Source organism: Pezoporus occidentalis, unplaced genomic scaffold (genome assembly GCF_034315485.1).
Source record: "Pezoporus occidentalis ecotype Australia unplaced genomic scaffold, CSIRO_AGI_Poc_V1 ctg19, whole genome shotgun sequence".
Taxonomy (NCBI): Eukaryota; Metazoa; Chordata; class Aves; order Psittaciformes; family Psittacidae; genus Pezoporus; species Pezoporus occidentalis.
Genome location: NW_026913748.1, coordinates 6,275,778 through 6,417,015, shown reverse-complemented (window position 1 = coordinate 6,417,015; position 141,238 = coordinate 6,275,778). Strand labels below are relative to the sequence as shown.

At 45.2% G+C, this 141,238-nt stretch overlaps 4 protein-coding genes across 10 annotated transcripts in view; 3 read left to right on the top strand and 1 right to left on the bottom strand.

The window, feature by feature from the left end:
* Positions 1-211, bottom strand: part of CCDC77 (coiled-coil domain containing 77) — a 19,087-nt gene extending 18,876 nt beyond the window's left edge. For 2 of the 4 annotated variants that reach the window (XM_062616587.1, XM_062616588.1), the window contains exon 1: positions 1-211. This exon is cut by the window's left edge and continues 1 nt beyond it. In XM_062616587.1, the coding sequence (XP_062472571.1) occupies positions 1-46 (46 nt within the window). In that variant the 5' untranslated portion in view covers positions 47-211. The other 2 variants (XM_062616586.1, XM_062616589.1) reach the window with 2 other exon arrangements.
* A 3,041-nt stretch (positions 212-3,252) lies between these two features.
* On the top strand, positions 3,253-53,086 carry KDM5A (lysine demethylase 5A). 2 transcript variants are annotated; one of them, XM_062616577.1, is made up of 28 exons: positions 3,253-3,893; positions 5,728-5,805; positions 6,855-6,977; positions 8,936-9,106; positions 9,579-9,713; positions 15,534-15,639; positions 16,181-16,269; positions 18,914-19,072; positions 21,438-21,557; positions 22,628-22,786; positions 24,307-24,488; positions 26,213-26,375; positions 27,215-27,334; positions 28,398-28,592; positions 28,708-28,889; positions 29,171-29,295; positions 29,565-29,715; positions 32,996-33,113; positions 36,326-36,681; positions 37,160-37,298; positions 38,234-38,413; positions 39,866-40,027; positions 41,224-41,775; positions 42,545-42,688; positions 45,674-45,833; positions 46,100-46,320; positions 48,413-48,823; positions 50,011-53,086. In XM_062616577.1, the coding sequence occupies exons 1-28, from the start codon at positions 3,729-3,731 to the stop codon at positions 50,218-50,220; spliced, it is 5,076 nt and encodes a 1,691-aa protein (XP_062472561.1). In that variant the 5' UTR covers positions 3,253-3,728; the 3' UTR covers positions 50,221-53,086. The 2 variants fall into 2 exon arrangements, with proteins under 2 accessions (XP_062472561.1, XP_062472562.1); XM_062616578.1 differs by lacking the exons at positions 3,253-3,893; positions 5,728-5,805; positions 6,855-6,977 and adding an exon at positions 8,498-8,614.
* A 12,346-nt stretch (positions 53,087-65,432) lies between these two features.
* On the top strand, positions 65,433-138,256 carry LOC134162592 (sodium- and chloride-dependent GABA transporter 2). 3 transcript variants are annotated; one of them, XM_062616581.1, is made up of 16 exons: positions 65,433-65,561; positions 66,890-67,108; positions 71,486-71,620; positions 72,373-72,513; positions 72,720-72,804; positions 76,149-76,281; positions 80,104-80,238; positions 88,929-89,032; positions 91,819-91,943; positions 92,312-92,424; positions 92,570-92,707; positions 93,262-93,364; positions 94,081-94,181; positions 94,608-94,778; positions 95,950-96,101; positions 138,247-138,256. In XM_062616581.1, exons 2-15 carry the CDS (start codon positions 66,895-66,897, stop codon positions 96,067-96,069), a joined length of 1,818 nt encoding a protein of 605 aa, XP_062472565.1. In that variant the 5' UTR covers positions 65,433-65,561; positions 66,890-66,894; the 3' UTR covers positions 96,070-96,101; positions 138,247-138,256. The 3 variants fall into 3 exon arrangements, with proteins under 3 accessions (XP_062472565.1, XP_062472564.1, XP_062472567.1); XM_062616580.1 differs by lacking the exon at positions 138,247-138,256 and having other exon boundaries at positions 65,434-65,561; positions 95,950-96,458; XM_062616583.1 differs by lacking the exons at positions 65,433-65,561; positions 138,247-138,256 and adding an exon at positions 66,102-66,222 and having other exon boundaries at positions 95,950-96,458.
* On the top strand, positions 102,906-140,693 carry SLC6A12 (solute carrier family 6 member 12). Its single transcript, XM_062616584.1, has 15 exons — positions 102,906-103,062; positions 112,216-112,412; positions 116,061-116,195; positions 117,338-117,478; positions 118,605-118,692; positions 119,930-120,062; positions 122,913-123,047; positions 125,210-125,313; positions 126,523-126,647; positions 126,936-127,048; positions 127,581-127,718; positions 129,148-129,250; positions 135,696-135,796; positions 136,872-137,042; positions 140,283-140,693. The coding sequence occupies exons 2-15, from the start codon at positions 112,220-112,222 to the stop codon at positions 140,424-140,426; spliced, it is 1,824 nt and encodes a 607-aa protein (XP_062472568.1). The 5' UTR covers positions 102,906-103,062; positions 112,216-112,219; the 3' UTR covers positions 140,427-140,693.
* Positions 140,694-141,238: the final 545 nt, after the last annotated feature.

Genomic DNA, 141,238 nt, shown 5'->3' with positions numbered 1-141,238 from the left:
TTCTGGAGCGAGGGGAGGTCCCCGCGGCGTGGTTCATTGAGCTCATATCCCTGCGGCTAGAGCCGGACTCATCGGGAGCAGGGGACTAAAGCCCCAAGACCGCTATGAAACACCTCCAACGGCAAAACAACCGCCGCAGCTGCTCCTCCTCAACTTAAACAGCGAGACAACAAGCAGCCCGCCACCTCCTCCTCCAATCGCAGACAACCTTCCATGCAGCGTCGACCGCCTCAACCAATCAGCGCTCGCGACACCGTCGACAGTAGCTACTCGCAGGCGCCTCTGGGAGTTGTAGTCCTTGGGTGGGCTGCTCACCGCGCGTGCGCAGAGTGCGGGGCGGGCGGGGAGGGGCGAAGCGCTGGCTCTATCTTGGTGGGGGGTATTTGTGTCAGAAATGTGGGGCCCTCGTTGGGTAATCCCGGGCTGGTGATAGCACGGGTTGGGGCTTTGGGTAGAATAAATACCCCCTGAAGTGGGGACTCTGTTCATCAACAGCAACAGAAATGAAAAACAACACTCAAACATCCCCTTTTTCTTTGAAAATGAACCAAATGAAGACAGGGGTTGCTGAGTAGTCACAGGGAGCAGCTGGGTCCAATCCTGGCTTAATATCCACATGTGGTTTTTGGACCACGTTTAATGTTTTTTAGAACACGTAGATGCTTTTTAGGTTTTTCATCTTTCTCCTGTACCTTCCTGTGCACAGCCAGTGCTTAGCAGTCTTACAAATCATGCAATTAAGGACTTCCTAAGCATGCTGGGAAACAACCTGCACGCTAATAAGCCAGCTTTTTTTCTTAACTTTTTTTTTTTTTGTCCTTTCTGTATTTTACATATATATGTTAAAACTAAATCTAGGCCTACTTACAAAACAATGTGGCTCTTACTCAAAATCAATTTTCTCAAGAAACAAAGAAAAAAGGAAGATAGCCAATTTTCCAGGCAAAGTGCAGGTGAGTGGCTAGTGTTATCACCGGCTGGCCTACCTGCTCTCAAAGCACATGGGTGTGTTGTATGAGAAGCTGAGGGCTCCCATCAGGGAAGTGATAAATGCTCCCAGATGGCCACAAGGAATAAAGACTAATGTGGGGTATGCAAGTCCCCATGTGCCTCAGTGTTTCTGAGGCTAACTACGCCCAAACAGGAAGAGGTGGCAGAAAGAAATGTAAAATTCTGTTTCTAAAAGGCTGTCTCAGAGAACTGGTAAAATGAAAGTCATTTGGGATCTTTAGTTTTCTTGCTCTGTGAGGAAAACATGCACCCTCCCCAGCAGCGCCTTCCAGGGTCCTGCACTAACCCAAACACAGCGACACAAAAATGGAGCAACACTGAACAGTCTGGAAGTAAACTGGCAAAAGACCCATTCTCAAAACAAAGCTTTTGCTTGGATTAGGTGCTTTCTAGCCTGGAGTTTGTTTTTTTTCCCCCTTCTAGTATTCCTGGCTAAATCACTGCTTATCTTGGAAAGTGGCTATGTTGGTGATTCTGCTGTTGGGAATAGAACACACATATGGAAACACATGTTACATACATGAACACATGCATTTCCTCAAAAGAATCTGCTGCAGCTCATAGAAGCAAAGAATGGTTTGGGTTGGAAGGGATCTTAAAGATCATCCAGTTCCAACCCCCTTCCATGAGCAGGGATACCTTCCACTAGACCAGGTTGCTCAAAGCCCCATCAAACCTGTCTTTGAACACTGCCACGGATGGGGCAGCCACAGCTTCTCTGGGCAACTTGTGCCAGTGCCTCACCACCCTCACAGTAAAGAACTTCTTCCTTATATCTAACCTGAATCTCCCTTCTGTCAATTTACAGCCATTTCCCCTTGTCCTATCACTACAGGCCATTGTAAAAATCCCCCCTCCCAGCTTTCCTGTAGTCCCACTTTACGTGTTGAAGGCTGCACTAAGGTTTCCCCTGAACCTTCTCTTCTGCCCGCTGAACACACACAGGTCTCGGTCTGTCATCAGGAGAGACACACAACCAAATAATAAAAGGAAAAAAAGAGAAAAATGGCAGAAGCACACAGAAATATAATGCCTAGGTACAGGTAAGGAAACATGTGCGCTCCACATGCTTTTACAGTCATAAAAGCATCAAGCACCCACACCAGGAACCCCCTGCAAAATGTAAGAGTACATTGCAAAAGTACAATAACCCATGGTAAATTCACTCCATGCAAGACCAGTTTGCTCTCACCTAAACCTTTTATGGAAATTACCCATTTGCACTGGAGCCCTTTGTTTCCCGTATGTTAAATGTGGGCGGCACTTCTTCCATCTGGCAGGGAAGCAGTGCAGATAAATGTGTCAGTCTGCCTGGAGGAGATCTTGCAAGCCTCATGGTAACAGGAGGAGGAAATTAAGTTTTTTTCGAGACTGAAATAGTACACCAGGACCAAGGCTGGAATAAAGAGTTAAGAATGAAGTATGGGGTATGGCAAATACTGAAGGCAGGGCTCTGGTTTCAAAGAAAAACACTGCACAATTCTCTTTGGAAGACTGTTGTAATGGAGAGGTGAAGGAGGTAGTGAGCAAGTCCTGACTTGTGAGTGCTTGAATCCTAGAATGGTTTGGGTTGGAAGGGGCCTTTATGTTCATCTAGTTCCAACGCCTCCTTTGAAAATAAAACATCCCATGTGGGGAGATTAGCAGAGTATACGCAATGGAGAGGCTGGGGGCTTGATTGGGGAGAACTTACCAGAACCTTGTTACCAGTTACTGACAGGCCTTGTGAGACCTCAATGGAGAAGCAGCAAGAGCGACCGCTGGGCCTGAGATGGGGGCTGCCAACAGAAGCGCCTGCTGAGCGGCGTCAGCACCGCTTAAGTGAGATTAAATTCAAAGAGCAGCACCAACAGCTGCCTCGGAGGGGCACAACTGCGGGCCTTCCCCGCAGGCACACAGCAGAGACCTCCGGTGCTGGCCCTGCGGCCCCGCCACCGCGCTGAAGGCTCATTTTCTGCTAAAGTTAAATATAATACTGTTTCCTTAAAACAACGTTAAAATACGGCAACAGCTGCCGACAAGTAAGTCCGCCACACTCCCAAACCCCTGAGGTAAAAGCAAGCCACCCATTCGGCTCGGGGGCGTGGCCTGCAGGAGGGGGCGTGGCTCCCGGCCCTCCTCCTGACGTCCGGCTCAGACAATGGGTGAAATGGCTCTTGAGCACCGGAAGTGAATGTGTCAAGTTTCTTAGCACATTCCTCCGCGGCGGAAGGGGAGGTGGCACAGCTCTCGTTCCTCCCCCGCCGCGCCGTGGGGTGCGCTGAGGGACGGTGGGCCGAGCCGTGTGTCTTGAGGCTGCGGAAGGAGTGCCTCCGGGAGCAGCGCGGCTGGGAGGCGGCCGGCTCCTCAGCGCTGGCAGCCGCCTCCGTAGCAGCGTGGCTGAGGGACTACTTTTTGGATCGGAGAGCAACACAACATCTCACTTCCGGGGGAGGGCTCAAAGAGAGACGCGTAATTTCCGGCGAGCTGGAAAGCTACTGAGAGGGGCTCGGCGAGGGGGGAAGCAACCCAGGGGACGGGACCACAACATTCGGCACCGACTGCTTCCACCACCGTTTACCCCTCCCTGCGGCCGCCCCGCCTGGCAGCCGCCGCCGGACGATGCGCCTCTGCCCCCGTCTCAGCCCCGCCGGCCGCCCCTGAGGGCCCCCCGGCCGTCCCTCTTCGCCCTGCCCCGCCGCGGCCCTCGGTGCGCTCCCCGCCCTCCCCCTGCGGCCATGTCGGGGGGCGGCGGGTCGCGCTATGCGGCCGAGTTTGTACCCCCGCCCGAGTGCCCCGTGTTTGAGCCCAGCTGGGAGGAGTTCAGCGACCCGCTCGGCTTCATCGGGCGCATCCGCGGCCTGGCCGAGAAAACCGGCATCTGCAAGATCCGGCCCCCCAAGGTACCGCCCGCCTGGGGAGGGGGCAGGGCCCGTGGTGGCCGCGAGGGGCTGCGCTGGGAGGGCTGAGCGGGCTCCGTGTCTCTAGTGTCGGAGTGGTGAAGGCCTAGGAAGCCTCTTCACCCGCTCCTGGGTGCTCACTTGAGGCTTTGTGTGCCGCTTTCCGTAGACCTTGGTGTCCGTGCCGGGGGCACCGGGGAACTTCTATAATCTTTGCTTTCAGGGATGGGTTTTGTAGTGGTTGCTTTGGAGCAGGTGAGAAGCTGCCAGGGCATGGTGGTGCTTTTCACCCTTTGCTTGCTTTAAAAGAACCCAACAAACCAACAGGCTACTTGTGAAAGCTGCGAAGGCATTGTAGGTGAAATCAGGTGCTTGCTCTGAGAGGGGGGAGAGAGAGGAGGTTTGTTTCCTTTTAATGGATCGTTGTAAACGTAATCTTTAAACTGCTAATAGAAGTGCAGCCAACCTGTTTGTGCTGGGGAATTATATTTATGCATAGCAGTTCAGAAAGTAGAATCTTAACCTCTCTCACGGCTTGATCATTGTTTTATAATACCTTGCCCTGTGACCTGGTAAACCATTTAGACCAGAACATCAGGCAGTTTGGCAAAAGGTGGTTAGATTACTTAAAAGTACAAATGAACTTTAAATATAGCTGTTAAATAAGAGTTGAAAATGGAGAGGAAAATAGAGAGGAAAAAAACCTGAAAAGAAGGCATGTAACTGAGAGCAACTTGGATATGGGGGTTGCTGATTAGATTTCATGATCCTTCTTCTGACCTGCCTGGGTTGCCAGAATCTGTTTAGTTGGTTTAATGACATGGTGAAAACTTGACCTCCAAGGGACTGCCCTTTCTAAAATAAGCAGAATGGCTTAGGTTGAGAGGCCATAAGGAACTGATCCAGATCCTCCTCATTGAGAATAACTAGAACTTTCCTGGCCGTTGAATGCGTTTGTGTTTTTCCATGTTGCTTGGCTGTTTGCATTGCAGGGTTTTTGCAGGATGTGTGCGTCAAGTTGATTTGCAGCCTGCAATAAGGACTAAATCAGATGCTTTCTACTAACCTGACTGATTTATTATTAGAATCTGTAAATATTTTACGATTGTGCTTGAGGTCTTTATATGCTGCAGCAGTGCAAACAATAAATACTTAGTGGGGCTTGCCCACCTGGAATGGGTGTCCTTACCCTGTTGTTGCCTGCCAGGCAGACAATCTACTATAACTTTGTAAAAAGCTGAATTATACTTGTTTTGATGTTGTAACACAGTTTTGACGGATGGGGCTGGGAGGCACTTGTGATTGAACAGACTGTTAACTGTTGAGAAAGTCATTATTTAAGGCTGCATTTCTATTGAGGAATTGGACTCCCTACTGGTCTTATCTTTATTGAAATGACTGTAGGCAAACATGAAGGAAGTTAGATGTGTAATAATGTGCTTTATTTAGTGTTTGTTGTTGTTGACAGTGAGAATTTTACAATGTGCAAGATATATGGAACTCTTTTAAAAGTAAATAAATGAACAACAAGCTACAGGGATCTCTCCTATTTAAACTCAGTATGAGGTAATGCATACTGAAATGCTTTGAACTTTCTTTTCTTTTATATTTTTAATTCTGAGGATCTCTTTCTTTGAACTAAAATGCTGTGGGAAGAACATTATTTTAAAAGCACAAGCATGTCATAAAATTGGAAAGTGATATTACCAGTTGTACAGAGAAACTTAATTTTCCTTTGGGAGCTTGTTTGCTCCAACATTGTTTGGGTCTTCTGTTTTGTGCATTTTTTGAGAAGTTTCTGGAAGCAATAAAATGTCTTTCTGTGTCTCTTGTTTAGGACTGGCAGCCTCCATTTGCATGTGAAGTACAAAGTTTTCGTTTCACTCCACGAATTCAGCGGCTGAATGAACTGGAGGTGAGCTTTTCCACTGTTGATACAATTTTGTGTTTGCACTGAAAACAGTAGGTCTTGTTGCTTGAGATTTGCATCTTGGCAGGTTTCTGGATGGGGGGAGTCTTTAGAAAATCATAGACCACATCAGTGTTTATGCTTGGCAGTGGCAGAGTTCATATAAAATAACTCTCCCCGGCTTTGGGAAAAGCCTGGTTTTATTTTATTACCCAAAATAACCACAAGAGTTTTTCTTTCAACTGGAAATGTCTAAAATGAATGCCAACTACCATGTTGTATAGTCAGAACAGCCAGTGTCTAGCCTTCTGAGCTCCACAGGCAGTGAATTTTTTTTTTTTTTCTTAAAATACTTACTGCTCTTCTGAATCCTCTAGTTAACTTATACTGGCTTAAAAGTGCCTTTTAAGCCTTAAAATTAGCTGATTTTTTTAATAGGCTTATTACAGCTGGTTAATTTTATGACTTAAAAATGTATGGAAGCTTTCTTGAAAGTAGAATGAGTTCCATTCTGTTCTGGCTTTTTCTTTTCTCTACAGCGTTTCTCAAAGCCTTGCTATGTTCATATACCAAAATGTCATGTATCATTTGGCTTGTAAATGGGTCTCCTTATGGAAAGTGATTTGCGTACTCCAAAAATACTCAAGGGAGGAGGCCCTTCTGCATGGTTAAGGCATATACAAAAACTGTTTCTAACACTCCCCTTCCCTCCCATGCATATTTTAATAATTGCTTTTGTGTTTCTCTTGGGAATGATGATTTTTCAGAAGTATGCATTTTGGTTTCAAAACAGACTGTTAGGTAGGAGTTTGGTTTGTAAGATCTGAAATGCAGAGAGAAAAGCATAGATAATTTTGTGTTTGTAGAGGTCTTTGGTTTTGTCTGTATTTCTAGCTTTTTTTTACATAATTAAAAAATACTTCACTTTCCAAGTTGCACTCTGAGAATGTAAACACTATAAAAACTTGTCTTTTTTTTTTTTTTCTCTCAGGACTGTAAGGCATTGTCACGCTTGTTTTTGAACATATGTGTTTGTCTTCTTTTATTTATTGTAGGCAATGACAAGAGTGAAGCTGGACTTCTTGGATCAGTTAGCAAAGTTTTGGGAACTCCAAGGATCCAATTTAAAAATTCCTGTGGTGGAGAGAAAAATACTGGATCTCTATGGTCTGAGCAAGGTGAGTAAGCAGTTGTAGGCCTTGGACAGGGACCTCTTTTATCATACAAGCGCAAGAAGCCAAGCAACTAGGAGGGCTTGTTTTACAGCATTAATCTCATTAATATGGAGATGAGATGAGATGAGAGAGTGGGTAAAAAAACACGGTGAAGGAAAATTACTAAATTATATTATGTGCAGATGTGTGAAGAAGAGTTAAATCAGTTGCCTGTGGTTGGATTCTGTACAGCATGTATTCATTACCTTGTATACAGCTTGAATGTATCTGATGTCAGTTGGCCACTTGTTTTTCAGTTCTCCTTTTCTACATATGGTAGAGCTGCAGGAGTTTAAGGTGGGTTTTGGAAGGCAGTGATATACTTGCATGCAGTTGAGCTCCTGACCTACCAATTCTGTAACACATTGTTATAATTGCTCCTTCATCTCTCCCACCAGAGGTTTTACACATGACGTAAGCATGCATTTTTGAGAGTTTCTTATCTGAACTTCTGGAATAAGTATTTTAATTTCCAAAACAAGGTAGGCTTAAGGATTGCTAGAAATTGATGCTACTAAAGTATATAGTATAGTGCTTCTAGGTTAGAGTGTCAGTTTCCATTCCTCAAGGTAAGTAAAAAAGATCTGAATTGATTTTATTTTCAGAGAAAGAAGTCAGTCTTTTGGACAGTCTGGAATGGTTGATAAAATGTCTTTTGCTTGTCTTGGGTGGATTGCTGGGATATGCAGAATATGATAGTGGTAGTGGTACTGGGAAGTATCTGGGTCACTGTTATGAGCTGGAACATTTTAGTTGACTGCAGATAATGCTGGTCTAAGCTTATTTAGTTACTTAGTGGCTTCTTTAGCCATTTCTCATGTACAGATAATTTTTAAAACATTTTTTTAATGGAGATTTTGAAGAGAAGTTGAAATTTAGATTTATAATTTAATTTAAAATGTGGGGGTTTTCTGGTACTTTGCTATAAATATGAGGAAAAATAAGTAATAGTCCTGTTTTATCAAACGGTAGCTATCTCTGTGTGTAGGAGGAACAAGAAATAACTGATTTATCACTGCCACAATTGTACATTTGAATTTACTTCAGTCTCAAAGTAAACCATGAATTTCACTCCAGTAACAATATGGTTTTGGATTGAGGTTTCCAGAAGTCAGTGAAATATTAAGCATGAAATTTGGTCCTCCTGTGTAAAGAAATGAAATGCAAAACTACACTGTTGTAAAAATGCTACTAGTCTTATAATAATATAAATACGATCTGTTTGGATTTTAAGCTACTTGACAGTGAAACTGTAAAGGGAGTGGAAGCAGTGGAAATGTGGCTAGTGGGGAAGCAACCCATATGCTGGCAAATGGTCTGTCATTTTTCATTTTATGTTAGTTACATGTTAGCATTGATAGTTCTGTATGTGAATTACTAGACTCAAACCAGTTGAAGTCAGGTGGAAAAACTGGACTGAGTTAATGGGAAGGTGAATTCAGTTTCTCCTCTTTTTACAGTAGTCTCTTTTCCACTGAGGGTTTTGTGTGAGCTTCTATAGTTCTGAAGTTGTGAGTTCCAGCACTCCCTTCTGCCTGGGGTCTGTTATAATGGGCTTCCCTTCTGGCCAGACTTGTGTTTTGCATCAAAGTATAAGTCTGGTGAGAGTTACCTTTCCAGTTTGTTTTTTTTTTTTGATGGTGGGGTTTGTATTCTTTCCAGCACTTCATAAATCTTAATTGTTGGACTCTTCCTGTCTATCACAGTACACAATTTACATTTAGTAGGAAAATTGTCATGGTAGATGTGGTAATTAATGAGTAAATGCTTAGTTATAAAAGTACAAGCCCTTCAGGGGAAAAAAGCCCTACATTCGGAATTTTGTCACTTTTTAATAGAACTTATTTGGTTTAATTGATTTTTGGTTTATGCAAGGTGGTGAGCAGCTCAAAACCCTTAACTTTTTTATTTATGCGTTTCAGATTGTTGCCAGCAAAGGAGGCTTTGAAGTAGTCACTAAAGAGAAGAAATGGTCTAAAGTGGCAAGTCGGCTTGGCTACCTGCCAGGAAAAGGCACAGGGTCATTACTCAAGTCTCATTATGAAAGAATCTTATACCCCTATGAGCTCTTCCAGTCTGGGGTCAGCCTTATGGTGAGATGCTTCTCTGTCACAGTATGAAGTGGGGACCCAAATTGCACATAGAATGTTACTTGTTATCGCATAAGAAACTAGGACATAGGGTCTGTGCTTTTAGAAGCTTTAGCTGTGTGAACAAACACAGGACCATGCTCATATTTACCTGTGACAAATAGTTGTACAAGTTGTAACATGACATTGTGTAGTTATTTTCTGATAGCCATTTCTTTATAGAACCCTATTGGGAAGAAGAACAAGGCAAAAGATAACAATTAATTGGAAAGATGTCTGTCAGTAAGCTGGCAGTTGAGATACAGTGTCCTTATTTGAAGCTGTGTGGTTTAATCAGCCTATTGTCCAAATGGCATGTGTAATGCTGTGTGATTTCTCCCTTCGTGTTTCTTAGCAAACAGAATGATTCACAAACCATGGAAGGATTAGCACTGCCTGAGTGATCAACCCAGTGTCTTGTGCTCTGATCCTCTAGGGCATCCAGAAGCCAAACTTGGATCTTAAGGAAAAAGTGGAGGCTGAGGACCTCAGCTCAGATGCCCAGGCTTCCCCAAAGCAGGCTTCAAGAATGAACGTTGTGCTGAAGAGAACCAGGCGTGTCAAATCCCAGGTACCCCTGCTACAGGGGATGCTAATTCCTTCCACCAGTGCAGCAGCATTGGCTGTGCAACAGCCTTTATTTGTCTGTGGGAGTCTGCTCAAAAGCACCACCAGGAAAGAGTCTTCCTTTAAATAGAATGCAGAGAAGAAAGCCTCTCTGAGGCCTGGGTTGCTTATGGTAGATGCATTGTTTATCTGAAAACTCTTAAAAGCTGCTTTTTGTTTATTGACACCTGGGCTAGGTACCTTGGTAGTGAATATATCTGTGGAAACTATAAACAGATAAAAAAACCTTTGTGAAATAATGTTGAAGCTTCTGTTTGTGCAAAGTTTGAGAAGCTTTTTACAACTGTTTCAAATATGCCCTTTGGTTACAAGAATGGAAATATGTGTATAGATAAGTTAATTGTGGAAATTGCAGTTGAGACTGATTATCTCAAGCTGGACAGACTGTTTTTCTGAAGAACTGAAACAAATGTATGGGGAGATGGATCAGTGATAGCTGGAACTGTATAGGGTTTCCACAGGTTTTCTCCTGAAGAGCCATTTCTTCTCTTCTGGATTAATGATGTTATAGGGACTTCTGGTATTCTACTAGGTGATAAGAAATCCTGGGAGTATCCCCCAGTAAAGCTCAATTCAAACTGAATCACCACCACTTCTAATCTGTATCATTACAGATTATCTTGGAGGCTTGGCCTGGTGGCACCATTGCTTCTATTGCAGTATTTAAGGCAGGCCTTCAACCTCTGAGAAAGGTATCTATTGCCTGCAGCATCTTAAGGCTCTTCACATTGAGGTCTAGTGGCTCCCTGCTTTGCCCATCAGGAGAACATGGACAAAAGCTGGATTTATATTCAACAAATCTACTACTAGACTTACTTTAAGCACCTGTTGTGGCTTAGGTACAGCTGGTAATTCAGCACCCATGCAGCCATTTGCTCACTCCCTTACCCTCTGTAAGAAGGATGGGGAGGAGAATCACAGAATGTAAACCCCATGGGTTGAGATAAGGTAACTAAATGTAATACTAATATTAATAAAGGAAATAACAAGGGAAGAGGAAAAACTAAAGCTAAAAGGGGAAAAGAAAAACCCAGTAAACACAAGTGATGCACAGTACAATTGCTCACCACCCGCCGACCGATGCCCAGCCTGACCCAAGCAGTGACCTGGGCCTTCTGGGTGACTCTCCCCAGTTTATATACTGGGCATGATGTGCTGTGGTATGGAAGATCCCTTTGGCTAGTTTGGGTCCGGTGTCCTGCCTCTGCTTCCTTGCAGCTTCTTGTGCCCCTCCCCACTGGCAGAGCATGAGACTGAAAAGTCCTTGATCAGGGTAAGTGCTACTTAGTAACAGCTAAAACATTGGTGTTATCAGCATTGTTCTCAGACTAAAGCCAAGGCACAGCACTGCTGCTAGGAAGGAGAAATACGACTTTTACAGCTGAACCCAGGGCAGCACCACAAAGTTTTTCCAAATGCTCTTAAACTGTTTATTTGTTTCAAATGCGTAATTCTTGTCACTGAGATATTTGAGTATGCCTTATAAACATTCATCTTTTTCTCTGATGTGATCATTTAGACGAAATTATATTTTTAGTCTCATCTTACTGAAGCTGAATTTGTATTTACTGTAGCCATATAACAGTGCATCACACAAGCAGTCACAGGCTGTGATCTTAGAAGATCTCTTGAATAATACATTGTTAGTGAGCTATCCAGAGAACCTGAGAACACTGCAGGAACTGCAGCAGTCATTTGTTTTGTGGAATTATGTTTTGGATTTGAATGAATCTTGTGTGAAAATGACAGTATGATGTTTTTCTCATCAGTGGTATAAAAATGTCACTACGTCATTAAGATCCTGTGGGATCTTTTCTCCTGCTGATTTCAGTAGAATGATGATACTTCTTATTTCTCCTTTTTGGAAAAATGATTCTGTGGTGATCCTGGCATAATACAGCTGCTTCATTTCATTTAAAGGGGCTGCATTTCAGAAATGAGGGGTTTCACTTGGGTCATCTACAAAAAGTAGAAATATATGTATGTATTTAAATGCCTTTTATTAGGTCTGTAGCTATGCCATCATTTAAGCATTGCACTTATTAAAATGGCTGAAATGAGTTCTTTAATACAGAAAAAACTCAACGTACTTGCCTAGCTAGCGAAAGTATATTTTGGCTATGTTGAAGGCTATGTATAACTCTCAAGTCAATTCTGGCACTGTACTTAGTAACAGGTTTGCGTGCAGTAGCCCCAATTGGTTGAAGTGTAAATATCTGGGGGGCTCTGAGAAATTATTCCAGATTTCAGTGCACCTCCTTATTGTAGACAAGACTGTTTATTGTTTGAAGGGCATACCTGGACCAGATTAGTCTGCAGAGAACAGTAATGTAAACACCTGCTAAATAAATGTCGTTCTGCTCTAGCTGAAATATCTGGAAGGTTTGTATGTAGTGTGCTGAGTAGTCTAGTGTTGGGGTAGTAGTGAGCATGGATAACTACACTAGTCTCTGCATCTTGGTAGATTTATTTTTTTCCCCCAAGTACCAGAAGTACTTTTCCCAAAACACTCTTACCTAGTAATGGGTGATGAAGGAGAACGCATGAAGATAATAATCTGAAATTACTGAAATAGACAAAGATCCTCAGCAGCAGAAGGGGCTGGCAGACTTTTGAAAAGCAATTTTTTTGTTTTCTAGAGAAAGTGAAAAATGAAGGAATGAGAATTCTCATTTGAAATTTGGCTTAGGAATCTTTGGATCCTACAATCAAATGTCAGTTGTATTGTCTGAATAGGAAGAAGATAATTTGATGATGAGAGATTCTGCTCAAAAATAAACAATGCTTTATTCTGTTTCCCTTTTCTCTGAAGAAAGCTAGCACAAATAAAAAATTGAGAAGGGCAACTGAGCTACTAAAGGCTGATAAAGAAAAGGACAACAAAAAGTAGGATGAATTGAGATTAGGAAAACAGAATATCCTTAAGGAAAGGTTAAATTTGAGTGAATGTGTGTTAGAAAAAACTAGTATATCTTCATAGATGATCTGTTGGGGTGTATTTTAACTGGCAAGGGATTTATCTAATGGGGTTACATCATGATCATTTCTGGTAGAGAAATGCAGTACCAGAATAAGAAGACAATGAAATGCTGTCTTTTCGAAGGATATTAACATCCAGAGAATTTTCTGAAAAATAAAACCTAATTCTGAGTAGCATATATGCTTTCTGGTTTTGGTTACAAATTTGGTTGATTGCAGAATAACAGAATTAATAAAATAAAGTTCAATTTTTTTTTTTAATATGAATGATTGACTTCCATAGAAATAGTTACATGAAACAAAAGAACTCTGGGACATGCTGATAAATGTCCCAAACATGTAAATATTTTCATTCTTGGTTGTAATTATTCAGGTTTTGCACCATGGGGGTGGAGAGGTGGGGATGCAAGTGTTTCAAAGTTGATGAAGGTAGGACAATAGAAGAAGTGTGTGAATGTAGTGTAACTGAATCATGTTATTAGCATTCACCCATATAGAAAAGCCTTTGGGTTGTACTTTCTGTTGGGAAGGTAAAAGAAACAAAAATAACTGCATCCTTCAGGACAAAGAGGAGCCAAGAATAGAATCACAGTTTAATAAACTTCATTTTGCACATATGGAAAAATAGAATGAGAAGGTGTAATGAAGTTTTTTGTTGTTAGCAATGAGAAAATGACAAGGAATGCAAGATTTCTGCTTCTGTGTGCTCACAGTTTTGAGTTTGGTAGTTTTGTACAGTCTTAAAGGGCACCACAGAAAGAGTACTCGTTAAGGCTTCTGAATGCTTTTGGTATCCACACCCTAAATTACCAATTCACAAGGTTCATAGGAATCTGATTTTAAAAAAATAAATCCATTTTAATGTGCAACCTGCTCTCTTTGAAAACTGTAGCTCTTTCTACCTAAGCATGAATGGATTGCATCCACTTAAGTGAAATTCAAACAAACCTGGGTGGTGCAGTTAAGAAAATGTATTTAGGTACTGCATTTTTAGTCAGAGTTGTAAAACTGAAGAGGGGTTATTGCCTGTTAATAATTTACTCTTAGTAAATTTGATAATAAAATTATTTTTCAGGTGTCATTGAGAAAATTGTCTTAGGTCACAATAGCAGGAGAGAAATTGTGGAGATTGTTAATGATTGTTGTTGAAATGATGGAAAATTGTACTGTGCTGAGAAATGTAATATGGGTTGATTCTGTCAGGTTCTATTAGTTGAGAGAATGGATAAGCTGTTAATGAATTTCAAATGGGAACTGAAGGACTGTGAAGTCTCCAGGTGGTAGGCTTTCTTGTACAGCAAAAATGTCATTTTTTCCTTATGGCTTATTAGTCAAAAAGGGAGGAATTTGTGAGAAAAATTTCCCACTTAGCGTGCCATTTCAGAGTGGGCTTATGAAGTTGGTAACATGTAGCTAAAGTGAAAATAATAGCAGCATAGAATTCATAAATGTTCAAAATTAGAATACAGGCAATAATGAGTTTGGAAAGATGCCACTTAGCATACTGCATACACCCTTCAGTGGGAACGGGCTCTAAATATCGCTGAAAATTCCTGAGAGTAATAATGTCTCGGAAATGATATCTCTTTCAATATGTTCAAGAAGCAGGAAAAACAGCTGATTTAGGCTGAATAAATGGGAAGCATCTTATTTCTTTTAGTATTATTGCAAATGCATTTGATGTTATTTTAAACACTTTTTTTTTTAAGAGTTTTTTGTTTATTAATTAAAAACACTGAAAGCATGTCATCCCAAGGGAGCTGGTTTCATGCATAGTATCTCAGGCCGTATTTTGGTGGAAAATAACAAATGAAGCATCACTGGGAAATTACTTGAATAACCTCCTTAGAATTAGATACTAGCTTTGAAAATGGATAGATTTCCTGAGATCTTTTAAGGTTGTGAATGATGACAGTGTAGTAGCCTTTGGGGGCTGGACTATATGATCTCCAGAGGTCTCTTCCAACCTGAACAATTCTGTGCTTCTATACCAGGTTAGAAAAGGTTTTCAGAGTATAAGGAGGCAGCATAAATAAAAATGCCAAGGTGATTGCATTGCAGATGAAAACAGAACATGTAGGTTCTTTTTGTTGTTAGGTTAGTGGCAGTGATGTGCAAAATCAAAGTAGGTCAGCAATGGGAAACAGGAAGAAGTTCAGTTGAACAGAACACACAATACTGGCAGGGCCATGGAGTTGTCACATAATGGGTCTTTTAATGTCTGGTTTTGAGGTTTCAAGAGCAGCGTGTGTAGCTGCGATCTCAAGAGTTGTACTTACAACATTTAATCATAAATAAACCCAAGAGTATCCTAGCTTAAGGAGGTAGGTTGGAACTCATTAGTGTCATGTGTTCACACAAGCAGTTAAAGAAATCTTGTTGAAACTGTGTATGTGTTAATATCCAAGTGTTAATAACCAAGCACTTGACTGAATCATGGTGATTTCAGAAAATACTGCTGTGGCATTCTTACTTATTTTCTGCTAAATGTCAAACCTAGTTCTCTATTTGCTACATAGGTGACTTCCTGTAGTTTAATATGAATGGAAAATAGTTTGAAATGCTGAGATAAAAATGCTGTGTTTTATTCCATTTGCATTTGTTCATTTGCTTGAACAAATTTTCTGTTCAGCTTGCATGAGTAGCAAATCTTGTCTTCGTGCCTCTGTTTCCTGTCTTTTGATGAGCAGATGTTGTGGGAGTGTGGAATATAAAGGAAATATGGAGACTCAGAGGGGAGAGATGTTGATGGCTTGTGCTGATGTGGTCTTGTTTTTACTTTTAGGCAGAGACAGGAGAAATGAGTAGAAATACTGAACTGAAAAAGCTGCAGATCTTTGGAGCTGGACCTAAGATGATGGGACTGGCACTGGGAGCAAAGGATAAAGAGGGTAATTAAGTTTTGGGCTCATTCCTTTGTAAAGTCATGAGGCTATTAAACCTTTCTGAATGTCTCTAGGGACAATGTTAAGAAGTAAGCAAAACATTATAATTAGAAAAAGAAATCTAAGTATTGTAGTTTCATTCATGAGATATTTACAGGGTGCTTCCTGTAACTTGGCATAGTTTCAGCTCTTTATGTATTGTATAGTAACAATAACAATTAAGCAGCTGTTGCATGAACTGAATGACTGGAAGGGAAAACAGGATTTGACAGTGCTGAAGCTGATCCTGCCAACGAAGTCCACAAATTGAGTGTAATTCACTTTGTTTCATGATGCATTTGGGATGATCTGTGAGGATAAGCAAAATGTGTTTTCCTAATCCCTGTTGATTTTAGATTGGCCAGGTACAACAAGGCAGTATTGCTTTCTTTGGACTGTCAGGTAGTTTCTGATATGAAAGGCATGGTACCAGGCTGTGTGTGTGTGTTGATTTTGCAAGTGTATCTTGATGTGATACTAATAAAATTTAACTTTATTTTGCTTTAAGATGAGGTGACGCGGAGGCGCAAAGGAACCAGATCAGAAGCATTTGGAATGCAGATGAGGCAACGCAAAGGAACTCTTTCTGTCAACTTCGTGAGTTTGATTCCTTTGTTGTGATTTCTGAAGAGAAATGAATTGATTTACTAAGATTTATTTCTAATTCTGATACATCCCACCCCCAGATAGATGAATCTGTTGACAGTAGAGCAGATCATACTGTTACAGGAAGAACCAATAGTATAATCTATGCTCTGGGTTTCTGTTTTAATCTTTTGGACAGGAAGGATGTTGCAACATGAAGGTGCTTGTTGATCATGGGTTTGAGGGCTTGCTTTGCCACACACTTCTTGCATGCCTTCGGTAGCTTACTTTCTATGAGCTCCCCTTTGTAGAACAATTATAATGCTGCTTCTCTTCCTTAAAAGATATTTTGAGGTGCTCCAGTACTTCAGGAATTTGGATTTCAGCAATTCCAGCTTTCATGTCTTCTCTGGTTTGTTTTTAAACTAGTCATCCATGCAAAAGAAACCCTTAAGGGGAAAGAATTAAATGTCTCTGATGCCTGACCATGGAAAAGTATAGTTGTCCTTAATGTATTTCATAACACATGACTTTCTGTTTTCAAGTCATATGTATGCAACCATGAATGAAGATGCATGCCTTGAAAATTAGGCTCTTCACTAATAATTCAGCTCTTTTTTTCTCAGCCTGAGAACACTTACAAGAGTTTATTTTAGATTTCAATCATAGAATAGAAAGCCAAGACAACCAAAAGTCTCTAGGAATCATATTTTCATATGTGGAAATACTTCTTGAAGGGAAAACATAAGGGAGAACCTGTATGTTTAAAAAAACCAGATCATTGTGCTGTTGCAGCTAAGTTAGAGTGCGTGACAGGAATTTTAATTGTGCTACTACTCTGAGTATATGGAGTTCCTAGGCTGTGTGTTGGGACCATTTTGTTAAGTATGCTTTAAAGTATTTTGTCTTGTCTCTGTTTCTTGTAGAAAACTGTTTATTTACTTTTCCCACATTCATTTATTTTTTTGTGAAATGCTGACTGTGAAATAAAATATACCTTTTTCTTTTTATCCCCTCTCCACTTGATACATATAGTTATATATCATCATAGAATTGCTCTGTTTTGTGATGTGGTTGGGAGGCTTACTTGTGGTTATTGTGTGATCACTGATCTGCTTTTGTGACTATATTTTGATGCAGTCTTTGTAATTGACAAATCATCAGTTAGTCTAATGTAAAAATTGCATATGTTAATATGAATTTGAAGAGAGAATGTATTATCAGTGGTAAGTAACTAATGAGTATCATAGAATAGACTCCTCTTACAATTGCCATTTTTAATGCATTTTTAATTTTGGGGAGAGAACCTGGAAAATGTACGTTAAGATACTCTTCCTCCATTCTATATACTTGCAACAAAAGCAACTAGGTTGGTGTTTTAGACATGATACGCCATGAGGATGAGTGTGTGATTTTTTTTTTTTTTTTTTAAATATTTTTTAAAGGGAAAAGTGATAAAACTGCATTATTTCTTAAAATTATATCTTGGGATACTTGAGCAATGTCCTTCAGAAATATATTATTGCATAGCTAGGAAATTGCATTCGTAACTAGGCTGGGTAACTAATGTGGCGTTTCACATCAAGTATTTAACACTACTGTGTTAACCTAATCAGATTAAAAGCATATGGTTTTATGACCTCTTGACGAAAAAAACATAACCCCAAAGCAACTCCACTGCTTCTGGTGTTATTTTGAGCTACGTGAAGCAAATAAGCATAGCCTGAGTCGCCCACTATTCCCTGATGGAATAGTAGCAGAATTTGGAGCAAGTGTTATTAATGAAGTTCATGTTGTAGTAAAAATTTATACAGAAGATAATTTTTTCAGCTGTGATACAGTAATACAAGGTTTATTCATTTAGACTGTTACAGATCTTCAGTACTATGTTTAATTAAAAGTCCTTTGAACAATACAGGAAGCAATAGCAAAGAAAATCTGAAACTTGTTGGTAGGGTTTTCTCTTTGGTCCTTGAGACTATTTCCCAGTCAGTGTTATTGAGAGATTATTGGACAGACACCTGCAAAAATTGTTTGCTATTGTATTGGGATTAATTTTTTCTTCTTATCACTTGGAGTTTTTAGCCTTCATTTTAGAGAAAATAAGAAAGAATTTGGTACCATTATGTGGAGGTTTCCTTCCTTTCCCCTTGGATTTGTAGATTGAACTCTCTGGGTTTTTTTTCTCTGTTCTTTTCCATTGCAGAGGTGATCATTGTCCATCACTGGAAGTGATGACATGTATGTGTCTTAAAAATGTTTTGGAGATTATCCTCAGCCATGTACTCTTTGTAAGGATGTAGTTTTCTATGACATGGGCCCAATGGGAGGGAGTTCTAAAAACTGTAACCTACTCTTTTTTGAATAACATAAATGACATGCTACTTTGAGTAATAAAAAAAAACAATTATCCAATTGAACTGGATAGTTACTTTGCAGCACCCGAAGTCTCCCTGTCCCCATGTATTGCTGCTTTGTGAAATTGAAGCATAATTGTTAATTTTCAGTGATTCTCAAAAAAAAAGAGGAGACTCCATTGATGTTCATGTATCGAACTTCAGGATTACGTCTTTTGTTCCTTAGTGTAAGGAAGGCAGGACCTGGATGAGGAAAGTTTTTGTAACCTTTTGTTTTCTTTTCTGTTTTTTCTCCACAGGTTGATCTGTATGTTTGCTTATTCTGTGGCAGAGGAAATAATGAGGACAAACTGCTACTGTGTGATGGATGTGATGACAGCTATCACACTTTTTGCTTGATTCCTCCTCTACCTGATGTACCCAAGGGTGACTGGAGGTGTCCAAAGTGTGTTGCTGAGGTACAGTTCAAGAACTGTTCAAGCTTTGTGTGTATACTTGTGTTCCTGGAAAGATCAGAAGAGCAGTTCAGCTCAGTGCCATTCCATCTGGGTAGAAGCCATAGTTTTGTTTGGCATATTGTCAAGATGAGCTGTGCATCTCCAGAGGTTCTTGGTTGGTGAGCCATAAGGAGAAAGAAAGTTTTCTTCTGGAGCTTGAATGTAACCTTTGTTTATTATACGGCTATGTGACAGCTAAAACTTTGGCCTTTGTGTGCTAAGAGGTGAAACTCAATTTGATAAGCCGGTAGTGGGAAATCAGGTTGAGAAGTAGGGTGGTGATAGATGTTTCAGCATAGCAATGAGACATTTTGAAAACTCTGAAAGTATGCAATTTGATCATAACGGACATTTGATTATTGGCAAGTCATTGTGATGGTGTTCAGAATAGTGGGTAGTAGAAAGTGAAGGAACTAATTTAAAAATTGTAGCTATTTTAGTTTTGGTTTAGACAAAAAAAGGAACTGAGGCTCCAAAAGTGGGAACTAGTTGAATTTAATTGTTAAAAAACGAGGAGCTACCAACTTCCAAGAAATGAGTGATCAAAAGCTTGAAGGCATCAAACATCATTTGATTGCCTTAATTTTGCAAGCTCAGGAAATGGGTAGATGTATAATTCAAAGGAAAAAAGCTTACTGTTTCTAAAGCTGTAATTTTGTGACTAAACTTTTTAGATGGTGTTTTTACAAAAGGAACAGTTGCACACACGTGTGTATGCCCATTTTCCCCCACATCCTCCACACTCTTCCCAGCTGTTGGTTTCTGCTGTTTTCTGTATGGTGGTGTATGAATAAATAGCTGTGCAGCCACATAATGAGGTGCATCAGCTTGCTGCTTTCTAACTTCACCAAGAGAGGCTAGGGTGTCACATGAACTTGGGCAAATGCTGTTGTGAGAGAGGTGGAAATACATAGTTACAGCCAAGGGAAAAGATGCAACTAACCCTTTTCGGCTGCTGCTCAGAGAGTGGATTAAGCTGCTTTTTTATTGCTCCCTTAAGAAAGCACAATGAAGGAGTATTAGCAAACTACAGCAATCCAGTGTGGAGATAATTTAGAGGATATAGGAGTAAATATAGTGACTGCAGTGGTTTAAGAATGTGGACACTTGCAAGAAATTTCTCTACTACTATTGCTAATAAAACCAGGGCTGCATTGTTCCCAAGAAAAAATGCGCACATAGGAATAAAATCGGGAAAGTTAGTGGCAAATAAATTATTACTAGAAAATGATACAAGAAGTACTAGAAAAACTTTGGAAATTCATTGAAAGCAGAAGGAAGAAGGGAAACAACATAGTTAAATTATGTAATGGAGAGTAAACAGCAGCAGAAAGATGTTTGAAATTCAGTAGCACTTTTTGCATCAGTTTTTGCTTTAAATGTTAATGTACACAGATGCTAAATGTAATGTTAATGGCACGGTGCTGGAACAGAAGCTAGGAAGAATAGGGTAAGGGATCTTTATTCAGGTCAACATTGTTAGGCAGTGCGTACAGGTGTAGATTCCCTTTTGCAGCCACCATTGAAGAACTGCTTTGATAAACATAGGGCATAGTCTAGGGATACTTCCTCTTGAAGAAAGAGAAACTGCTGATCTCCTGAATTCCTTTCCAGACCTTTCAGTTTGTTTATGACTGAACAGCTGGCTATCAGATAGTTCTATTTCATGTTTGTGTTCAAATATATTTTGTATATAAAAATTGTGTCAGATACAAAGAGTCTGAAAAGGATGCTGTAGAAATGGGTGGGGAGATGAGCTGTAATGTGGACTAATATTTTTTGTGCTCTTGGGGTAATGGGATTAGAACAGTGGAAGACTTGGAGGTTTTCTGTCAGATGGACCATGTCTGCTGTTAGCTGTGTTGCATTGTTTTAATTTCCTTGTTCCTCTTCTGTGTACTTCCACAGCGCCAAATCCGTTAACGATTTGCTGCCTTGGTAAGACTGAAGCACATTCAGGGTTTCTTCCTGTGCAGTTACTCCACAGGTGCTTGAATCCAGTGTGTCTAAGAATTGTTTTATGGCTAAGCATCTTGTGTTCTGTCTTACTTTGTGGCTGGCAGCAGTAGGTGACAAAACTTAAGTTTTGGACAGGAAAGCAGGAGTGTGTAACACTGGGGCTTATCACTTTAGATTAGCTTCTGTATAATTAATCCTGTTCTGTTTCCGTTGTGGTAGGACTTCCTGTGCTGAGAAAAACACTCAAAACTGATAGCTTATTGTGTTTGGTAAGGACTCAGATGGACACTAGATTTTTTTTTGCTAAAAAATGTAACTGTATCATAATCTGCTGCAGGGAACAACGTTTTCATGTTCTCTCTCCCAGGAATGCAACAAACCCCGTGAAGCCTTTGGATTTGAACAAGCTGTCAGGGAATATACTCTCCAGAGCTTTGGTGAAATGGCTGATAACTTCAAGTCTGATTATTTCAACATGCCAGTCCATGTGAGTTTCAACTTTTTGCTGTGATTCCTTGTAGGGGAAAAAGAGTGTTCAGCTGATCCTGGATTTTTGCTTTTTTTTTAAAGAGGCACCATAAGTTTCAAACATGTAAACAAATCATTTAGCTTTCTGGCATCTGGTCTCATTTCAACTTCATTTCACCCTTTTCTTGTGATGTATAGATAAGTTATTGCTTGTTAGGGTAAACCTTATTGGCCATGCTGTGTTCTTGCCCTTTTTGAATCATTGAACCAATTATCTTGTTCTTGTTTGGCAAAGGGGTCTTTCTTCTGCCCTTCCTATGGCTTTTGTCTTGGTTTAGTTTGTTCAGAGGATAAATCATTGTTTTCCTCCCTGTTACACTGTTTTCTTGTAGGCAATTCAATAGGCTGAGTCTGTCTGATAATAATGGTTTGTTTTTTTTGTCCTGCATCTCAGCAGCATTTTTAAAACTAGTGTTTCTGCTTTGGCACGCTTCCATGAATCCGCTGTTCTGTAGACTGCATGCAGCACCAAGCTCCTCCTCTTAGGGTTCTTTGGTAATTTATGGGCATACTTCCTAAAGCTTCTACTTTTTGAAGGTTTGCAGTTCATGATACAACTTTGGAAAGCAGAGCAAAATGAGGAGCAAAGCTTATTTTACAAATACACTTTATAAACGCATATAAGGGAATTGTAATGAGCTATATGAAGATTACCCTGTTGAACACAGTTCTTTATCTGAATTTCCTTACTGTTAGAAGTTCTGGTCATTAACTTCTGAAATAGTTTGGAATTTTCATGCTTTCATTTGCTGCTTGGCTGCTGCTGGCTGTCTCCTTCTCCCCTTTTTAGCTGTACTTCTGGTAAACCCATCTTTTGGTCTTTTTATTCATGCCATCTCTTAATGTGTGGCATCCTATTGCTGTTACATTGCAGCCACTACTAAGGATTACAGACCAAACCCTATGACTTTGAAGAGGTGGAGGGTAGAGAGGGAGTGGCTGTGGGATTCATGGGGGATTTATTGCATGAATGACAACTTTTATGTTGGGTCTTATCTGTGCATGGCCTAACATCTTTTCTGCTTTTAGATGGTTCCCACCGAGCTTGTAGAAAAAGAATTCTGGCGATTGGTGAGCAGCATAGAAGAAGATGTCATTGTGGAATATGGGGCTGATATCTCATCCAAGGACTTTGGAAGTGGCTTCCCAGTGAAGGATGGCCGACGAAAGCTGATGCCAGAGGAGGAGGTAAGGAACAGGATATGTAAACTGACCCCATTCTTTGCTCTGCATAAGATTTCACAGTAAGAATTCAGGTCAGAAATCAGTGTGGATTTTTTTTTTTTTTCTCACGAAGAAGCTGCTTAAGACTTTTGCATGCACTTAACATTCCATTTGAGCACGGCATTAATCTGGTATCTTAAGTTCTTTTCCAGATCTGGTTGCAGACAGCTAAGCTGCTTTTTGTGATTTAAATCACACCTGGTTTGTATCACTTAGTCTCAACAGGCAAAATGTGCAAGTTGTTACATTATGTCTGAGTATGAGGGAGCTGATAAGGTTCTTTTTTTTTCTTGTTCCAAACCCTTTTGTTGCAGACTTAGCTACAGATACATAATGCTAACCTCCTTAGGAGGTTCATAATAGGTAAACCAGAAATACGGGATTTAGCTTGTTTCTCTGACCATGCATACTGTAAGAATGAAAAGATGTAAATACAGCATTCTATTATAGAAAACTTTATGAAGAACATTTGGTAAGTATATTATCAATCTTTCCCTCAGATCTTACTTTAGCATATCAATTTTCTGGCTGCTTATATGTTTAAATTCAGGCAAAATGAGAGTAAAGGTGTGATTTCATCATTACATGACCCAAAACCAATTTATACTGATCACTGGAAGAGTTAATCCTGCTCACTGTTGTCTTCCTACCCGAACCTTTGTTGGCTATGCAGGGGTTGTGTAGCTGCTCAGTGAGTCAGAACTGCTTGCTGATCTATTTGGATGAAAATATATTTTCTAGCCAGATCACTTAAGTAATCTGACTTGCTGCATTGTCTTTATAGTGTCAGAGCAAAGGAAATGGCAGGGAGGTGTGGCAGACCTGAGGGTGTGACCGGTCTGCTTTCAGGAGGTAGACTAATGTTAAAAATAGTAGTGAGCTTTTAAGGCAGTCTGTTTGATTTCTAATTTTTTGTACAAATTGTGTGTATTTGAAGGTGAAGGTGGGATTGCTTGACTCTAGTGATGCTGTCTTCCCAGAAATGAGAGTGTAGGAATCTCTCCTCTTGAGAAACTTTTTGAAGTAATATATAAAGATCATCAAGATAAACTGCAGTGCAGTAAAGCAGGTCTTAAAAAAGCTGGAATAATAACATAAGATTCACTGTGCTGTTTACAGTCTGAAGTTATTCAATTTTACTGAGGGATTTCAGTCTTTTCTCATTCTCCTAGTAGTGCTGGTATTTTGTTCCACCATAAAAGCATGGAACCTATAAACTTGAAGGAGGGGAACCAAAGCCTAAGTGTATAAGCCTTGATCCAAAGAATATATATGTTAAAATTCTAGGACTGGACTTAAATCTTGGTCTTGATAAATTGCTGATTAAGGTATCTCAGGAATTATTTCTTAGTTTTGATGCTTCATTACTGCAGAATATTACCCACTCTCTACTGTCAAAATGCATAAGCTGATCTTTTCCTTTTGTAAGTTGGTGTCCTTTTGTACTTCTGATTTGTTTAGTATTTTGTCCTTTTTTTTGGCAGGATTATGCACTCTCTGGTTGGAACTTGAATAACATGCCAATTCTAGAACAATCAGTCCTTGCTCACATCAATGCAGATATCTCTGGCATGAAGGTACCTTGGCTGTATGTAGGGATGTGCTTCTCCTCATTTTGCTGGCATATTGAAGATCATTGGAGCTATTCCATCAACTACCTGCATTGGTATGGAGTCTCCTTTGTGTATTTACGTTATGCTGCCCTGTTTGCCCTTAGTAAATGTGTAGTTTTACTTGAAAGTGCCTATGCATGCTGGTGACATTTAACCAAAAATCTAAATGGGATGAGCAGTCCATATTCTCAGGTTAATTAAAAGTGAATACAGATACTATTCTAAGCCCTTCAGTGTTTTTCATCAACTGATTAAATATTCTGTGTTGCCAAAAATCCAGTATCACTGCTTTACAGGCTCACATCTTTTCTAAGGAAGCTTTTGGTTTTGAACTAAGTTACAGTTCACTGGTTCGTGATTTAAAGTTGGTGTGCCCCTATGTTGGAAATGGAGGCTGCTGCCTAATGGCTTACACAGGCATCAGAGCTGACAGTTCAGCAGCAGATCTGTGCATACACAAAAATACTATTCAAGAGAAGAGAAATTTTAGAGTCTTTTAGAACGATCCTAGAAGTGTTCTGGTGTTCAGCTTTGGTGTTTGAAAAGAAGAGTTGTGACAGATTAACTTATTTCCATTAAAGTCTTCCCAGTCATGAGGCTCAGTCACAGTGGATGGATCGGGGCGAAAGAAGGGGGAAGCTGTCGAAAGCACCCCTTTAGAATAGAAGGCTTGCTGTACATCTTGTAAGGATGAGTTGATAGCCTTATTCTGTGATTGCACACTTCTGGAGAAGCATGTTTGCTATTAAAATCTAGTATGCGCTTCAGGGGGGAATTAGTTTTGTTTTTAAGCTCAGTTATTGTTCTCAGCATGTTATCAACCAGATCAGTATGTAAGGGGCTGGTGTCAGCTGGTGAATTCCAGCAGCCCAGATGAGTAGAAACCTACTACTAACTGTGTCCTACCAGCAGGTGTCACTGAAGCCTGTAGGAACCGCAGAAAATGCTGTCTTGTCTAACTTTGGGATGGTTGGCGACAAGGTCATTCATATGGTTAAATAGTGCTGTGTAAGTGATTTCAGATATTTCAGCAGACTACTGCTTATACTTAATAAAATAAAAAAAAAACAGCACCTCAGCACTATAGAGACAAGATGGAGTCTTAACCAAAATAAAGTGTAATGAGGGACTGAAATAATACGTAGTCAAGTAATTTTCTGTTTAGTTTTTATCTTGTTCATCTTTTTCTTCTGTCGTACTTAACTAACTCATATTATTAGGAATTTTTTATCCTAAGAGTCCAGTGAACCACTGGTTTTCAGTAACTGGTTATGTATATTAGAAGGATTGCTTATATTTTATTGTACTCTGATGTTTTATTTTTTTCCACTCCTGCTTAGCTGGTGTACTATTCCACTATTCTATGGTTTCAGGAATATGACTACTCGAGGCCTAATTGAGTGAGTGGAGGAGTATCATGATCTCTTTTTCTCTTAAACATTACCTGTGAATTAAACTTACTTTCTTTTTCCTAAAGGAAAATTATAGTCTATTTTATCCAATTAGAACATCATAAATGACAATTATCATCCACATACAGCTTGTAATGGCAAATCTGGTGCCAAGTATGTTGAGAACTGTGTTGCAGTTTGATTTTTCAGATAAGAATAATACATCCTGAAGAAGGCTGTTGTTGATTAAAGATATCTTTGTGTCTCTGTGCAAAATATATGGCTTGTGTGGACAGTGCGGCCAGGTTTGAGGTCTCTTCTGCAGTTGGGTGGCAGCATTACTTTTAAGTAATGGGTTTATTATTTATTTGTTGTTTTTTTGTTAGGGGAGAACCAAAGACGTGGTATGGCGTGCCCTCTCATGCAGCAGAGCAGCTAGAAGATGTGATGAAGGAATTGGCTCCTGAGCTATTTGAGTCTCAGCCTGACCTCCTGCATCAGCTGGTCACTATTATGAACCCCAATGTGCTGATGGAACATGGTGTACCAGTGAGTAGCACATGAGCATTTTTTACATAAGTACTTCTATGCGCTCTGTTTTTCATCCTGTTTCACATTAGTGTAACAGTGGTTTGGCATAACTGAGGAATTTCCATGGTGGACATTAACATGTTCAGCTCATTAGTTCTGTGGTGTTTTTTTAAAACGGTTTTCTAGTATCTTCCCTAGACTTACCATGAAATTTAAGTTACCTTAAATCAGAAGTGACTGTCAGGCTTCTTATATAAAATACCGTACAGAACAAGTGTAAATTGTGTTACATTTATTTTTTTTTAATTAAAAAGCCTCAGCCTGCCATAGCAGCAAGTTTGTAGAGCACTTTTCATCTTTTTATGTTAAAATACTTGGTTTATGTTCAGAAGAAATCTCAGCATTACAAAATGCTTTTTTGACCAAACATAATTAACTGCAGACTTTAAGCAGCAGTCACTATCATTTCCTTTTGTCTCAGTATAAATTTCTTCCCTGGCAAATACCCCAAGAAAACAAACCATAAACTGTTTCCAGCTTTTGCACTTTTTCCAGAAGCTTTTGCACTTTGTGGTACAATGGATTAAATGATGATAGAGAGACATCCCTTTTGGGATTCATAAGGAGAATTTTTAACTGTTGGCATATATATTCAGCTTTTTTGAGTAAGACTATTGAGGATTGACTTTAAGAAGACAGAACCAATCCTCACCACTGCTGGGGTAGTTACATTCCATGTGATTTCTATAGAAGTAGTGTTCAAATGTCTTGTAATTATGTGTTTTTAACTCTGTTGCAAGTTTCATACCTTTTTCCTGTTTTTTTTTTTTTTTCCCCTTTATTCTCACTTGTATTAGGTATACAGGACCAATCAGTGCGCTGGCGAGTTTGTTGTGACCTTTCCTCGTGCCTATCACTCTGGATTTAACCAGGGATACAACTTTGCTGAAGCTGTGAACTTCTGCACTGCTGACTGGGTCTGTTCTGTTTGTATGTGTTTGCTATGTCTTGCTAGGTGGCCTTAGCAAGGAAGAATTAATTAGCTGAAGAGTAGTCTTTTAAGTCACATAATATGTTCTATATTAATAGTTCCTGGTACAACAGTTAACAACTGATGTTTCTGTTACACAAAATAATTTGATGAGCACATAATTTTAAGCAGTTTCAAACTGAAACTTTGGTATATGGTCTTCCTTTTTAAGTATTGGTCTAATGAAAAAGTGACATTTGCAATACCTTCAGCTAGTATTTGTGATGCCTAATGCCTCTTTCTGAATTTGATACATATTAACATACTGTCATGAACAGCTGTTGTCATTTGAACGTTGGAGTAGGCATACTTTTTGCTTCTTTGTGCCAGCTCATTGCACCTTTTAATCATGTGCTTATTCTAATATCCATGCTTACACCACAGCATGGCTTGTGTGGATTCTTTAGTAAGTGGTCAAAAGTGTGTTCTGTTACTCTCCAGGGTTTACAGTTGGAGATTATGATCTCATCTGTAGTTTATCTATGTCTACCTTCTTTTTTGTTACCTGCATGTAGGAACTTTTATCTTTAATCAGAGAATGGTATTCATTTGTCAGAAAAATTGTCTGCAAGATTAACAGTGTGTCAGTGTTCTTTTGCTTTAAAAGACACAAAATCAGTGATAACCGATTTTGGTTAATTCAAGTCATCTAGTTAAATGTCCGTGTCCAAGCACAGTAATAGCTGGAGGACAATGCATTCATCTTAAGGTAGAACAGATGACTTCTTTTTGATGCCAGTTTCCTTCCATTGGAAGTAAAAAGGGCTTAGGACAACTCTTAAACTTGTGTTTGAAAGTTGGGCGTGTTACGTTGTCAGATACCCCCACAGTACAGATATCTCTTTGTCCTCATCTGTGACATGACTTAAGGTGGTTATAACTGGGTCTGTCCCATAAGATAAACTCTCTTGGTCTCAGTCTTTCCCAGGATTTGTCGAAGGAAAGTGGAAGCCAAGAGATCATCTTGAAGCTGCTTTTCCCAGAATGACAGATGTAATTTTTTTCTGTAGCTTCCCATTGGACGTCAGTGTGTGAGTCATTACCGAAGGCTGGGACGTCACTGTGTCTTCTCCCATGAAGAGCTAATCTTCAAGATGGCTGCAGATCCAGAGTGCTTGGATGTTGGGCTGGCTGCCATGGTTTGTAAGGAGATGACTCTGATGATAGAGGAAGAGACACGATTAAGAGAGTCTGTTGTACAGATGGTGAGTAATGAAAGACAACTCTTATTCTGCTTGCAAAAGAACTTTTGCTTCCCCACCCACCCTCCGGCCTGGATTAGAGAATTTTAGCAAGTGTCCTATTTATTTTTTTTTTAAGGGGGTGTTGATGTCTGAAGAAGAGGTGTTTGAACTGGTTCCAGATGATGAGCGTCAGTGCACAGCTTGCAGAACCACGTGCTTCTTGTCAGCTCTTACATGTTCCTGTAATCCTGAGCGTCTGGTGTGCTTATACCATCCATCTGATTTATGTCCATGTCCCATGCAGCAGAAGTGTCTAAGGTACACAGGATATTTTTTTTCTCCTCTGCTTTTCTACCATATCCAATAGTTTGCTGGAGATCAGTGACCAAATACAGCCTTTGGCCATACTTCTGTCTACTTTTTTAAGAAATATTTGTATCCTTTGCTGTTTCTTGGTTCCCAGGCAGCCGGTATTATACATGTTCTGTCTTTGTTGCCTTGTTGTAGCTGGAAAAACTCAATATAAGCACTATCCTTTTTTTTTTTTTTTTTGTATGGGCCATTAATACCTTTTCTGTATTTTCTTCCTGTATCTCCAGGTACCGGTACCCACTAGAAGACCTTCCTTCTCTACTGTATGGGGTGAAAGTTAGAGCACAGTCTTATGACACATGGGTCAGTAGAGTTACAGAGGCTCTGTCTGCAAATCTCAACCACAAGAAAGGTCAGACTTCTGTCATTTGTAGTAGGATGTCCTGAAACTCCTACATTTGTTTTGTGTTCTCATTTAATGAAACACTGTGTATTGTTTAGTGGGAAAAAGAAAATGAGTGTATTGTTTAGTGGAAAAAAAGAAATCAGCCAATCTGAGTGTAATGCAACTCATCATTCTGCATTTAAGGTTGATCTAGCCTTTGCAACCTTGATTGAAGGCATTTGAAGCAGTCTGAAGTATTTTTTGTTTTACATGCAAATTATGTGCTGTTATTACAGATGTGATTGAGCTGAGAGTAATGTTGGAGGATGCTGAAGACAGGAAATATCCAGAGAATGATCTTTTCCGCAGGCTCAGAGATGCTGTGAAAGAAGCAGAGACCTGTGCTTCAGTAGCACAGCTGCTTCTGAGCAAAAAGCAAAAACACAGGTAGGACAGGCATTTTTTCAGCAGTTCCTGGCTTTCTTTTTTGCTGCTTGTTTGGCCCTGGAAATGTAAGAATCCTGAGACCTCACTGCCTTCTAACTTCTTTCAGCATTTCCTGTCCTTAGTGCTGTGACTCATTGAGAGGTAGGGGAGACAGGTACAGTGACACAAAGGGCCAAAAAAATGGACTTGCTTGGAATGTGTTAAACCTACTGTTTTCAGCTGACTCATGTACTGAAATGTGAAGTCTCTTGGTGAAGCTGTGTGTCTGATCACTCATCAGGTATTTCTCTGAATGTGTGGGAAAACTGTAAGGAAAGACAACTAGAGGGAAAAACATAATGACAGTGAGTCTTGATATTGAATCACAGAATGTTTAGGGTTGGTAAGGACCCAAAACATCATCTAGTTCCAGCCCCCCCTGCCGTGGGCAGGGACACCTCACACTAGACCAGGTTGCTCCAAGGCCTGTCCAACCTGGCCTTGAGCCCTGCCAGGGACGGGGCAGCCACAGTTTCTCTGGGCAACCTGTGCCAGTGCCTCACAGTAAAGAACTTCTTCCTAATATCTAATCTAAATCTGCCTCCTGTCACTTTAAAGCCATTCCCCATTGTCCTGTCACTACTTGCTCTTGTGAGTCTTTGTGTTTTACGTAGCAGGGCTAAGAACATAGCTTAAAGGAATGGAAAGCAAATCTGTTAAAACACTGGATTGCAAAGCAAAATGTTTGAAAAGAATGAAGTACCAATTATGGTGGTTGAGGTCAGAACAGTTCTGTCTTCTGGTACATTATTTCTCAAAGATACTTATAATTTTACCAGCCATTCTGAAGTTGCAGTATGTGTTGTAATGATGGTGGATTTACTGCAAGATGAAAAGGAAAGGTGTCTTGCCAGCATTGACTGAAACAGAAGGATCTTGGGAAGCAGTGCAGAGAGCAGGAACAGTCCATAGTTTGAGCCAGTCTTTTTCTTCTTGGGAAGGACCATGGGAAGCAGTGATAACGTGGCTGAAAAATAGTGGCTTGCCTCAGTGACTTCTGCCAGTTTAGACTCACTTAGTTCTATTTCCAGCCTTGCCTGTGACTGCCTCAGTGACACTCAGCAATCTGCTGGATGTGTCCCCTTGCTCTGCTCTCATGAGCCTTCAGCGGTGTGTTCTTCCTTCTCTCCTGTGAATTCTGTGCACTGAATAAAAGTCCCGTAGAATCATTTGATCAGGTGATCGTAACTTTTGTGCCAGCAGTTGTGCGGTAAACTTATGGCTTGCATTTTCTCTTACTGTAAGATTTGGCTTTGCAGTTGGTTGGGGTTTTTTGCATGTGTAGCTTTTGTGTATAACTTAAGACTTTTCCAGGAAGGGAATAAAAATTAAATACTTTGTTAATTGCAATACACACATTTACTACCCAGAATGTAACATGTTACAGTTCCTTGAATATGAATACTGAAATATTAGTTACACCACAGATGGAAGTATAACACCTGATGAAATTGAAAAGCTCTGTTATAAAATAGAGATGCATTTTTGCTGTATATGAAGGGGAAGGAAGGCTGTCCTGTTTGGCTTTTATTGCTTGTAGGGGCCCACTACCACAGAGGTAGCTTAGAACTGTGGTCTTGGTGAGGAAAGCAGTGCTGCAGAGGTTGCATTGCCCTTTTCTTAGTGAAGTTTAATTATTTTGGTAGCTCCCAGGTGTTCCTGGACTGTTACTGCTTCCTCCTCCTGCTGCTGTTGGAGTGTGTCAGCCTTCTCTCAAAAGACTTGCCTTCAGTTAATTATTTGCTGGATTTCCAGCACTATCCCAAGAAACACAAGGGGTAGGAAGATTTGACAGCTTTCAGTGGTGTGTCCGATGTAAAGCTGAAAGAATTCCATGGAGAAAAAGAAAAGGACTCAGATGTGTATTTCAGGGCTGTTGTATGCTAAATAGTTACAAAATTGAGGTTTGAGACATTTTTGAAGCCTTTTTGATGAACAGTGTTAGGGAATTTAAATATAGAGGTCATGTTCAGCTGCTTCTTTTATGTTTATGTTCATGTTTAATACATAGAGAAGGATCACATTTACACAAAGGATAAGGCTGTTAAAAAGGCAAATTAAAAATGAGTGTTCAAACAAAACAGTTTGGCAGAGACTAAAGCAGCAATAAACATGGTCAAATGTAGCAAAAGAAAATCTATCCTTTATACATCTGATTATATATAAACCTGAAAAATAGGTAATGTGTAGCTGTGAATATGTGTTCAATATTCCAAGCCTCTATCTCTCCCTGCTGTTGAAAGTTGTGAGTTTCCATAGGCAGGGTTAGTTGCATCTCTTTGTGCAGCATCTCATGCAGTGTGCTGTGCCATCTCCTGTGGCAGTCTGTGGTTGGACTAGGGACAGAATGACACTGCCATGTTTCAGAGAGGGTGCCTTCCGGCAGGTCCAGTGCAGCCACCATTCCTTCTCACTGTTGTAGCAAGTCAAAGTCCCCAGTATTCTTCCCTCCCCAAGTTTTTGATAGAGTGTAATTATGTTTGATTATTAATCTGAAATGTTACTTCTACAGCTACATTTAAGTCTGTAGGTTGAAAGTTTTTTTTGTTTTATGTTCCTATAGTAATAAAATGTAGATTCATTACCAGGCAACAACTCTTCAGTGTTTAAAATCTGGCTTGCTTGTGTAGTTGTTATGCCTGCCGGTGATACGTATACCAAGTGTTTAATTTGTGTAGCGTGTCACTTTTAAGTCTTACTGCATTCAGTGGGCTTGTTATACTTGCCTCGTGATATTTAATGGAAATGTCTTTGCAGAATGTGTCCTACTTAATAGCCTTCTTCTGTTGCAAGGCCAGTTTCAGCAGTTTACTGGCTACAAGAGAGTAAGATACAGAAAATAAGACTTCTTTTCAGAGCTTGCTGCTGTTACATACCTCAGACTTCTTGTCAGTGCCTGCCATGGCAGTCAACCTCTTGAGCTACTTAAAGAAGGCTTTTTGGGACTATGTTCTCTTGCCTCTTTAGAACAAACTCCATTTGAAAGTCATCTAGACAATCGCACCTTGGAAGAGCAGGGTGGATTCTCTTGAAGATGTGTAGAGGTCGTATATTAAAATTAGTTTTCAAGATTTTGGGATTCTTTTGGAGTTTGGGGTTTTTTGAGTTCTGAAGTGATACAATTATTTTTTTTTTTTTTAGCATCTTGGGAATCTTGATAGCTTTCTGTCACTGGGAGTAAATTCGGGGATCATCATCTTTCCTCTCACCTAGTGTTGTCTAATTACGTCTTTTCATACAGCCGACAGAGCCAAGATAGTGGAAGGACAAGGACCAAGCTAACCATGGAGGAGCTTAAAGCATTCGTACAGCAGTTATTTAGCTTGCCCTGTGTTATTAGCCAGGCTCGACAAGTAAAGGTAAGTTTGCATCTGCTTCTCAGGTAATGTCATGCTGTCTATTTGTTTCTGGTTTTGTGGTATGGGTTTTTTTTGTTTGTTTGAAACATAATATCACCTGTTGTAAAGGATGAAAGCCTTTTTCATTAAGGATCAGTCCTGCACTGGCAGAGATGGATTGAATGGGGTGTTTTATTTCCAGCTTCTAATATAAAGCAAGTAGCTGCTTTGCAATAATGTCTGTAGCCTCAAGACGGGAAGTAAAAGACTCTGGATAAATCTAGCTCAGTGTCTTCCTGCTTTACTGGGTAATCTTGCTGTTGTCATGTTTTTTGCTGATGCCATGTTGCCCCTCATAATATCCATAATGGAATGGTAATATATATTTCATGCTCATTTGCAAGCATATCTTTTTAAGCGGGCAGCAATGACATTTGTACATTTATGCTAGTGTAGCCTTAACAGCTTAATATGTGGGGCTCAATTTGGTAGCCTGAGCATGGATATCTATGAGGTTCTCTGTAAGGTATTCCATCTAGCATCCAATGCCATTCTGGAAGAATGCCTTAGCTCTTGTGTAGCAGTCTAGGACAGCGTGGGGTATTGCTCATGGTGGTCAGCTTTAGGCAAACAAACAGAGCATGCTACATGACTATGCATGTGCTTTTCCAGGTGCCTGTTGCAATGGGCATTTGTCAGATGGGGTGGTCTTGCTGTAGCTAAAGCAAGATAAAAGATCCATCCTCTGTGCTTGTGGCTGTACAAGTGGCCCAGTTTTATCTCTCTGAACCAGTTACTCTTAATCCAGCATCATTAATGCTGTCTGTAGTTGTGGAATTTTCAGTATATGTTGGTTTTTTTTTCTGAAGATTACACTGGTGTGCTTCTTTATGGGAGAGGGAAAGCAGTGCCACATTGGCAATTGTTCTGTAAATACTCCTCTGCCTTACTTTCCAAGTTATAGTCCTCTTAATCTGTATGCATGGCCTGCATTTCTTATCCTTCCTATATATCTTTGCACCTGTCTTTGAATGAATCTAGCCCTAGACTAGTCCAGATCAAACTGATTCCTCTGGCTGCTATTATCGTTTGTCACTCTGGCAGTCTGTATCATAGCAAGTGTTTTCAACAGCAGTCTTAATTTGTTTGTGTCACTGATGATGAAATGTTAAATGGTGTTTCACCTGCTAACTAACTTCTAGAAAACTCCTTCAAGAAATATCCTTAAAGATTTTTCACTTTGAGAAATGGCTCTTGAGATGTATGCATTAACCATTTATTAATGCACATGTTCTGTTGATACAGATTTAAGAAAAATATTTAATAGTGCTAGATTGAGAGCCTAAAATTCTAAATATTAACATGTGTGCAGCTACCATTTTATATCAATAAATGTACAGTTTGAAAATCAGTCTTGTTTGAGAAGACCTCTTTTCCATGTTTATTAGCATTAGTTACATCCTTCTTCATTCATGAATCCTGTATTAGCTTTTCCATGGTAGTTCAGTGTTGGTATCATGGATAAACTTTATTTTGGACTTTCTTGTCTCTATGATATTGGTATGTTGTTGCTGAAAACCAGTACCTTCAAAAAGTATAGGACTCCAGGATGCAGAGTTTTCAGGCCTGTTGACACTGATCTTTATCCTTCAAAGATGTTCTTTATTATGTTTCCCAGGAGCTAATAGAGTGGAAAGTATATTATCATCCTCATATGGTAGGATGATTTAGTACACTTCTTTCCACATGCAAACCAGGAATATTTACTAATACTTATTCATGAAATTTTATCATCAATTGTTAATAGACCTATAAGATTGTTCTCAAAGGAGGTTTTATGTTTCTAATGTATTTAAAACCTGCTTCTAATTAAGACATAATTTGGAGATGACAGAGCTGTGGGCATACAATAAACTTAATAATTTTATTTGTATTTTGTCTAAATATTTTCTCCCAACTACTCTTTCTTCCCCCTGCCCTCAGCCTTAAGAAACTGGATCTGTGTCAAGTACTCTGTGCATGTGTGTGTTCTTGAAGCTTCAACATAATCACTAGCCAATAAAATAAATATTACCATTTTACTGGTTACAAACTATAGACTTATAGTTCCTGAATGAATTTAGATAATGATCATTTATGATAAGCACTTGCTAACTTTCCGCATGGCATTTGAATGCAATTATCCTTCATAATAAATTGCAAAATAATTGTCATGTTGGATCATGAGTATTTTCTAACACAAAAGGGATTATAATTATTAAACTGTAATAATTCACTGTTGTCACTATGAAGCATTCAGCATATGTTCCCTAAATCAAGATCTTTATCATGTGGATCTTGTTCTTTTTTGTAAATGCCTTCTGATTCCAGGCAGTCATGAAAAGCAGTATCAGACAAAAAGGGCAGCAAGCTAAGGGTTAGGCAATGCAGTTTTTGCTCCTCATTGTGCCATCAATTTGCTATCAGAAATAGCTATCTTTTTGTAAGACTCAGGAGTGAATCAATTGAGTAAAATGGTTGAATGTCCTCGAATGAATCTCCTGCAGAGATTCTTTCTTGTCTGTTTGCCATCTTTGATTTTTTTCATTGCAGTGCCAAAACATGAGGATAAGGACAACTGCAGCAGTGCAGTTGGATTTCTGTGAAACGCTCTCCTTTCATTAGAGGATTTTGCATTCCCATTTCTTTCCTCTGTACAGTAAACTGTGATGTGTTAAACTGGTGGGCCTGCTTTAGTAATTTCAAAACTGACTGTCATTATTCTAATGATCTTTTGATATTCATGTCCTTTTACAACTCTGGCTTGTTTTTTCTCCTCAGCATGTTTTGCTCTTTGTGCATTACCATCATTACTGTAATGTCTTTTGACACCAGGTTGAAAGGAATGTTTTCCCCCACTGTTTTAAAATTAATGTTGACCTTGCAGTGCTTAATGTTCTGTTTTGTTGGGAGCTGCAGTAAGTTGCAGTTGTACTATTTTAGGTACAGACTTTGATGCAGCTCATATGCCCAGTGAATGAGACATTAGGCCACTGAATGAGTTTAGATGGTCTGTTACTTAATGTGTCAGACTTGATGGCTTGTGACAATGGGCTGGCATTGTGTATAGAAGCTCTGACTGATTATGTGATGATCACATATGAATTCATAGCTGACTGATCCCTCAGTCAACTTTCCCCTTTGATTCTGTGGGCGTTTTTTTCCTAATTGATTTGTACTATATGTTACTTCAGAATCTGCTTGATGATGTGGAAGAGTTTCATGAACGTGCTCAAGAAGCTATGATGGATGAGATTCCAGACTCTTCCAAGCTGCAGGAGTTGATAGACATGGGCTCTGGCCTTTATGTAGAACTTCCTGAACTGCCAAGGCTGAAGCAAGAACTGCAGCAGGCACGGTGGCTGGATGAGGTGAGATCCACCCTCTTGGACCCCCAGAGGGTCACCCTAGATGTGATGAAGAAGCTGATTGACTCAGGTGTGGGCTTGGCACCACACCATGCTGTAGAGAAAGCCATGGCTGAGCTGCAGGAGCTGCTTACAGTCTCAGAGAGGTGGGAGGAGAAGGCCAAGGTCTGCCTGCAGGCAAGGTGAGTGTTCCTTTACAAATTTTCTTCTTATAGGTCACACACTTCCGGGATTCTCAGCCTCTTTTGAGGAATGTGGTGAAAACTAGGGGCTTTGAAGCTGTAGTGTACGGGCTTTTTACCTAACAGCAGTTTGGTTGCTCAGAGTTGGATTTGAGGTTATTGATGAGTTGCAGAAAGATTGATTGCCTGTCATGCTGCAGGAGGCTGTGATTGTTGCTGCTGCCTTTGCTGTTCATCCCCCTTGACAGAAAGCACTGAGTGTGCTGCACAGTACTGCTTCCTCAGTGTTACAGTTTGAGTCCATCAGCTTTTCTCATCTTTCCTATTCTTTGGTAACTAGCAGTGCCCTCCAAGAGTAGAGCCATGGTATCTTACACTGCAGTGTAGTGATGAAGTTGCATCACCAGCCTGTCACATTTATGGCTGTAGTTATCTGTCATTTTGAGAGAAGGCTGGAATTGAGTTTTTCTTACTCTAGACCACGCCAAAGTATGATGGCTCTGGAGGGCATCGTGAATGAAGCAAGGAACATCCCTGCTTTCCTGCCCAATGTGCTGGCACTGAAAGAAGCCCTGCAGCGGGCTAGAGACTGGACAGCCAAAGTGGAGGCCATTCAGGTAGGGGTTACAGCAGGGTCTGGAATCTTCTGCTTGCATCCTTTTATTTAGACATATTCTTTATTCTAGTTCCTCTACCCACAAAGGTGACCTTAAGGGAAGCCGTGCTATAGCTGTTAATACGTGCTTAGCAGAGCTCATGTGCTTGAATTTCTTTTTGTGCTGCTGTTTCCCCATTGGTTATCCAATTTCTGTTTCCCTTCCTTTTATGCATTTCATGGGGGATGTAAAAGCTGGCAAATTCATTATGATAAAAATGTAACTTCCAAATGGTCTTTGGTATTGAAACTCTTTCGCACGCTGTCACTGTAAGCACTTAGCTGCAGCAGCAGATGTTATGGTCGCAGGTGTTTGGTTTTGGAGCTGGCTGTGGGAAGTTTTGATTTTTCTCCCCAAAATGGTGTGTAAGATTTAATGGCACTGATGACCAAAATTTTCGATCTGGAATAGACGAAGTTATGCTACTGTTAGTTAAGTAGCCTCCTCGTCTACTGGTCTACTGACAGAACTTGATCCAAAAAGGACATGGTTTCTGTGATATTTCTAGACATTGATATCTGGACTGCACCTGCTGTTTTTACATCAGTTATTTGTTGGGAACTGAAGTGAGAATCCCAATTGATTTCACATCAGCCCCTGTAGAACTCTTGGATATAGTAGCTTGCTGTTAAGCAGACAGCATTTAAGACAACTACATAGTAATGGAATGTTGTCTTACTCCCTAAGCCAGCTAGCCATGTCAGAATGACTAAAAATAAAACCTCTGAGAGAAGGTTTTTTTAAATAACAGTAAGATTGAAATATTGCCCTCCTTCCCATTACTTTCCTATGGAACTCTATTTTACTCAGTTACAACGTAGTGTATGTCTTGAAATTAAGCTGGCCACTGATATAGTGGTGGAATCACTGGCTTAGAAAAATTTCTTTTACCCCAGAATGTGAGCAATTATGCCTACCTGGAGCAACTGGAGAGCTTGTCTGCCAAAGGCCGCCCAATACCAGTGCGTCTTGATGCCCTGCCACAGCTGGAGTCACAGGTAGCTGCAGCTCGTGCCTGGAGAGAGCGCACAGGAAGGACCTTCCTGAAGAAGAACTCAAGCTACAGTCTGTTACAGGTGAGCAACAGACACTTACGTGTCAGCCTTTAGAGACTGGTCTTGATGGCCCTCTGTGGTCTGGAGGGAACAGCTTGTTCAATTAGAGTAGGTTACAGCTCCTGTTGAGACCAGGATATAGTAAGAAATTTCAGCTGTTCTCAGGTGAAAAGAATGAAAAAGGCAAAAAGTCTGTGTTTCGCTAGTTTTGTTTTATGTGTAGACAACCTCAGCTGTTACTTTTAAAGAAACAGATTAAAACTCTCCTTTTTTGGGAGGGAATAAAAAGAATTTATCTTCTTGTGTAATTGTAGAAATATAAGCCTGAAATTGACATAGAAGCTGTCTTTAATTGATGAATGTTTAAACTTGTTTGGCTGCTTAAATTCTAAGAAAATAGATTAGATATAAGCTGTTTAACTATAAGAAAAATTAAGCCAGCCGCTGCTTATTTAACTTCAATGAATGTAGTTACTGTCTTTGTTTTTAAAAAAATCATTCATGTGTTTGAGTATTTATTGTATCTACTTGACAGGCTTCCCTTTTAGACAGAAAACCGTTCCAGTTCTTTCAGTGCTTTCTTGTAGGCTGCATTTTTCATACTTTTTATCTTGTTGCTATTCTTTGTAGTTTGTCTTCACTTTCAGTGTGGTGTCCAAAACCAGGCAGAATCCTCTTGCTATGGTTTCCCTAGTGCCATGTGAAGTACAATAATTACATCTTGTCTCCAAGGGGATACTGCTGTTTAATGTTTTCCAATGGGATCTGCCCCTACTGTTACATCACACTGATTTCTGTTCAGTTTATGAACTCTAGGTCCAAATTTCTTTCTTTGTATTTATTTTTCTGCCTAACTGGTTACTTAATATATTCTGGTTTTGCATTTGACTGTTGTCTCACTTGTATCAATTTGCGCATTTCCTCTACTGAGTTCAGTTTGCTGGATTTTATATTTAATTATGCTTTCCAGCTAATTAAGGTGACTTAAAATGTAATTCTTATCCATAAAAGTGCTTTGCAGCCTCTCATATTTTGATATTAAAAGGAGTATAGCACTTTTTAAAATTTCTTTTCAGCCACCAGATTAGTATATATGAAATCATGGCAGATCTTTAAGACTTGCAGTTGAGGAAGGTGCTTGAAGTGAATGTGTAAACTACTGATACCTAATTGCATACAGTATTTCAGTTAGCTATGTGTGTGGTAGCTTAATCTGAAAAGATTTTGTAATTCCAGTGCTTTCGAGTTGACCTGCCACATCACTGTCCAGATGTATGAAATACTTATATCTTCTTCGTAGCACTGACAGGTATCAAAGGTGTTAGATTGCTGAATATTTTTTGCCCTCTGACATTGTTGTTATTTCTTTATCAGATGTTCTCACATGTCCCTGACATCGTAACATTATAGATGAGAACTTTTTGTTCTTGGCATCCTTGGCTTTGACAGTGTAAGTTTTCTTCATGCTTACAGGTTCTGAGCCCTCGGACTGATATTGGTGTTTATGGGAGCAGTAAAAATAGGCGGAAGAGGGCAAAGGAGTTGATGGAGAAGGAAAAGGAGAAAGATCTTGACTTGGAATCCCTAAGTGAACTGGAGGATGGGCTGGAGGAGGCCAGGGACACTGCGGCTGTGGTGAGGAATAATGAAAGATAGTGTCTTCTGATATGTGGGTTTAACTTGTCTCTGATCTGTGTAGATGTCATACGGAGGAACTGATAAATGAATCTCACTTAAAGAAGTATCTGATATGATGTTTGACACAAGTTGAACTGTATTCTTTAATTGCAGTAAAGATAGAGGAAAGCACCGTTCAGAGTATAAGTGCTGGTATTTAATACATATTTGGTTATGTGTAAGACTTAAAATGTTTGGGTTAATAACTGTGGCTGCTCATCTAATATTACTAACATTTATTGAAACCCCATCAGAATAATGTGGAATGAGGTGCTGCTTTACCTTGAACAGTACCAAAACACATTTGGTTAGGTCGATTACAAGGGCAGCTTGTAAATGCTTGGTCATAGAAACTAGGCTGGAGGGGGATGTTATATTTGATTCCTCCTTGTCGGGAGGGTATTGATGCAGTTTATCAGAAGAATTTGCTGTCCTTTCTCCAGGAACAAAGAAAATATAGGGAGGCTCATTAATGTGATTTATATGTAGTCTATTTTAACTTATGTTGTGGTTTAAGCCCAGCTGTGGGGTCAGAAGGGTTGATATAACAGATCTGACCAGAGTGTAAAATTTGTTATAAACACTCATTGTTTTGGATTAATAGTCACTCATCACAGTGTTGATTTATTTGCTGTCAGAGTTGTTGCCCTTGGTCTCACACTTTCTGTATGGCACACCTTGCTTGCAGCCAATATTTGGTGTCTTAGTGTTGATTGGCTTTGAGGCCTGGGCTCACGTTCTGGTGAGCAAATGGCTGCGTGGCGCTGAGTTACTGGCTGGTTTTAAACCATAACATCTTAGTATGCTTTGTTATAGTTACTTGAATGGAAAGGTTGAGGATATTCAAATTGCTTCAGGAGATACGTGGTCACTCAGGTGCTCCTGGTGCTGAATCAACATTGAAACAATGCTCACCTGCATTGTGTCAGCAGAAGGACTTGGAGTAATGAGTAACTGAGGAGGAGGTATTTTAGCTAATGTTTTCATTAGATCACACAATTCCTAGATTTTGGGCTCATTTAACCAGGAATCTCTCTCGATATTTTTTTTTTGTGTGTGTGTTTTTTTTTTTTTTCCCCCATGCTGCCAATAATATGTAACCTTTATTACCTGTGAGGGTTGTGAACTTTTTTTGTCTTTGCTTTGCTGGTTAGGTGGCTATATTCAAGGAGCGGGAGCAGAAGGAGATTGAAGCCATGCATGCTCTCAGGGCAGCTAACCTGGCCAAGATGACTATGGTGGATCGAATTGAAGAAGTCAAGTTCTGTGTCTGCCGCAAAACAGCTAGTGGATTCATGCTGCAGTGTGAGCTGTGCAAAGACTGGTTTCACAGTGGCTGTGTGCCCCTTCCCAAAACAAGTTCTCAGAAGAAGGGCTCTAGCTGGCAGGCTAAAGAAGTTAAGTTTCTCTGTCCACTCTGCATGCGTTCTCGAAGGCCACGGCTTGAGACAATACTGTCTTTGCTGGTGTCCCTGCAGAAGCTGCCTGTACGGCTCCCGGAAGGGGAAGCATTGCAGTGCTTGACAGAACGTGCCATGAGTTGGCAGGATCGAGCACGGCAGGCTTTGGCCACTGACGAGTTGTCCTCTGCTTTGGCTAAGCTTTCTGTGCTCAGCCAGCGAATGGTGGAACAGGCAGCACGGGAGAAAACAGAGAAGATAATCAGTGCAGAGCTACAGAAAGCAGCAGCTAACCCAGACCTGCAGGTAGGGATGAGGATATTTTGTTCTTTACTGTACTTATCCTTCTTCAGTGTGCCAAAATGCCTGATGTTTCTTGGAGATGCTTGGGATAGATGGAAGGTCAATTAAAAGTTGAGAAAGAGACAACAAAATTACTTAGTTCAGTGCTCCTCAGTCTCAAGCCATGGCTGGCTTCAGTCAGTTGCTTTCTGCTTCAGAAACAGGTCTGTTGCTTTGTATTCATTGTCAATAGCAACTGCTGAAACTGCTTGTAAGAAACATGGATTCAGATATAACAGCTGGTTAAGGATCTGAAGGTGCGTAAAGCCTTATTTTGGTGCCTAAATTCCATTTCCCTCTTGACAGAATCAGAGGTGTCAATATTTATGATTTTTCATGGATTATTATTTTAGGGCATTTAATGTCTTGCTAGTAAGTATCAGTGAGGACCAAAGTCAAACACTGGTACTTCTACCGCTGACCTCTTTATCTTGAGATTAAGGTCAGATGATGCTGCAGTGAAGAGGTACACAGGCTATAATTTGGTAGCACTGAACAGCAGTATCTAGAGCTTTCTGGTATTATTCAAAAACATGGAAATAAAATAGAACATTTTCCATGAGTATTTCTGTATCCTCACACCTTGCTGTAACTAGGTTTTTCTGTGACTGTCCAAGCAGTTACCCTCAGGCCAAAAGAAACACTGGTTTCTTTGTGAGTAACTGCTTAGCATTTTTAGAGATTTTTCTGGAAATTTTATTGCTTCATTCCCATATTCCATTTTACTTTTTAGGGACACTTGACTAGTTTCCAGCAATCAGCCTTTAACAGAGTGATAGGGAGTGTGTCCTCATCTCCACGGCAGACTTTGGATTATGATGATGAAGAGACAGACTCTGATGAAGACATCAGGGAGACATATGGCTATGACATAAAGGTAAGTAATTTAATGTGGCTTGTGTGTATGGAAAGAATTCCGAAAGCCTCTTTTTTATTCATTCATTTTATTTCAGAATACTTTTTGTATCTTAAGCTATCACTGTGCATTCTGCCATGTCTTACATTACAGAAGAAGTAGTTCTTGATTTTATCTTAATGTCTCAGTTCTGGACTATTGGAAAGTTTTGTAGTGTTTTCATTTAAAATTTTCAAATTTCCTGTTAAGAGTTTCAGAAGGTGGTTTTTAGTACTAAGAAAAAAAAAGATACACTTCTCAAGGGATTTGTATTTATAATGCCATAGAGGATGAACAAAGTCTTTATGCTCCATTCAGAGATAACGTGTGTAAGTGTCTATATGGAGAACTCTTCAACAGCTTTCACTACAGCAAAAAATTGGTCTTTGAATATTGCATGCCCTATAAGAAATTTGCTAATGCCAGAGCTTCTTTTGCATTTTCATACCTCTCCATTCAACCCTCATATAAAGGAGGTACCTATCTTCAATTCTGGATGTGTGGAAATATTGAGGACAAAGTGCCCGAATCATGTTGTGAACCCAGTGTCTGGATTCAGTTCAGAAATTGTAACTGCAGTTAAATTTTTAAAGTACTTTAAGTAGAGAAGAACCGTCATGAGAAAAGGCAATTGTAGAGGTAGCCAAGTGTTTTCAATGTGGTGTATTTCACTTCAGAGCTTCTGAAATGTCCTTTAGGTATATGCAGACACAAGAGCAATGCCACTGTGCATTGTTGTGCAGTGTTTTGGTTTTGGCAATAGTGTCATATCTACCTTAAAAGTTGCAAACGTAAAAGACAGTGTGGTCATGTAAATTCTTCTAAGGCAGGTTTTATGGTTCATAAAGGGACAGCAAATTTTCCATATATGATTTGCCTCAGTCTCCTATTTAGTATTTTGATTCTAAGCAGCTTTACCCAAATGCACATAGTTGTCTTAAGTCCCATGTGAAATGGCAACCCAAATACATTGTGGTTGGGTGCTACAGCTTTTAATTTATTTTTATATATAAAAATTAATATCCAGACTTCTTTGCATGAGGAATCATAATAAGGCATTTCTGAAAAATGTGGCATTTTCTGAGGCTGTGATAAAGCATATGTCAAGAAAGATGGCATATGGTTGTCAGGATCTGAGGGTTTTGCGGGGTTATAATTTTGTTTGTTTAATGATTCTGTTGTCATGATTTCAAAACCTGTTACTTAACCCTTTTGGTGTGGATGTCCATCACTGTATGTGAGTGGAAAACCTAAAAATAGAAATCTGTCAAAGGAAAGCTGATGGAGGCCAGAAATGCCTTTTAAGTCAATTAACGTGATTGGAATAGAAGACTCTTTCAAGCAACTAGATTCTTCCCATCTAAACTAGGAAAAGCAAAGTTGCTCAGAGTTTTAATTATTTTTATACTGTTGGCTTTCAGGTTGTTTTTTTTTTTTTTAATTTTATTTTTCTGTTTTATGATCTATGAATGTTTTCCAGTGGAGTAATGTGTTTTAAAAAAAAAAGTATATAGATCATGTTGCATCATGTATGAATTAGCTCTTAATTACTTTTTGTGGACCCGGTAGAAGTAATCCTTGGATAACTAAGAATCCATGGACTATGTTTTCAAAACCGTGGTCTCTGACATCTCAAGTTCAAGTGGTTACAAAAACATATGTGAAAAGACCTGTTTGATTACATTGTGCTGCCTCTAATTAAAACATGATTCTTGTCAGCAAATACTTTGAGTGCAATAGTTAGACTTGGTTAATTTTGTTCCAAGCAGACTGATTCACTAGTCAGATTTACTGCAAAGTTTCTTCACCTTTAATTGCTTTAATTTTTGTTTCATGTGTTTGTTCTCATTCCGTTGCACCTGTGTTGCCTATAGGCCACCAAGTGGTGATATCTTTTATTAATTTTCCCTATTGTCCTTGAACAGTCTTTAATGTAGTGTAATACAATATCCAGGTCAAGATATTATATGAGATATAACTTCTACTATGTAGGGAGAAATATCTTCCCCTTTCTGAATACATTTCTTCTACCTTTTCATCTGGGCAATTTAAATCTGAATTTCCCACTTGTAGTTCTGCACTGAAATCATTAGTTTGCACTTCACTTCCTTTTAAACATATAACTGAAAGCCAGAGAGAGATTACCATTCTTAAATTCCCTTTTTATGTCGTGAAATGGCAGTGTCTGGGTGGTACAATTTCCTGAGTTGGCCATTTTGGGACCCACAGAGATAATATTCAGGTAAATATTGTCAATACTGCTCTACAGCCTTTCTATTCTTCTAAGACAGATTCTTGGATTTTATTGTTTCCTGAAAGATTTCAGTCGTAGGCACCATGCTAAGTATATTTAATCTGTTGGCCAGGTTCATCACGAATATGATGGGGTAGCTAAGTTTTTGAAAGTGCTGTGGAAATGCACAGCTGGTTGAGGAGATTAACCTAATTCTTTTGCCTAATGTGATGTCAAGCAAAGCTTCTCCCACTGCTAAGAGATAAGGAATCTTCTCTTAATAGATCCACCTGCACCTGAAGGCATGCATCCCAATTTAGGTTGTGATCTAAGTGAAGCATCAGTCCTATACAATCCTTTGAGCATCTTTCACAATGTATTGAGCTGAACATAAGCCAGTGCTGTCATTATTCTGTTCGTTGAAATACAACAGTCTCAAGTATTACAGCCCTCTTCCTTTCAGTGTTCAGTCCTATCTTAAAATGGTTCAAGGATGCCACAGAAATCCCAAACACAAACTATAAATCTACTGACCTATCTCCATAGTTGCTGTTTTCATTCACTAATTGAGTAGAGGGGTGTAACTTCTACATTTTTCACATGGTCTTGGTGTCTGGTGGGGTGCTTCAAAGTAGTATTTAGAAACAGTAGACTGGTCAGTCTTAGCAGAATTTGCATTGAAGCAGCTGTTTTCTGGATGCAGATGTTGCATGTTTTCTGTGGTTCTTTTTCAGGACAACGCCAGTGTTAAATCTTCTAGCAGCTTGGAGCCGAATTTGTTTTGTGATGAGGAAATCCCCATTAAATCAGAGGAAGTGGTGACACACATGTGGACTGCTCCCTCATTCTGTGCCGAACACGCATATTCATCTGCTTCTAAAAGCTGCTCTCAAGGTATTTGCTTTTGTATGCATTGAGTTAAAATAGAGCAGGGAGCTGAGATGGGTGTTCAGTAAGGAGCTGTAGAGGATATGTTGTCTATGGAAAGGTGAGTTTCCTGATATATAAACTTGGGTCAGTGTTTTTGCTTGGGATTGGCTGCCTCCTTGGATTGTTGTTGTAAAAAGTATGTGATTTTTTTTTTTTTTTTTTTTTTTGTGCTGTTTTGATCTCTTCCTTTTATCCTTACCTAACTTGATGACTTTTCTCCTGTCTGAAAGGTTCTAGCACTCCAAGGAAGCAGCCTCGGAAGAGTCCACTGGTACCTCGCAGTTTGGAGCCACCTGTATTGGAGCTGTCACCTGGAGCAAAAGCTCAGCTGGAAGATCTAATGATGGTAGGAGATCTGCTGGAGGTGTCACTGGATGAGACTCAGCACATCTGGCGGATTTTACAGGCTACTCATCCACCTTCTGAGGACAGGTTCCTTCATGTTATGGAGGTATGGAACTTGAAGTAATATTCTGATACTGGGGGAAAAAACATGTTGTTTTGTTTTATTTATAATCTTGGGTAGTTGAATGCTCACTCAACATGTTTGGATTTCAACCAGGGAGTGCTGGATTCCAGAAAATAACAGAATAGGAGACCAAAAAATTCAGTTCTTGATCACCCAAGCCATAGCATTGTTCTTCACAATTCACTATATTTGTAACATTTTTTTTTCAGGCAGTTACATATGCAAACCTTATTTTAGAGAATATGAGGTTAGGGAAGGAAAAGCTGTTCTTGATTATGCTTGGAACCTCTCTGCAAAAGAATTGCAAGAAATATTTAGGAAGATGGAAAGCCTATGGTTAAATTGTATAACTTGATACTTGTGTGTTGCTGAACTTTGTTAATGGGGAAAGAACACTTTCATAAAACGTGGTTTGGGAATGAAGAGAATAAGATTCCTATCCTTGGAAAAACACAGTCATAGCAGTGTTTTTTAATATACTGTGAAGATGCACTCATCACATTGCTGGCAGTGAATGAGGCAGGTTTATCTGCTGAGGTCTAGTCAAAATCACTTAGCCTCATTCATGCAGTGGATAAAGGATATGTGCTGGAAGAGAAGGTAAGCTCTTGTGTTGACCAGCTCTACTGGAACCCATCTTTATCATCTGTCAGCTGAGGTTAGGGGTCAGTTTGACCATGTGTTTTATGGAGCATGTGATTGCTTTTTGGGTTACTGAACTGCACAGATAATACTGAAGATGGTTCTTTCTTGACTGCTTGTAGTGTAGAGTAATATAAGATGGAAGGCTACATGCTGTAAACAGTGAGGTTAGATGAGCATATTAATTGGTTGTCTCATTTTCTGAGTGGTGTGTATATATATATAGTGGATAAGTCAAAGTGTTGTCAAACTGCTGTCAGTTAGGACAGTAGCATAAAGCAGACCCTGCCTCCAAAGAAGTACTGCTTAACCATGTTTTGACCTACGTACTTCATAGGCTTAATGTTCTTTTCATGTAATGGCTTTGGCATGGAATAGATTGAAGAACAGTCTGAATGTCAGCAAATAGCAGTTCATAAATAGTATGCCAGACTGTTATATTGATAGTTAAGCGCAGCTTTTTTTTCAGGGAAGGGAGGTAAGAGGGTGTGTGTTAACATTTTCAGGTTAACCTTAGGAATACTTGTATGACCAGAACTGCTAATTTTGAATTTAATACCTTTCTGTGTCTATTAACACGCAAAATAAGTACACTTTGTAAAATAATCTTCAGAGTCTTTGTTTTTGGGTGGAGTAGCTATGTTAAGTAATGTACAGTAGACAGAGTCTCTTTACTGCATTATAGTATGCCCTTAATCTGTAAGTAACTGTTGAAGTATATAGCTGAATTAACTGAGTCAGTCCTGTTTGAATAAAGGAGCTATACATGTGAGTCTTTCAGCTATAAATAGGATTTGTCACTGTGGATGCTACCTGCAGTGACAGAATTTGCTAATTTTAAGCATCACTTCTGATCTGAATCTGCTATTTAAGAGTTGTTAATGATGCCAGGATATTTACAATATGTGCCAGTTTGGAAGCCATTCAAATAATGGATGTTACTTTTTTCCCTTGCTTGAGTTGATGATGCATTTAAGAATTCACCAATTGCTCTTTCTTAATCTCCAGAATAGCAATTGCTTTCTCTCAAAAAATAATTACAGGCAAGACTGGCCTAGGATGAAAAATAAGCAGAAGCATCTAACAAATGATGAGTCTTCTCAAGTTTAATTAAAAAGCAATGCAAGAAGAGAGTTGTAATTATTGCTTATTCTGCCTCCTTACCGTTGCTGATGATTTACTTTTTTCACTGGACATTTTTAATTCACTGTATTTTAACACAGTTGATAGCACTTAGGCCATTTCTTTTTTTGCTAATAATGGTGAAAATAAAGTTGAGCTCCTTTTTTTGTAGAATAAATTTGTTGAACAGGTTTCTTCGTACCATGTTGGCATAATGGTGGAGGTAAATGCATCTCTCAACCATAGGTTTGCAGTATATGGCAATTTGCATTTGAAATAAAGTCAAACTCTTTTCACTCTTTCTGTGAAGGATGACAGCATGGATGAGAAACCACTGAAAGTGAGAGGGAGAGACTCTTCTGAGAGGAAGCGGAAACGAAAGTTGGAGAGAGCAGAGCAGTTCTTTGGAGATATGAAGCAAAAATCCAAAGAGCTGAAAAAGCTGGAAAAACCCAAGAAGAAGAAGCTAAAACTCACCATGGATAAGACAAAGGAGCTGAACAAGCTGGCAAAAAAAATAGCAAAGGAAGAGGAGCGGAAGAAGAAGCGAGAGAAGGCAGTTGTCCCAAAGATGGAACTAGCAAAGGAGAGCACAGAAAAAAAAAGAGAGAAGAAGGTTCTAGATATTCCTTCTAAGTACGACTGGTCAGGAGCAGAAGAGTCGGATGATGAGAACGCTGTATGTGCTGCACAGAACTGCCAGAGGCCCTGCAAGGACAAAGTGAGTTTCCCTTAGTTCTGTCATAGGCAATTCCATGTATCCTCTTCCAGCTGTATAATTTTTTGATGGCGGTGAGCAACATGCATTGGATGATTCAGAGAATTAATTCTAGCACAGCTAGAAGTATTCCCCACTTCAGTGTGTTTCTGAGCACAAATGGGATGTGCAATGTTCATAACTTAACATTTCTGTATTTCTTGCATACAATCTGTGAACAGTGATGCTGCAGGCTGAGGGATCTACAAACTGCAGTGCTTTACTTTTCTTGTTGTAGATAGATAGTCAGTGATTTTAGACCTGATTGGATTGTTACAAAAGAAACTTGATCTGCCTCTCTCTCATACACTGCACTGGCTTGCTCAAGAGAGAGTAGGAACAACTACAGATACCAAGAACTTATTTTGCAAAATTGAAACATATTCATTTCAACACTGAAAAAGACCAATTAAAGGACTAGTTCTGAAGTCTTAGACCAAGTTTAGAGATTTACACTCAATATCTCAAGAGATGATTACAGTCTTTACCACCGTTTACTTTACTTCACAGATGAGAAGTGGCTTATGTTAGTACATGTTTACAGAAACTGAGGTTGCAAGAGGGAGGAGAGTACCTTTAAGTTCATATTATAAAGAGGGTCATACTAAATTAATCAAACTTACTTAGTTTCATTTATGGAACATTCCTGGTTGTATAAACAAAGTTTTTAATGGAACGTTGTAAGGTTGAACATATATTTACACTCAGCAGGTATATGCCATACGAGTTAAAAATGTCAGGTAAGGAATCTAATGACTGAAGTTGCAGTTGTTAGTGTCCAGGGGTAGCTTGTTCAGGGGTAGTTTCCCTACAAACTAAAGTAAAATCTTATAATCTTTCTTCATGTTAGATAGGTTGCCACCATTATTCTTCTGGGCATCGTTCTGCTCGGTAGAAGCAGTTTGTGTTTCTGTTGCTCTGGTGCAAGGATGCAAGATGGGCAAGGTTTGTTGTAAGAGTGTTTTGTTTTTTTTTTATTAAGTTGACACAGCTGGTTAAAACAAAATGTTTAGGGCATTAATTTGTGCCTGAAAGCTTTTGTATTCTAGGTATATCAGGTGGATTTAATAGAAGGTATTTTCTTCATAAGCACTATGCCTCTCTGTCTCTCCTTGTAATGTACAATGTTTTGCTGATCTGATCTCTTGCAGGTGGACTGGGTGCAGTGTGATGGTGGCTGTGATGAGTGGTTTCATCAAGTTTGTGTTGGCGTGTCTCCAGAAATGGCTGAGAATGAGGATTACATCTGTATAAACTGTGCAAAGAAGCCAATGCAGGGACCAAGTAGCCCTGCTCATGCACCGCCTCCTTTCTTGTTGAGCTACAAACTACCAATGGAAGATCTTAAGGAGACAAGTTAGCAACTACTTGATGTCTGGAACTTGTTGGGAAATGGACCACTGAAACCCTAGAGAAAGAGAGGGTTTGAAGCTAATGTAGCCACTGAGCTTCACTTCCAAGGATGTACAGACCTGCAGCAGAGTTGGTCCCTTCCTTACATCTGGCTCCCTTCATACAGTGGGGGCATCAAGGCACAGTGGTACTGACTCATCTATGCAGACACCGCCTGATTAGGAGCTCCAGCCAGTGTTCTTTTGACTTGAGTATTTCCATCTTTAAGTGTGGCTGTTGCTCTTAGAGACTGAGCAAACCCGGGGCTGTTAGATTAGACACTTCAGGGTCTTTGAAGTATATGTTGGCAGTGGAGCTGACCTGGAATTGGTGGGCATAGGCTGGAGCTTTTAGGTGTATCAGATTACCCTAAGGAGGTAACTCTGGAAGTTATCTTTTGCCTGTCCATGCCAACCCAGTGAGTAGGGCAATGTCTTGGGAGCGTTGTGTTGCCTCCATATCCAGGCAGCAAACACTACACTATAAGGATGGGAGCAAGTGGATGAATTTCTTTTAATTTCTCTTTTGTAGCTAAAGGGCAGAGGAGCTTATGATCTCAGAAATCAGCAAAGGTTCTGTTTACCAAAAAAAGAAACCCAACTCTATTCCGCTAGGCAAAACATTTTCCTTAGTGGAGAGCAGTTGATCTTCGCGTCCTGAGGAGGGCCAGAAAGTATGGATAATGTCTAGCTAGACCAGAGCTTGGGAAAAGCAGAGTGCTTCCCTGTCCACAGGGGTGCTCTCTCCTGTTCTAGGCTTGGCTTAGAGTTCTGCACTCCTGCACATTAAAGTTCTCTCAAGCAGGATGGAGCTGGCAAGGAGGTACAGCACCCAGGGCACCAGCTTCTGTGATCTGTACCCAGGGATGGGAAGGAAAGAAGACAGCCCACTTACCTCAGAGGTTACACTGATACGTGCTTCTGTGAAAAGTTACACTCGCAACTATTTCCAGTATCACCAGGCTACGGGCATGGCCTCAAGCTATACCAGCAAGCAGTCTGCAGATACTGTTCCCAGCGCAAATCCCCCTCCGTGCTGGCTTTGCTGGATGTGTACCAGTGTACAATCAGCAACCATTCTTGTTTGAAGTTGCCCCTGGCTTTGCCAGAGGACCAGAGGGCTTGGGGTCATCCCGGGTGACAGTTGTTTTAGTAAATCCATTTTTAAAGAAGGACTTGTTTTTACTTTTTTCTAAATGTCTCAGACTACTGACTTGTTCTATAAATAGATTATTTTTCTTTGATTTTTTTATACTTACCACTGTTAACCAGCAGCACAGACAGAGGTTCACAAAGCAAAAACCTGCCCGTGGGCTTGGGTTTTTTTACTCCATTCCTTCCTTGTAGTACAAGGAATTAGCAGTTACCTTCCCCATTCTAGCTTGACCAGCTGCCTGTGTTTAAATAGGTAAATACATTTCATGTGCTACCTTTGTGTTTGGGTTTGTTCCTATTAGTGGGGCATCTGGGCCTTAATGACTCCAGTGGGTGCTGGCTTTGTGTATGTGACTGTCTGAAGCCAGCCACTGGGCTGTCTTGTCCCCCTCTCCACTCGCTCCCTATTGTGTTTCCATTCTTTTGCAGTTCTAGGAGTGTTGTAATTAGTGTCCAGTCTTACTAGGAGCTGGACTGGGATTTAAAGAAATATTGACAAAAACAAGAGTGTTCTGTCTTGACTGTTCTGTGTCCCTTCTCTTGTTCTCTGATATTTGGGAGTTTATTTATCTGGCAGAATTAATCCATCCAAAAAAAAAAAGAGGTCAGCTCAGGTAAATGAACTTGATCGGTTTCTTTTATTTGTGCCTGCCACCTGGAAAGAGGCAGATGTGGAAAAGAAAAAGAACTAAGGTGGAGAGCAGAAGATGTAGGGTCTTGGGAGTTTTGAGTGCAGATTTGGCACAGACTTCTAATTCCTGCTCCTTAAAGACTATATGTTGTTAAAAGCAAAAGCAATCTGTGGTTAAGTATGTGGCTGAATGGGCACCCTAGCAAACATAAGAGTATTATTTGTTTACTTATTTATGAAGGAGTCTATGCTATAGCTAGACATACCCTCTTTTTGCCTCCAGTTACATTTTTTTCTTTTTTTCCTTATAAATGTATGCTTAGTTTTGGTAAACTGATTTAAACAGATGTTACTTTCCTTCAAGCTTTAACTGATGGTACTACATAAATGTTTCCCTATATGGAGTGGGTAGACTATCTGTCACAGATGTTTAATCGTTCCAGAAGTAGATTAGTACAAGATTTCTTGAAGAATCCCAGTGTTCTGTATTCTTTCCTGACTCCTAGAATCCATGACACAACAGGGAAGATATGGTTAGCATATCGTGTTAGCCACTGAGCATATTCTCTTAACCATTCCTACATTATGTGTCACGATGAAGTCATTGTTATATGTAATTGCCATCAACTGGAAAAGAGATCTTTTGGTAAACCTGCATTGACTGTTCCTGTTTCTCAAGTAGGTGTGGAGAGTGTTAACAGTAGCACTAGTTACAAGAAGACAGAAACAAACAGCTATATGATGCAATGGTCATACTGCTTGTAACAAGCATAGAAAAAAAGTAAACAACAAAGAAATGTGCGAATAGCCACATAGTAGCTGTTTTTCATATTATCACATGGAGAGGCTCTTTGTTACACTGTCAAAAGGAGGTTGCCATGCTTTTTCTAGCTGTGGATGTCTCATCTGTTTTCGGGTAAGGTGTTCATAAACTGAAGACCATTATTAGCTTTACATCTTATTGTTTAAGCTTATTTTTTAAGAACATAATTCCTATAAAAGGGTTGCTGATAGTATGAACTTATGAATAAATGTTAACTTTTGGAAAAACCTGTAGATATGTAGTTAGTGGTTGAAAAGCCTAAAGCTACAGCTGTGGTATTGTCTACAGAATCTAGGGGTTTGAATTTTTATTAAAACGTATGCAAAGAAGCAAGCTAAAGTTTACGATAAGGAAATAATTTTCTTAGAGGTCTGCTACAGCTGTAGGAAGAGTCTTTCATGCTTTGGGGACAAAAATCTCAGTATACACAAAACATTAGCTTGTGTATCCAGAAAGGTATGTGTCATAATGTCACGCTCTGGAAAGGATACTAAGCCACTGTTCATGTTATTTCTCTTCATGTGCCTGACACAAAAGGTCAAAGAAATAACCCGGGCTGTTGTGATGTACTAAAAATGGCCAGGACTTGAGTTGTGTCTTACCCAAACCACATGGTTTCAAGCTTTTTTTAAAGAACCAGGGTGGGGAATTGGGCAGCTTTATTTTCATAGAGGTAAATGTCATTCCTGAACTTGAGTACCATTAATTGTAGTATTTGTGCTTTTGACAGATCATCTGTAGCTGACTGCTTGTGCAGCCTGGACTATTTGATCATGAGGACTTCAGGCAAAATTGATGATATTGTGGAAATTATCATAAGGGATTGGAATATAGTCACACAGCATAAGATAACAAACACGTCTGTGTGCTGTGTTAGCCACGCTGCGAAGCTTGCATTGATCTTTTCAGTTTTTTAGAATCATAGAGTAATTTAGGTTGAGGGGACTTTAGGAAGTTATCTGGGTCAGCCTCCTGACCAGAGCAGGGCTGACTTTGAAAATAGGTCAAGTTTTTCTAGGCTGTGTCCAGTTAAGTTTTGAGTATTTCTAGGGATGGGCAAACAACCTCTCTTGGCTTTCTATTCTGGTTTTATAACACCTTCAATGCAAACTTTGCCTAACATACTATCAGAGATTCACTTGCTGCAGCTTACCTGTTGCCTCTTGAGGAGTCTGGCTTCATACTTTCTGTAACCATCCATTAAGTAGTTGAAGACTGCAGATCCTGCAGCCTTAATTTCCAAGATGAGCAAACTCAGCTCAGCCTCCCTTGAGCCATGTCATGAGCTGCAGCCTTCTAGTCTTGACGGTTCTCAGCTGGACTTGTTGCAGGTTTGTCAGTGTCTGGTTTTGTACTCATGAGCCCAAAACAGGGTTTGTTACTTTAGATGCAGCTTACAGGTGATGAATACAAGGAAAATACTACATCCTTTAACCTGCTGGCAATGCTTCTGCGATGCAGCCTGGTATAGAATTGGCCTTTATAAACTGCAAGGGGCACGCTGCTGACTCATATTCATTGTATTCACTGTTAGCCCCAGGTTCCTATTTCTCAGGTGCGGGACTGATGGACTTAAACTTTCCATCAGCTTATCAATCCAGCCTATCAAGATAAAATTGATTCGGAGCCCTCTCCTTCCATGTTTTGGGTTGCCCCACTCCTGTCTTCCACCACCATCCAGTTTGGTGTCATTTGCAGACTTAATTGTGCTCTATCCCGCCACCCAGGTGGGTAAGGTAGAAAGCAGTAGTCTCTGGTACCAGCCCTTGAGGTACTCCACTTGCAGCTGGCCACCTCCTAGATTTCAAGTTGATGACTACTAGAGCCTGAGGACAGCAGTCCACCCTATTTTTCGTCTACATTGTACGTTATCCGTCCACTCCATAAATGTGTTTTTGCTGCAAGTCAGGGTGAACATCCACTGCTTTCCCCTCGTCCACAGGGATCAACACAGAAGGCAACCAGATTGGGCAAAGATGATAGTGGTGACTATTACAAGTCCTTGAGAAGGATTTGTTCCATAATCTTCCAGGGACCAGGATGCAGGTAGCTGCCCTGTAGCTCCTGCATCCTCCTCATTTCCTCCTCTTCACTGAATGAGCGTGATGTGCTGAAGCGTTCATCACAAGTCATCAAGAAAATGATCTTCCGGATGTTTTCCTGGGCTTCCTTTGTCACCATGACATGAGATTCAAAGGGAAAAACACAACCTATTTGAGTTGCCATTTGTCAGATGCATGGAAAACTAAATGACAGAACTGGGCTTCTTCAGGTGCTGCTTATACCTAAGCTCCATGTGGGCTAGTGAGCAGTTACGTCAGTCCTGTACATCTAGATAAGAGTCCAAGCTGGTCTGATTAAAGTCAGTGTTACTGGTGCATGGTCCTTTTTTACATGGTTCTTCACACTGGAAGAGAGGCATAATGTGAATGAGCATGATTCGGGGGCATCTAGTCTAGGAGAAATGGAACAGTCTACAGCCTCATTTGTTCAACAGTAGGCTCTTTACTGGGCAGCTGTCCAATCATCGAATCATAGAATGGTTTGGGGTGGAAAGGACCTTAAGATGATCTGGTTCAAACCCCTGTGCCATGACAGGGCCTAGGCTCTGTCCAGCTTGGCTTCGAACACTGCCAGGGATAGAGCGTTTACCGCTTCTTTGGGCAACCTGTTCCAGTGCCTCGCCACCCTCACAGTAGAGAACTTCCTTATATATAACCTGAACTTCCCTTGTTTAAGTTTAAACCCATTACCCCTTGTCTTAGCGCTACACTCTGATGAAAAAGCCCTCTCTGGCATCCTTGTAGGCCCCCTTCAGATGTCAAGTAGCTGTCACCTTTATTTTGTGGTGTTCTAGTAACAGTTACCAGAGGTAAGTGCAAGACAGATTTGTAGCAAAGTATTCAGAAACTTGCCAACTGCTCCTTAGGCATGCCTTGCTGTCATTCTAGGTACATGTTGTGTGCCTTTAAAAATAATGACTGAAAGTACCGCTGTACAGTAGTGGTATGTTGGAAATGATTTTGTAAAGATGGAAAAAGTTTCTCAGAATCATTCCTGAAGTCACTGTTAATGCCCATGTAAGAAGTTCAGAACTGTGGTCTGCTACAAGCAAGATTTGAAGCTCGAGATGAAAATAAAAAGCAGGGAACTCCTTCAAATCCTTTCCAGCCGCAGTCATGAAGAATGTGTTTGGTCAGCCTGCCTGAACCAAACAGGAACTCTGCTTGGAGCCCCAGGCAGCAGGGAGAGGCAATAAATCCATCCCTTATCGAAATTCTGGTCATGCTGTCTTTGGGAGGGTGATAAATGCATAGGACAGCTGGAAACTGCACAGCAAGACGTTGAGAGCATTGAGCCTTATGTGACGAGATGGCTTGGTACAAGTGAATGTTAAGTTGGAAGGTAAAGGCAATGAAAGCAGCAAGGATTTATTGAAAACCAGAAATATTTGTCCGGAGACATGCTCTGAATGCCTTTGAAAGAAAAGCCCTGCTGCAGTGGATAGTCTTAATCCTAGATGTGGCATTGTGTCTCAGTTGGAGGCTTTTCAGAGACCAATTTTTGGCAGTCTGTATATCACCCCCTTCCCTTCCTCCACCCCCAAAAGAAAAAGCTGTTTAACATCAAGTGCCAGAGGGAGCTGCTGTGGGTACTAATTTCTGAGGAGAGCAGCAATCTCTGACCATGCTGGTCCTGAAACAGTTGATGTCACTAACCAGCCTGGCATCCGCTTTAGTGGATGCGTGATGTGCCAGCAGATCAAACTGTTGCCTCTGTTTCCAGGTTAATTCAGGCCATGCTCAGTCCCGCAGCAATTCCAGTCACCTGCCAGGCAGTGGGCACACAGTGTGCTTCCTGGAGGAATAGGATGTTTCCTATTGCTGTTCTGTGATAATAACAGTGGAGCCTACACAAACCCAAAACATGTATTTGAGAAGTAGCTCAGATTTTAGTGGGATGCGAGGTGAATAGGACGTTCTGTTTATTTCTGTCAGCTAATGGTTTTGGTTTTCCTTTTTCACAGCTGGGACTTTAGTTAGCCAGGTCTTGTGTGTGTCTCTGCAATGGCATTATCAGAGCTAAATACTGTAAAGATCAAAATCTAGACATTATCAGAGTATCCCATTACCTCTGTCAGCTTTCCTGATATTCTCTTAATGCAGAAGATAGGCAGGAGATAGATGCTTGAGCTTTGTCCAGAAACATTCTTGGGAGAAGACGGTGCATGCCAGTGTCTGAGAATACCTGCTGAAGAAGTGGAATCATCTAATAGCAACCCTACCTAATGCTGATGAACCCCCAGGTGAGTGTGTGGTACTTCTGCTCTTCACCTCTTGCTACAAGCTGGCGGTCTGCTGGTGCAGCTATAAACCATTATCCAGGTTTGTATCTATGCTGGTAAGGTTTGAAGGCGGCTGGCTGGGTTGTTTGCTCTCTGGGCATTACCTCACACCATGGCCTTCTCTGTAGTTTGCAGCCAAGATTGTCAGTCCTGGCTGACTAACACGATTACTGTTGTATGAGAGAAGACCCATGGAGTAGCTTGTCAGGCAGAATTATTTGCCCCGTGGAGTGGACAGACTTCCCTGCTAATGGAGTGCGTGTGGATTGTGGAGGAGGGATGAAGCTGGTGTAGGGCTCTGATGCCCTAATCCTTGGGCTATCACTCATTGTGTGTGCATGGAAAGTAGGTGCAGAAGAAATTGGATCATAAGTGGTTTTCAGAAGAATCAAGAGCTTTAGGAGGGTGCTTTCCAAGATGTTTATAATGCTTTAGTGCCCCTTCATATCCAGTATTTTGTCAAGTTGCATTTGTTAGAAGGGATTGGCTGACAGGTTGTGGATTAGATAGTAAAGATACAGTGCTCTGAAAGGATCCTGTTCTGTTCTGAATGTGCATGTGTGCACAGGGAATTGAAGGCTGGAGCCCTGATTTCCCCTGGCTTCTGGTAGGAATATATATATATACTTTGAATGGCCGCACCCTAGGGTTTAGGGATGCTGCAAAACTGAAGAATACACAAAACTGAGCAAGTAACAGATAATGGCGGAGAGCACACAGTAGCAGAAGGGCTAATCACAGTTTAAAAGTTGGGGGGGGGGGGGGGGGTGTCTTTCTAGCTGAGTAAGGGAGTTTAGGAAGCTTGACGGGTCAGATTCCTGTTGGGAGCAGGAGGTGGGCACTTTTTGTATAACTCCCATTTACAGAGAGCAGAGTGCAGCAGCTGCACAAGCAACACCTGAGATTTATGCAAAAAGAAACTTGCTTTGTCCTAAGAAACAGCCGTTCCAGATCTGTTTCTCCCTTGCTCCAGTGATCTCAAAGAAATACAATTGTTTCATGTGCTTTTTGACTTTCCTACTCCTGGAGCCTTCCCACCACAACTTGGGAAATCCCAGCTCCCAGGGAAATGAGGCCAAATAAGATCAGGACAGATTCCCTTTGCAGGCTCTGTTTGCTCTCCCAAACTTCCCTTCCCAGCAGGGGAGGTCTCAGCTCTCACCCTTCTAGGACTGCCTGTCTCATTCCAGAGGACCTGTGAGACTGCAAGCTACCTCTCTGGAGCTTTTCCTACCTTGCAGGTCAGCATTTTCTTACTCTACTGTGGGGAAGCATGGAGCTTCCATTCCCCACCTCCAAGCCAGAGCATCCTTCATGCAAGTCAGCATCTTGCTGCTGTCCTGTCAGCCCTGTCTGATCCACCAGCAAATAGGATTCCCTAAGTTACCAAAACTCTCAAATGACTCTTCACCTAAATTTTTGAGGAGGAAAAAAAAACAGGTCTAAGCCTAAAAGAAAGAGAGTCAGTGTCGTGATATTTTGCAACTCGCCAACAAAACAGGAATGACTTGTAGGCAAAAGATCAGCCTCAGTATGAATATTGCTTTGGGCAGAAGCCCATCTTTCTGGGATGTCATTTAAAAGCTAAAGGCTCATTCTCATCATGTGTCTCAGAGCCCCACAAAGCACTGAGCCAGTTCAGTATATGAATGTTAGGGAGCATGTTTCCTGTATGTGAGCCCTTGTGTCTGCAGAGCTACCTTTGCAATTTCGGTGTCTACCTTGCAGGGCTCTCAGCATGGCAGCCAAGGGGAGTGTTAGAGAAGATGAGCAGCACAGGTCACTTTGTTCCTCCTGCCCTGCCTCAGGCTGCCAGCGACCACAGAAGCAAAACAGGAGACACAAACTGCTCCTGCTGAGCATCACTGGCAGCTGGTGTGGTTGCACAGCCTTGTAGGGCTGCTTGTGACCAGGCAGCATTTCAGGGGTGGGCTCTGTGCTCCCAGGAGGTGCTTCTCCAAGTACAGTAGCCCTGCTCCTTATGCTGGGATGAGGGCTGCCTAGGGTGTTTTGAAGAGGTGTCGCCTCCTGGCACTGCAGGAGCTTTCTAAAACCTGCTGTGTTCCTGATTTTTGGAGGGTGGTATGGCCGAACCCGTGTTTTTATTTCTTAGTGGTGCTTTTTGAAATGCCAAAGTTCTCACTTTGTCACATCTTGCTTAGAAAACTGACTGCTGGGAAACTTCTGAAAACACTTCCTCACATCCTGTCCACCAGTGACTATCTGACTATTGGATTTTCGCCCAGAATGGAAACTTTATATTCTGAGTAGTTACCAGCCCAGTAAGTCTCCTGAATGAAAAAGTATCCTTTTACTTCTTTTAGAGTATGTAAATGAGCATGAAGAGATGCTTTGAGAACACTACCCAAACCTTGCTGGTTTAAAACCGGATTGGTTTATTTGGTGGAAGAATCAATTAAGCAGGTACAAACTTTTCTCACCTCTGAGTAAAGCTGTTCCTTTTTCCTGCCAGAACATCCCCCTTGCAGACACAGAGTTCAGGGGCATGTAAATCCCAGCCTTATCAATGTTTCAGATTTATATCTGCACCTCAGAGGAGTGGGATGTGCAGAGCATAAGGAACGACCATCATCCTCATGGTCCCAATATACAGCTCCTTCTCTACCCCCTAGTCTACCCCATACCTAATCAATCTGCTGATCTTATACTTTCTCGCTTCACTGCTTAAGCAATACTGCTATTACTACCCTGAAGTTCTCATTTCCTTTGGCATATGGTCCTTGATAAGAAAATGTCCTCTAATTATCTCCTTGCAAGAACAACTGGTGAGCTTTATTTTCTTGATGCAAACTATCAATTTTCACAGCAGGAGGTCGATGGCTAGCCTTCAGAAGAGCTGTGATTCCTGATCTCTCCCTAAAATGTGCTCAGGCTCTGTTCCCACAGTTACTCTGCAAGGGTTTGTTCAGGCTGCCCAGTTGCCGGCAAAGTGGAACTAGGGAAGAGCCCTGAGGGGAACTGGTGGTACCTGACGGGTCTGGGGGGGGGAAGTAGAAGGAGATGCTAAAAAGACTGAAGTCTCCAGGGTTCAGAGTCTTTGCTTTCTACTCAGCTGTTGTTTATATTATGTTACAGACATGCACAGATATCTATAGATGCATGCTTATAAGTGCATAACCTTGCAGTGCTTTCATTTTTGCCCATAAATGAAATGGAGATAGTTTTGAATTCTGAGCAGAAAAAAAAAACCCTGTTCTTTGCTCATGTGGGCAAAAGGGCCAGAGTGTTCAACAGTGGCAAGCTATAAGCAGGAGTCAAAGCAGAAACAAGATGAAAAGCACTGCCTGGGCACTCCTGCTGTGCTTGCGCACACAATACAAATGCCTGCATGTTCTTGGATTTGCTGTTCCAGACAGGCAAGTGCACACCTGAGCAGCACTGCTGTTTCCAACCTGGTCTGGGGGAAACCATTGGCACTGGACTTAGCCGAGACAGTGGTGATGGGAGCTAGCAGCTGTGTTGCTGTCCCTCTGTTACGTGGCTAGGAATTCATGTTACAGCTAAAGCAGGTCTGGGTGCACGGTCCTTTTGGTCTCAACTTACCCCCACCTATGCTCTATCACCTTTCATCGGAGGTGCATAGAGAGGGACTCACATCATGGTCTCAGCCTACGCACTGACTGCAGTGCAAGCATCACCTTCAGCTTCTGTGTGCAGAGGGTACAGCACTGGTGTCTGCAGGACAGGGTTCTCCAGTAGTGTGAGCACGCCGTCCTGCTTTCAAGCTAGTCCCTGGGCTCTAGCTAGAACAGGAGCTTCACCCATTTATCTTCTGTATGCAGAGCATGGTGTCTGTAGACGGTCATATCTTGCACCATGAACAGTCGGGACTCAAAAATGAGGCCTCTGCCACTCTACAGGTGTTCAGTAGGGACAGGGCTTTTCTTACCTCTTTGTTCTGGTCTTTCAGGTCATTATTTGGGAGCAGATAGTGGCTAGGGAGGCTGTGTCTGAATGAGGCTGTCCAAATGGCTGCAGTGAGATCTTCCATCACTGTGGGAACTGCAGGCTCTTGCAATGGCTTTTGGCGTCTGCCACTGTGGTTTTAAAATACATGTGCCTTTCTGGGAGGGAGCTTAGTGCTCAAGCAGGAGTCAGTCCTTTGTGCTTGCTTTGGCTTCTTTCTGCGCTGAGCAGTCTCCAGGTTCCTGTAATGTGCCAGCCAGTATCAGCCTCTATTTATCCCTTTTCTGTGCATACTCGTGACAATTTTGCTTGCTACAGCCATGGCCACTTAAGCTGAATAACGTTTTCAGGCTGAAAAGGCCAGTAGCAGGGTGCTTATCAGATAGAGGAAATGTATTGTGTTTGCTCTGGCCTTTGGTTCCCAGATAATATAACGGCAAATTGTGTTCTGGAAGCTGGGAGGTGGCTTGCAAGATTACAAAGCCCAAAACACATGGAGGCAGTTTGTCACATGTGGCAGAGGAGCAGAGAGGGAAGTGGAAGCAGGCAGCAAAGGGTGGACATGGCTGATGGCTTTTTTACATGGGGAATGCCAAAACAGCAGCAATTGTGCTTTGGATACTCTCCTAAAAGCACTTTTTTAGGTTAGGAACATAAGTTCATTTACTAGTTACTGTTACTTGCAGAGCAACAAGAGGCTGTGCATGCCTCCCAGTAACCATTTCCTTCTCCTCTTTTCCCCCCATCATTCCTCTAAGCCAGTGCCTTTGAATCCGTCCTCCTTTTAGGTTTGAACCACCTCTTAAGGTGGCTGGGTACTTTGGAAGAGGGAAATCTAATTAACACCTGTTCCCTGCTCAGCTGGATGTAGGCATGAAGATCAGACCTGGGAGTAGGTCCTATGGTTCCTACTGGAGCATGCAGGACCAGCGCTCCTGTGTACAGGTTGTGTGGGATGGGGACAGTTATTGTGCTCATCTGACCCCAGAAATCTCAAAGTACCTTCTTATCTCAAGAGGAAGCTCATTCCAAGCTTGCTTTGTTCAGGCTATGAGCGCTTCACTGGGAGCACAGCTTCAGCTGCTGGTGGAAGACTGGGACCAAGCTGAGGACAGACAACCTGGGCAAATGTTGTAAGGTAAAGAGGAAGATGAGCAAAATACAACGTAAATGTCAAGAGAGGAATTGGTAGCCTTTAGGATCAGGATTTTCCAGCCCTTGTCCTTCCTGAGGTGTGAGGTATGCTGACAGAGACCCCCCTGGTCCACTGCTCTTCCCACAGCAGGTGTTGGGGAGCAGTGTCCAAGCCAGCCGCGCATCAGCGCTGCGCTGCTTTGTGCCAGCAAAGGCAGCCTGGCCGCCTGCCTGGCCCTGGAAACTGCTCCAGGACCTGCTCGGAGAGGCATTGCTCCAGCGCGAACTGTCCCAGCAAATGGTGGTTCACAGCCTAGCTGCCCAGGACGAGGCTGGGAGGAGCGCGGCTGCAATGGCTGGTGCCGTCTTCAACCCTGTGCTCCGGGGGGCGGTTACTGAAGAGGCAGCCTCCCCTGTGTACCTCCGGCAGGGGAGGCCACCCGCAAAGTAACCCCCTTGTGCCATCCTGGGGGTGGCGTGAGAGCGATGCACTCAGGACGGGCGCCAGCATCAGTGCTGCCACTTGCCAGCACTTGTAGCACTGGGAGGAAGATGGTCAACAGCTGCCCAGGGAGGTTCAGCTTGCACGACTCCTGATGGCACGTGCTGCTGGAAAAGCCCTTCCCTCGTGTCCTCCTTGTTCATATAAATAAAACACAGGTATGTGTGTTCGGATACTCTTAAATGGCATTGTCTCGGTAGATCTCGGGGTGAAATAATTCCCCTGTTACTACAGCACGCATGTTACCTAGGCTTGTTCCCTTTGTTTTTTAAAGGTTCGCATTCTTCCATCTCTCTTGTTTCTTGTGAATCTGTTTCCTAAGGTTTTGGTTTTGACTGTCCCCATTGTCTCACTTGGCTTAGATATGGCTACAGACTCAGAATCTTAGAAATCGGGATTGCATCCTTTGCATTTTTCCCCTTTAGATTCTCCTTGCCTCTGATGGGCTGATTTAAGTCCCTCCCAGTTTCTTTGCCTTCTGCAATTTCAAAACGTGTATTGGAAACATCTTTTTCTGTAGTCTTAACTGATCCTGTCTATTTGTTGGTTCTTTTCCTATCTCCAGCAAAAAGATTGATTTTGTTGTTCTTTTTAAATCTCTCAAGTAACATCTCCCAGACCATATGGACTTCTTCATGTTTCACCCCAGAAGATGTGTGAAGTGACGTTTTACTTTAAATATGCTTTGCTCAGGGTTTTCCAGTTCACTTTTGCACTTGTGTGTTTAATATTCCCCCTTGCTGCTGATGTTTACACCGAACATTTGTTTTCATTTTCAACTTACTGCGTTCAGCACAGTCTTATCTCACTGGGCGGAAGTCAAATAGTTTGTTATTGATTACACTGCTTCCTATCATAGTCTATTAGTTCCTGCCAATTTGCTTGTCATCTTGTGGATAAGATTATTGCCATCAGTGCGTTGCAGTGATTGCTGGTTATCTAGGGATATTCAAGCAGCAATGCTATTGTACACAATAGTCTTGAGAATCTCTAGAAATGTTTCCTTATTCAGTCTCCTCTCTCCTTACACCAATCTGTTGCATGAGGCAAGGTATTATTTGACTTTGCTGTTGTTTTTTAATCCCTATATCCTTACCCTAAGTATTTAACAGCTACGCTATTCACTCTGAGATGGTTTCTGCACCAGGGATATTGCCTGCTTCTCACCATCTCATGTAACTCCTCCTTTGGAACATCTTCCCTGGTTTCCAGCAACCACTGGTTTGTGAACTGGAGCTGATTGTTTTGTTTGGGCATCCTATTTAACTGCTACTTCTGTAGAGCAGCCGTTGGTGAATGTGCATAGTTCCTTTCCAAATGATATGCTGTGGCAATGGCCACAGGTACCATGTTCAGTTAATTATGCACTCTGGGAGGAAAAAGCATTTCCTTTTGGTTTAAATCTGAATATTTTATCAGATGCCTTTAGCTGCTGCACTGTGAGATGTAGTGAACAGTATATTCATCTTCTCTGTCTTTTCCTTATTTCCTACACCTTTGTTGTCACCCTAGGCATCTCTTCCTGAGACAAGGAGTCATGTATTTGATCACTCTTTGGTTGAGTCCATTCCTTACCTCTGCCCACCCCTCTTCCCTTTCCCTTTTTCTCCTGCAGGAAGTCTGGTGCTGTGTGGGTACACCACAGATTAACATGGTGATGCTGCAGTTTTTGCTGCTTCATTCCTGTTGTTTTTCTAATACCTTCTCAAACCCTGTGTACACAGCTCAGGTTTTGCTGCTGCTTTTCAGACCTTATACAAGGACACTGAACCCAACAGCATGACTTTTTTGTTTCGTTTCGTTTTGTTTTCCCCCAGATATTTATCCACAGATGTAATAAAAATATTTTAAAACCTGTCCTCAAATCCTTGGAGCAGCTGTAACACATCCACCATCACCGCCATCCTGTTATGTTTGCCTTTTTCCGGGCCTCAAAGCACAGAACTACCTGCAGTAATGCCAAGGCCTCCTATCCGAGTAGCAACAGCTAATTTCACAGCCAAGTGCTGGTTATGCACAACTGGGGCTGTTTTTCTCCCTGCTGTGTGACTTTTGCCTGCACTCCCATTGCAGCTTCTGGCTTGGTGTTCTGGGATGGGGCAGTGCTGCTCCTGGGAAAGACCAGTGGCGAAGATCCCTCTGTGTGAGGGAAGAGAGCTTGCAACCTGCCAGCTTTCTGAATGAGGCTAGGCTGTTTTGCATCCTTAGTAAGAAGCCGCAGAGAGTTTAGCAGGGTTTATTTCCAGCCCAGAGCTCTGCTGCCAACCACTGCTTGTGGCCATGGCACAGCCCAGCTTGCACCCCTGGGAACTAAGGTTTGGTCTGCAAGGCAGCATCTTGCCCTGTGCCCAAGGAGAGACCCCCATGATGGGAATTCAATACGAATTCATATTTCATCTCTTACCTCTTCCCAGCAGGTCTTGAGGCTTCGGCTGCAGGGGCACCTGTGTGTTGTGGTCTCCCCTTTCTCCCATGCTTTCAGGGGCAGTGTTGGGCAAGGTGAGGATGGAAAGCAGGAGCTAAGTGCTCCTGGCCCAGTAGGGAAGAGCATGGGCAGAGGCAGCATGAGCCCTTCTGGCAGGCGGGGGGAACGAGCCCCTTTGCACTGGCCATGAAATCAGTCATGTGTAGGTTTTTGTCCAGCCCTGGGGGGTGGGGGAAGGAATGTGGGTTGGGCGAAGTCTAGGATTACACCACCGCCGAAGTTTTCCTTTCCACACTTTAAATAGCCAGCACCTTTCGGTCCTGCCTTCGTGTCTCCTGTTGGCTGCGCCCCGACAGCTGTGTCCGCAAGGTAACACCTCTGCTCCCGTTTCCTTTTTGCCCCACTCCCCCCGTACCCCCTGGGTCTGCCTGGATGAGAGGTCACGGTGCGCTTTCTGCCTGTTTAATCATTCTCTAGCGTGCAGGGGTCCTCCCAGCCCTTCCTTGTGGCTGCTGTCAAATGCCTGCCAGTGTTTCTTCTTCATGTCCGAAGTGTTTTATGGGGGAATATAATGGGGGAGGGAGAGAGGTGGAAAGTGCTGCTTTGCCTTTTTTTCCTCTCCCTGGATGCAGGAAGAGTCATTTGCTGCCAGAGCCTTTTCCTGCTCTCCTGGCAAGAGAGTTGCAGGTGGGAATGAATGGCAGCATTGGGCTGGGGCTGGGGATCAGCCTCTGCAGAGCATGAGCAGGCTTGTGGGCTGGCACTGTGCAGAGGAAGGTGCCCTCCTTGGCATGAGGTCCTCAGTGATCCCAGCTTTGGCAGTGGGTGTTGCTGGAAACCACGGTCCTCGCCCTTTGCCCTGCAGCCAGGGTGGAATCCTACCCGTGAGGAACACGCTTAAGCCACCCCCAAGACTCCTAAATGGCTCCAGCAGAGGTGGTGCCACCCTTACTGCCCCAGCTGTGCTCTGGGGCACCAGCTGTGCACCAGCAGTCACTTGTGCTATGCCCTGGCTTTCCTGGGAGGAGAGGTGGCCTCTTGGAGGATGTTGGGGCAAAGTGGGACAACAGGACAGGGGCTCACCTACTCTGTGCTGATCTACTTCTCTTAGCAGGGATCTCTTTAGAGATTAGAGAAGCTCTTGCAGTACCAAAACTTGCTGAGAGTGGTGTTGTGGGGAGCCTCTGCAGGTAATGGGTAGATGTTTGCAGGGGCAGACCCTGGGAAATGAGACATCTCAGATGGACCCCCTCTTTTCCTGCTGTTAGAAGGACAGCACCATTCTGAAAACTCACGTTTCCTTGCAGCCTAGTAGATTGCCAGCAACTGTTGCCGCCACCAAATAAGTTTCTCTCTTATTTCAGTTTGTCCTCTTCCCAAGTCTAAGACTTCTGTGTGTTTTGCGGCTTTCATTCCATGGTCTTCAAAACCAGACTGCAGTAAGCAGCAATAGGGGAGAAGAGAAACCCTTATAATATATATGGTCAAGTATCTGGTCCTGCTCCAGCCCCAAGTCTGCTCCCTGTACCTGCTATGGTAGGAGCTCCAGCCTGGCTGAGCCACTGGGTCTTCCATGTACAGAGAGGAATGATCCAGTGTGCGTGCGTGTCCTCTCCCCGCTCTTGCCTCCTATAGCCCAAATTTCTACCTCATTGCATGGCTTCTGCTGAATGTAATGAAGGAAACTCCTTCTGAAGGTGGGATGGATTACAGAGTCCCTGGCATTGTCAGCAATGGCGAAACGGTGCCTGCATGCCCCGACATGGAAAAGGAGAAGGAGGAGGAGGATGATGACCAGACCCTGGACAGAGGGCAGTGGAACAACAAGCTGGAGTATGTCTTGTCTGTGGCTGGGGAGATCATCGGCCTGGGAAACGTCTGGCGCTTCCCCTACCTCTGCTACAAGAATGGTGGAGGTAAGTGCAGCCCCAGGGGCACCTGGCAACCTCCATCCCTCTGTGGTCCCTCTTGCCTCTGCAGCACCCATGCCTGGCCCTGCACAGCACTAGCTCAAGCCTCCCAGCAGCACCCAAGTCATGAGTCTGAAGAGAGGATGCCAACCTGGTGCTGCCATCTGGGCCACAAGCAGGGGTTGTTTTGGTCTGGTGGGATGTGGGTAACCAAGCAGTGATGACCTAAGGTCCCTGATGGTGGTAGCTGTGTTTTCCAGCAGCGTGTAGTCCTGCTGGTGAGGTGGGTGTCTGTCTGCAGGGGGAGGCAGGAAGAGCAGGGATAGGGCTCTCTGAGCAGTGTGTCTCACCCCAGGCACTTCTTCCTTGAGGTGCACCAGCCACCTTGTACAAATAAGATTCCCAGTGACATAGCAGGGCGTGAAATGAGAGGCCACGGGGCACTGATGGCGCTGTGAGGAACTGCAGCATTTCCTGGAGGATCAGGGACCCTCCGAGGGGCTCTCAGCTACAAGTCCTGGTCTGGTGTGTGACCATGGAGGGATGTCCCCTGGGTGCTGGAGCCAGGTGGCAGGAACAGGGCAGAGTGAAGAGGTTTTCCTTGCCTTTCAGAAGCACCATACCCTTCCTGTCCCCCTGGCATCCCCCAGAGATGGAAGCATGCGGGAGAGGGGACCCTGCCACATGTCAGGGCTGTGAGGTGTGTGGATGGATGCTCTTTATGCAGAGAAAGGAATTGAGGCATTGGTGTTACCGCTAAGGTGCCAGCACATTGATGCTGCTCAGCAGTGATGAGTGACTGATCTCCCCACGAGGCTGCCCTGTGGCTTGGCAGTGGAGCTAGGCTCACTTTTGCTTGCTGTGGGCTTTTGCAGGTGTTTATGGCTGCCTTTTAAGGGAGAAAACTGAAAACCTGAAAGCTCGAAGCTTCATTGGAGTTGGGCTCAATGGCATGTGGAGAGGGGGAGCTGCTCCCCTGTCTGGTGATTAATTACTAATTGGGCTCTCTGGAAGGGCTGGGGAGAGGGAACATGGTGCTTGTCTGGGAGCTGATGGGGAGTGAGCACTGGTGACCCAGGACTGAAATCCCCTGGCTTGAGCTTAGGGTAGTCTCATGGGCCTCGCTAAACTGCATAAAAGAGGATTAACTGCTGTTTAGCTGAATTCACGCTGTGTTTTGCTTAGTGCTTGTTTCTTTTCACCAGGTGGTTGGACATTTATTTCCCCATTGAAAATGGAGGATTTTCCATCTTTTCCTTTTCCATGGGGAACATTTCTTGGCTGCTTGCTGAGCCGTGTCTGCTCCCACCGCTCCCCTCTTCCTGGGCATCATCCCATTGGAGGGAGAGGGACCCAGAAATAAGCCTGCAGCAAAGCCCCACGAAGCTGCAGAGACTATGAGGAGCTTGAAGTCTTGGGCAAATATTTAATCTCTGGTCCCTTTCCTGTGAGGTTGGAGCAAGGATGGGGCATGGGACTCCTGTGCAGAGAAGAAAGCATTTCTTGTATGACATCTCCTGGGGCATGGCAGTGCAATGAGGCTGTGCTGGACTTGAGGCTCCCTGCTGCTTTGTGGAGCCTAGCCTGCTCCAGCTTGGTGTGCTGTATTAAATCCCTGCTGTATTAAATCCCAGTTTTAAGGGCTGCCAGACATTTTGTCCCATACTCCTTCAGGAAGGCTGGTCCAGGCACTTTCTTCTCTGGTGCTTCAGTAATGGGGGAGGACCTTTATTTAATTTCCAGCTCTAGGTCAGCTGTGGCCAGCTTAAGACCTTTGGCACTTGTACCAGCATTACTGATCGGTTGAAACAGTCATCCAGTGGGTCAGAGCTTTCTCCCTGCTCTGAACCGTGTGTAGGCAGCAGTGACAACCTCTCTCAGCTCTTGTTCTGCTTGCCTAAATATCAGGCTCTTCCACAAAAAGGTATCTGCAAAATCTGAGTTATGCACAGAGGGAGAGTCACTTTTTGGTTCTTTAAGGGTATTTCTGTGTAACAAAGGAAGGGTAGTTCCTGACTCATTTAGCACTCTGTGTCCGATGCTAAGGCCCTCTGTAGTGGAGAAAAAAGAAAAAAAGTTTAAAAACGTTCGTTTTGCTGTTGTTTGCTCTTGCTTTCGCCTCCCGTGTCGGGGTCAGGCCCTCTCTGGGCCCCTCCGATTGGGAAATACCAGGGAAGCCTGTCTGGCGGTGTGGCTGCTGCTACCGCAGTCCCTCCCCAGTGCTCCCCAACCCAGACAGACCCTAGGGCCCACTGCTGCCCTGTCCCTCCCTGGGATCCCCTGGCTGCAGCTCAGTTAAACACAGATTGTGTATGAGAATAATATCTCTTGGAAACAGGCTCCACTTTATGGTAACGTGATTGCATGCTAGCTGGGAGCTCATAAAATCATAGACTGGTTTGTGTTGGAAGGGACCTTAAGATCATCCAGTTCCAACCCCCCTTCCATGGGCAGGGACACCTTCCACTAGACCAGGTTGCTCAAAGCCCCCATCTAGCCTGTCCTTGGACACTGCCAGGGATGGGGCAGCCACAGCTTCTCTGGGCACCCTGTGCCAGTGTCTCACCACCCTCATAGTGAGGAATCTTTTCCTAACATCTAATGTAAATCTGCTCTCCTTCAGTTTAAAGCCATTCCCCCTTGTCCTGTCACTACAGGCCCTTCTGAAAAGTCCCTCCCCAGACTTCCTGTAGCTTCCTTTAGGTCCTGGAAGCTGCTCTAAGATCTCTCTGGAGTCTTCTCCAGGGGGAACAAGCCCAACTCTCTCAGCCTGTCTTCTCCTGTCTCTAGGGGAGGTGCTCCAGCCCTCAGAACACCTTCATGCCCCTCCTCTGGACTGGCTTGAGCAGGTCCACATCCCTGTTGTGCTGCAGACACCAGAACTGCACACAGTGCTCCAAGTGAGGTCTCACGAGAGCAGAGTAGAGGGGCAGGATCACCTCCTTCAACCTGCTGCTCACGCTCCTTTTGATGCAGCCCAGCCCGTGGCTGGTTTCTGGGTTGCAAGCACACACTGCTGGGTCATATTGAGCTCCTCATCAACTAACACCCCCCAGTCCTTCTCAGGGTTGCTCTCAGTCCAGCCTCTGCCCACCCTGTATTTGTGCTTGGGATGATGTTGATACAACCACTTCCCCTGCTGTTTGCCCCACCAAGTTGTATTTACTGGTAAAGGGAGAACATGTGGGTAGATGCTCATTGCTCCCCCAGGGCTGCCTTCAGCATCCCTTCAGCTGCCGTTTGCCCACAGATTGCAGCCAAGATGCTCTCCCTGTCTTTTGCTGGTTGCATTTTTTTTTGCAAGAAGGGCAGGCTGTGGCTCTCTACATGGCTGGGATGAACATGAGGTAGGAATTCTGGCTGGTCTCTAAAGCTCCCCTTCCCTGTCCCTGCCTCTGTGTGCTAGCTAAGCTTTTTTAATGAAATCTCTTGGTTCTCAGTTCACTTGTGCATCAGGATTGTTATTTCTCGTACACCCCCACTGACATGCCCCCAGAGCACTTAGCACCCCCCAGGCACAGAACAGGCCCAGGCAGGGAAAACATGGTTAGTGGCTGGCTAGGTTGCCACCTCTGACCCTGCATGCCCCTCTCAGCCCACTGCTGCTATGTGCTTAGGGATAGCCTTTCCTCACCAGCTCCCCATCCTGCCCTGTGTCACTGTCTTTGCAGCAGGGCTTGAACAGCTTCAACGATGCATGAGTGCAGCAGGGAGCATGGACCACCTTTCAGGGCTTTTTACCCTGTGCTCTGCAGGGTAAAAAGCCATTACTGCATTTAACATTAGTCTCGGGTGATCAAAAGACTGATGCATTTTCCCTTTCTCCACCTAGTTGCATGATAGGGCTTGAACGGGAAGGCAGCCCTGGCTGCTGCCGTGATGTATATACATTACTTGCTTTTCAGTGAGCAAATGATTGAGCAAACCCACAGCCTGGGTGAAGGTGTCAGTCTTTATGTGCTCCTCAGTTCCTTGGTGTAGTCATCCATGGGCTAATCAACTTACTCAGAATAATCAATGTGAAAGGAATCACCAACACGATTAAAAGTTACAATGGCTTTACAGTAGGCTGTTCTTCTCTATTTCTATACAGCTATCGAGAACTTGTTTCACTCTTTTCTGCACAAATAGCAGGCCTAGACACTTTCCTTTTCTCTCTGTCTTTTCCAAAAGATGAGTCTCTCATGCAATTGCATTATTCCAGGAGATGAAATATGACAAAAATCCCTTTTTCCTAGCATCCAATCTTCCTTCCTCTGCAGCCCCCATCCCTCCCATGCTGTTCCCCCTGGGAGCAACCTGCCCAGTGCCATGTTGGAGATGGCCTGACCTCAGTCACCCCACAGCACTTACTTTTTCCTATCCACTCCTTGAATCTGCTAGGTGCCTTCTTCATCCCCTACCTCATCTTCCTCTTCACCTGCGGGATCCCTGTCTTCTTCCTGGAGACGGCGCTGGGCCAGTACACCAGCCAGGGAGGGGTGACAGCCTGGCGCAGGATCTGCCCCCTCTTCGAAGGTGAGTGGGGTGAGCCTGGGGGGGCGACCACAGGAGCCCAGGGGAATGAGCAGTGATGCCTCTCCCCATGTTCCTCCACACATCCGCTGCCCACCCTTGGGGAACCCAGCATGGGAGGAACTTATAATACTCTTTTTTTAAGTCAGTGCTGTGTCATTTTCTGGAGTTTGCAGATGGCTTAAAACCTTAGTGCTGGAAGGTGTCAGCTGCCTTAATAAATTGTTAGCACTCAGATCCGCTTCTAACACTGTTTCAGAAGAGTCATCCAGCCTCGAGCCACTCACTGTGATTTCTCTGAAAGTCTCAGTTGCCTCCTCCCCATGTACCAAAGCTTTTGGATACCCCTCCAGCACCTCTCAGAGAAGGTGTGTGGTGTTAATGTAAAAGCTCAAGCAAAAGTGAAAAGGGGTGAGGAAACAGAATAGGAAGTGAATTTTGGTAGAAGAGGTGTTAGCACGGTGGCTTTCAAGCATAACCTGCCCATCCCCTGCCCAGATTCCCTCCTGTTGCCACCCTTTGACCACAGAAGTCTGTGGTGGGGCAGCAGGAAGAGGGGTTCCTTGGGGCCCCTGATGCAGCATGGTGGGCTTTGGGGAAAGGATAATGGCTTTTGTCACCCCATTGGCACCCATCTACCAGTGCAGTCAATGCAGAGCAACAGATAAATGCGTCGTGTGAGCACCTCCCAAGGGGAGTCCTGTTCCCACCCCAAGGTGTGTGGGTCACCTGCCTTTGGGGTTTGCTTTCTGCAGGAATTGGCTATGCCTCCCAGGTCATCGTGGTACTGCTGAACTTCTACTACATCGTTGTCCTGGCCTGGGCCTTGTTTTATCTCTTCAGTTCGTTTACCATCGACCTCCCCTGGGGCAGCTGTGATCACGAGTGGAACACAGGTGAGTGTAGAGCTCCCTCCCAACCTTCCACTGGAGGTTTCTTACCCTGGGACTCCTTTTGTGCATCTTTGGGAACATACAGAATTTGTCTGACTCAATGTCAATGAGTGTTGATGTTGGGGATGGAAAGGGAGGTTTTTTTCAGTTCATCTGGTACTTCAGCCACTGCTACTTATGCTCCCTCTCTTTCTGCACCTCTCCCGAAGGGAACTGCATGGAGCTCCAGAAGGCAAACTCGACGCTCAACATGACCAGTGAAAATACCACCTCCCCTGTCATCGAGTTCTGGGAGTAAGTAAAGGAAAGTCCTGTACCCTCCTTTCCTCTGGGACATATCTTCCCTGGACAAGGAACAAGCCCTGCAGCAGTATGTCCTATTAACCTGTCCTTGTCAGAAGAGGAAGCTGGGCAGGTCAGAGTGAAGGCTCTCAGAGGCAGCACTATCTGTCTAGGGTAGCATTGCTGGGTTCATGGTGTTCATCATCAGCTGTGCTGGCATGTCTCAGAGCTGTCTGACTTTGTCCTCTGACGCTGTATACCTGTCCCTCTGGACCTTTTGGGCTTCTCAGTCTCACTGACCTTAATGATGGCTAGCTGACTGTGTAAAGCCTCACCTCACTGATGCTCCATCTCCTCTGGCCCTTGATATTTCATTTATTGTCCTTCTATCCCTTATGCCTCTTCCCTTGTTCTTCATTACCAGCTCTGAACTCCCTTATACAGTTGTTTCCTCCTCAAATATAGATGAATTGGCTGCATGTTTCCCATCCTGAAGCTTTGTTCAGACATTGCCTGGGTGCAAACCTCAACAAAATTAGTGGCACTCCCTCAGGGTACGGTAGCCATTACCCTATCGTTTTGATTACAGCTTGTGTATCTGCTGGATTATCTGTTGCTCTTGCAGTCTGCCCCATGCAGTTCTTCACATGCCTGAGGGCTGCATCCAGTGTAACCTTCTTCAGGACATGGGTGCCAAGACTATAGGTGAGAATGGGGTGAGATCTGCGTGATCCACAAAGCAGCAGCTCTGCAATGGGTTTTTTGACTGCATATTTTGCAACCTATAATATGTTCAGCTGTTGAAGGGAAGACCTTAAAGCCCTGAGATACATTGCAGGAGTCTGTGCTGGTGATGCAGTAGGTGATGCGTTTCCTTTGAAGCCATGGTACTGTGTCATACTATCATGTTCCCAGGAGTCTCTGGCATGGTGGGTGGTGGCTTTTGTATGTGGGCTAGTCTTCATCTTAAAAATAGACAAAGAGGTGACGTTTTCACTTTAGAGTGACTAATATGCAGCTGTCCTCAGGAGAGAAGCTCCACAAAATGGAAACGAAGTGCTAGGGTCAGCTTCACGCTGAAATTTGCTTTCTCATTCTCATTATTTTATCCCCTTGTGTTAGTTACCCTGAGGCACAGAGTAGCTTTATTTCTGGCATGAAGGCATAGGCCTGTTTGCTTGGCATCCTTCATGATCCTCAGCATCTCCTGGGAGAACAGGCCCAGTTAAGCACTGAGCCCTGGCTAATAGACTGTGCAAGTAACCCCTCTGCTGCCACCATGGATTTCTCTTCTGCTATTAGATGGATGGAGTGCTTTGCCCTTGCTGCCCTCAGGGTGCTGTTGGTGCACGGAGCACACAGCACCTCCAGGGCATCCCCAGCTCAGCACAGGGATGCTGTTTCTAAACCTTATATTTTGTTATTTTTCTTTATTTCATGTGTGCTCCCTGATCCCGCACTCTCCCTCTGCCTGCTGCTCACATGTGTTTAGATGGTAGTCCACCCTAGCCTGCTTTTCTTGATGCTGGCTGCTGGAAAAGCTGATGTTCCCATCACTGCTGTTCCCATCTCTGTGTTACTGGAGAATAAGCACACAGGACTAGAAACTTCCACTGTCCATTGCTTCTGATGCAGCATCTGTTCTTGCCCTTCTTGGGCGACGAGGCGGGAGGTCATTGTTCCTTGAGACGCACTGACCTGCCAGTGGGCTGATGGCACGCTTCTGAGGCCTCTTCTGGCTGCAGTACAGTGCCCAGTTAGTTACGGTCCACAGGCACCCATCCCCACTGGTTACAGAGTCCATGTCCTCAGAAGCAGGCAAAGAACAGCAGGACAAAACGTATCTGGAGGAGCAGCCTCATTTTTCTGACCCCTCTCTCATTCCCTCAATCCTCTGCAAGGCTGTGAGGCAGGAAAGGAGGCAATGTCTTACACTGTGGTTCTTCAGGAGCACCACCTTTATTCTGGGTTAACTGCTGTGTTTTGCAGCAGGGCAGGCATTGCTGCTGGGCTCCAAGGTCCAAGGCAGTGCATGTCCCTCTCTGAATCAGGCTTGGGGCTTTGGGACTGCGCCATGGTGTTTCCATGCTCAGGTTCATCTGTGCAGTGTAGGAGATGGAGGAGGGTGAATCCTTATTTCTGTAAGTGATGGGAAGATTTTACATATGCATGACATGGAAAGCTGTTCTATGACCAGGATGTGATCATAAGACCTTAGCCAAACAAAAGTCCATATAACCCAGGATCTTATCTCCACACTGGCTGAAAGAGGATGCCCAAGGTGACCTCTTCTGGCTGTGCAATGAGGATTATTGTGGCCTTGGTTGGGTCTTAGTCATGGTACGGGACGCTATGCTGCTCTGCGTCCTGAGATGAAATACGTAGCTGCTCCTAAAGACAGAAATGCACTATAGAGAAGGGGTTGTGTAGCATTGCTTTTTGAGTGGTCCTGATGGGTTCTACATGGAAAGTACAATGTGTGCTGTGAGGTTTGAAACATGTCAGAAGTGTAGGTGAACTTTGTAATGTGCATGGAAAAGTTGTGGGCAGAGCTTACGTGTCCAAGTGCTGCATGTTCTTGCAGAGAGGCCAAGACAGATGAAGGGTGGGAGGAGGACAGGAGAATCAGAATCATAGACTCATAGAATCAGCTAGGTTGGAAAAGACCTTTAAGATCATCATCATTACCCCAGGACTGCCAAGGCCACCACTAACCCATGTCACTGAGGGCCTCACCTACATGGCTTTTGAACCCCTCCAGGGACAGTGATTACATTGCTGCCCTGGGCAGCCTGTGTCAATGCCTGAGCACCCTCTCGGAGAAGAAATTTTTCCTAATATCCAGTCTAAACCTATCCTGGTGCAGCTTGAAGCTGTTTCCTCTTGTCCTGTAGCTTGTTACTTGGGAGAAGAGACTGACCCCCACCTCTCTCCATCCTCCTTTCAGGTAGCTGTAGAGAGTGATAAAAATCCCCCCAAGCCTTCTCTTCTCCAGACTAAACACCCCCAGTTCCCTCGGCCATTCCTCATCACACTTGTGCTACAGACCCTTCACCAGTTTTGTTCCTCTTCTCTGGACCTGCTCCAGTTCCTCAATGTCTCTCTTGTAGTGAGGAGCCCAAAGCTGAACATAGGATTCGAGATGCAGCCTCACCATGCCCAGTACAGGGGAACAATCGCTGCCCTGTCTCTTGATTCTTCTGAGGTTTGCAGCTCAGACCTGAGCCTTGTTAGGAAGTCAGATCTCGGCACACTCATCAGGTGCTGTGGAGGTGTGGTGAGAACCATTGTGGTTGGGAACATTAGTGGCCAACATCAGTAACACGTGGATGTTCCTTTGCTTTTCCCCGATGCAGGAGGAGAGTGCTAAAGATTTCTGATGGCATCCAGCACTTGGGCAGCCTGCGCTGGGAGCTGGCCCTGTGTCTCCTGCTGGCATGGATCATCTGCTACTTCTGCATCTGGAAAGGGGTCAAGTCCACAGGCAAGGTGAGTCCTTGGTTCATATCCAGCCTCTTCCCTTGATCACACCTGGAATACTTGATCTGCTCACCTCTTGTACATTCAGAGAGTTCCTGGGCATCTCCTGGGAACCACCCTTTGAATAAGCTGTCAGGAGCCTGCAGGGCTCAACTTGCAGCAGGAGTGTGAGGCAGGCTCCATGTTTTGGGCAGGAAAGGATGTGAGTGCCCAGACAACTTGGAGCATTCACTTCCAAGACATATATCCCCACCTGGTCTCCCTCTGTGACCAGCCCAGGAGATCTTGCAGTCTTTCTATTTACAGGATGGTTGCATGTTCCTTCCCCTTCCACCACACTGTGAGCAAGTGTGTTTTTGCCTCTGTTGGTAAGTGCAGCTGGGAAATCTTCAAATTCATTAGATAGTAATGAAGGTAACTGATGGCTTCAAAGCGCTCTCTGCCCCTTCATCCTGGGGATCTTCTTTTTTGCTTTTCATTTGTCCCACCTCTTCCTACAGTTGCTCGTAGCAATAATAGTCTCCCCACACTGGTCAACATAGAGGTATTACTTTGAATGCTTCTGGGAAGGGTTGGTGTCATTGCCCAGCTCCATCCCATGCTCCCTTTATTGCAGAGTGTGCCACTGTCATCTGCACTCACCCCATCACTTACTTTCTGCTACCACCTCCTCACCCATTCCCAGCCAGCTTTGTCTGGAGCCAGCAAGAACAGATGGAACTGAAAAGGTTTAGTATGTTATCTAAATGGTGTCTTTGCATGCTATGGACAGGACATCATGTGCGATGGGGTGTAAATTTTAGCTGCATTCATTTCCATCAAGTTGATGGCATGAATGTTAGCAGTTTCTCCTGCTTCCAGAATGGCCTGGGATTATGAAACATGACAGGGAAATCAAGCAGCTTGTGAAGATGATATTTTCTGGTTTCCATGGTGTAAAATTAGAAGAAAAGAGCAACTGCTTGCTGTGGTGGCCTGGTAAAAGAAAGCAGACGCAGTCTAATAACAGCAAATATGATACTAAGATATAGCAAACATAGTGTGGGAAGTGCTGAGAACAAAATCATTCTATTTTAGATACAAGTTCTAGGTTAGATGTAAGTGCTTTTTAGCAAAAAGGACTAGTGACGATGAGATCTTCTTGAAAACAGAAAACTTCTTGCAGTAAAGCAACAGCGTTCATGGGTTTATTGACCCTTTTTAAATATAAGAATGGCTGTGGGAATACAATCCCACTGTCCCACTGGGGAAGAGATATACCTTAGTCCTGGGGATTTGCCTGTGGAGGGGCAAACATCATGAACTGAAATCATAGAATCGCAGTAAGAATGGTCATCATAAGAATCATAGAATGGTTTGGGTTGGAAAGGACCTTAAGATCATCCAGTTCCAACCTCCCCCTGCCATGGGCAGGGTCACCTCATACTAGACCATGCTGCCCAAGGCTCTGTTCAGCCTGGCCTTGAATACTGCCAGAGATGGAGCATTTGCCACTTCCTTGGCAACCCATTCCAGTGCCTCACCAGCCTCACAGTAAAGAACTTCTTCCTTATATCCAATGTAAACTTCCTCTGTTTGAGTTTTAACCCATTACCCCTTGTCCTATCACTACAGTCCCTAATGAAGTGTCCATCCCCATCATCCCTATAGGCCCCCTTCAGATACTGGAAGGCTGCTATGAGGTCTCCACACAGCCTTCTCTTCTCCAGGCTGAGCAGCCTCAATTGCAGCAGCGATTTGCATCCTCTGATGTGAGGGCTGCCCGACCCTGAGGAGCACTTGCAGATGCAGGAGGTTGTCACAGATGGAACCACTTTGCTGAGGCATGTGGATCAGATTCAAATAAAACCCTGGATGTTGTTGACCAGCATGTGACAGAACAATCACACTGATCCCAGCAAGGTTCCTAGTGATGTAGTTAGTGCTAACAATGCCTGAGAAATAAAAAGATTGGGTCTAAGCCAAGCACTGAGTAATATCTCATTGGATCCAGATGTTCCTGTTGTTAGATAGAAGTTTGGCACTCTTAATCTAGCAAAATGTTCTCCAAATTCAGGCCTCTGGTCTCAGTGCAGATGTGACTGTTGAGTGAAAAGCCTTACATGCTAGTTTGTGCAGGCTATAAAGCACATAGGACATTACCAAAATGTGAATCCAGACCATGCCAGACAACTACCAGTTTGCATGCTAAGCTCCTAAAACTGACATTGCTCAGAGATCCAGCCAAGAATGTGCAACGTGGCATCCTGGAATACTGTGCACTAGGGTTCAAAGGCAATGGGTTGTTTTTATGAGTTTTGTTTTTAATCTTGCCTTTATGATCTAAGAAAGATTGGACTTGCATCCTGTCATTTTCTGAAAGAAGAATTTGGTTGTGTGATAAATACAGGGACGATTGTTAAACCCGCAGGACCTGCAGATTTGATTAACTGTCACTGTAGAGCTCTAAATCAGAGACTCCTTGAAAATTTGAGAATGAAATGAATGATGGTGTTTGCATGTATTGAAGGATGCTGTCCCTGCATTCCTTCAGTGTTCAGAGGGATGGGATGGATGTGCTCACACAGGCATCTCTGGCAATCATGAGCTCCAGCAAGGAGTGTTTTTCACCAGCCTCTGTGGCATTACCTAAGGCTGCCATGATATATAGAGCAGGGCACATTAAATGCATAGAAAACCTGGAGCTGCAGACAGAGATGATAATCTACTAGTGTGGTTTTTTTCAAGAATGGGCTATCTCTCAAATCCTTCTCTCCTTCCCCAGTCCAAAACTGAATCACTGAAGAGTGTGTATCTTGACTTTGGGGAGTACTCTCATTGCAGTGTCAGGTGCTTTGGATGCTTATTCAGATGGAGTACATTGGAGTAGATCCAGAAGAAAATCTCCTTATGAACCACCACTCAGATTATAAGGATTACCCAGGGGCAGAGTGAAAGTGGTCGTACTGTCCAGGGAAATCATACACTTGCTCCTAGTAGGACCTCCTCCAATGCAGAAACTGCTCTAGCTGTGGCAGAGCCTGCAACCTCCCCCGGGATGATGGGCTTTAGGTGGATTTTGAAACAGTTCATTCTGGATGGATGGGCAGGTGTGAGAAATAGTTCATTTCACATCATTACATTCTGCAGTTCCTCCAGAGATGAACTTTAGCTCTCTGGAGCATAACTGCCAAAGCTAAGAAAAGAGCTGTAGGGTAGCATTCAGGTGAAGCGTGCTGATGCAAATCCTCATTCAGCACGTCCACACAGGAAAAACCTGAAGGAGCAACATTTCTTTTTTGGCCTAGCATGATACAAGAGACTGAACAGCTTTTTTTCAAGATGATCAGTAAGTCTTGAGGGTGAGGGGGCAATGCAAAGTATTAATGATATTACTTGAATCGCTGGGGAGGTTCATGAGCCCTGGATATCAGTTTGTGTGGGAAACACAGACGTGTTGTTGTTGTGGCACCCTTCAACAATTAGCCTCAACAGTCCTAAGAGTACCCTGGTAATCCCCAAATTGAGTTCTATATTTACCAGGAGTTGAGACCCTGGAAGGATTAGCTGATACTGGCCTGCAACATTCCCCCAAAGGATGTGGCTTCTTTGCTAGATGGACTATTTCAACTCTATTAGAGTAAGTTTGCATTACTTATGGGGCTAGGTGCTTCCTGGGTGCATTAAAATGCATTTCTTCTACCACAGGCAACAGCAGTGTGCTCAGCGGGGCAGCCTGCCCTGTCCCCTGCCCATCATCCCTGCCCAGGGGTTAGTGCTGTGCTGCCGGCCAGTGCTGTGTGCTCTGGCCTGTGCTGCTCGCTGATGTTTGTCTCTCTATCCTCTTCGCAGGTGGTGTATTTCACGGCCACGTTTCCATACCTCATGCTGATTGTTCTGCTGATCAGGGGAGTCTCCCTTCCTGGGGCATCCCAGGGAATCCTCTTTTACCTTTATCCAGACATCAGTCGCCTTGGGGACCCCCAGGTAAGGTGGAGAGGGGACCGAACAGCTGAACTGTGCTTGCATGGATGCTTGTGGCTGTCCTCTCTTCCCTCCTTTTACTTTTCTCACTCTCTTTCTTCCACTTTCCTCTTTCTGTCCCTTCTTTTTCTTCTCTGTGGGCATAAGGCAGGGACTGTGATGTTGGTGTGTACTCTGACAGTCACCATGCTCTCTCGTCCTCAGACTTCACCCATTCTGTTACTGTATTTTCTAGCCTGAGTTGAGATGAGTTGCCTAGAGTACAGGGAGCAAGATTTAGCCCTTCATCATGACCAGTGCTTGCTGTTCCCCTCATTTCACAGGGATACTCTGCTGCTTCAGAGGGTGCATGGGTGCCACTGCACCGTGCCTGCAGTTTGCAGTGAAGAGCCTTGCTCCTCGCATGCTTGCTCCAGCTTCCCTGGAAGCATGCAGCGTGTATGGATGATGGGAGCTGTGGCATGCTGTAGCAGCAGTCCCTGGGACCCATCCACCCTCCTTGCCCCCTGGACTTTGTTGAGAAATTCCTGCCTGTCTGATGGGAGGATCAGTGCCTGACTGCTGCTTTTAATCTCTTAGGGACAAGTTCTTCCATGTTAAATCCTGGCTCCAGCTGAGCTGCTGTACCAGCCTTTGTGTGAAGGTGTTTCCAAAGGAGATTAAAGGGTGCCTGTCTGCCTGGAAAATAGGCCAGCAAAACCCTTTGTAACCCCATTAACACTTTCTGGTCTAGCCCCAGTGCTGCCCTAGATATTAATTTTGTGAAAGGGAACACAAGTAGTGTCCCTTTGTAGACAATGGGAGAACACTGTGGGAGGAATGGTTCTGACTGATCCTGCCCCCCCAGTGGAGGAGAGGGGATCCCTGCTCCCTGTGGGTGAGGCTAGCAGCATGTCAGGGGCTGCAGTGCATCCCTGGATCCTGCCTGTGCCAGTGTGACTCTGTCAACTCAGTTTGACTTACGGCTTCCGATTTGGAGAGCTAAACACGAGTGTCCAGTTTCCAGATCCAGGCGGTCTGTTTTTTGTCATGGAAGGACTTGGAGTTCCTGCTTAGCTTTCTGGAAGTCCCTCCCTGGCCAAGGCTGAGCCTGAATGTGAGGTAAAAATCCTCATTTTACAGTGGCTGCTGCTCTCTTGCTCCCTTGGTTTGCCTCTGGACAGGAGGTGGGTAGGACAGAACGCTGTCTTGGTGGGAGGGTGTAGCAAAGCTTGGAAGGCTGGTGAGGACAGGTCTGTGCTTGCAGTGTTTGTGGCTCCATTTGTGCTGATGGAGTGCAAGGCACTTCTGAAATGAAATAATGTTTTCAAAAGGTGCTAAATTCACTTATGAAAAGTCCTGTTGTTACTGTGTCACCCAGGGGACTGAATTAAACCATTTCAGGCATGGCATGGTTTTGCTGGTACTAGCTGTGTCCTTATTAGGTCTGTCCTGGGAAACTTTCCCAATTACAGCCTGAGCTTTAGAAGCACAGCTTCCTTCCAGCCTGGAAAATGCTAATGCACTGGTGGAAAGGCAAAGTAACCCTTCAGTGTGAGAGGGTGGCTTATACTAGACTGGGGGAGGAAAACTTGCTCCTCCCTCCCCGACTCCATCATTCCCTGATGAATATTTTACTTCCCTGGGAGAAAAGCAGGGATCTGTAGCAGCAGTTACCTTCCTCCAGCATGCTTTAACCATCCTGCTGAACCAGGGAGCAAGGCTTGAGGTTTCACTTGTGTTTTCCCATCAGAGAGGGAAGGGTTAGTATCCCAAGCCCCACATGTGTGCTGTGCCCCCCTCTCTCTGTTCAGGGACAGTGTGAGTCCTGCCAGCCTGTCGAGGCCAAGTCGATTGTAATTGATTTGTGCTCAGAGGACGATGAGCTGTAACTGTTTATCCGCAATCCTGCACTGCCTGGAAAAGTGGGGAGATCCTTTAGTGCCTGGGAAGGGATCCTGGGAATTGAGACAAAATGTGAAAGATACCGTGCTTAGTGTAAACATTATGATAGGGCATCTCAAGGGGAGGTTTAACCAAAGGGCAAACAATGTGCAAGGGGACAAAATCAAATCTCTGTTAAAGTATATAAAAAAACTAGGTGAAAAGAAGGGATGAATTATTTAGCAGATTCTACCAAGGGAGCAGCAGCAGCTGAGATGTGATTAAGTGTCAGAATATCAGACTGTTGTGTGGAAATCATTGCTTTTCACCTGCCAAATGACCTTGGACAGAACTGGGAAATCCTGTCTACGAGAGCTCAGGATAACTGATTGATGGTGGTGGTCTATTCTGGCCATGAAATCCACAATGCCCTAAATCTTCCTGTACCTTCATCTGCTAAATCTATGAAATGCTTACCATTCAAATGGTAGATAAAATTCACATGGTAGGTAGATTAGACTATACAGATAAACCGTCCAAGTCTGAATGATGAAGTCCAGTTCTGCTCAAATACAAGCAGATAACAGCGAAACCACTAAAGTGATTATCTAATTTGAACCGTACATCCCCAACCTAAAAAATCCCAGAAAGCAATCCTGTAGTATGTTTTTTATTTGTATAGTATTTAATATTACCATGTTAGCATGATAGCCATTGCTAGCCCCAAATTTTCACCTCCCTCCTTGATTACATTTTCTGTGCTCCAGTAAGTTCATATTTATTTCGTAGACTGGGCTGTGTTTTAACCGAAAGGGGATCATAGAATCATAGAATAGTTAGGGTCGGAAAGGGCCTTAAGAAATCCTGGGGTTGTTCACCATTTCCAGTTTTGATCACTCCACCCTTTGCAGTTATCTTTGTGGCAATTTTATCAGTTGTTTATTCCAGTAGATAACCCTGGAGATTTATGGATGTGATTAAGGACAGGGATGAACAGTGTGACCCACTGGTGGGAAGCTGAAACAAGAGGAATTCAGACTAGAAATCAGGTTTAAGTGTAGGAAACCTGTAATTAGAAGAACTTTCTTCAGACACTGACACATTCTCCGTCACTTGATACTTTCCTACCATGACCATTTTAATAGATGTATTTAAAGAGAGGATGGATGGGCTTGATGAAGAAGTGCCGTCTGTGTGTTTTGGATTTGCTTCAAAGAGAAGAAATGTAACGGTCTCCTTTCACTCTGGTATCAAGTCTCAAGTGATTTTAGCTATGTTTCATTAGATTTAACGAGTGAGAATGGAGGAGTTAAATTCAGCAGCTCCTGAGGACCCAGCTCTGCCCAGACTGTGCCAGGATACCCTGCCTGGTTGTGTGCAGCTAAATTCAGAGCATTTACCTTCATCCAACCTCTGCTTCTGTTGTCCCTCCATCTCTCATCTGCACTGCTTTGCACATAACCTTTTCATTTTCTTTCATCCATTTCCCTGGTGGTTATTTCTTGGAGCAGTGTTTGCCGCTGCAGAGTCCCCACAGGTTCCTGCTTCCTGATGGATGTGGCAAGAAGGAGAAGCAAGAGTTGAAGGTGCCCCCAGCTCTTTGTGGGGCTGTGTGTTGTGCCTGTGACCAGGGAGGGAGGTGATGGGGCTCATGATTTTCACTGGAGCAGCTCTTGCTGCTGAGGCTGCACTGAGGACAAGCCCTTTGGGCCACCCTGGGGAGGATGGGAAGTACATGCATCTTGCAGGGCTCTGACCTGGTTAACCATGGGCCCCATAGCCACTCTGGGGAAGGGATCAGAGCCCCAGATCTTCTCCAAGTTCAAAACCCTCCTGCTGCTGCTCCACAGCCAGCAAGAGCTGCTGCTTCCCAGCAAGAGGGGAGGGCAGCAGTGGGCCTGCTAAATATTATTTGTTCCCCTTATTTATTATTTTCCCAGCAAGCCTTTAACTTGACCCTGTGTGCTCAGTCTGTGCTGTTGCCAGGCCCCTGCTTCCCCTTTCTGAAGGCAACCGTGTTTTCGTGCTGGAGTGTGACCTGCTGCGCCTATATGTGGATGTGTGTGCTGGCATGTTATGCTGGCCCCTCACACCCCGGTCCTAGAGAGGGTCTGTGAGCCCAGGCACCCCTGCCTGCCCTGCCTGGGGGGCAGAGGGCAAGTATGGGGCAGCAGGGAGGGAGAGCTTGCAGCTCCTACATCGTGCTGGAGGGGCTCAGGGTTAGCATCCTCTCCTCCACCATGCTGGAGCAATGCATCTGTGTGGGGTGAGCCACAGCTGTATTTACCTTGTGATGCTTACTTCTCCTCCCACACCTCTCACCAGCCCTGCTGGGTCTGATTTCAGTGCAGACATAGCAGGGAGGCATAAAGCCATCGTTCTGTCTGCCTGCAAGCAGCAGGGTAGGGAGGACCACAAAACCTGGCTTCCCAGGCAGCAAGGAGCATCCCTCCTCACATCCTGGGGCAGGCAGCTGTGCTCTTCAGGATGAACCAGAACCCTGTTTATTTTCTTGCGTATTTAAAGAAACTCCAGCAGTAGGATGCGTAAAACATCCACAGATTCCCCTGTGTGTGAAGGTTACATGAGGTCACTGCTCTTTGGCAGGGCATTGTGAGGGCCTGGAATATGGGCACAAGGAGATTAACCAGGGAGCAAAGCCCCTACTCCCAAGGAGCCCATGGATGTATTTTCTGAGCAGCTGGGGCTTGGGGTGGGAATGTGATGCTTGGCCAGTTGTAGGGTGGGCAGAAGGACTGAGAACTGCTTGTGGCAGTGATTCATTCTCTGCCTCTTCTCTCAGGAGGTAAATAAGGACAAGTGAAATCATTGGCCTGGCTTGTGCAGCACGGTGGTGGGCTCCTTGCAGCAGCTTGCACTGCTGTAGGATGCAGACTGGGTCTTTGGGCTGGGGCTCGCAGGCCAGTACGGAACGATGGAAAAAAGGCAATAATCAGGAAGTGATGCCCTGGGTGTTGTGAGTGTCTTGAGGTGAAACCCTGGCAATCAAGATCTCCCTTTTCAGGCTGGGCTGAAGCCATGTGTTTGTGTGGTGCAGCGGGTGGCTGGTGGGGTGTGCCAGCACCCCAGTCTGACTTGTGAGACGTGATGCTGAGAGTGAAAGAAACGCTGGTTGAACTGCATCTTGATACTTGGGTGATTTTGACTCTACTTTGCTTTACACTAGCTGTGGCTCTCCACGCAGCATGTACCCACTCTGTGCTGTATCATCTTTCCTTGTTGATGGGGACAGTTTAGCGCTTCTCAACATGGCACCTGTGTTTGATGTACGGCATACACCGGGGTTCAATAACGTTTTGCTCAAATATGGCCTTTATTGTTACTTGAAAGTGCTCTGGGATCTTCCTAAGGAAGGATCTGTTTCAGTACAGGGAGCTATTAAATTCTAGTACATGTAATAAAGTGAATATTGCTGAGAAAATTAAGGGGCGCAGGAATATGTCCTCTTATAGGCCATAACCATCTCGGATAACTGCAGCTCAGGTGTGAAGGCTTTGACTAAAAGCAGAGAGTAGGCGGTTATTACAAACTGGTGTAAACAACATGTTCAAGGAAATTGAATTATGAATTAAATATACCGGGTGGCTTAGAGAACTGCAGACAGCAATCAAATCAAAATACCCCTGCTGCCAACGTGCCAGCAAAATCTGAACAGGATAAGCTTTACCAGTCTCTTTGGGGGCGGTGGCTAAAGAACAGCGGCACACTTTTATCTGCAGGGGAAAGAGAGCGCTGCCTGACCCCAGAAAGCCTCTTTAGTCAGAGTGGGAATATTAAAATAGTGAGAGGCTGTTGATCAGCAGCACAGGAGGGAAAGGGGGAGTCTTGGAAAGGCTGAAAACCCATTTCACTGAGTCACTGCACAGAGAGAAATGAGCACAGGCAGCAGGTGGGAGGGAAAGGTTTTGGTTGCTGCTTTCCAGAGTGGTCTGTGTAGCCCCTGTGAGCCCATGGAGCCAATGGGCAGTGCTTCTTATGAGAGGCTCAAGGATGAGGCTGGACCACAGACAGACTGAGGCTCCTTCCAACCCCAGTGATCCTGGAGTCCTGGGATGGGCTGCCACTGGTGGGCCAGGAGCACTCTCAGCATCAGTTGTTGCAGTCCATTGGCCCTAAGCAGTTTGGGAACTGCCCGGGGCGGGGGGGGGGGGGGGTTGGCAAGTGGCAAGGATGCAAAGGTGGCTTGGTCTTTTGCCCAAGAGCTGCAGTAACCTTTTAAAATGGGAAATAAAGTGCATGCAGCATAACTGGTGCTTACAGTTATGCTGACTAAATACGATCATAAGCTCTGCAAGCCAGGTTTAGCTTTATTTACAGCTGCAGTCACAGGCTGCCTTGCTTCAAAGGGAGTATACGCAAAGGTGGGTCCTGTAATCCCTGAGGTGTCAACACTTTGGGGTGATTTCCCACACAGGCCAGTGTGCACCCAACGGTGTTGTGTTGGGCAGGGCAGGCAGTGGAGAGGGGAGCCCACAGACCCCACGCAGGTCTCTGCTATACAGTCAAGGGTATCACTGGGCTTTAGAAATGACCCACTTCATGAGATACAAGAGCTATTGAACCTTGGTGTCTTGATATTTGGCTTCTACTATGGCTGGAAAAGCATTCATTCTTTTCCTGCCCCTGATCTCTTGGTTGTGTGATTTATCTGATATTTAGCACTGGTTGAGTCTTTCTTCCCATAGCTTTATGCCCAGCGGAGATGCTGAATTCCTGCCTTTTTCCTGTTTCCTGGATGTTGTGAAATTCATAGGTAGTTGGTATCCTTAAGGTTAAATCTGGTTGAAAATTGTCCACTAGGTCCAGTGTTATGGCAAGGATAACGTTTTGATGGCAAAAGTCTTATCTTCACAAGTTGAACTTTAAGGGCTCCAAAATGCATGAGCAGATGTTATTTGAGGTTGAATTTGATGAAAAACCAAAGCTCTAGCAATGAACAGGAAAATGAAAAGTAAACCTAGGAAAACATTTCACCCCAATCTGCGCAAAAATGCTTAAATTATTGATGCAAAGGTGTCAATGGGTCCAGCGCCTTGTTGTGCCTACAAAATAGCTGAAAAATGAAGCCTATGCCCTTACTGCCCCCAAGCACAGCGATGCTTTAGGAATCAATTATAAAAAGGGCTTTGATTATGGTTTTTTTCCTAATATTTTTGAAATGCAAAAATGAACAAAAATGCAAAAATAAACCCATCTCCCCATGCAGCTCCTCCAGAGAGAATAAAGTACACTTAAGTTAATTACTTTTATAATGTCCTAATGCCTCAAACTAGCTGTCCCAGTCCCACCTCATCATCTATCCCTTTTTATGCTACAAATCAGAGATTTGATCTGACTCCCTGTGAAATCGTGAGCAGAATTTCCATAGGCTGAAGAGAAGGTGGTGGGGCTGAAATTAGCCGAGTTGCTTGCAGGGCAGTCAGGGACAGCAATTTCACCCAATTGCCACACTGACTAGGGTGAGGATTCATTCTGTGTGGCTGTCACTTGAGCTAAAACCAGAATTTCCTCCAGAAAATCACAGCCAAGGGGATCGTAACATCCCTTTGTAAGGCCCATCAGCCTAGGAATTGCTCTTTGGTAAGTATGGAAGAGGAAGAGTAGAACCATACATTGGTGAGGGTGGCCTGAGCAGCCAGGGGTGCTTGTGCAGATGTTGTCCAGCTGCCCATTTCCTCAGGACATGAGGTCTTGGCTGACCGGTACGGTTGTGATTTGGAGTCATCAAACCCACTGTGGTCCTTTCCACTGACTTCTGTTCTTCTCAGAGGGCATCCTGAGGCAAGGTTGGTGTCTGTCCAAGGGCTCGCCAGCACTGCTACTCAGTGAGTAGCAGAGCCAAATTGAGACTTCTCTCATTGAAGTTGTCATTAAAGAAATTCTCTTCTGCTTTTCTTTCCTGACTAGCTTCTCTTTTGTCTCTAGAATTTGGCTACCCTTCAGCATCGGTTGAATCATCATCTTACCTCTATTTTATAAACCCCTTAGGAACAAAAGTCTTAGAAAGCAGAGGGTTTAATTAATAATCTTTGTCATTGCTTCATTCCTCACTGTTAGTTCCTGCTTTTGCTGCTCTCTGCAGAGGGCAGTGGCAGTGGTTGCATTGGTGACTGCACACAGCTGGGCTTTCAGATCAAATTTGGCATTGACAAATGTCAGCCTTGGAGCATGGGGATGTATTATTGACAGTGAGAGTGAAGCAGAGTTCAGAGGTGCCTCACGGGACTAACAGCATTCTTGTAATGTTTTTAGGAGCTGTCTTTTGCAAACAGCTCTGTTTATTTCTAGTACTCCTCTCCTCCTCCCCAGTTAACTTTCTTTTAAGTTTGGGGACCTTTAAATTAGGTCTTGGAGAGAAGGGGCACTACAAGAAGCTGTATGGACCCATGGCACCCAGCGGAAGACGCTTGCCCAAATCAAGCTCCTTTCCTCTGCTAGCAGACAGCTCCTTTGTCTCTCAAGGGGAAGCATTCATCTGGTCTTTTGCTGCCATGAGGCACAGTGCTCTGCATATCTGTCCAAGGAAGAAAGAGATGATGATGAAGAGCTCTGTGTTTGCAAGGGTCCTGGTGCATCCCTTCCCTTTGGCACTCTTAGCACCTGCTGGGTGCTTCCCTGAGCACTGTAATTCCTGGCACTGTATAACCTGCCCCTGGAAAAGGCTTGTGTAAATGCTGCGTTTTGCTGACCTCCTCATCACTGGCCATTCTACTGGTTATGACAGCTCTGCCTCTTTGCATCCCTGCAGCGTCAGTGCTCTGCTCTGTGCTGGCCTTGTCTTCTCACCTGTGTTTGCGTCTCCCTTGCAGGTCTGGATGGACGCAGGCACTCAAATCTTCTTTTCGTATGCAATTTGTCTGGGATGCCTGACAGCTCTGGGCAGCTATAACAAATACCATAACAACTGCTACAGGTAACTGGAGCATGGCTCTGCTGCCTAGAGCCTTCCCCTCCCTGAACATCAGTGTACACAGCCTGGTGAACTGCTGGAGGCTACTGGCCTTGTGAAGTGCTCTGTTTTCTGCTTCTACTCAAGGCATAAGAAAACTTTTTCTTTCTCTCTCCTTTCTACCCAAGGGAACATTCTGTCCATGCCATGGATGACAATTTCCCTCTTCCACACCTTCTGAGACCCAGCAAAGTCAGATTCTCTTCACTAGCTTTGTGACCCCAGCCCACACCACAACCTCCCCTATTATGCAGTGCATGAGTAGCCATAGGAGAAGCAGAGCTGTGAGATCTAATGGCTCTAGATCCTTTCACCTTGTGATTTATCCTTCCTAGGTTCATTTCAACCTAATGTCTTGCACAGCTGTGAGTGCTCTGGGTTCCTGTGTGCTATCTATGGCCTACATGTGAGTCTGAAAATAGGAGTTCTGTTTCTTGTGTACTCTCTCTGTGCTGGAGTGCCCTTGATCAGAGATGGGCTAGGTTGCCAGGTAGAATCAGGCTGTCAAGTTGAAGTGGGCAGGTGAAAATAAACTCATTTTGCTGTAGATGCATCCAGCATCTGGAGCTGCATCCCCTGGGGTAAAAGGCTAGTGTGAGTGGAAGAGGTCACCTCTGGGTAAAACTACCTACCTCCCTTCCCACCCTTTCTCTACTGACTGTTGCTACTGACACTGGGTTCTCCTCCTAACTTTTAAATTTGAAACTGTGGTTGTTGCCATGGAAGGTCCAGGCAGACCACTGGCTACATGGTCTTTGCTTGGTGTCTTCACCTTAGAAGTTCACTCCTGTTGTAGGGAAGCCTCTTCGACAGTGGTTGGGCTGGGACTCTTCTTCCTTTTCATGTCCCTTCTCCCAGATGCAATTTTAAGAGAAAAAAGTTGTAGGAAAAGAAGAAATAATGGATGTGCCTCCATGCAGCAATGGCCTATTGGATGTTCTAGAGCACTAGACCTTTTCGTATCCAGTCTACATGTGTAGCACGGAGATGATGACGGGCTCCTTAGCAGCAAGACTGTAAAGAGGTTCTATAACTGCAGCTGGGAGATCCTATAGAAGAGGGAGAGATATCTGATCACACACAGACCCTTTATGCTGTTTGGCTTTGCTAGGGAATTTATTATTAATTTTGGTGTTAAACCTCCACCAGCTTGTTCCCAGGCATGGGTCCAGCTCTAATGAGTTGGTCTTGTGCTCTGCAGCCTTGGTTTGCATAGGAAGACATGACCAAGTTTTAACAGGACAAAGGGACACCAGCATGGTGCCCCACTCACCCCAGGCCAGATGTAGCCTTTGGTGACCAGGAAGAGAAAAGGATGTGTGCAGGAGGGGCTGTTGTTTGTATGGCAGCAGTCCATGATGGCACCAAATAGCACAGACTGTTTCTCTCTTTCTGGGACAGTAGGAGCTCCCTGGATTACTTTCAGGTGAAAATCTGAATAGACCAATTTGCTCTGGCCTCTCCCTGTGTGTTACCCTCCATCACAACAGCCCACCTGCCAGGTGACTGGAGAGCACCTTCCAGCACATGCCTTTCCAAGGAGGGTTTGTCCTGTCATGCATACATCAGGGAAAAGAGGGGGAAACACCAGGAAGGAAAAACTATTTGAAATAAATGGGAATTTGCATAAAATGGCTAAGGATATAATTTGAGTGGAGAGCAGACAGTTTATAGCCACCTGAGAAATGAGGCTCTGACACAGGCTTCCCTTTGGGTAAGCTGAGCTTGATAGAGCATGACTTTCTTTACCAGCCGGGAGATGCATGGGGACTTGCATCCCCCATCCCCATCAGTCTCTCCTGCCTTAGAAACCAAGCGCAAAGGCAGAGCAATGTTGTTAGGTGCTGCGCAGCAGCCCTGGACAATGCAAAGAGCTGTACTTAGGAAGGAATAATGTGAATTTGTATGGCGTAGAGGCTCTGTGTGAACTGCACTGTCTCTCTAGAAATGGTTGCAGACCATGAACAGATCTGGTTAACATGCAGGGAGGAGCATGAAGCCCCAGAAATTCTCAGTGCCTAAAGACTGGCATGGAAAATCACACTGGATTTGCAGCGTAGCATTTAATAAAATCAGAGCAGGCCATGAAATGCCGGGAGGGGTGTGTTCAGTTTGGTTCAAAACGTCTCAAAAAGATGCTGCAAATGTTATTGTTGTCCCCAGGGTTGCAGTCGCAAGAGGACTAGGGAGACTGGAGCGTGAAAAGGAATTGGATAGATAAGAGATGTTTAGTTTAAAGAGTAGATGGATGAGAGCGAGATGAAAACAAAGACAAAAGGGAATAGATCAGAGAAAATACATTGGATGTCTCTATTAATCTTTTTCTCATAATGCAAGGACCAGGAAATATATAGAAGTGTTGAGAACCAAGAAGATTGTAACTAGTCTGAGAAATCTATTAAGGAAAAAGCATGTCCCCTTTGCAGACAAGCATAATCTCTGGTACTCCGCTACAGGAGAGAGGAGAAAGAAAAGCATCAGGCATGTAGATGTGTAGCATGATTATTTCATGACCCAGAAGTTTAGGTGAGGAATGCACCTTTATGCTGTCCTTGGAGAAGGTTTTCCTTGGGGTTCCTGCTGTGTTGCCCACCCTGGGGCAGCTCCTGGTGCTGAGCTGAGCTGTGGGGATGCTGGGAGAGAGGCCCTGCTGTGGGCACAGTGGCTGGGTGCTGCCCTGGGGGGGCTGCCATGGGGTGTGGGTCATACCTGCGCCTTTACCTGTCTGATGCTGTGCCTTGTCTTCCTAGGGACTGCGTGGCCCTCTGCTTCCTCAACAGTGGCACCAGCTTTGTGGCCGGCTTTGCCATCTTCTCCATCCTGGGCTTCATGGCAGGGGAGCAAGGTGTGCCCATTGCTGAGGTGGCTGAGTCAGGTGAGTGGGGACCATGCTTTGATGGGGCTGTGGGGTGCTGCCACTTGACACCCCAGTGACAGGGGCATGCCTGCAGGGTTCCCATCCTGGGAGGCAGCTCTGCTCTCTGCTTCCAAAAATCAGGGAGAAGTGAATGCACAGTCATTGCAATGGCTGTGGCTTGAGGTTAATATAAGCTGGGTTAGGGTCAGGCAGCTTCTGTCTCTTGGTGGGGTTGTGAGGTGCCTGCATGGCATGTGCCCAGGCTTGTGCTGTGCTCAGAGGCTTTCCCTGGCTCCCAGCCCTTGCCGCAGTGATTCAGCCAGAGCTTGCTGTGTCCCCTGTCCCTCCCTTCCCACTGGGCTCCTCCATCTCCCTTTTCCCTGCAGGGCCTGGCTTGGCATTCATCGCCTACCCTCGGGCTGTGGTCATGCTGCCCTTCTCTCCACTCTGGGCGTGCTTCTTCTTCCTGATGGTTGTTTTGCTGGGACTGGACAGCCAGGTAAAGGCACAGGTGGAGGGCAATTCCCTGCCAGACAGAAGCCACTATCTCTTCAGGACAGGCTTGAGCTTGGCAGAGGAAGGGCAGTGGGGCTGGGGAGCCAGTCAGGATGGGCTGATGGAGGTGAGATCTTTGCTCTTTGCAGTTTGTCTGTGTGGAGAGCCTCGTCACAGCTCTCGTGGACATGTACCCCACCATCTTCCGCAAGAAGAACCGCCGTGAGACCCTCATCCTGATGGTCTCCGTCCTCTCCTATCTGGTCGGGTTGGTGATGCTCACAGAGGTATGTTGGGCTCAGACCCACTGTGCGGTGCTTGCTAGGCCTGGGTGCCCCCAGTAGAGTGGCAGCACTCAGTGGGTGGTGGGGTCATGCTGGGGCCAAGAGCTTGGTTGTGAGGCCCATCCTGCTGCATAATGTCAGGAGAAGGCTGCCAGTTCTTCCCTGTGGAGTTCGCATTTTCCCTTCCAGTCATCACCCCTTATGCCAGCCACAGTCCTGACACTTCTCCAGCTAAGACTGACAATTGGAGCTCTGTGCAGCCCATGTTTTGGTTATAGATTTATCTTCACACAAGCCAAACCTGCCCTGGAATGAAGGGTTGCAGAGACTCCTGAGAGCAGGGCAGCTGCATGTCTCCATCAGTCCTTAAGCACAAGGGACATGGCCTTTGCTGTTGGCTAAAAGCCCACAGCAGAGAGAGGAAGGTGCCTCCAGCTCTGGGGAAGATGCTGAGTTTGTTTCCTGCTGTTGCTGGAGCTCTTTTGCCTGTGCCTGATTCCTCTCCCTTCTCTCCTTCCCTCCTTCTCTCACCTGGCTGCCCACTTGGCCCTTCCCAGGGTGGGATGTATGTCTTCCAGCTCTTTGATTACTATGCTGCCAGTGGCATGTGCCTGCTCTTTGTGGCCATCTTCGAGACTCTCTGCATCGCCTGGGTCTATGGTGAGTATCAACTACGGGGTGTCCCCAGCTCTCATCTCTCAGGCTCTGATCGGTTCATCCTCACAATGCCGGTCTCTCGCTCATCTTGGCAATTGCTTCATAGTGCAAGGCAGACCTCTAAACCCTTGCTTTGATGTCCCTGGACTCAGCTGGTGGGGGCTTCCTCACATCAATGCCCTGGGGAATCTACTTGGCAGATATCCCCACTGTGTTCCTACATGTCCCTGCTTTTAAGGCCCTCCTTTCTTGAGGACTTGGAGCTGTCTGGGGAAACTTTTCCCAGCCTGTGTATATAGGAGTCTGAGACAGTCAAACGTTTTTAAGTGCTCTCTGTCAGCCTTAACATTCACAAGGGATGGGTAAACCCTGGGTTCAGGTCCCAGACTGGGAGATCATAGAATCATAAAATCAACAAGAATGGAAAATACCTTTAAGGTCATCAAGAACAAACTTTACCCCACGACAGCCAACTCCAACACTAAACCATGTCACTAAGAGCTTGGTCCTGCTGACCTATTGGGCTGTTCTGGGGCAGGATGATGTTCCTCCAGGACGAAGACTGAAGCTGATCGCACTCCCGGCGAGGTCCCCAGCAGGGCTGTTGGCTATGAGGTACCGCCTCATCTTCCGGGGAGCACCCAAACAGTGGTGAAGCAGGACATCAGACATGTCCTCCTCCCTTGGTAGCAGCAAAGCCTCTTTCCTGTCTCCTTCAGGTGCTGAGCGTTTCTATGATAACATTGAAGATATGATCGGCTACCGGCCATGGCCTGTCATCAAATACTGCTGGCTTTTCATCACGCCGGCAGTCTGCATGGTGAGGGCCCGCAGGAAGACGAGCTATGGGAAGAACATGGGCAGAGCTGAGTGCCTCTGTGGTGTAGATACCCATACATATACGGAGAGATGTGAATATGTATACAGGGTTATGTGACTTGTACTATGGGAACCTCTTGTTCTGTGTGTGGCTTTGGTGGCCAGGTGTGGAGCTAAACAATGGGGAGAGGGGTCCACCTCAGTAGTGATAGAGGTGTTGGGGGGGGGAGCTTCTTGCTGCCATGCCCAGTGCTGCATATGGGGCTCTCCCAGCAAAGCTTGCTTGACTGGTGTCTCCTCTGTTGCTGTCCTGGGGAGCTCTTTGTTAGCATGGGGCTCTGTGCAGGCATGGGCTCACCAGGATCTCCCTTGGCTCATGGTGTTGATTTTCTTGCTCTTTTTCTCTTGGTCTCTTCTATCTCTCCAGGCAACTTTCCTGTTTTCTCTGATCAAATACACCCCACTGACCTACAACAAGAAGTATGTGTACCCATGGTGGGGAGACACCCTGGGCTGGCTGTTGGCCCTCTCCTCCATGGTGTGCATCCCTCTCTGGATAGTCTACAAGCTCTCCACCATCAAAGGCTCCCTCAGAGAGGTGAGGCTGGTGATCTGGGATCAGGGCATGGGCTCTGCTTCTGTGTTGAAGTCCAGACTTGCAGGGGAATAATCTATATGTGGCAGGTTAATTAGCAGGGAGTCTAGAATAAACCAATTTAATGAGTGCAATGCTATAACAGACTTGGTTTTTTAAGTTCTGCCTGGCTGAATGACTGCTCCAAGCTGGCCGTTGCCTCTTGGCACCCTTTGCTTATTGCTTCTGTCTCTTTGCAAGTACCATTAGGAAAATGTTCATTAGATGGAGAGGGTAAAGTTGATCTCCAGTGCCTTGAGTCAGCCTGGTGGCTGCCCTTGACTGAGGCTTGAGGACTTGCTCTGGGGAAGTTCCAGATCCCATGAGCACTGTGGGCAGCTGGGTTCCCCAGTCTGTGCTAAGGTCATAGGGGATGGATCACCAGGAGTTTGGAGTTTCCATTGCAGCCTCAGTGTCCTGGGGCTGCCCGGCTCCCAGAGCTGCTGTGAGCCATTGCTGGCTGCCCTCGATGTGCACTGGGAGGCCAGGGAGCTGGCAAACCAGATGTAGCTCCAGGCAGGCACCACATCCCTGGCATGGCTCACAGTTTCACGGGGAGGTTTCACACAGTCCTGAACCCCCAGGATCCCACCCATTCTCTGCCTCCTTCAAAGGCTCAGGAATGGGTCGTGATAGCAATGGGCCCCTCACCTCTGCATCCAGCACAGACAGGGAGGAGGGGGCACAGCTGCAGGGGCATGGCAAGGGCCACGCTGCATGGTGTAGCAGGTAGCTCCTTATGCAATTGCTGTCCTGGCTGAAGTCAAACCTATGTGCACAGGGTTTCCCTTTGTAGTCTGTGCTGATGGAGGGGATGACTGGGACCTATTTGGGCACCAGCCTTTCTTTGGACTGCTTTCAAGCCCTGGCCTGAAGTAAATGGAGAACAGTTTCCTAATGTGTCTCAGGTATCTCACAACCTCAGTGCTTGTCCTGGGAGAAGTGACTGGTTAGAAGATGAGTTTATCCCCCCAAGTTTCTGTAGTGCTGACAGTCCTTATTTGGGACATCTCTGGCATTTAGGGACCAGCCCTGCAGCCTTACCTGGCTGTCTAGATGATACCCGTGGCTGGAAGGGAGGGCTAAGGACCTTTTGTCCTTGCAGCTGTGTTCAATGCCTGTCTTTGCCTTCCAGAGGCTCCACCAACTCACCTGCCCACTTGAGGACTTGTCTTCCAGGCCAGGCGTGAGACAGCCCCTTCCCTCCACCAGAGCTGACCTCCTGATGTTGACAGAGCTCGAATCTCATTGCTAGGACCAGTGGGGCTCTCCCTCTCTTCCCCCAGGGTGGTTTCTCTACAGCCTTTACCACCTGCTGGATAATGCAAGGATTCTTCACTTGCCGAGGAGAGAGGGATTTCTGGGCTGGGATCCCTTCTCTGGAAGATTCAAAGGGCTGAGGAAGAGGCTGCCATGGAGATGGTCTGTGTGGAGCTAGCAATGCACCTTAATCCTCTCCCTGTAGAGGGCTCTGAAGGAGCAGATCAAGCACTGGTGTTCCTGAGCATTCCCAGCCTGCTGGTGGGCAGAAAGGAAGAACTGATCCTGGAGTGGAGAGTGTCAGAGAGTCTCAGAGGTGTGGCTCTGGTGTGGACTTTGGGAGCTTCTCCATTCATTCCATTAAATCCTTGTTTTTCCCCTCTAGATCTGTTCTGTCTCAGTTTTGTCTCACCAGCATCCCTTGCTCAAGGCATATTAGGCAGGATGTGTGTTAATGGGGCTGTGCTGGGCATTCAGGTCTGGCTCTGTTGCGGTGGCACATCAGTACAGGAGGGTGGCCAGAGGAGAGGAAGATCGGTTAGGATAGGGAGGAAACACGGAACACTAGTTTGAAGGCCCCTGCATGTGTTAGGCCTGGGTACCTGGATGAAGTGGTGAGTGCAATGCCACCTTCTGCTGGAGCCACGCCAGCCAAAACAGTCATCTGGGTGAGGAGTCACTGGGCTGCTCCTATGTGGGTTTGTGTTTTCTTCATGCAGGTGAAGGCTCATGGGGAAACTCTCCCTCCTCTCTGCAGGTCTAGGTCTTTTTTTTTTTGTGCTGACTGCCTTCCAGGTGCTCTAGAGCCAGCCGTTTTGGTTTTCCTGCCTACAGAGGAAGAGCTGCGTTGTTGAAGCAGGATCTGCATGTTATCTCTATACACAGGGCCCCTTGCTTTCAGACTGTTTGGGTAAAAAACAATACAAAAATCAAAGAGCTTGTGTTTTAAGTGCTGTAGCCCCAGCATCCGAGGAGGGCAGCCAGAGGACAACTAACCCCGGGAAGCTGGGTGGCTCCCAGGAAGCCCTGAGGAAAGCTGGGGAGCTGAGCGAGTGGCCGGCAGGCTCTCGGCTTCCCGAAGCGCACACGGACACGGGTGGGCAGCGTGCCACGGCTCCTGGTGCTGCGGGAAGAGGAGAATTAAAGCAGCCCGCGCTTTAGTTAGCCACAAGGTGGCCCCAGGACCTAACCTACCGCCGCGACCGGACCAGATCGCCCCTTCGGAAGGGGCTCCGAGCCGCGGGCTCTGCTCGCACGGTCGGGATTTGCCCATTCACTAGCCTTAGGCAGGGGTGAAATCTTCCCATGGGTAGCCGTGACCCGGCCATTCCTATTCCCCCTCTCTCCTTGTCCCGTTGAGGTTTTCTTCTCTCTGCAGTCAGCTGTATCCAACAGGGGTTTGTGTCCCTGGCTGTGGCATCCACTGGTTGAGACCTCTAGGCAATGCAAAGTTCTTGGGCTCAGTTTTCCCCAGTTTAATGTTGGAGTCCGGTGGCTTAAGATGGAAAACAGGTTGATGGTGGAAAGGGGTATGAACCTTCACTTCTGGAGACTGTGGAACTCTGATGAGCACCACGTACTGAGGGGTTTGCTGCTGGGAGGATTTGTGACGGTGAAGGTTTAACATCCAGGAGGGATATCCCACTGATCTGTGGTCCTCTGGGGCTTCACTGGCTCTTCTTATTGCCAGCCTGTATTCCCTTTTCCCAGCATGTTTTCCACTGGGGCAGGTTGGTTTCTAGGGTGTGTGCGCAACCATGAGTGAACCCCTGCTGTCAGTCCTGCACCTCCCCTGTGGTACTGGCTGGTAGGAATTAAGTGAATGGAGTTCAATACAGAAGGTTTTTTTTTCTTCTGGATTTTTGTGTGAATCATATTAGGAGCTCCAGCAACAGAAATTTTTATTCATGTAATTCTAACCTTAAACAGAATTATACTTTAATTTTCCAGTAATATCTATGAGAGGTATAGCCCGCTGGGAAGATATAACCCTAATAGAAAATACTAATTGTCCACAGCTATCTCCCAAATATGGCTGATGTAGAAAGTCTGCTCAGCTGCGTCTAGGCAAAGTGATAGTCTGCTGAAAGGCTCATGTCTGGTTTAGTTTCAGAATAGTCTGGTGTCCAGCCAATTGGGCATGGGGTTTATCGATCTGGTTATGTATGAGTCAGGAAACCTCCCAGGCCTGTGTTCCTACGTGGCCCAATTGCTGAAAAGCTTCAGATGAGCTAGGCAGGTCAGATAAGCAAGAAAATAAAGGTTTTGCTGGGTATACTTAAATAAAAGTCTTATTTCTGATAGGACTTTAAGATACTGGATAGGACTTTAAGTACTGGAAGATAAAGTACTGGGACCTGTGCCACCTGGCTTGAAATATGAATTAAGTATATTCTGTATTGCTCCTTGAGAAGGTTGATGGACTAAATCTACAATTAATATATTTGAAACTTACAGATGTGATATTTCTCACAGCACTTTTTAAGACTCCATAATTAGAGGGGACTTTGGTGAAAAAAAAAGAATGTGGTGGATTTGGGAATAGGTGATTTGTCATGATTTGGAATACCTTGAAAGGGATTTTCCTTGCATTCAAGATAAGCCCAGAGTACTCCTCCTCTTGCAGTCTGTGGAAGGCTCTTGCAGATCTGATGTCCTTTAGAGAGGAGATGTGTCGTTGCTGGAGATTTCTGAGCTTCAAACTCTAAAATCTGCAACTTAACCTGAGGATTCAACTCCTTATTTTCATGAAAATAGGGATGAGAACAGCGACACAAAATTTTTCACAGGTTGGGTTTGTTTTGGTTTATTTCAAATGAGAAGTTGACATAAAACTAAAGAAGTCCCAGGTCGTTAGTACTTGAAAGGATGACTGAGCTTTCTGTCCATGTGTCCATGAAAACCAGGCTCTGCTTTTCCCATATTGCAGTGCTTACATCAGTGGTGCCTGGGGAAGAGTCTCAGCCCCCTGACTGGGCATAGGTACTGTTGACCCTGCCGTCTTCCTCCATGGACAGAAATGTCCACATAGGGCAGGAGAGAGAGCTGTGGAGCAGGATGCATCTGCTGCCATGGGGAACATCCCAAACCCTGGTGCTCCCAGCACGTTCAGCCAGAAACCTTGAGAGGTCCTTCTCCTTTTGCCACTAATGGTATACAAGACAGTATTCTGTGGCTATTGAAGAATCATGCAGTGTGGGTCATGTTGCACATTTCACTGACAAGAAAGGTGGAAGCGTGTCTTACAGACCAGTGAAAATGAGTATATCAGAGCAGGATGTTTGGCTGAGCCCTCATCTGCTCATGTGGTCAGCAGCCTGCAGGATGGGGATCTGCATGGTGCAGATAAGGGAAGCGTGTTGGGGGAGCACTAAGATGGATTCAGGAAGTTGTTACTCCTTAGAAGTTACCAGTGACTTGGTTATCCCCTTCTCCATCTGACCTGTCTTTAGTTGCATCCCTTTGGACAGCAACATTGCGCCTCTCTCTCCCTGCTGACTGAACTTGTCCTTTGCATCCTTGTGCCTTCTGCATTGGTGGGATTTGCTATTACAGCAAATGGCCTATGTTGACGGGCTCAGCTGCCCTGAGGAAGGAGGGAGGGAAAGAAGGAGTAAACAGGTGTGTACCCATGTACTGCCTTTTTTCTGCAGTCCTCCTTGGTGTCTGATCAACAGCAAACATTGCTTTTAGACTCGGAGAGGCTGTTAGACCACAGATATCTCCCCAGAATTGCTAATTCCCCCTCCTGACCGCTTTTATTGCCCAGTGGGGTCCTAAGCCATTTGCCCTTGTCTCATCCTCTCCTCCACCAGGGATGCTGTGGGATAGCGGACGTCTCACCCTGTCTGTACTTCCAAAGGTGGAGGGTCCTTAAGCCTCCTCCTCTCCAGGATCGGTGCTGCAGCTGCCAGAGCCCATCATGGTTCTGTGGGGCCTCTCTGGTGCTTGTTACTTAAGTGATATTCGCTTGTGATCAGTTATGGTGAAACTGCCATAGGAAGTCACAGGCTTACTTAAGCAGAAATTAGCCATAAACATAAAATATAAATAATATGAATGCCTAGGGGAAACTCCTCTGCAAGCACAGCATTTAATCAGCAAGGCAAGTTCCCAACCAAAGAAGCGGTGGTGCTGTGCCCATGGGAGAACCAGCATTTCTTTAGTTCTGTTAGCAAAGGAGTCAAAGGGTTGCATTAGTCTGGACAAGCAAGGACACTTGGGAGACCCAAATAATGGGAAAACCCAACATGCACTCCGAGGAAAGAAAAGGGAAGGCAAAAAGGGAGGCAAGTTCCCAGAGCTCATTCCCTGTGCCGGCTGAGGCTGTGGCTCCTCTCCTTGGGCTTGCTTGCAACTCTGCATCCTGCCTTATAGTCCCTCTGTTAGCCCCTGTGGGAACCTGCCTCTGCCTGGGAAAATGGCAAAGGAGGATGCTGTGCTGTGGGGAGACCTGCAGTGGGATTGCCATGTCCTTCAGCAGCCCTGTCCTACCTACACAGCTGTGCAGCCCATGGTGCCTGCTCAGGAGCTGTCTCTGCCAGTGAAGGTGGCAGTCAGTGGTCAGGGATGTGTCACCCCTTCCCTTGCCTTCCCCCCAGATGAGACTGAACAGAGTCCATACCCCCACAGCTGAGCTGGTCAGAAGGTGACTTCTGGGTTTCACTCTGAGCCATCACACCAGTGCAATCCCTCATGTGGAGGCAGCTGCAGTGGGATAAAGGTGCCTCATACCCGCAGCAGGATTTGAAAGCACTGAATTATTGCCTGGTGGGGCTCTCTGAAGCCTGAGTGCAACTTCTGGTACCTTCTGGGCTGAAAAACAGAAATAGCAGACTTTTTTCCTGCTGGAGAGTGATTTTTGCGCATTGCTGGATGAAGTTTTCATTTAGGTTGACTTTCTTCTTCTTTTACCTTAATGTCACAGGTCATTTCCCATCTACAGTTCTGTAAAAAAAATGTGATATTCCTGCAAAACACTTCAGTGCAGATAAATCAAGTTTTTAGGTCAGCTCTGCTTACCTAGGCTTATCTCAATCCCTTTTTCATATCTGGATAACCTCTACTGCACCTTTTCCTCAGCTGTGCTGGGTCACACCAGTCCTCTGTGGCATGATGGGCAGCAGCACTGTCCTTCATTAGCAGGGACAGAGGCAGCGCAGGGCCTGTGTTGTGTAGCCAGCACAAGGTGTTCACCTTGTAGTCTTTCAGGACTTCAGTGATGACTCCCAAATGGCAGAAGATGGAGTCTGCCTGCTCTGATGTTGATCCCAACCCATGCAAGGGAAGAATCAGACTGTATTTCTTTGGGTATGGGACCAATGCAGTCAGCCAGCCCAGAAGGTAGGTGAAAGCCTAGGGCTTTCAAAAATGGCATGTTTGGAAAGTTTAATCCTGAATTAATCCTCTACCCCCTTGGCCTCATTGCCTGAGTAGGGCCTCTAGGGCAGAGTTGGGCTGGCTCAGAACTCCCTGTCCCTGGGGACTTCCACCCTGAGCTGCTCTGCACCCTCTTTGCACTTCCCAGCAATGTGAGCTCAGACCGGCTGCCCCCAGTGTCAGCTGAGGTAGTAAATAACTCCCCCAGAGTAGAAGGAGTCATTTTTCCAGCATCGGCATCAGTGATTTATCCTGATGATCCCACCAGGCACAAGGGTGACTCATGTCACGCTCATCTCCAACATCGCTTGTCCCCAGGGCAATCCGGTGTGCTCTATCGTGGTCTGCTTCACTGGTTTCTGGCATCCATGGAGGATTCCATGGAGGGACAACATTAAAAATGACCTCTATAAAGCACACAGGCACACAAACCTACCACTTCCACCATGTGGGAATTCAGCTCCTGTGTTGCCCACTGAGGGTGCTGGGGATGCTCATCTGGTGAGCTCTGACACAGGCGAGCAGTTTGGAACATGTGCTGGATGTGTCCTAGCTTCCATCCCATGTGCTGCTGTGGTTTGACCACATGGATGTGGGAAAAGTTCAGTAGGAATTTGGAGGCATATCAACAGGCAAAGCAAAAGACAAAACAGTAATGGCAATTAACATAACATTTTTAGATATAAAATCTGAGCTGAACTGTCTTGAGGGAATAGGAAATACGGGAATGTCTACTGCTGGTATTGGTCATAGAAGCTCTGGAATAGTGCATTGGGCTGAGATGCATACAGAGAAAGCTGCCAGGGCAAAGGCACAGGGGGATTGCTTGCTTCTAGTGAGTGTACAGGCATCATAAAATAAAGACTCTGTCAGTATCTCTCCCTGCTGACAGAGCTCGGTCCTTAGGAGCTGTGTTTGCATTCACAGTGCATGGCACAGGCCTGGAGGGGTCTGCATGAGCCTGGGACAAACATCCCACCTCCACCCGCTCTCTGCCTTTTGTTCCACCTGCTTGATGGTGTTGGTGAGCCTTGAACTTGGCTTCTGAAGAAGATTTAGTGTAGTGGTCCCTGGAGATGGAGACGATCCATTCTGCGCATTTGCAGGATGATTTGAGGGATGCCGCTATCCCACTAACATGCTGGTGAAGGGTGCATGTTAGCCAGCTTGGGCCATGCTGTGGAGTCTGAAAGGAGAAAGCTCCTTCCTTGTGAGGTTGGAAGGACCTGGAGTCACTCTGCTGGCTGCTGGCATTGATCTTTGCAAACTTTGGGCCTTCCCCCTGCCTGACCATGGCTGCTTTCTTTTCTTGCTTTACTGTCAGGGCCACAGTTCAAGGTCTGGAGAGCAGTATGTTGTAATGGAGCTGGGGAGAAAGTTCTGCTGCCCTGATGCACCTCCCTTCCCATCGTCCCACCAACTGAACCACCTACATGTGAGCTGGGTGCTAGTTTGGTGGAGGGAGCTGGTGGAGGGGAGGGACGGGAGGAGGAGAGAGGGAAGTCTTCGTCTTAACTCTTGCTGTCTCTCTTTGACACTCAGTGGAAACCCTGCTTGGAGTCCAGTGGAACGGGACGGCTTGCCTGGGGTAGACCTGCACTGGGTTCAGGTGAGTTGGGTGTTTGGTCACTGAGTAGATCTGGTTGGAAGCGTGTGTAACGCTGGATGTGTGTGTCACGCTGGGAGTGCCGGTGTCTCTTGCCCTGCTGCTGCCAACTGCTACTCACCAGCTGCCTACTGTGCTATGGGGAGTGGGCCTGTAAATCTGCAAGGGAAAAGTCTTCCCAAAATTAAGTAAAGGAGGAGAGAACTGAAGGATGGAGAGCAAATAAACAGTTGGATCATCTCAGTGGAAAGGTTTTTCTTTCAATGGTTTGTAAAGGAAAGAATGAGTAATGATGCTGCTAAAGGCTGCCAGGAAGCTGCAGAGCAAGGGGATGTCCGAAGGATGGGTAATTGGTACTGAAGGCTGCAGCAGCAGAGGGAGAAAAGGACTTGGACAGCAGAAAGATTGAGAAGATACATGAAAGTGGGCCAGGCAGGGATGGCGATGAAGGACAGTGACGGCTAGGTGATAATAGGTATGGGAGGGAAGGTGCTGGGGGTAGGGTAGACTATAGGCATCTCAGCTCCTGCAGGCATAAGGCAGTGACTCTCCTTCTGTGCTGTTCTGCAGAGTTGCTGGCCCTGGCCCAGGGAGCTTGACTTGGGGGCTGCAGCTCTAAACGATGTGCTTAGGAGTGTGCTCCTTGTTCTTCTTGCCTTAGAGGCTTCACCAAATTTGTTCCTGTGTAGGAAGGAGACAGTGAGACAGCACATTTTTTGCATGTGCTAAACTCTGGGGATCTGTGGGCATATTTGTGAACAAACTGAGGCAGAGCACATGGGGGTTTCATAACACTTGATCTGTCTTTCCTTAAATCAACAGTGCTTTTGAAGTAATCACTACTAATCAGGGCTTTCATCTAGTGCCATTGGAAATGCCATTGCCCCAGTTTTTCCTCTTTGACAGCTGCTGATATGAGAGCCTGAACCTTGGACCTGACCTCTGCAGCTCTGCAACAGCCCAGCTCTTCTGGATTCCTGGGTGCAGATGTGGGCCTTGAAGAGGGCAGGCTAATGACCCCATGCACCATATCTCTTCCTTGCCTGTGCTCCTGGGCAGGGCTACAGAAAAGATTTGGTACCCTGGGCTGGAGATCACCCACCTCTTGCAGGGTGTGGGTGGGATGCAGTCCCACTGCACTGCAATGCAGCGTTACAGGAGGCACTGCTAGGAATGGGTTACAGTACTGCTGGAGTCATAGTCCACACACATACCTCTGCCTGTCGTGATTTCACCTGTGATTTCACACGGCTAAGCCTGCCCAGGGTCAGACAGATAGATCCCCAGCCTGCACCTGAGCAGGATTTGGGGTGCTGGACTCCCTGAACAGGGAGCTCAGTGCATGGATGACCATAAGTCAGGGAGCCTGTGTGGCACTGCTCTGTTGCTCTGGTGATGGCTGTGCACACACACCTGGGCTCTGCCAGATAAACTGTTGGCTCCCTTCATGCTCCATGCTGGGAGGCATAAGGTAACGTGTCATGCCATAACCTCATCTGCCTTTTGGAAAAGTTGTGCTTGAGTACTCTTCCCCATGCCCCCGGTTTCTCACCACTGATAGCAGATGCCCACAGGCTGTGCTTTTGGGAGGTTAGGCAGGCGTGCGTGCCTGGGGGAGTTTAGCTAAGCAATGCCTAGGGCAGTGTGATGCCAAATCCCCTGCGCTGCTCTCCAAAATAGACTTTTGGAGACATTTGCTACCTCTGCTATCCTGCCCCAAAGCAGCAGCCCCAGGGAAGCGACTGCAAGGTTCAGGTTTTAGGCGCTGCTCAGGTTAGGATTCTTGCGCAGGCCTGCAGAGGGGAGCTGCTTTGCTGCCCATCCTTCTCTCACCCTCCACCCTCAGGCTGACCTGCGTCAGCAGCCGGTGGCCGGGCCGCAGCGCTGGGGGCTATCAGCCTCCTTCCCCTCCCCTGCCCTGCCTAGGGCTGTGGGTGGCGTTCCTTGTTCTGGGTGAGGTAGTAGCCCTATAGCCACCGTGTCCCCTCGTGTGGACTCTGCCCTGCTCCTGTGGGGCGGCTGCGGGTTGCCCCGCAGGTCGCTGCCCCGCCGTGTCCCTGCAGCGCCTGTTTGCAGAGCTGCGCGGCCGCAGCGCAGCTTTCACCCCCGTGCCGTTCACCCGCCCCGGAGCCGTGCCTGTGCCCCCCTCGGCTGCGCACAAGCACCTCTGACGCAGCTTGTGCACCTCTGGCCACCGGGTGAGTGGCTCCAAGGGCTCCATAGGGCCAGCCTGGCTCTGCGCCCGCAGGAGACCTGTCACCGTGGTGCTCCCAAAGAAAAAGGTGGATCTCCTCCTGGCTGCATGCCATGTGCAGTGGGTACAACCAGAGTATGGGCTGAGTGGTGATCTTGAGAGTATACGGTTTGACGCAAAGGCTGCTTTCTGACCTATTTACGCCCTGCTTATGGACTGCATCAGTTAGTCTTTTTTTCTAGGCTGAAGTAAGAAACCACCTCTGTGTTTCTGTAGCTGAGATCAGGGATGTGAGCCACTGACCAGCAGAGACTGAACTGGCACTGAGAACAGCAATCTACACTGCTTTTAGTGAGGGGTTTGCCACTGATCCTCCGAAGAGAGCAGGTGCCATTAGATACTTTGGAGGCTCTTCTGTCCTGACAGCAGAGGACAAGGCAGGAGCCATTGGGTCCCCTCCTGAGCAGGGGGTTGTAATCTGAAGGATGATGCTCTATAATCCTTGCAGCCTATATCAAAGATGTACATGTCATTAGTGAACTCAAAGTGGCTCTTTATCTCACTGGTGTCAGTAAGCAAACACTAACTGTGGAAGTGTTGCTCTTATGTCATATTGAAAATGTAAGCAGGATCTGGTCCTTGTAACAGCCTCCTGTGCCCCATGCCCCTTGCTGAACAGATGCTTTGAGAATGCCCTGCAGCCCACACAACCTGGAAATTAATTAGGAGTAAAGAAGCCAACTAGCTTTCAGCAGCTTGAAGTGAAAGGCATTTTAATTCTGACTGCTGTCCTCGAGTTGGTCAGCTTTGTCATGCTACATATTCCCTTGCCTTTCTCCTTTTTGCAGCTGGAGTGAGCAGCTGTCCAGCAGCAGCAGCAGGTTTGGAAGCAGCCATGGTTGAAGCAGCTACCCTTGCTTATGTAGCTGCTCTTAAATCGTCTGGAAAGCACTTGCTTCTACTGCTGCTGTTTTCCTGTCCATCCTGCAGATACAACCTATTCCAGTAGCAGCCCACACAGGCTGATCTAACAGGGTTTGTTCCTTAAACTGTACCTTGGCACTGCTGTTCCTCACTGAGCCCCAATCTTCTGTCTGCTCCCACAACCACCCCTGCCATTGGCATGCGATGCAGGGTTTCATCTGCCGAGTAAGTGCTGGCTCATTTTGTGCAACCAGAGAATTTTCTGTGTCCTCCTGCTCCTCCTTTTGCAGCACAGCCCAGCCCGCTTTCTTTCTGATTCCACCTTAAATTGCAGTTTACATGCTTGGTTGCTGCTTGTTTCAAAACGAGACCGAGAACTACAGATGCAGTGCAGATGTCTGCATTGTCATCTGCAATTCTGCCTTCTGCAGCTCAGGCAGCACCTGAGTGTCCCAAGTTGCTTTAAAACTGTGCTCCCTCTAGTAAGTGCTATCGGCTACTTTTAAATCCCATCTCTCTTCACTGTTCACTCCATTTCACTGTTCTGTCTTGAAATTGTCCTCCTTTGCCTTAAGATAAAACAGCAGAAGAGGTCAAACGGAGGATGTTAACTTCCCAGCAGTAGAAGCTTCTGTGTGACAGTAGTTTGGAACAGGCAGTAAGTTTGCAGGAAGGAAAGCTTTAGGAGCATCTCTAAAGGCTTATTCCTCTGGTGCCAAACCCCTAAGAGGCTCCCTCTCACCTTTCTCTTGTCCTCTTGCTCCTTTTATCACTTGAGCAGCCCTGAATAAGCCCCTTTTGCCCTGAAAGAGGCTGAGGATACCACCATGTTTTGCTTTCAAGGGACACTTTCATTCTCCTCTTTTGCTGATTCCTTCCTTCCACCATTTAGTCACAGCTTGTTCCTGAATAAAGCCGATAAATGCTGTTCTCCTGCATCTCTGCATTGTGCATTCACTGTATGCACACACCTGCTGGAGAGTGCCAATGGGAATTCAGAGTTACCCTTGGCTTTTCTTGCCTTTTTTGCCATACTTGAAGAATCCTATGGAGGTAGGTGTGGGAGACACACAGCCTAGAATTTGTAACCAAGGGGAGACTGGGCTACCTCACTAATGCTGGAGAAGGGAATTTGTTGGCGTGATCAATGTTTAAGGCTGCCTGCTCTTTTTCCAGTGCCTAGGGCAATCCAGGTGTATTCATATTTTCTCAGCAATAACTCTAGTGGGGAAAAACGTGGCTACCTCTATGCACCAAGCCCCATGCCATTTCAAACAGAGCTGCCTTTTGGCACTGGTCACAGAGGAAGCCCCCTTCTCTCTGTGGAGAGACAACAGGGTGCAGGTCTGCAAAGGGTGCTCTGGGCTTGGAAAAAGGCAACCCCTCAAAGTGCTTAGGGTTGAAAATAAAGCACGGCACTTCTAGAGGAGACTGGAGAGGTCAGAGGGAGTTGAGGGGGCATCTTAACAGTTGGAAAATCTTTATGGCAGAGGGAAAAGAGAGGCTGGGGACAAAGGAGTCGGAGGATTTTTCTCAAAAATTTGGTGCAGGAACAGCAGGAAATGTGCAGACAGGCAGCGAGGGGCAAAGCCTTTTCTCTGAAGATGTGTATTAAGAAGACAGGCATCCAAAGGGAGAAGAAAATATCTGCCTGTCAGGGAGGATGTTACACAGTGAGGGGGCTGCAGCTGCTGTGGGAGAGCCAAATTGTTCCTAGCTGGAAACAAGTTGTTTGAGTCCCCATCTGGCCTAAGAACATATAGGGCAAGGACACACAGTAGGGTTAGATGTTTAGGAAAAGAGCCAGGAGGTGTGTGAATAGGCTTTCTCATAGAAACAGCAGGCAAAGCAGAAAGGGAAGTAGTGGGGGTGTGTGATACTGTGTGTTGCCTTGTCTGGGAAAGGAGAAGCTGAAGCTTGTGGCACAAAGGGCCAAAACTTTGGGCACCAGTTTAATCTACCACCTCTTTCTAGTTGCAGAGGTTTGCTTCTATGAATCAGGGTGCTTTCCTGATTATTATATTCCTGATTATATCCCTGCATTTTCCTTTTTAAAACAGAAAAATGAAGCTACAAGTGTTGCATCTCCCCACATGGCCTGTGTTTGTCCCTGCCCTGTTCTCCATTGCAGTGTCCCAGCTTCTGTCCTCTGTGTTGACTTATTCAGGAGCCAGAGGAGAGGTGTCAAAGCCCTGGTCCAGGTGTCCTGAGGTAGAGGCTGGCATTCAGTGCATTCCTTTCCTGAGGTTAGGTGAGAGGAGGCAACTCCTTGATTGTGATCTTCCCCCGCCTCCATGTGTCAAACAAGTCTAACATATAAACAGGTAAACCACAAATACTAGTAGTCATAGGCTGGCTCCTGGACCCACGTTGTATTGAAAGAGTAAAAGCAACGAATTAGCTAAGTCCTCTCCTGTCAGCTTCTCATGACATCCTCAATAAGCCCAAACTTAAGCACCATTGTACTTGATAATGTGTCCCGGACTGCAGCAAATTGGAACGTGCCAAGGACTGTGACAGATCAAACACGTTTCATTAAGTATGTGTTATTTTTTTCTCTCACATTTGACAGTGCGTGGAGCTCTGCTCCTCTCAAAGATGAGGAGGCTGTGCTGCAGCATCTGAATGAACTGATTAGCTAGCTGGCAAACCTTGCACAGGCAGGCAGTGGGGAAAGGGGCCTTGCCTGGGCTTTGGAAATGAGAAAAGACTGGCAGGAGGACCTTGTATTTCAACCTCCCGATCGAACGCAGAAGGTGAGCTAAGTGGAGGGGTCAGTGCTGGGACTGGGAAGACCTCCAAGCTGTTGGTGAGCTGTTGGTGAGCTGCAGAGCTACTAGCTCTGCATCAGCCAGCTTTTAGGATGTATACCTTGAGTTCTGGTTTGCACCACCTTCTCTAAACGTGGGGTTAGAGGTTTGGCTGAGCCTGTCAGAGGACTGATTCAGCTTCACATCCAAATGTAGACCCGCATATTGTAGTACTTGGTGGGCTTGGGGCAGTGCAATCCGTATAAGTAAATAGGTGCTTTCCAGCATATGGACCATAAAGTGCAAGTTCTGGGAAAAAAAGGAGGCTGCTTCCTAAGTACCCTGGCACATCTGCATTTGACACTGAAACTGGTTGTGCCCACTGCAGTACTGCATATGTATCATAGAATCATAGAATGATTCTGATTGGAAGGGACCTTAAAGATCATCTAGCTCCTTGAACACTTCCAGGGATGGGGAAGCCACAACTTCCCTGGGCAACCTGTTCCAGTGCCTCACTTCACCCTCATAGTGAAGAACGTCCTCATCATGTCTAATCTGAATCTCCCTTCTGTCAGTTTAAAGCCATTCCCCCTTGTTCTGTCCCTACATGCCCTTGTAAAAAGTCCTCCAGATTTTTCTTTTCCACATATATGCCTTTATTGGAAATAACTCTAAAAAAAAGCCTCTCAAATTTAATAGGGGACCAGAATCTTTCTGCAACGTTTTTTGAAGAGGCTGCTTATGACCTGGAGGATGGTCTTCACTGATCCCCGGTTGCCCTCCTCTGTGGTTTATACTCCCCCTGTTCTCCTTGCAGTCCCCCTTACTAAAGGCAATGTTTATGTTCTCATGGGATTCAGCTCTCTGTATTCAGAGTCCATGGAAATCTGCTGCTGATTTCAAAGTGAACAGGATGGGCCCTTCAGAATGGAGGCAGATTAGGGGAACAAAGTCTGTTGTTGCCCTGGGCATTTAGAGAGCAATTGGTGTATCAGGCTGTGAGATCTGATTTCCTTTCTTTATTTGAATATCAGAGGAAGGAAACATGCCTTGTGCCAAAAAACTGCTACTGAGCATTCAGCAGAAGTTGTCTTTTTGTATGCATGCATCTTTGCCCCAGGGCCTAATATATCCAGAGAGTTAGCATTTAGAAGATCATTTCATTTGCACTGAGCAACTTACAGAACCAAATGAGACACGGTGATAATGATGTTGTTTTACATGGAGTAAGTGCAAGCATAGCTAACCAGTTCTTTCTCCGCCTTTCCCTTTACCTCATTGAAAACTACACCCAAACAAGTGCCGTGGTGTTTCTAGGCTGTCGGGGCAGTCTGATGTTAGAACTACACTTGCTCTTATTCGCAGTTAGGTCAGACTCCCTACTCCCCATGAGATGTCTCATACCCTGCTGCTAACCCAGGGAAAGATGACTGGAGAGGCACAAGGAGGGAGGGAAGTTTGCTATCATGGTCCTGGTGAGCCACCTTGATGCAGAAGGTTGATGGATGGGTTTGGTAGTCCCATCAGGTAGAGGACATCAAGGGTGACGAAATCTTGCTCACCACTGACTTTCTGACTGGGAGAGGACCCAGGCCTGAGCAATTTCCAGAGCTGTGCTTGGACTTTGCCTGGGAGAGAGCAAGCTGAAGTGTTCCAGAGCAGATCCGGGGCAGTGATAGAGTTCAGTACTGTAGGTGATGCAGATTGCTGTCCCTGCTGCTCCCTGGAGATAAGGATGTTCCCATAGGAGGCACAGAAGGAATGGTAGATGTGCTATTAAGAAACTATCAAACCGCAGGCAAACCTAATCTGTAAGTTAATGTGAAGGAACAAAGCCCTGATTTCTTAGCACTCTCAGATGCTGAGAATGGAAGCAAAGATGCTACTGCTTTGGAGAGGCTTGTTTCCAGCATAGTTTCCTAATGCCAACATGAGAATGTGTGTCCCTTGCTAATGCCAGTCACCCCTTCAAAAGCCAACTCCTGCTCGGTAATGCAACCAGTGAGATGTAGCTAGAGTTAGGACTTCCCTGGCTTAGTTCATCAACTCCCCTGCTTGTCTTAGGTCTGTGCTTTCTGTCTGGACTCACATGTGCATCCCTACCTCAGAAAACTTTCTTCTCATAATTAAATGCCCATAAACAATATGAAAATGTTGTCGAAAATAAGATTCAGTCTGGTTTGTGTGAATTCTAGATGGATTTAAATTAACTAGCCAAATAAAGGACTTTGTGTATGGTAGAAAATGGTATTTTGTAGCAAACAGCCACTAACTTTGCTTAATTAAGTTGATGCTAAACATATTTCAGGATTTAGTACAGACTGGAGAATGTCTTTCTTATACCACCCTAGAGGCTCAGTCACATTCACTGTGTCTTCTCTAACAGTGACTTTGCTCCATATTTCCACGGCTGGGCTTTTCCCTACTAACGTTTTCACTGCAATGGCTTGTCTAATCTCAGCATTGCTCAGACCTGGAACACCTCACAAATATAAGGTCATTTTGCTCATCTCATGGGCTTTGTTTCTTTGCTCTGTATTCTTTGCAGGTTCGGGCAAAGGCATAGGATTCATGCTTTGCTTGTTTGTGACTGAAGGGAGCCCAGGTCAAATAAGCATGTGTGTGCACTTGCCAATATGGCAGGCTATATACAGTGTAACATGGTGTTCAGGAGGTCAAAAGCGGTGCTTCTTGCAATGCCTTGAAGTAAGATGGTAGGTTGTTCATTCTTGTTCAGACTATTAATATGTAATATTTCTATCCTGCCCTCTGAAACCATTCTAGGAGACAGTTGCTGTATAAAGCACACACAGAAGGGGAACTCCTGCCAGCAAACTCCACTTCAGCTCTTGTTCTCTTCTTCTGAACTGTTGTTTTCAAAGTCCTGTCTGAGTTTCCAACAATGATGGAGATGCATTTAGTCAGGGTGGGGAGGGGCAGATGGAGGTGCACTAATGCCGGGGATCAGGGAAAAATGAGGAAGAGGACAGCGGGAGAGAAGGGTGAATTCAGGGTGTGTCCAGCAAAGGGTGGTACAGGTGGATCCGTCTCACCTGACCGATGACCTTTCCTTTGTCCCTTCAGCACAGACTTTCTGTCCCACAGACATAACGTGGGGAAAATGCTTTGTGCTGACACTAAAGAAGCCATTTTCCAGAGGATGACGGAAACTCACACTGATACTAGGAACATATCTGTTGTGATGACTGGTCCCGTCCCTCCTCTTCCCACATGTCCCACAGCAGCTCCCTGCATCCCATGCTCTCTTCTTCCTCTATCCCACAGAGACATGGCAGGAGCTGTGGCTAAGGAAGGAGAGCCCAATGGGGTCCTTGCAGCTCCCGAAGAGATAAAACAGGAGGAAATGGAAGAGAGAGGCCAATGGAGCAGCAAAATGGAGTTTGTGCTGTCTGTGGCTGGCGAGATCATTGGTTTGGGTAACGTGTGGAGGTTCCCCTACCTCTGCTACAAGAACGGCGGTGGTGAGTTCACAGGATACATGAATTGTCCTAGGTCCGCAGGCATGACAACAGGTACATGTGTGCCCAGATCCATTTCTCCTGTGCTTCATGTACTCCCACATGCCCTCATTCTCTCCTCTAGTAAGTTAGCTCCTGCCAAAGCCAGGAGGAATAAAAACTGAGTGGTGAATCTCCCCAGTGGCCACTGTTTCTCCAAGCACATCTCACAGGTATGAGGGCCAAACTGAACTTTAGTAACTCTTTAAGGCTCTTGGGCATCTTGAGAAACAGGTGATCTTCTGAAACCATCAAATGCTATGAGAGGGCAGAAAGCCATCAGCAACCTTCTTCTGTACAAGTCCTTTTTTCCTACTCTCTATGTCACCCCCACCTCTCTCAGGCCCTTGTTAAAGCGGACAAAGGCTTTGATGGTGCTGGTATCCTTGCCATGGCCTGATGCCTGTTAGAAGGGCATTACTACCTCTTTCCCAGAAATAGTTATCTCAGTGGTCAATCCAGTGCTAGTGAAACCTGTCCCCAGGAAATTTGTTCCCCTTCCCTTTTGCTTCTTGTGTCACTTTCCTTTTCCAATAGCACTGCAATGAGGTCATTACATAGTTAAAAATTAAACTTTCTCATGACAGTAAGATGAAACTGGGAAAGGGGAAGGTAATAATTGACTGTCACTAACTTTTCTTGGTGAATTGAAATCTAACTTTATAAAAGAAAAAGAGGAATAATAAATTACATGTCAAATACAGCAATAACTTCTCTTTTGTTCTCATTCTCTAGAGACACCTTGAAATAATGCTTTGGGACTTGCATGTTCCCCCTGCTTTAAACTTCCTTTCTCTGCAGACCATGCCACAGAAGCCTTTCTTTCCCAAGCTGCTCTGAGCTTTCACCAATGGATGAGCTCATTCCAGGTCTACCAAATTCCTGTCCCCTGTGCTGCTGTTGGAGTTTATCCAAATCAAGCAGGACTCAGTACAGTATTTCCTCTGAACCAAATAGGGGTTGGATAAAAGGATGGTTAAAGAAAATGGAATTGAATTTTTCTTGAACCTGGGATGATTTTTAGCACATCCTCCAGTTTCCTTCTCTGACGTTTTGATGGTAGGCACTGGAGGCACCAAAAGCAAGTCAGACTGGCACAGGTCAGTAACCACCTGTGGTGTGCCTGATTGAACACCCCGTTCTGCGGTAACACTTCAGAGAAGTCATGGGTTTTGCATGGAAAATTTCTTCCTGAGCTCAGATGATATCTTTACATAGTTTATGCCTATGGTAACCGGTTCAGTAGTTCTTGCAATTTGTATGCTAATTAGTGTAAGTGAAAAGGCTACTTTTGTTCATTTTAAATATCTATTGAATAAATTTATATAGTTTTTTTTCAATTAAACTACTCTGGAATATCTAAGACTGAGATTCAGAGGCCAACAAGTCTAGGCTTGGGGAAGATCAGGATGGGAGAGCCCTTCCCTCACAGCTCAGACACTGCCTTTGCAGAAAATATGCTACTACTGTAGAAGGTCATTCTTCTCTCTAGGGCTCTAGGGAATCAGATGGCAAACCAATTAGTACAGGACAAGGTACTGTGTTTCCCATGACACTCAAATATATTCTCACCATTGGAAAAGTCCTTGAGAATGCAAAAAAGGGATTTTCCTACCTTTAAATCATAGAATCACAGAATGGTTTGGGTTGGTAAGGACCTGAAGATCACCTAGTTCCAACCCTCCTGCCATGGGCAGGGATGCCTTACACTAGATTGTTGCTCTCCCTTCTCCCCCCCAAACTGGATATTGCTGTCCTGTCACCTTTCTCCACCTTTTGATGTACTGAGATGGTTATAAAGCTGTAAAGACAGATATCATACCTGTGCTAACTTGCCATAAAGCAACCAAATGTAAACTTGTCCATGGTTGCACTTTCAAATTTAATCAAATTGCTCAGCATCCTGACCTTGTTATTGACTCATAAGCAAAGGAGGTCTGTTTCTGGGGGCTCTTCTCAGGGCTGAGTCTCCTCCAGTGGTACAGCAAACTGGGGAAGAGATCACAACTGGAGTGGCTGATGGTAACTACTATGAGGAGAAGGTTAAGAGACACAAGACAATAGAGGTGTTTTTTAGAGGTCATTGCTTAGAGACCAAACTGGATCAATCTCTGGGACAAATGGTATCAGGAGAGGGTCTGAGAGCTGCTAAAAGGCTCATCTGTGTGCAGGATAACAAAACTCTCTTGCAGATTTGGCATACAGATAGATGTCTTACAACACCAAAAGCAGCAGCTGCTTCTAGCTCAGCATGTGCCATTCCCATTGCCTGCCCTGAAAACCTGGACTGATTCAGTGAACCAGCATCCCATCCTCTGGCCCCAGGTCCCCTGCAGATACAGCACAGCTGTGTTTCCACAAGGAAAGTTGGATGTTCCTTGTTATTGTAACATTGCTGGCTTAAAAACAAGGGGAAGTTTTCCTAGTTGATACTTGTGATGGGAAGGAATTTCAGTGCAGATGCCTGTGCTGGCAGGGGAGAAGAGGGCTTGGGAAACAGTGTCTACCTCTGCTGAGAAAGGGGGCCCTCATCTTGTTTCAAACAGCTGAGATGCTCTCCAGGCACTGGTGGCGGGAGGTACTCATGACCAGAAGTTTACTGTATGGGGTGGCAAGACCTTAACAGTTGCTCCAGTGCGAAAGGCAATGGCCTTGGCCTGTTTGGAGGGGCGCAAAAGTCTGCACTAATGATGGGGAGAAAGACTGTGAGGTGATAGAACAAAGGTAAACAAAGAAACTGTGACCTCAGGAGCAGTTTTTAAGCAGAACAGCAAAAACATTGGGTGTTTGAATTTAGTAGAACCAAAAAGAAGGAATAAAAGTTTCAGATAACTGAACAGGGCATTAAACCTATTTTTTTTTTTCCTTTTTTGTTTTGATTTTCTGATGCTTTGTTTTTGTTGGTCATTGTTTCTGGAAAAAAACATTCTCTGTCCCCTGTCTCTTCCATTTCATCAGGGATTGTCTGAGGGCTATTTCAGACTGATTTCTTTTAAGACATTTCTCTATATTTTGATAAAAAAATTGAATTTGAAGAGAGAAGTTAAACTTTTTCATTTTGAAAATGCTGGAGGGATACTCTGTTTCTCTTCCCTATTTCCATTGTTTTGGTGCAAACTGCTTTTCAAATTTGATGTGAAATGCATTTCAAGCAAATTTATATGCTGGCAACTGTATTACTTACCAAGAAATGTCACCAGCCTCCAGGTTTGTATCCTCTGGGCAAGTGGGAGTTAGCTATGACTCCCAGTAAAGGCAAAGCAAATGTGGTTATGTGAAACAAGTGCTCCTTTTGCTTTGCCTGACTCCTGCTGAAAGAGGAGTGAAGCAGGGACTGTCTTTTCTTATCCCCTTCCTTGACTACTCCTAACCTCTAGGTTTTGGCCAAGACCAAATGCAGAAGTACTGCAGCAGCGCAAGACAGACCATGCTTGGTATTTTTTCCAAGTAATGACAGTGTTGGAGACCTTGGGGGTTTTTAGCAGAGGTTGTGCAGTTAATTCAGAGAATTTTTGCTCTTTATCTAGCTGATTCCAGCTCTGACCTGGCAAGGGGTGGTGGGGACGAGCTTTTAAAGAGGTTTCTTAGGCAGCATCTTACCCCTCTCTGCAGGAGCATTCCTTATCCCCTACCTCATCTTCCTCTTCACCTGTGGGATCCCTCTGTTCTTCCTGGAGACAGCGCTGGGGCAGTACACCAACCAGGGAGCAGTCACTGCCTGGAGGAAGATCTGTCCTATCTTTGGAGGTAAGTAGAGTTCCTGGAGTTCCTGGCAGCACTTTCTAACACTTCGTGATGCAGAAACTTTTTTGGGAAATGTTATTATTCCCCCCCCCCCCCCCTTCTCCTTTATTCTCCCTCCCTTCTTCTCTTTCCATGTCTTGTTATCCCTCCTGCTGACTGCTGCATGTGCAGGGGCAGTGCCCTAATCCCGCCATACACAACTGAGGATGTGGGATGCTGGCTGGTGGCTGTGCTGGTCCAGCTGAGCCACAGTCTCTGCTTTGAGATGCTCAGAGATTGGGCAAGAAGAGGAGCAGGATGGCCAGCCAGAAGCAGGAGGAGGAGGATGGAAGTGACAAAGACCTGAATGTAGTCCAGGAGAAATACTGAAGAGAAAAGAGAATGAGGAAGGCTGGCTGGCTTACGATGCTTTCCCTGCCCATTGCTGTGCCCAGAGCTGCTGTGGCAGAATTTGCAGGCTGGTGTCCTGCAAACTAGGGTGGAAATTACAGACTTCCCACAGTGGTCTGATAGCCCAGAATTGGGCTGGGGTTGTGGTTAAGGCACAGGTATGAGAACCAAGACTCCTAAGGCCCAGGGAAAGGCTGTTTAATGGCATTAATGAGTTAATGAATCTCACATCCACAATTCTCCTGTCCAGAGGAGAGCTTATTGCACCCATATTTTGCAGAGAGCAATGGGCAGAAGCAGGACCAAAGACCAGAGCTCAGCTTCTAAGTCTGTACTTTTGCCCCAGTACTTGATGTATATCAGCTGTGAGAACACTTTTTGCCTGAGTCTTCCCAGAAGGAAGAAACTCACCTACATTTCTTTTGTTTAAAAGCTAGATCTGGCTTTCCTGCAGGAGAGGCAGTGTAATGCAGGGGCATGGTAGAGATGAGAATAAAGTTTTCCCATCAGTGAAAGCTTTTCTCTCTGTTCACCATAGACCTGTCTAGAGATACCAACAGTGTTTCCTGGCTGCATGCAAAGTCACAAAATCCTTTCTGTTTCCTTGAGGTAGGTCTTCCCTTGTTCTCTAGTGAGCCATATGGTTGGTGCTGCATCCTTCTTTCCACGGCATGGTTTATGTCTTTGGGGTTAAGCCTTATGCGTTGAGAGTTGGTTGGCAGCCCCATCCTCATCTCTTTTGCTTTCCTTCGCAGGAATCGGATATGCCTCACAAGTCATAGAGTGCTATCTGAATGTCTACTATATCGTCATCCTGTCCTGGGCACTCTTCTACCTGTTTAGCTCCTTCACTGCGGTGCTACCATGGGCCACCTGTAATAACCCCTGGAACTCGGGTACATCTTCCCCTGGTTGGCTTTTAGATCCATCTCAATTCCAAGAAATTACTTGGATTTTGTAGAAAATATTTTTTATTCAGAGCAGTTTCCTTTGTGCACTCAGCTTTTGGCTAAATCAGACCAAGCCTGCACTGGAGGATGTTGCCAGTACAGTTCTCCCAGTGCAGGAACCAGTAACACAAAGCTGTAAAGGCAATGTTTTTCTGGTCTAATCACATCCATACAAGCCTCTATACCATTACGATGGCCAGAGGTCTCATCTCCTCATGCCCACAATTCACAGAACTGTGCCCAGGAGAAAAAACCTGGTTTTGGTTTTGTTCAAGGCACTTGGGCTGTGCCTAGGAAGGACGGGGTAGATGCACTGGGAAGAGCTTTGGTGTCAGCTCAGTTCCCTCCCTTTTTCTCTTGGGTCAGACAGTTAATTTATGTGATGTATTAGATTTCTCCACCCTCTTGGGCCATTCACTCACAGCTTCCTCTGCCCCTTCACCCCAGCAGAAGTAATCAGCCTTTTAAAGAGTTGAAAGCTACAGATGTCCTTTTAACAGATAGAAGATTCCCAGCCACAGCTGGGCTTCCCTGGTTTCCCAGCGGATTATCTTTTGCTTGCCAAATGCAAGATGAGGTACATTTCTTGGATGGGTGGCCTCTCCTCTATATTTAGTAATTTCATGCTATGTGACAAGGTTGGGAATGAAGAGTGGAACATGAAGGCATCTGTGTGTAAGCATCTGTAAGCATATGTATGCATGTGTAGGCAGGGAATAGTGAGTGGTCTGGGAGGAGAATGTGGTTTTCTATCCTGACTAGTGGCTATGTCTCAATAATCCATATTTCGCAGCCATCTGGTTTACATTTGGCAGGGAATTGCTCTCTCCTTCCTCTCTTCCCTTCCCAAAGCCCTCTGGCTACTGCTGGATTGGGATTCGTAGCTGGGGAGAGCCAGAGTTTAATGAGATGCTTAATGAGATGGAAGAGTTTAATGAGATGCTCTATAGCATGGGGAGAAGGATCTGTGTGTTGCCAGAGTGAGCATTAGGGTACAGAGGGGAAGAAGCATCCCTCATGGAGGGGCCTTGGAGATTTCCTCTGGCTCATCAGCTTCCTATTCTTTTGGTAGATCTCTGTGTGGACATTCTGAACCGCTCCAGTCTGGACAATGGGACCTTGCCTGCGAATGCCACCTCTCCAATGATTGAGTTTTGGGAGTACGTGATCATTTTCCCTCTGTTCAGGCTCCTCTGTCATCTAAATGCAGAAGCTGTAGGACTATCTGGGTAGAGGGCTGTGCATCTCTCTAGAACCAAGCGAGGTGCCACATGTCAGACCCAAATGTGGGGAGCATAATGCACTGAGCTTCCAAGGAGTTTGGCACAGAACCCAGGGGCACGAGGACTAGATATAGCCCAAAGGCTGCTCACACTGTGCCTGCCTAAGGATGCTTGTGTGCACACATGCACAGGCATGTTCCCTTTCTGGCACTGAAGCGTCTGGGTGATTGTGGCCACAGAAAGAGGCATCAAGAAAAGATGAGGACTTGCTGTAAGCAGGGGGTACTTGTGATGGGTGTTGTAGGCTACTTTTGGCAGGCAAGCAGGAGAGGCCAGGGCAGACTGAACAGTTCAGTGCAGTGAAACAAAGAGGGACAAAGCTGCTTTTCCCCTTCTTCTTGGTGCCTTTTCTATTCCCTTCTTGCTTGGTGCCTAAGGGAAGTGGTCCATCAGACTGCTCAGGCTCATCCCTGGAGAGCAAGGACATGAGGCGCATGCGTGAGATGCCAGAGAAGGACTTGGAGAGGTTTGGTCATGGGGCTGGAGGCAATAAAACAGCTCTGAAGGAGGGCCCTGCAGCAGGTCAGACAGTGTCCCAGAGAGGGTCATCACTGCAGCCTGCATGGGTTGAGATGGCTGTTGTGGCCACACTACCTCTCCACACTCAGCTGAGGAAAGTCTCATAAAGAAGAGGGGTGTCAGGGATTCGGCTCCAGAGGTATTTTTTTTCCCCATTTATGGCTCCTAAAGAGCTTCTGAGCAGGCTGACTGTGCTTTGTCCCTTGCAGCCACCACAGGGCACATACAAGATAATACGAGCCCATGAGTTCAGAAAGAGCCTACACAGTGCTGGACCACCTCTCCTGCCCTATTCTTAGGACATACTATTTATTGAGAGCTGTGACCCCTCTGAAATGATTGGGGAGCAGGTAGTGATTTTGTGTTGCATGGGTTTGATGGGCATGGTTTCATGGGCTTGGAGAATGGGAGGGTTTGGATCAGCTACATGACATGGTGGAGGAGCATCAGCAAGAGCAACAGAGAGGGAAGTCCTGGGCTGTTGTGTTGTGGGTAGTCTGTTAAGTCTTTGGATGGGGTAATATGGGAAAGTTGTGTATGGATGAGTGGGGTCTGGGGTGTTAATGCTTCTCTCCCTGTCCCTGGACACCGGCAGGAAGCGAGTCCTGGGGCTCACGGATGGTATTCACAAACTGGGCAGCCTGCGCTGGGAGCTGGCTCTGTGTCTCCTGCTGGCGTGGATCATCTGCTACTTTTGCATCTGGAAAGGGGTCAAGTCCACAGGCAAAGTAGGAATGGAGACTGTTGTCCTGGTTCATAAACCTCCTTATACCCATCTTACATTACTTCATGAAAAGGGAAAGAGACTGGGGAAGAAGGGGCAGGAGGCACACAACACCAAAGTCAAACCTAAAACCTGGTAGGGCCATACTGATTTGCACCAATTGTGTTGGACCCATGCAAGGAGGAATAGAAGAGTAGGTCAAACAGGCAGAGGAAGACAGAAAGATCTTGGGTCACCTTTTCCCTTGCAGATATGCACGATGGCTGATGGATACTCCCCAGCTGCCCTTGTAAGTCATCCACTCACCAGCGTGTTGTCCTGGTGTGGCTTGCTCGTGTTTTTAACAAGATCCGCTGCAGTGGCGAGCTGCCTATTCCTGACAATAATTAAACACTCAAGAAAATAGACAAGCTGCTGCCTGTAACCAGCTCAGTGAATAGACAATAAATCTCTCCTGCTTCTTTATCCTGCACAATACTTGGGGTGGGAGAGGACTCTGTGCTCTCCTTTGTACTCTCCCTGGCTCTGCAGTTTTGGCTCAGCCGATCACTTCCTGCAATTTGCAGGAAAGGCTGGAGCCAATGTTCCCTCCTGATGTTGATCCCATGGATCTGGTGGACTGGTCATTCTTCTGGAGTGAATGAGTGTGTGATGCCTTGGGGTGGGTGTCAGGGATGCCACTAAGGCCTTGGCTTGTTCAAGACCTCCTTGCTTCCTGGAGCTGCGATGAGATGGGTGAATTGTTAATGGCAGTCGGGTCTTGAAGGCACCTGGAGGATGTCTCAATAGCAAAGGGAGGAAAACCAATTTCTGCAATAGACTTCTACCTTCAAAGCGCTACCCTTACTACTGCCAGATGTTCCCTGTAGTACTGGACACCCGTGTTCCAGTGTCAAATCCTATCTCTCACCTTAAAACTTCACTGGGCACCCATTTTAACAGAGCAAGACAATAGCTTGCTCTGCTCACTAGGTTTCTCTCAGTCTTTGCTGATGACTCTGGCTGTTGTTATCCACCATTTCTCAAGGAGGAAGAGCCAGACTCCACATTTATGGGGAGAGGGGATGCTCCACATTTTAAAACTTAAATCTCTGATGCTCCCAGCACCAAAGGAGAGACTCAGTGAAAAGGGCTGAGAGGAACCTGGAATGATTTAGTTACTCTTCCATGCAGATCAAACCAAATCAAACCCAAGCCTCCCAGACTCAATCTTCCAAGATCAGAATGATACGTCTTGTAAAGGTGGCACTGTGGTATTTAAACCAGGAGCATCAGAAGGAAGAAACTCTTCCATGTTCCCAGGAAAACCATTCCAGCTACTACATGCGCTGTTTCCTCTAACTTTCTGGTCTGATTTTGTCAAACCCAATCAGCCCAACCAGCTTCATTGAAATTCTTTAGCTTTCTCCTTGTGCAGAGCTTGCCTGGGACCACAGAAGGTCTTTCCATCACCAGTTGTTTGAATACAGGGCTTACTTTACACCAGCTAGATGTCATGAACGTGCTGCAGCAATACAGAGTGGCTTTTTCTATCCTGAGCCATACCACAGGTCAGTCGTCTCCTGAGTAGGTAGTCATATTGAGTTCTACAGGGGAGCTGTCAAAAAAATCAGCTCCTCCCTTCCTTTCCTCACTGAGTATGTAATAGGATAAGCAGTAGGGATGTTCCAGGGATTCTGAGTAGGTGCATAATTTTGCTCAGGAGCTGCAGAGTAAACAGGATGTTGTGTTTGACTGAGAGGCTGCTCTAACCTGATAACTCTGCCAGACCCCTGTGTTTATGCCTCTGGGATTTAAGGAGTCCAAACTTCCAGAAACAATAGCCACCTCAGGAGCATAGTTTCAAATAACACCATGAAGACTCCACTTTCTTTAAAAGCCTTTTTCTTTTATTCATTTTGCCACTCTTGTGCTCCTTCCATGTTTCCTTTCCCCGTGCATTCAGCTAATGTGTATAAATGTTCCCCAGAAGTGATTTCTGAAGGCAGATTTTAGTACTTGTGCCAAAAGCGCTCACATTCTCATTCAATTGGGGAACAGCAAAAATACCACGTACTGTGACTTATTTGACCAATTATCACTAAGCAGAAAAAATGTCATTTTAGGCCTCTCACTATGAATCCATCGAGTAAACAAGCCTTCACATTACTTTGATGAATTTTAACAATGAATAAATGTTAGGAAGTTGCAACTTGCTCGTGGATATTTTGCAGATAGAAAAAACCCAAAAGTGTTACATTAGGCAAGGGGTTAGAGATGATTAATTCTACTGTAATGTTTATTTACATCACACACAAGAAGTGAAAAGAAAGTCTTACAAACATAACAGTCTATATTTTCTTCCAAGGCTTTGAGGTGCCCCCATTTACCTGCGAGCTCAGAGGCATGGGAGGGATGAAGGATCTGTGTGAGCACCCCTGGAACTGAGGCCCATCGGAGGTGTCTCACAAAAGTCCCCATTTAATTTGGAAAAGTCTTCCTGGGAATAGGACCATTTTAATAACTCCTCATTAAAACTCAGTGACAGGAAGAGATGTGAATTTCTTCTGCAGCTCTAGAAAGATGAAGAGAACAGCTGGAGAGCAGGGAAATCACACTGACTGGAAAGAGAAAATAAAGCAGAGCAACCAGTGACAGAGTCCTGGGTGAGGACCGAAATGTAGATTAACTAAATCACTGCTGACTTGTAACCTTGATTAATTTCTTTCCCACCCCTCTTTTACACTAGCAGTATCAGCTATAGCCAACAGCAGCATCCAGGGATGTTTGCCAGGGTGGGGGCCTGCAGACAGGATGAGATGATGCCTTCACCCCCTTCCTGCTGACCCTCTCTTCTATTTCCCTGCACCTGTAGGTTGTTTACTTCACTGCCACCTTCCCTTACGTGATGCTCATCATCCTGCTGGTGCGAGGAGTCACACTGCCAGGTGCTGCCGAGGGGATCATCTTCTATCTGAAGCCAGACATCTCCAGGCTGGCAGACCCGCAGGTGGGTGCTGGTCAAGCACGTGCTGGCCACAGGAAGGCTTCCAGCACCCTGGCCCCTGGGTCCGCTGCTAGCTGAGAGGATCTAGCTGTCTTCTCTGTAAGGAGACTGGCAAACACTTGAGATGTCCTTAAAATAGCTGAGAGAGGTCTAGTCCCCCTGCACAGCACAGCCTTTTTGCTTGTGTGTCTGCAGCATATGGGCATATTGGATAATTTCAGCAAAATCAGAAGAGTATATGAAAGATTCACCATGTAACAGATGGTTTTGCTGGGTCTTAAATGCACATAATTGAGGAAAGGGTGGGGAAAATACTCTGCTGCTTTTTGAGCATTTTTTGGCCTGGTTAGCATTTTGTTTGGCTCTAACAGCCCCTGCTCAGGAAGTGCAGGGCCGCTGCACTTGCAGAGACCAAATGCACATGGGTAACACAAGCTGTGCCCCAGCTGGGCAGCAGGTTCCCTTCACACATCCCAGGGGCTGGTCCCCCTTGCCTGGATTAGGGGCTGGTCAAAGGGTCTCATTGGAGCCCATGGAAAACCCCCTGGCAGGGAAGATGCTGTGTACCCAGGGAGGACCAGTCCAGATTAGGGCAGAGGATGCAGCCAAACCCAGGATCTGCAAGGTAGCCCAAGATGTAGGAGGTGGGAAGCACCCTTGGGGGCTGCACAGGGCAGGCAGCAGGACCTGCCTTGGTAGATCCCCCAGAGTGGTCTGCTACAGCACCTTTCTGTAGCAGCAGGTTGCTTTCCTTCCCAGTGTGGGCTCAGCAGCACTGTGCAGGCTGCCTCTGCCACCCCAGGGTGGTGTTAATGCAGGCCCTCCCCAGAAGAGTGTTTAAATGACACTGCTGCTAATTATTCCCCCTCTAAATCTTTTCATGGAGGCAGCCAAGCAATATGCTTAGCCCGCAGTCTTAGCTTACCTCCCGCATCTTCCCAGATGGCCAAAGCCCCAGCTGCTCCCAAACCAGCTGCCAAACACACTGTCTTCCCCCAAATGGCTTTCAGAGGCAATTATGTGTTGTCAATACAGAGTCTGTGGTGCGCTCAATGCGAAAAGCCAGCTGAACAAAACTGGCATTTTAATATCAAAATAAATAACAGGGGGGTGACGGGGGTTGAGTGTGTTTTGGTCATGGTCAGAGCTTATTCACTGAAAACCTCCCTATCTTTCACAGCCTAACTAAAGCTGATGTGGTCTTTCCAGGCTGCTGCAACCCAGCATAGTAGGAGTGAGAGCTCCTTAGACCGAGTTTAGGGAGAATGTGGTGCTTTGGTGTAAAGCAGGGTGTGTGCTCATGGCTGGAGGGCTCCCATGTGTGTGCCTATCTGTGAGAGACCCGTGTGAATTTAAGCAGCAATGCCTGGGCTGTGATTCTTTTGAAGGCTGCAAAATTGCAGCTGTCTGGATGTTTGCAGCTTGGGCTGCTTAGAGGAGGAAAAAGAGAGTGAGAGGAACGCACAGACAAACAGAAAACAGAAGATACACTCTTCCTGTCTGCCAGCCAACCCGCAGCTCAGCACTGTCCCTGGGAGGGTGAGTTCGGCCCATAACACATGGAGTAAAAGGACTCCTCCATGGAAGAGAGCACTGAAGCAGTGGTGAACAAGCCCATTCAGCTTTTCCCATGACATGACAGAGCAAAGGGGAACCTGGATGCACAACACCCCACTGGCCTGAAATCTCTCAGCCTGGAGATTTTCTGCCCTTCATCCTGCACTGTAGCCTCAGAGATGTGGGGAACTAGTTTGGGGAGCAGGGAAGGTAATACATTGATCACACAAAGGACTTGCTGGCCTGCGTTTCGGATGATTCACCAGTGTGGACCCTGAGCCATACAGGGACCATAGACACCACCGCTCAACTTCAATCAGAGCTGTGCTGCCAGGGCTGCTGTCTCCATGCAGAATGTAAAGGCACAGGATGGAGAAGTGGTGTTACCTTGTGTGAGATGTGGAAATACGGTCCCCTGAAGAGGTTTTTCCTAGATGATTTTCAGTCCAGTTTTCCCAGAGAGATATCCCAGTTTCTACATCCACTAAGCCCCTCTCTGTCTCAAGGGGTTTGTTCTGCATGGATTGGAGGTGTTGTTGCTAGACAGGGCACAGCCATTTGTCTATTTTGTTGCCAGGTCTGGAGACCACTGACCTTCTCTATTCCAGGTCTGGATGGATGCAGGCACTCAGATCCTCTTCTCTTATGCCATCTGCCAGGGGTGCTTGACAGCTCTGGGCAGCTACAACAAATACACCAACAACTGTTACAGGTAAGAGGAGCCCGGACTCCTCGTATCCTTCTAGAAATGTGCTGAGATAAATGGCACAGAGCTGCATCTGAGGCAGGATCCATTCACAGGGGAAACCTTAGGTCATACTGCTTTGACTAACAAGCCGCAGAGGCTGAAGTGTAGGATGGAGAGTGGCTGAGGGAACCTGGAGGCTCCAGAAAATGGCTTTAGTAGTGCTTTCCCCTGTGAGTCAGCCTGGAAATGGGAGAGATTGGAGGAGAGGGAGGTTAAAAAATGGGAAATGTCTCCAGCCACTGTGGAGACACCACGAGCTATTTTGACAGGGGGAGTGCTCAAGGGGTGGCATGGCCAGCTCTGCTGTCACTTGCTAGGCAGGGGAGATGGTACAAAGATGATGGCTGAGCCCCCTGTCTCCAGTGCTTTACTATCATCAGGGTAATATACTGTCAGTGGTATTTCTATCCTATCAAGGAGATTAATCGAGTCTGTCTGGCCTCCTCCTGGCCCTTGAATTACAGATCTATATTATCCATGGCATGAGCTGGAGCTCAGTGAAGCCATCATGGCCATCATCACCTTCCACAGAGCCCCAAGGAGCAGGAAATTTGTTATTCCTTCATATATTGCTCCATCATGGATGGGAAAATGTAATGGTACTTGAGAGACATCAATCATCTCGCCTCTTCTGTTTTCCAATAGGTGTTGCCACAGCTGTTGGTCAGGCAATTAGTACTTTTCCCTGGCTACCCTGAAATGCATCTGCCACCAATGGAGTGGTGCACTGACACCTTCCTCTAATGCCTTAGGTGCTTGGACTTGCAGCTTAGCTCTGGCTGGCCCATATGCCCCTCTTTCTTGAGTATGTTTACTTTTGCAGCCTCTTTCATTTCCTAATTTGCCGTTTTCCTCATTTTCTCTGTGTTTTGTCTTATTCTCTTGACTCCTGTCACCTTTTTTGTTGCCGTGACCCTATGTATACCGTGGCATCCCATTCACAAGCCACTCTTTGTGCCACGTACAATACTGTAACTCTTGAACAGTGGGGTACAAGGTAGGTAGGCTGATTTTTGGATCTGTTCTGAGCATTTTACTTCTGATGGAGTTCAAGAACAGCATTGCTGTTCCTTGGTCCTTGCTGTTTGACCAGGGAAGCTGAACAGACACGATCCCAGGTAGACCCATTCTGCAGCAGGAAACACTGATTTCTCTCTGGTCTCACCCCTGCAGGGACTGCATCATGCTCTGCTTCCTGAACAGTACCACCAGCTTGGTTGCTGGCTTTGCCATATTCTCTGTGCTGGGCTTCATGGCTCGAGAGCAGGGTATACCTATTGCAGAAGTGGCTGAATCGGGTAGGTTTTTCCATGAGACTTCGGAGCCAAGGCAAAACAGAGAGCCTGAAGGGGAGGGGACTTTCAGAAATAAAGCCCAGGATGTTATCTACATCCTCCATTGCTATGGGTGTCTGCAGCAAGGTCTGCAAGACCAGTGCTCTCCAACACAGCTTTCAACCCTGTGTGAGCAAGGAGCTGTGGTGATATGAACTTTGAAGCAGTATGTGACTCACTCCGTACTGCAGGGTGGTGGTGGCAGGTGATGGTGTGGAGGGCACACATGGTCATTCTGTGGTCTGTTGGCAGGTCCTGGCCTGGCTTTCATAGCATATCCAACGGCAGTAACAATGATGCCTGTGTCTCAGCTCTGGTCCTGCCTCTTCTTCCTCATGCTGATCTTCCTGGGACTGGACAGCCAGGTACAGCGAGAGCCCCTCCCCTCTAACATGGACCCAGTCCTGCTGTACAGAGTGTGTGTTTGATGTTAGGGCTGAGCTCTGCCCCCACAGTCACCTGGCTCGCTTTAGCTTCATGGTGGCAAGGGAAGCTCCCCTCTGTCACAAGGGTTCCTTGTGCCATCTCAGGTGCTTCTTTACTTTGCCTGGGGGGTACAGTCCTCCCCTTGCCTCCCCATCACTTGATCATGCCTGCTGTGCAACAGCATGCTCTGTTCAGTCTGAGGCAATTCCTTGTACAGCTCACAGTTCATCCCCCCCATAAGGCTGTATTTATTACCCCTTTGGTCGCCAGCTCCAGAGGAGAGCTCAGTGATATATTGAGCTGTATTTGGGTCCCTAGCAGCTGCAGCTGGCCCTTGGTGGCAGCAAAAGAGGCAAAAAGAGAAAGCAAAGAGAAATAAGGATTCGGGTGGATGGACAAAAAAAGAGCAATGAGAGGGAGTGTGTGCTTGGGGAAGGGGAGACACTGATTTTTTTGTCCTGTCTTCTGCAGTTCGTCTGCGTGGAAAGCATGGTAACAGCTCTTATTGACATGTTCCCGGGAGTGCTTCGGAAGAAGGGGCGTCGGGAGCTGCTGATCCTGGCCATTGCAATCTCATGCTACCTGCTGGGCTTATTGCTGGTCACTGAGGTAAGAAAGGAGTAGCTGGGTTATCCAGCCGCACACCAGGAAGCCTGCTAGACTGCGCTGGAGGAGCGGGTAGAGACAGTAAGCTTGTCTTTGATGCTGTTAATTGTCTTTCATTTCTAATGCATTAGCTGGTGTCTCTCACAGCTGGTGCTGCTTTTACCCTGTGTGATGCTAGTGTACTCGCTGTATAACTGAGCCTTCCAGAGAGATGGTCCTGCAGCCCAGGGAGGGTGTCTGACATACAGCTTTGTGCAAATACCAGGCCTGGTGGCTAAAACAAGCTGAGCAACACAAGCAGAAGCTCTTCTAAGGGCAGCGATCATTTGCTGGCTGCTTTCCACCAGAAGCAGAGCAGCAGGAGGGGAGGCTGGGGGGATAATGGCTGCACTGTAACCCTGCCTGAGCCAGTGTGAAGCCTGAGATCCTTGGGACCTGGAGGAGCAGAGCTGTGTTGGTGTGGTACTATATGCACAGTGTTTGCCCTGCTTTGCACCTAGTAGCCAAGCACCTCTTCCTGCACAGTGATGTGCTGTGCTGCACATGCACCCCTTGGGCAGGGGTGTGTTGCCTCTGAGTTGCCTCCATGTGCTGTGTAGTGACAGCTAATGCCTGCTAAACCTCTTAGGCACTAGTGGCTGAATGATCCTCCAACAAGATCCTGGCTCAGGGTTTGCTGCAGGCAGTTCCCACTGCTATCAACAGAACTTTGAGACAAACTGAGTTAAGGGTTCCCATGGCTATTGCATGCCCCCTTGCAGGAGGGCAGGTCCCATCGTTGAAGGATGTTACCTTATATGTGATGGGATGAAGGGGTAATTGCACTGCTACTCTGGCAGTGTTTAGAGCCTTTCAACACGACTTGAAAGCATCTGCTTGACTTGTATTGGAGGGGCTTTCTCTTTTGAGAAAACACAAGAAGTTATGAGAGAGGAGTCATCCACTGACCTGTAGATGTAGCTGATGGCAGCTATGAGAGCTCAGCTTGAAGGCAGAGGCAGCAGGGAAACCACATGCGTCTACCATTGCAGGGCTTGAACCATGAGCAATATGTAAAGATGGATGCAGCTAGAATGAGGTATCTGAATGTTTTGACCCTACTGGGTGCCAAGTTCTGCACTGCTACATGGTATCTTGAAATGATGCTCAAAACTTGCTAACTGGTTTAAAACAAGCAAACAAACTGGTTCCTGCTCCTATGGACACAGAAACCAGCCTGGCCAGCAGTATCATAAAACATGCATGAAATTCTTTCCTGCCACCAGGTCTGACTGTCTTTTTGGGACAGATGTGGGGACAGACCCAAGAGAATCTCCTTTTCTCCCATTTGCCCTAGGGGCAGTGTTTCTGCTGTTATTCTGCTTGCCTCAGTCATTCTTCCCTGACATGCAGTAGTTCTGCCATGACTATCTCTCCTCTACCTCTTCAACAGGGTGGGATGTACATCTTCCAGCTCTTTGACTACTATGCTGCCAGTGGCACGTGCCTGCTCTTCCTGGCCATTTTTGAGGTCATCTGTGTAGGATGGGTGTATGGTGAGTGGAGGACAAAAGGCTGTGTTGCTTTTTCTCAAGGCAAGCATGGGGGGTTGAGAAGTAGAAATGGATAGAAAAAATCCTTAGAGGGCAAAGAAATGCTGTAATTACCCTCTTTCTTGTCTGATTTCTACTGTGTTTACTTGCAATATTTCTTAATTGCTCCACATTTGCAGTAGGAATGGGTTTTCCCTCTCTGAAGGTTCCTCATGTTGAACTACCTTGCTGCTCTGCCCATCTGCCCTTTAAATTAGAAAATGAGCTATAGGGAGGTGACTGCTGTTCTTTGGCCTCTGTTACTGTCTGCTTATGTTGTGCCTTTAGTTTCAACCTGTCAGTTGATTTAACACTAATTGCTGGGATGCAGGCTTGCTGTGTGTTACTTCTGCAATGATACACACTTCCTGTTTGCATGGACTGTGATGGCAGTCCAAAAAGGAGCAGGAGGGACTGCTTTGGCTGTCAGTGAAGTCTGCAACTAAAGTACTCAGAAGCAGGATTAATCTGAGCTCCATGAACCCTCAGAAGGAAACCATCTACTTGCTAGTCTGTACAGAAATAAGAGTATCCTGTGATACAGAATCATAGAATCAAGTAGGTTGAAAAAGACCCTTAAGATCATCAAGTCCAACCTTTACTATCCTACAGGAGATCTCTTCCTGAGAGCACAGGCTGCAGTTCACCTCCCTGAAGCTCGCATTGAGGATGCCAATTTTCAGGGAAAGTGTCTAGTTGTGCGTGATGCAGAGCAGCTGCTCTCTCTCATTTGTTTCATGGAGCTAAGGGAGCTTACTACCTGTAAGGATCATACAAAGCTGTAGTAAATGTCACCTTAGACCAGACCCTCAGGATCCCACAGTCATGCATCTGCTGGCTCCTAGCTACACCGAGCAATGTGGGTATCCTAACCCAAGATAAAAACTGTAGGCATGAGCATCAGGTTGTGTCTCTTTCAATGGCCAGTAGTGGACACTCAGTAAGGAGTGAAATAGCAGAAAAGTTGACAATGATACTTTCTGTGAATATTCTTCCAGCTTCTATCAACTTATTAGAACCATAGAATGGTTTGGGTTGGAAGAGACTTTTAAAGGTCATCCAGTCCACCCTCCTGCCATGGGGGAATGGGGTCTTTCGCTAGACCAGGTTGCTCCAATACCTGTTGAACCTGCCCTTGAGCACTGCCAGGGGTGGGGTATCCACAACTGCTCTGGGCAACCTGTGCCAGTGCATCACCACCATCATAGTGAAGAATTTCTTCCTTCTATCCAACCTAAATCTACCATCTTTCAGTTTAAAACTGTTGTGCCTTGTTCTGTCACTACAAGCCCTAGTAAAAAGTCTCACTCTGTCTTTCTTACAATCCCACTTTATATGTTGAAAGGCCATGATACTGTCTCACTAGAACCTTTTCTTCTCTGGGGTGAGTAAACCCTTCCCTCTCAGCCTTTCTTCATGAGAGGTGCTGCAGCCCCTTTCATTTTCATGGCCCTTCTCTGGACCCACTCTAGTAGGTCCATGTCTGGGGGTCCCAGAGCCAGATGCAATACTCTGCTTGCTGCACAGGGGTTCCCAAAGCCAAAAGTAAAATCTGTTTATTTCCTTTCTGTTATTTTTCCCAGTTGACTCAGGTAAGCTTTTATCATCCACAAAATGTTGCAGCAGGGAGCTCCATGGTCAGGTGTTGCTTTGAGGATTCACCCTCTTTGCCTTGTTTTGAATGTCATTGCTAATTTCATTTGGTGCCACTTTTGTCCTGGTTTAGAAGCGATAGCGAACAGTCAGCCCCTTTGTGCTCTCTTTGGTGCTTACAGTTCAATAAACATTGCATTGGCTGTAGTGTAGCTGCTGATGAAGGGGTTATCAGTTTCTCCAAAAGCTTTACCTACAGCAGGAGCCAATTGCTAGTCTGGATGGACTCCTTTCTTACTGAAATGGTAGCAGGTCCAGCTGCTTGACCTCTGTGGAACTCAAGAAAAGCAGATCTGTAAGAGAGATTTATTCTAGAGAGATGATCTGCAAGGGAAGCTCACCTGAGAGCTTGCAATATCACACCATGGCCTGATTTTAATGAGCTGCCTTCTACCCAGTCCCTGTGGAATTTACAGCGGGATGGAGATTCCCATCCATCTGTGACAAGGCTTCATCATCACCATGCTCAGTTACATTAAACTGCATCCCTGGCGGCATTCAAGGCTAGGTTGAACAGAACCTTGGGTGACATGGTTTAATGTGAGGTGTCCCTGACTATGGCAAGGGGGTTGGAACTTGATGATCTTAAGGTCCTTTCCAAAACTAACTATTCTATGATTATGCTTTATTATTTAACCTTCTCCTGCCATTTTTATGGTCACACAGGCCACATGCCTTTTTCAACAACACATGGAGAGGAGCAATGGCAGACAACGAGCAGCAGGAGAGGTGACGCTGCCCCAGCAGCCTGTAAGGAAGACAGAGCAGCTGGGGACTGAGAAATGGCTCTTTCTCTCACCATCATGGGTTCATTTACTCCCTTTTGTTTTTTTACCCTCTTGATGTTCTGCTTTGCATCCTTTGGGCTGATTCTGGTCCTAAATGTACTCAGAGGGCCAAGGTGAGGCATCTTAATGGAAAACACAGTGCCTGGTGCCAACTGATGTTTTTTTCCCCAGCCTGAGAGTTGGCAGGGCTGAGTCTCTTGCTTACACTGTGAAGAATGACAGCATTTTTGCTAACACAAATATCTGTTCCGAGTTTCCCCTCTCCCAGCACATACGCCAACCACCCACCACTTGGCAGCTTTCCACTGCTGCCAGGCAGCTGCTCTTGCAAAGATCTGAGGGTTTCCTCACATATTGCTCTGCCTGTGAAAGGATCGTGCAGCATTGGACCTGCTGATCGTGTTCCCTAGAGGGGAGTGCCAGAGGGATTTGGGATTTACCCCCCTCCTTCTCCTCTCTTGCTTTCACTTTGGGATAGGCAGCCCTCCCAGAAGCAGGCATGGGTTTTGAGCACTGGGATTCACAACATGATGCCACCAAAATGTGCTGCAGGGAGGGTATTTTCCAGGCAGTCACAGCGTGCACAGTAGGATTAGCTGTTCCAGGAGAAAGCAAATGCCTCCCTCGCTGCAGGAGAGCAGCAGCTGAAACCTTTAGGGCTGTTTGCGAAGCTAAAGCAAACTGATGCCAGTGGGTACCTGTGGGTGCCCCCAGGGTGAGCCCACATTTTGCTGGTATAAATCTTTCTCTCCCTCTCTCTCTCACAAGCAGTGTGGCTGCCAAAAGCAGCAGCCTCCTCCTGTCTGAATCCTGCCCATCGGGCTTGCTCTTGCTGTGTGTGCTTTATCCTCTGAGATGCACCAGCTACGGGCAATATATGTTGATTTATGGACCATACCTGGTACCCAAAGGGTTCACTGTTGCAGTGCCACAGTGCCTCTGGCATTTTGCACAGGTTTGGGGCAGGTGTTGATGCTGCAGGTTTGAGACAGAGGGAGCATACATAAGCTTAGCACTATGGCATAGAGCCGGGGTTATTACCTATTGAAATCCTGTGGATGAAATTTGATCTAGATGAATGCAAAACAATGCAGCTTGGGAGAAAAGATTTAAAAGGGAGGGTTTATTTCCCTAGATTCCAAACTAGGAGACCTGTGAAACTCCTTGTTTCTGAATATTGTAAAAATTGAATAGAATCTCTGTCCCGTTTGTTTTGGGTGTCACTTGCTGTTGTTAGTAAAATAAGAAGGGCTCCATAAGGACAAGGCATAAGGATGTATGCAAATATCTAGTTGATTTCATGTGAAATTTATTCACATGAATGTATGTAGCAAAATTAAATGAGTTGTCAGAAAAGCATGCAGCAGCTTTGAAAGCATATGGGATTGGTCAGCGCAAGAGAATTGGTACCAGCATGTATGGATAACTACCCTGTGCCTGCATGCCATTCTTCCTTGTCTTGGTATACTGGGGATAAAAGCAAACATCTTTGTTCACTCAACAAAAATCTCTTTGGGGAAATCTTTATGGTTTTCTCTGCAGGAGCTTTATCTAATTCCTCTAATATGCTGGGAAGAGAGGGGGACTGCACACATCCTCCAGCTCTCAATTTGCTCAAAACCGAATGATGAGTGATTCAACTGATGACTTCTAAAGCTTGATTACTTTTTCATCTGCCTGTGAAATGTAGAACGTGTAAAACCTCCTGTTCATATACTCTCCAAGGACATTCATGTCAGTCCTCCCTGCATTTCATCACATCACCTACTGACTGCCACAGCAGCCATGGAAATGCAGGACCTGATAATTGTACTAGAGAGAATAAGGGTAAGGATAGGTGGAGACACACCATAACTAACAACATAAGTTTTGGGTTGCTTTCTTAATGGAGGATTCATGTCTGTTATGTCCTTCTTTTTGTTTGCCATCTTTGTATTTCTTTAATTGCTATGTCTCTTCTACTAGATCCTAGATCCAGATTTGCAGTAATAATTTGGCTTCTGTAAAGCTGCATTATGACTTAATTTATCAGTCATATATTTGACATCACAGTGTGTTTCTGTGGAAACACTCTATGGTACAAGAGACTATGCTATGCTCATATTCTAAACCTCTAGTCACATCATTTATGTTTCTCTCATTTTTTTTTTCACCTTGTGGAAGATTCTGGCTTTTTGGCAAAGTAATTTTTTTATATCATCTTCCTTTCATCCCCAGTATATTTTCAGAAATGCTATCTGAAGCCTCATGATATTTACAGCTTGGAAGCTTTAGGGTTCTGTTCCCTGGTGTAGGCTGGGCTCCCACACAAGGCTGCGTGTCCCTTGATATGCCACAGCTTGTTGTATTTGCTGTCTTTGCTTGAGGCTACTTGTTAACTTGCCAACTCAAGATGGGAACCATGAAGTGTTCAAAGAACCTGGCCGCCTGCTCCCCTTTCCCCCACCCCAGCCTAAATACTGCAGGAAGCTGGATTTAAAAGAGCTTTCCTGCAAACATTAGTCATGGGATATAAAAAATAATGCAAAGAATTACAAAAAAGAAAAGCACACTTAATGTGCTTTTGTAGCATTCATGCATTTAAAGGAAACATGGGAATTTAATTCTAAGGCATAAAGAACACAACCCAAAATAAACCTCACCAAACCCCAAACACCCACAAGTGCGGCCAGCCCTCTAAGCACATATTTCTCTCAGCCGAGCTTTCTGGTGTTAAGACTCAAAGAAGCAAGGTCTCATCACATTTGCATGTGGGAACCGTGGCATCACCATGAGTTCACAGCTGAATAAACATCCCTAAAGGCAGAGCCCTTCTTTATCAGCTAAGCACAGTATTATTTCATCCCAACGTGCTTAACTGGTAATCCTTTTTCTGGGCAGGCCATCTCCATTTCTTTTTTGTCCAATATTGTTGCCTTGTTTTACCTGAGGCAGTCTGATATAGTACCTCTGGTTAGCTCTAATGAAGATAATGTTAGGGCATCTTGTCAGTGGCTTTTTGATTCTTCTTCATTTTGCACCTCTTTCTGACCATGATTAGGTGCTTGATCCTTGAAGATATCCTAAAGCTTACTACAAGGTCTCCTGAAGTTCATCTGCGTTATGTCGTCTCCTCAATATACCATTGCATATATTCTCTCTTTGAGCTTTGGGTTTAGAGGAGTCACTGGTTAGGGTCTGGCCAGTGGCAGGACTTTTAGATGCTCTTCAGAGGTATACCCCTCTCTGTTACACTATGGCATTCAGGTGGGCCCCACATACTGTTAACAACATAATCCAGTAAGTGAAACTAATAAGAGGAGAAGGAGTAGATGAGGCACCCACAGGAGAGCTCCCATTGGAAAGGACAGCAGCACTTGCAGATGGAGGCTTTGGTTTCCAGAAGAGATTGTGAGGTCTTCTAGGTCTATGTGAACAATGAAGTATTCTGTGGAATGAAGACTCTTGACAGGGGAAATTCCCAGCTGAGTGGCAGTTCTTGACACGACTTCCCTGGTGTGCTGATCTGGTTACAAAAAAATGGTTTTGTTTGGTGCCTCCCACTCTCTTTGTTTCTTTTGGCACTCTGGACTCACACAATCCCATGCGCTCAACCTGCAAGGGCTTTCCCTTGCTTTTCTATACACCAGGCACCCCTCCTTGCCTTGTACTGGTTCTTACCGACTCTTAGTGGCACATGGGCTGCATCCTCTCACAGCTGCTGCTGTCTGTGGGACAAGGCATTTCTTCTATGTCAAGCCTTCTGATAAGTTATGGCTGAAGTTAAAAGCCTTCATATGTATTTAACTACAGATGGTCCTTTTCAAAGCCAGGAAGGACCATCACCTGCTGCTATATTATTGAGATAGCTGTGGTTTTGCCAGGAGTAAACACTGAGGATAAAGAAAGTTGGGATCTGATATGAATAGTGGTTGAAGGAAACAATGATCTGACCTCTGACTTTGTCTCTGTGCTGGCTGGTGGACAAGGTGCCAACCGCTTCTACGACAACATTGAGGACATGATTGGTTTCCGGCCATGGCCCTTGATCAAGATATGCTGGCTAGTGTTCACCCCGGGTATGTGCTTGGTAAGTGCAATTACAACAACGTGGCATGTTATTCTGGGTCCCTGGGCTCTCAGTAGGAAAGGTTGATTTGTCTTCAAGGTGCTGCTGTAATATTTTCAAGCTGTTATGGAGCACCAGAAGCTTGTCCATAGCTGAGGTTGGTGTTTATTTCCCTTTGTAAAGCCTTCTCTTTTGCTTGGAAAATTAGTTCGGCTTGAAAAGCTACTTATTTACTGTGAAGGCAAAGGGAAATGTGTCCTCAAAGTCTGGAGAGGTTTGGTTAAATTACTTTTGAAAAGAAGACCGGTGAGAATTACCCTGTTCTGAAATACTTGCTTCAGCCTGTGTTCCTGGGACCTCCTGTGGTTCAGAAATAGTTTTCCACAGCCACTTGTTTTCTACATTATTAAATATCTCCTAAAACTTCTGTGACAACTGTGTTTAAAGAAAACGCACCTCAAGTCAGGCATGTTCTTCCCTCGTCTGAGTTTATGTCCAGTCTTGCCCCACTGACTTTTACATGATTTCTAAGCCACATTTTGCTCCTGCATCTGATGTTGAGTTGGGATTTTTTTAACCTCAGTGGGAACCCCATGGAATCTACAGCTACAGCTTACAAAAGGTTTCTAGTGCTTTGTCCTCAGGCTCCAGCAGGAGTTGAAAATCGGGGAAATTTTCAAAGCAGCCCAAATCATCTGAGTGCCCTGGTGTTAGAGAGCCCCAGGAGGTGTAAATCTCTGCCTGCATGGTACTTCTGGAGGGCTTCTGTCAGTGAGAACTACAGTTCCTGACTTTGATATGAATAAATTGGTGTCTCAGTGTTGCTGGACCCTCAAAGCTGCTGCCAGCTTTGCTTAGGTTGAAATCTTCAGAAGTCTGAAGGCTTCACACTGCAGGGAAGCCTGGCCATGGATCTGAGATGACTCCTTTTGCAGTCAGCGTGCACCAAGCTCTCCTGTGCTGCAGCTAGCAAGGTCCATGCTAGTCCATGCAAGAGAGAACACTCACTGCCCCCCAGGCAGTGCTTGCAGGGTGGCTAGGCTGCCTGGCTTGGCTGCTCCCTTTGCTCTGGCTATGTCTGTTTTCTGCTCCTCAGGCTGTCTTCCTGTTTTCCCTGATCAAGTACACACCCTTGAAATACAACAATTCCTACATATACCCAGCCTGGGGCTACATGGTCGGCTGGTTGATAGCACTGTCCTCCATGGTCTGTATTCCTCTCTACGCCATCTTCATCCTCCTGAAAACCAAAGGACCCCTGAAGCAGGTACTGGGATTGTGGTCACTGGGACGTTTGCTGATGCTTTCCCCAAACGGCTCATGGGAAAGGCCCCAGGGAAGAGGCATGTTGACACATTTCTCCTCTGAGAAAGCAAGGGAGGGTGAGGGTGGCCCTCCCCCAGAATGCCCTGTAGCTCTTGTCGGCAATCTGGAGGGCCTGAAGAATCTCGGCACAGCTCCCATGGTGATCATCCAACGTTCAGTCTTCCATGAGACATTGCACCACAATGCTCAGCGCAATATATAGACACATGCACAGTGTCTTCAGCGCTGGCTCCCCTGGATGGCAGAGGGCTCCTTCCATGTGGGCTACAGAGGTCACAGGCTGATTGGTTTGGTTTATGGTTCAGGTAGCCCCATTGGTCATATACGTAAAGATGGTGGGCCACCACCTCTGTCTGCTTTCTTGTTACTCAGTGGTGCCACCCTTGCAAATCAGGTGCAAAACCATGATCTGTTTTGCCTTTACTTCTTGTCCCTTGATCCTGCTCCCGTTTTAGTCCTGGGTCAGGACCATGTTATTTTCTCTGAAGAAAGTACCCAAGGTTGTTAAACAGGACTTGTTAACAGAGCTGCAAAGGTCTACCCTGTGCCATGCCCGAGCCTGCCCACTTTCACTGTAGACACTTTCTCATTCTCCTTATCCTACATAGAACTGTGTCTAGGGAGGCGGCGTCATCTCCCATCATCAAGACACCCCACCTGACCCATGCCTGGGTGATGTACAGTGCATATAAATTCCTGCACAATTTCTCTTCTGGTCCTTCCCCATTCTCACCGGTTGCAGGCTCATCTATGGCTGGTTGCAGGGTGGAGCAGGTGAAGGTGGGATGGGAGCATCCCTGTGGCTCTGGTGTAGTCTGGCAGTCGCATTGTGGGGTGATGGTAAGGAGGACTCTGTACTGCCAACACAGCTAGGGATGGGCTGCTTGCAGGATGTCCTCATTGGCTCCATTGCCCCAGGGAAGGTGAATCTATGCCCAGAGGGGCTCTTATCTACAGGATGGGAGATGTGACTTAATAGGGAGTAACAGGAGCTGTGGCAGACCTAGCTAAATGCTCATCTCAGGCTCAGGACAAGATACAGTGTAGTGCCAAGATGGAAATGGTAGCATTGAAAGTCTTCAGTGAAACAGTGAGAGGGGCATAAGCCCTGAAGGCAAGAAGGTGGAGAAGTATGATGCTATGAAATGGTTTCTGCTTAGCAGCCTTTGGCCCTTGGGCCTCCCTGTTGCCATTGGTGGCCATGAAGAGACTACAAGGCTGAGAGGGAGCTTGCAGCTGTAGAGCTCCCACTGTGAGGAACGGCAGGTGAATCTTGTGCCAAGATGCTGTGTTATGGCTTGCTTCAAGTTCAGACCTTGAGTCCTGTCTCTTACAGCCCTCTCCTGTGCTCCAGGCCGTTTAGTGGTGAGGCATCTGTCCTTTCCCATGGCTGGTTTGAAGAGTTTGAGTGGGTGAATGATGACACATCTGACCCCCCCAGAGCTCAGAGGTTTCATATGTCTAATTGAGGACCCGGAGCTGTCACCGAAGTAATTGCCCAAATGTCCAGCCTGCTACACAAGCAATATTTCTCACCTGTTGCAAAGTGCTTTGAGCCCTTGGACTGAAATGCTGCTGTGAGTAGTGTTAATGCGTATTTTACAGCACATCCGAGGAATTGATTTGGCCAATTTCAGATGGAGTGTTTTTCCATTTGCCCTGGTTAAATGATATTAGCTGTAATTTCCAGGGACTTCTCAGTTATCTTCATACGAGGAAAAGTCCAAGGATGTAGTTTAGGAAGGAATTGGCTGCTAAACCTGGGTTGATTGAGGGGAAAGTCAAAGCCAACCACATGATACCTTCTGGAACAGTTGCACCTGCTTTGAAAACAGGTTTTCTCAAAGTGTACCTGTTCCCTTTTTCCAGTCACGCCCCAGAAATGTAATGAATTAATTTCCTGACACAGATGCTCCCAGGAACAGTGTCTTTCAACTGAATAGTGCAAACCATTCACTAAAAGCAAGTTTGTAATTAGTAATTATGATCAGCCACTGCGACAGACTGATTTCTCATTACACTTGACTGACCAAGAAACACAAAAGTTGTTTCCTAATGTGTCTGATTAAGACAGCTTAAGCTCCAAAGACTGAAAACTCGCAATGAGCTGCTCACAGAGCAGCTGCAGGCAGGGCCCAAATTCAGAAATCATGGAGCAAATAGTTTAGTGAATGAGTGAGGTACGGGATTCTGGCAGACACTTTACTAGGAATGGAAGCACTGAAATTAGTCCAGCAGTTCATGGATGCATTGCCTATTCTGCTTGCAATGCGCTCTGCAAGGGAGGAATGTGCATTGGCCTGAACAGCTTTTGGTGGAAAAAGTTAGTGACTGTGTAAGTCAGTTTTCAGCAAGGGAATGATATGCTGGCTCACACTGCTGGGTGAGTGACTGCAGCATACAAAGCATTATTTGGCTTTGGGAGGAGATGAGGCACTCAGGAAGGGGGTTGGAAATGGTATGAGAAAGACCAGAAATTCACAGCAGCTGTCTCTGTGGACCAGCAAATTCTGCCCAGAGCTCCAAGTTCTGTGCCCTTTTTAAGGATTAACTCCCCCTTCAGCACCCCTGCATTGCAGAAGACGGAGGGAGCTAAGGGCAGGCAGCTGCCCCACAGTCTCTGCTTGCACCATTGCAGTGTGTCTGGCTGGAAGGGGGGAGATGGGGTGGCTTCGGGGCTGGAACCAGTCTGTGGAGGGACTGCTTTACCAGTGACATGCCGCTGAGGTAGGTATCACCTGCCACCCTGTTTTGGACCATAGTGGGACATGCCCAGCACCTGCTGATGGTCAGACATTTGGAAGGTTCCACAGATCCCACCAAAGTCAGTGAGAAGCACAGCAACTTGGCACAGGGGAAAAAAGGGCTATAGAGCTTTAGCTGTGGTCTCTGGGGCTAATCTCTAGCATCTTTCCGTGCAGAAACACGTCTGTGAGGAGCCACATACATTGCACAGTCAGTTCACAGCTGGGGTTTGAGCCCGTAGGTGGATTAGTTGTCACTGAGGGCAGTTAAAGCAAGCCTGCTCTCCTTCCTCTCCCTTGGACAGCTGCTCAGCGAGAGGAGCAGGGAGCTGGGAGCATTTGCTCTCTAGGTGCCTTTGCCCGCAGCAATGGTTGTGGATCGCTATTGGGTGTCAGTTTGTTTATCAGTTTAATTAACAGGGGCTTTCTCTCCACAGCGGTTAACTCAGCTGATTTCCCCAGCGGAGGACCTGCTGCAGCCAAAGAAGCATGTGGCGGGGCTGTCTGAACTGAGGCGCCAGGGATGGTCCCCTCCAGTCCAGAAGGTGCTCAGCACCACAGAGAGAGAAACCAACTTCTAAGGCACTGGGGATGTCTCCTCCATACCTTGAACTGATTCGCTCTCTCATTCCCGAGGTGGTTTCTTTTCTCTCCACATCCGAGACAGAAGCATCTGGGACACCCTTTCCTTCCAGCCAGCTGGTTGCACCCACGGGGGACACTGCTTGTTTTGACACCCTATGAACAACTCTCCCTGTCAGCAGATGAGGAGAGAGCAACACACTTTTGTTGGAAGTGTCCTCCGGGACTGGCACTGGTGGGGAAGAGAGAAACAACGTGTTAGCAAAGAGAGAGAAGTTAAACAAAATGGGCAGTCATGTTGGGAGGAGGAAAGGAAACCACAGTGGTGAGAGAGAGAAGATAAAAAAGGTGTGCAGGAGTAAAGTTAGGGATGTGAAGGCACAAAACGATGGGGTGTTAGTGCCAGGAATAAGTAAGTTGGTTCAGAAGTACACAAGAACCTGGACGATGACAAAGGAAAGTGCATTGCTAGGTCACTTACATACAAGGGAGAAGGAGCCAGGATTGCTTGATGCAATCCTAGTTACTGATGATGGATCTCAAGGCAGTCTCAGGCTGGAAAAGGGGTGAGGAATAACTACCTAGGGGACTTGCTCTTGGTCAAAACTATATGGCCCAGTGAAAGCACATCAGAGAGTGAAACAGCTGAATACTTGACAGTGCTTTCAGAAAATTCCTGGAGTGCAGGAAAAGTCCCAGAGCAGCTGGTGAAAAAAATGAGCTGCAGCACAGCAGGGACAAATGAGACCCTGGGGACTGCACGCCCACAAATTTAACTGCACTACAGGGGCATTTTGTAGAGGAATTAATG

Coding starts and splice junctions, on each gene's coding strand:
- KDM5A (XM_062616577.1), top strand. CDS start 3,729: ATGTCGGGGGGCGGCGGGTCGCGCTATGCGGCCGAGTTTGTACCCCCG. Junction 16,270..18,913: donor GAACTCTTTCTGTCAACTTC/GTGAGTTTGATT, acceptor TTTTCTCCACAG/GTTGATCTGTATGTTTGCTT. Junction 33,114..36,325: donor GCCAGGCTCGACAAGTAAAG/GTAAGTTTGCAT, acceptor ATGTTACTTCAG/AATCTGCTTGATGATGTGGA.
- LOC134162592 (XM_062616583.1), top strand. CDS start 66,114: ATGGCTCCAGCAGAGGTGGTGCCACCCTTACTGCCCCAGCTGTGCTCT. Junction 92,708..93,261: donor GGTTGGTGATGCTCACAGAG/GTATGTTGGGCT, acceptor GGCCCTTCCCAG/GGTGGGATGTATGTCTTCCA. Junction 93,365..94,080: donor CTGCATCGCCTGGGTCTATG/GTGAGTATCAAC, acceptor TGTCTCCTTCAG/GTGCTGAGCGTTTCTATGAT.
- SLC6A12 (XM_062616584.1), top strand. CDS start 112,220: ATGGCAGGAGCTGTGGCTAAGGAAGGAGAGCCCAATGGGGTCCTTGCA. Junction 116,196..117,337: donor GATCTGTCCTATCTTTGGAG/GTAAGTAGAGTT, acceptor TTTCCTTCGCAG/GAATCGGATATGCCTCACAA. Junction 137,043..140,282: donor CCAAAGGACCCCTGAAGCAG/GTACTGGGATTG, acceptor TTCTCTCCACAG/CGGTTAACTCAGCTGATTTC.